Here is a 118,857-nt window from a genome sequence, read left to right as displayed (position 1 = left end):
TAAAACCATGAGAGCTTAATTTTAAATTATACTTTAATCAGTTAAGCTAGTTTTAATTAAAACCAGCAAATATAATTTTTTTATGCATTTATGTGAATTTGAAACATTTATTTGTACATATATTTCATTTGGACAATTTTGTATTTTTTAGTTTTATATATATATATATATATATATATATATATATATATATATATATATATATATATATATATATATATATATATATATATATATATATATATATATATATATATATATATATATATATATATATATATATATATATATATATATATATATATATAACTAGTATTTGATTCTTTTTCTTGAAGAATTTTTATTATTTTAAACTATATGTCACGTAAGTTTAATTGTATAATTATTTATCAAACATATACTTCAATTATTTCAATCATAACTTTCTTTGGCTAATATTACCAGCTTTCGTAAATTAAAAATTTCAATTGGACTAGTTTTATAAAAGAAATAAAAAGTTAATTTTTGAAATGTTATGAATATTTTTGGAAAATTAAATTATGGAGAATTTACGTATTATCTGATTTTTTTAATTAAAAAAAAGTATGTAAATAAAAAACGGACATGTCAATGAATTCTTAAATTAATAACTATAATATGAATCCATTTTATCGCTTATTAGGATTCTTCATGAGTTGGATTCAAACAACGTGCAAAGCCTTGTGAAAAATAGAAAGAGGTTATTTGTGTTTGTAATGACATTGCCTAATGAAGAACTCACATTTCACATTTCACGTTTAAACGCTTCATTTTCATTTTCCAGGATCAAGAACCATCACAACTCCACACAACCAACAAGAACGATGACCAATTGGAGATAGGATCAGTCAACCGTTCATTCCAAACCTCATTTGATAATAATTTGAGCCTCCCACACTGTGCGACAATTACGAACCCTAGAATACCATTCCCTTTATCTTTGTTTTCTATCCTTTTCATTTCCGTTCATTGTTATGTCATTATCGAGAGGATACATAATAACATTGCTTTGTTAGCTATTGGCGCTGTTTCCTTTCATTTTTTTCAGTTTCATGTCATAATCTTGAATTTTCTTTTCCCTGCTACTCCATCAATTAATCAGTTTTTAGTGCATACTAAGGATCAAATCCCAGGACAACAAGGAATCTTTTCTGTTTTGTCTTTTTCCTTAATCGTTAATTTGAGTCGGGGAAAGAGTTGCATTAATCGTGAGAGAGAATTTTTTGACAGTAAGTTAGAAAATCAAATATTAATTTAAAATTATATTAATATGATCATATTACTTGTAAAATTTTAATCTCACTTCTGGTTGTTCCATTATTTATATTTACATTGCAGGTTTAGTTTCACTGGCCTGCTCCTGTGTGTTCCGCATAATGTCCATATCAACGGGTGAGTTTTATGGGTTAAGAATCAGGGTGTGCTTGAGATGTGTGAAGGTTTGAAAGGGGCAAAGGAATTTGCTAATGGCTGCTAATCATGATTGATAGTATTACCTACAGGGGAAAGATGTCTGTGTTGGTTATTGTGGTATATGCATGATGCATCAACCAGGGGAGGAAGTTTTGTCGGTGTGTAACATTGAAGCTAGTCGGTAGAGTTCGCCTGATTTAATGCCACCCTCTGTGAAGGTCAAGTCGGAGGCAACGTTGGAGACTGTACAGGAGATTGCCGTCTATCTTCATAGGTTTCACAACCTTGACCTTTTTAAGCAGGGGTATTGCGTATACATTCCTTTTTTTCTTTTTACTTTTCTTATTTTCTGATTTCTAATTTTGTTTTTAAACTTCTAATCTGGTAAACCGATGCATGTGTTGTTTTGTATAGATGGTATCAGATTAAGATTACCGTGAGATGGGAGGACAGTGAAAACGTATGTTTCGGAATTCCAGCAAGTGTTGTTCAATATGAAGGTAACTTAATGAATATACTGGTTAGCCACCTACATTTATTATAATTTAGCATTTATTTAACCCACTGTTGATTGGTATTATAGTTCGTTATAATTGTTTTATCTTTATTTATGGAAAAATTGCATTAGGATTCTTTAAACATTAACTTATTTGCAAACAGACCAAAATTATACAATCTTTAATCCAATTTCAAAATTATAGTCGCTTGTTACTAATTTGAAATTGAGTAATTAGGAATTTCAATCTCAAGTGATGGTCTCTCCCAGCCCATGTTAGTCCTCTATGAAGTAGAACGGAGGGGCAACGAGGCATGATCCTCACCGTTCATAATTAAATAATCTTTGTAAGAAACATCTAAAAAATAAAACTTTGTATGGTCATGTGTAAAATTCTTCCTAGTTTGCTCCTCTATGACTGATAACTAACAAGTTAATAGAAACACTTTATATAATGATACATTAAGTGAATTGAATAGGTAACAACAACTCATAATAGAATCATACGTATATAACAATAAGTCAGCAACTCCCTTAACTCCAAAAGAATCATACAAATATAAAAATAAGCAAATCATCAATGTTTCTCTTTACTTTTCTACCTATGATTTGAAATACTTTTCTCTACCTTCTTTATTTCATTTGAAAGAATTTTGAATGACCTCTTTTGATCTATCTATCACTTCAGAAATGTAAATTGTTGTGGGTTTTTTCTCATGATCAACTGTTCACAATTTGAAATGGAAGAAGAGATTAAAGCTTTGCATTTCTCCTTTAAGGATAACGTTACCCTAAATTAACTCTAAGAGAATTACTCCTTATCTTTACTTTTCATTTTTCTCTTAATGTAACAGTCATACAAAGTCTTTTTATAAGAAAAGTGAAGAGTGAGGATGTTAGATTTATTCTTAGAGTAATCTCCTTACACACACACACACAAGAAGGAATCATGTTATTTGAAGAGTAATTTTCAAAGAGTTACTCCTCATCCTCACCCTTTATTTCTTGTAATCTAATAATTTTAAGAAATAAATTAGATGTTATATTAAAAGAAAATGAAGATTAAAATGAAAAGTTGCTCTTGGAGTGATTTGATCCCTCCTTTATCTCTCTCTCTCTCTCTCGTGTGTGTGTGTAGTGTATAATAGAATTTTTTTAGAATGAAAACTATTGGATAAGCTTTTCTTATATGCAAAAGTGATACTGAGGTAGAGAACCTTCGGTTATGCAGTTCCTCCTGATCTGGATCCTAGCAGCATATATGGCGTATGGAGGATTGATGACACAGATAACAGTTTCTCAACGCAGTCTTTTCGAATAAAATATGCTAGGCAGGATGTTCATTTGTATTTGATGATCGTGTTCAACTTACGTCGTAATAATTTGGTGGTAATGATCACTATCATTTATTTTCTTTGCATGGGTAACAAAGTGAAAGAACACCTTCTAGGAATGATATTGTATCTTGAGTGCCAAGTATCTATTAGGCTTAATACCTGTTTTTGTCCCTCTTTATAAGGGAAATGTTCAATTTCGTCCTACCTTTTTCAAAAAGTTCAATGTGGTCCCAAGTTGTGTAAAAAGTGTCCAATTTAATCCTTTTTGGTCACGGCGTTAAATATTTAACGATCCTGCTGACAGCGTGGACTGATGTGTGCAACGTGGCTTTTTTCCTTCGTAACGTGGCAGTTGACGTGGCAGTGGCAGTGTCAAAAGAAATGCGAGAACAGAAACCCCTGTGCTGCGTAGTCGCTAGAGATGCTACGGTCATGACCACTGCGCCCGCGAACCAGAACAGAGAGGATGAGGATCTCCTACAACGGCAAGCTCGAACAGAGAAAAGAGGGAGAACAAAGAGAACCCCGCTGCTACTTGCACGGCAGGAGAGTTTTCCCTAGGGCTGGGGTTGTCCCCGAACCCGAAAACATATATGGGGAAGAATAAAGTTGCTCCCCTAGCAATCCTTTTGCACGAGCTCCAAGACTCCCAAGCCGCCTTAAGTTGGGGTTTCCGCGAAGAAGAGGAAGGCAAACAAAATTGGGGAAAAAATTCTTCAGATTAGGGTATTGAGATGAATCAGCATTTGGGGTTTAACTAGAGTAATTAGGATTCAATTGGTTTAATTAAATTTCTCACTTAGAATCAGAGAAATAATTAAAATTTATCACTTACAACAGAAATTAACAACCCCAAATTATTTTTAATTAACGTTAACAGGAAATAAAAATTCTTACAACCCCTAATTAATTTTAATTAACATTAATTTTAATTAACATTAATTTTAATTAACATTAATTTTAATTAACATTAATTTTAATTAACATTAATTTTAATTAACATTAAAATATACATGTTTTCAGTGTTTAGAAAGGAAAAACAGAGCCAGCAAAAAATGGCCGTGGGAGGATTCTCCATTGATGCTTCTTCAACCAGGGGCTTCGACGACAAAATTACACTCTCCGTTTTCATCACTTGCTCTTCAAACAGTTCCAGTTTTCCTTGCCACCCACTCTTTCTCACACCCTCCAAGTACCAAACCCCTCTATCCCTAATTTTATCCTCGCTAGCCACACACACAATAATCTTGGAACACCCAAGTCCATCCAAGCTTGGTGCCCCAGGAGCGAAGGGGTTGACCATGGGGATATCAATGCCACCCGGCGCAAAAGGGTACACAAAGTCCCAAACTAAACAAAACAAACGTTGTTTGTGCCCTGTAACAGCTTCGAATCCAATTGGCTCCAAACTGTAGAAGTAAGGATGGGAGAAAATACCCAAACCCTAACTCAGAATTTTTCACTGCCACTGCCACGTCAACTGCCACGTTACGAAGGAAAAAAGCCACGTTGCACACATCAGTCCACGCTGTCAGCAGGATCGTTAAATATTTAACGCCGTGACCAAAAAGGATTAAATTGGACACTTTTTACACAACTTGGGACCACATTGAACTTTTTGAAAAAGGTAGGACGAAATTGAACATTTCCCTTATAAAGAGGGACAAAAAGAGGTATTAAGCCTATCTATTATTGAGGCTTTTAGGTTACTCAATGTGGGTTGGCATATCAATTCTGTATAAATTAGTTTATACACATGTCAGCGCATTGTGTAACCACATACACATGTATGTATTGATGTTGGCCGCATGTGAGCCACAAAAAGACCCATGACGTATTTACTACGATTTAGTTTATTTAAGGATTAATAATGATGATAATAGTATTAGTTAGACATTAGAGTTATTAGCCTTAAAATATTTGTTGTTGTATAAGGGTTATGTTAAGATATTATGGTTAATATCTATATTGCCAGTGAGTGACCTATATTAGTAATACTACTATCCTGTTATTTGACGTAACTTACAGTACAAGCAGAGGGGTTAAGTCAGGATATTGTAACACTTACTGAAATGTAGCTTTGTATCAGAACTTATTCTTAGGGAAATGAATATGGAACTTATTGGCTAGTACTTAAATGTCAAACTGAGGTTTACAATACTTATTTTTCACATGTGTAATGAAGCTTAAATGAGTACTGGAAAAAAAAATATACAAAACTAGTTTGCATATGTCTGAGAAGGGGACCTATAAAATCCCACCTCGAAGGTTACTCAACCTTTTATGTGAAACAAAGTCTCATAGCTTTTACATTATACATAACTCTCTTTCCTCTAGTTCAATATCCTTATCAAATTGACCTGCTTTATGTCGCTCATATTTGCAGGATTTAGCTACAACTGCTGTTATTTTAAAATTTGAGCTTATATACGCTCCCATGACTGAGCAAGGGTGAGTCATAAAAGTGGTGTCTTCATTGGTCTAATCTGCCATATAGGCACATGTGTGTTTCTTTTTTTATTGATATCTACTAGGTGCAACTGACATGTTGATTGTTGATGGGGAGTATGTCATCTACAGTGTCGAATTGGACCTTCCTCTGGATGCTTCCTCTGCTGCTATCCATGAATTCCGAATACCTCCTAAAGCTCTTATAGGATTGCATTCGTATTGTCCTGTCCATTTTGACGCTTTACATGCGGTGCTTGTTGACGTAAGTGTACATGCCAGTATACTAAAAGTTGCCACTCATTCATTTGCATCAAAGCTACCAAGGTTTGTAAATGTTCTTATTTTCGGTTTGAATCTGCTAGAATTTTCGTTTAGCATTATCTGTCTGTTCGAAAGTTTATTTTTGAGCACTTGTGATTGCAAATTTTTTGTTATGCATCTTGGATTATATAGAGTAACCTTTTCATTTGATCCATTACAGCAATTCTGCCAACACTGAAGTCATTGCAGATAAAAGCAGCGACGCTTCGAATAAAGTATGTTCTAAGACATTAGAGTCTCTTTTTTTATAATCACACTAAAGTGATGATCAAGTTGACTTCATGCAAAATATTAATTGCCAACATTTTCTTGCATTATTTCATTTTTGAGCTCTTTGCTTGCTTTATTGCTTATATGAGAAGCATGGATATAGATATGAACACTATAATGGCATGGAACTGGTACATGAACATGATAATGTCTAAAATTATAGGACATATATGGATGATAAGGGATGACAATAGGTTGGGCGGGGCACGGATAACATCTACTTTCTATGCGACCCACAACGAAAAAGTCTACTTGTTATTCGTCCCGTTACCTGTCCGATATCGGTTTACAAAATATCCGTGGTTATTTTAAAACTCACATCTATGTGTGGATACCTACGAATATTTAAAATAAGACACTTTATAAATTTTTTAAATAAAATTACAAAAAAAATATAAAATATAATATAAATTAAATTAAATATAAATAATTTTAATTAAATTTAACCTAATAAAATATAGATTAATTTTAATTTTAATTAAATTTAACTTAATAAAATATAAATTAAATTTTAATTTTAATCTTTTGCAGATAATAGATATTCGCGGGTATGAATAGTATGATACCCGCACTTGACCCATTTATAAATAAGTATTAAAATACCTGCGGGTAATAAATATCCACACGTAGCAACAATCTGTCACGGAATTTATTCGCGGATACTCATAGACCAAAATATTTTTGCCATCCCTAGATGATATGTCATATATAAAATAAATGCAATATCAACACAAAAAGACATAGTAACTTATAATAAATGCATCAACATTTTTTAAGTTAGTTTTATTTTACAATAAAACATTATAATTATATAATCAATTTGCTATTGCACTTGTATTGATACAAAATTTCACAATTTAAAGATGTAGCCAAGAAGATCCCAAAGAATTTGAGAAGTGTATGAACAGTATATATTGGATAGCATTTTTAAATATTAATGGCCCCTAATAGTCTACACTTGACTTCAAGCACTTTGGCACCTACTTGGCATTCACCATGGTAATTTTATACAATTATGATGACTTAACTACACTCAATTGTATACAGACAAAACGGGGACATTTCTTATGTGTACGTATTCACCTATGGACATGAATATTTTTTGTTCCTTGTTATCTTTTTTTTGGTACAAGCACATTCAGATATTTTATGGGGACTAGTATAGCAGTAAAGTTGTGCCTAGGTAACCAATTGATCATGGGTTTGAATTTGAAAATAGGTTTTCTTTCATATACAAGGATAAGGTTGTATAATGTACAATGACTCCCTCCCATACCTTTGTATGGTGAGGAGCCTTCTAGCATTAGGATACAATAGATTTTGTGAAGTGGATTTCTTGTTTTGTACTTTATTCCATCTCATCTAGGTCTATCTCAAAGTGTATTGTGATTTTATGCTTTGGAACCTTGTTAATATGCTTGTTGAAGTCGTCCAACGAGCTTAGGATGAATTCTATTATTTCTATTGGTTAGTCAGGAGTTAGTTATTTTTTTGTCGACTATCTCTTTCAACTAAAATACGATAAGTTTGTGATATATTTCAACTCCATTTGTATATACGGGTGGCTACGTAAGAAACTAAAATACAATAATTTTGTGATTCTTAGAGTACTTATCACATTTTTCTAAGTGAATCATTGTCATTTATTTTCTGTTGATTGCAAGTCCTATAATTGTCCATCAGACTCGTCCAGTTTAAACAATTTTTTTTTCTGAGTCTCTTTCTGTGTTCTTTCTTCCTTCTATGTTCTATATTGTTACTTCTTGCGTTCTTTATATTGTTTTCACCAATAACATGGTACTCAAGCTTTGATTCTTATCCTTGTACCACATCTTTGGAGTTAGTCTCCCGTCAATATCGCTTTTGTGTTCGTTATAATACTTGTATTCGTTATGATACCTGGATATTTCTTTGAGGAGGAGACATCAAAGAAGATGAAAAATACTATCAAGATCAAGAAGTTCTTAGACAATGTAGTCAAAATCACGATTTAAAACATGTAATGTTTTATTCATAATCCTTATTCAGAATTATACATTATGGAATCTTATTCATAATCCTTATTCTGAAATAATTTTTTTCATAATGTTTACAAAACATGTAATCCAGAAGCTTTTTAATATATTTCGGATTGCATTTTTTCAAAAAGTGTAATGATTTGGAAAGATCATTTTCGTCTTACACTTAACGGGCAGGTGCCCAAAAAGATATACGAGAATGCAGGTAGCAATGGCCTAAAAGAAATAAACATTTTGCCCATGAAAAAATGTTTTTCAGTTTATATACTCTAATACGAAGACTAGCTCCACACACCAAAAATAAACTCTGGAATGATACAAGAAAGATGATGATAGGATACTGGGTGATAGGATAGAAGGCAGGGGAGCCGAACGGTAGGAGGCAAAGGGAAGCAAGCCGAATGGGAGAAGGCGGTGAAGAGCTGGAGCCGAACAGTAGAAGGCAGGGAGAAGCAAGCCGAACGGTGGAAGGTGGTGAAGAGTTGGAGCCGAACGGTAGGATACAAGGGGAAGCAAGCCGAACGAAAGGCGGTAAAGAGCTAGAACCGATCGGTTGAAGAGTAACTAACAGTTAGGATGGACGGGAAATAAGGCCATATCCTAGGGAAATATTCAGTATAAGTTAATTATAGTAAATAAGGCCATATCCTAGGGAAATATTCAGTATAAGTTAATTATAGTAAATAAAATTATATTCTAGGGAAATATTCAGTATAAGTTAATTATAATAAATAGAATTATATTCTAGGGAAATATTTAATATAAATAAAACTAGATGCTATTGTTTAGGGCATGCTTTTGATTATTGAGTCTTGTGACAGGCGGCTATGCTCCTGCGAGAGTGGTTATGCTCCCAAGTAATTGAAGGAGGTTATGCTCCCAATTACCCTTGTTTACTTTTGTTTATTCAGATATTACCATCAATAAAAGAAATTCATTCGTTCATTGTTCTGTTACGTGTTGTGAGTGTGTGAGAGGTTGTTCTGGTTAAGTTTCGTACTTAGGTACGTGACAAATGAACAAATAAAAACAGAAATTACTTATCAGAGAGTCTTCCAACTTAGGAATGGCCAATCCCACCAATACCTCTATCTATGCAAAGCTTCTCTATTCTATCACTTTATTTGCCTTTAGACATTTTCTTTAACTGAATCTTCCACACAAATCTCCCCCACTGCTACTTGTTAAGGAAATTATCAAACATTATCATGTACTTCCACCTCATATATCTTTCTCAAGCAAGAGATTAGTCCACTATCTGAATGTTTTAATCTTTCATATTTTTCTTCCAAGCATTAACTGAATGTTGTGTGGATGACCAGGGCTCTGCCGTGCTTGTTAAAGTATTATCAGCTTCTCGTGATATATTGTTTGAAGAACTACACAAAATTGGCAGAGCAATTAGTGAAGCTTTAGATTTTTCAGACTTTGTGTCAATAGTGAGTAATATGAAGCAAGAGAATCCATTAGCAAATGAAGTTGTAGGACAAGGCAAGGCACAAAATGGTCGTAAGGTTCTTGCTTTTATTTCACTCTACAGACTACAGAGTAATACCTTTTTTTTGTATTTATATTGTTTTAAGGTTCTTCTTTTTTAGTTTTTGTCCTATTGTCCAGGGAGGAAATGAAGATCTAGATTTTGAGGATGTTGAAAAACTTTGTTCCCTGTCCCAGAATGAGCTGATGGACTGTTTTCATTCGCTGGGAGATCAATTGTCCTATTTATGGAAAACATTTTTAAAGTACCACAGGTTTGCCTCTTATCCTATATCATGGGATTCATAACAATTCAACAACGATGTCTGATATTTTAAATTCTGCATTTGAATCTGATTGAAGTATCCCTTTGTTTTCCCTTTTTCCAACTTCATTATTTGAACAACTTTGATACTATTTAAATCATGGTTTATACTTTGACTAATAAATTTATTACTTATTCTTACTGCCTTTCAACTACCATGAGTCTATATAGCTTATTATAAACCGTATTATGAACCTTTGTTTCCTTCAATTGTGCATCACTTCTAGATTTAGTTTCAGAAGATAACTTTGCATCAATACTTGGAAAATTTAATCTACATTCAGGTTTCATACGCTGAAAGGTATAATATAGCTGGATATTATTCCAATGAGAACTACGAGTTATGGGCTTTGCATTGGCTCTTACTCAAATGTGTTTTATGATTCATTAAACTTTATCTTTCCTCGTTTAATAAGCTAATATTTACATTTTACTAGGGATAACAAAACAAAGATTATGGGATTTTTACATGAGACATGGATTAGGGAGCGGAGAACTGAATGGTCAATATGGATGTTATATTCTAAGGTAGAAATGCCTCATCAGTATACAAACAGTAAGGGTGATGAGACTTCCCAGCGTGCCACCAAACGAGTGGCCAGTTTGTGGAAGTTACCTGATGATGTAAGTGCTTGCGTCTTCCTTCATATTTTGAGTATCATGCAATTTTGAAAACAGGAAAGTTGTGAAAGTAAGCAATTTTCAATGCAATAGACTCAAAAGCATTTTTATCTTATAAATCATACAGCCTATTCAGATTGCAGCCACACGTGCAGAACTTCATCGAAAGAGCATTGAACAAATGCGGGTAATCTGTCAACTTGAATGTTTGATATTTACATAAGGCCCATATAATGAAATATTGATCACTATTTTGCAGATTAACAACCGCTCAATTCAAGACATGCAGATATTTGGAGATCCTTTGCGTACACCAATTGTTATTGTTGAACATGTGTTGAATGTACCGCGGCGTTTTCCAAGTGAAAATTCATTACTGAGACATATTGGGCATATGGATTGTGATGGCTTTCCACTTAACCTTTATGATAGTATAGGCAAGAAATCGGCACAACAAAGTAATGATCGTGTGTTGAAGATTGTTGTCTTTGTGCATGGGTTTCAGGCATGTCTTGTAGATTTTAGTGCAAACTATACCTTCTATTTTTAATGTAGGATTTGAGTTTGTTAGGTGTTTCTTTTTTTTGGACGTTGGTGGCTTGAAAGTGATTAGGTTTATCTACCTATTTTAGAGTCAGTGGCAAGTCATATACTGTTGATCTCTTTGTAGCATTGTCAAAATGGATCATCCTCTAGTTCCTTTTTCTTAAAACCTAAGCTTAAAATTCTTTAACAAGATATTAGACCATATTAGTTTATTTCCACAATCTTTCGTCTTGAGTTCAAAGATTTTATGTTTAAGTTTAAACTAAGAAAATGAAAAACGAGGTTCTGCACTCTGTTCTTTAATCTTTTTCAGGAAGGCAATAGCCATGGATGAGCTCCGGTGTTGTCTTTGGTACATCTGAGCATGAATTAGTTATTTATGGATGTGGTTTGGTGCTTTCTGTGTGTTCTTAGTTGATCTTTCCTCTTCTTAGTTTGATCTTGCTCATTCCTTTCGAGTTTGATAGAGAACTGTAACAATCTGTGTTGATGATTCTGAAAGTAAAAGTAAAATTTACTTGGTGATGACGAACTCTCAGAAAAGCAACAATACCGTCCGGTAACGTGTATATTGAGTTTTAATAAACCCGACTAACCATACTTTAATACCCTTAATTGAAGGCTTTGTAATTCACTCTGCCTGTGCTCTTTGGCTAGATAAGCTAGTGTTCTTTGTCATATCTTTGTGTGTTTACTACTTGAGGGGCTGTATTAGATAACATTTTAAGAAATATGTTTTGATTCTCTTGGAAAATCTTCTGTTTTCTTATTCTAACAGGTTTTATTTTATTATTTTAGGGGCATCATCTAGATTTACGACTAGTCCGGAATCAGTGGCTTTTGATAGATCCCAAAGTAGAATTTCTGATGTCAGAGGCTAATGAAGAAAAGACATTTGGAGACTTTAGAGAGATGGGAAATAGGCTAGCTAAGGAAGTTATTTTATTTCTTAAAATCAAAATGGACAAAGCATCAAGATTTGGGAGTTTGACAGATATTAGGCTAAGTTTTGTTGGACATTCTATTGGTAATCTCATTATAAGATCAGCGCTAGCAGGTACTTCATAATCGTAGAAGTAGTGATATTCATCAGTTTGACATTTGGTGCTAAGTTTTGTCCTGTGTTTGCAGATAGCATTATGGAGCCATTTCTAAGTCACCTACATACATATGTTTCAGTATCTGGTCCACACTTGGGCTATCTTTATAGTTCAAACTCATTGTTCAATTCTGGGTTGTGGTTTTTGAAGAAGCTAAAAGGCACACAGTGCATTCATCAACTCACTTTCACGGATGACCCTGATATCCAAAATACATTTCTCTATAAACTGTGTCAGGTAGGCACTGTGTCCTACCATGATTGGGATAAAGACATGAACTCATAGTCGTGTTTGTTTGAATAACTTATTGTGGGATGTATTCTTGAAAATAAAAACTGCATGAGTCATTTATATATTTTATGGTACTATTTATTTGATGAGGTTCTGATAGAGTTCTTTCCTCCCGTCCCCCTCCTTTTTTCAGCAGAAAACCTTGGAACATTTTAGGAATATTATTCTGCTATCTTCCCCCCAGGTATTACCTTTTCTTCTTGTCTTGTATCTTGCAATAAATTTAGGAATTTTATCAATTCTCACTCTAATTCAGAAATTGGGTTGTTATACATTAGCATTGGCATTATCATTCATGAGTTTAATACAAGTCTGTAAAGTTGGTCTTTGTTTGTGGATCTGTAAAGTTACATAATGAAGTAAATTTTTTACAGTATACTGACAGATGAACTTGATTTTCTTAGTACTAAGATTTTTTAGCGTGGAAGCTAGAGTGTGGTAATGTATTATTCTGAAGGAAGTAAATTTTCCTTCGCACTTAACCTTTTCCCCTGTTTTTCGTTGCTTCATTCTCTTTCCTTGTGGTACGTTTGTTTTCACTAAATTTTCTTGGTTTGGTGTTAACTGATACGGCATTTTCAGGATGGTTATGTGCCTTACCATTCTGCTAGAATTGAATCATGCCAAGCTGCTTCACGAGACACTTCAAAGAAGAGTAAACTGTTCATGGAGATGTTGAATGCTTGCCTGGACCAAATTCGTGCCAACTCCACGCAACACCGAGTCTTCATGCGTTGTGATGTGAACTTTGATCCATCTACACAAGGCAAGAATCTGGACTCTATAATCGGTAGAGCTGCGCATATTGAGTTTCTGGATTCTGACATTTTTGCAAAGTTCATAATGTGGTCATTCCCAGATCTTTTTCGGTAGCAGTGTGCCCTGATTTTTGCCTTCTCTGCACTCACTTATAAAGTTTTCAGGCATAACCACTCACCCTTGTATTAGATTCAGTAACCAAGAGTGTATATTCTGCCCTCAAAATGTTTATTTGAAAAATAGCTGTATATCTTTAGGGAAGGGATGTAATTATTTGGTTCGGTAGATCATTAATAACTACAAGTTTTATTAAAGAATATTTTAAGAGAAATTAGAAAAATGCTTCAAAAGATTAAAATATATCCATAACTTGTATCTATGTAATTATTTTTAGACAATGCATTGTAAAAGATAAGGGTTATATATATATATATATATATATATATATATAGGGGTTTGCTAACGCGCGTACGCCTGTTTTTCAGTTGGTACATTTTAGCAATGTGTACCGGATTTTAATAGACAAAAATACCCTTATATATCATGGATTCTAAGTTTTAAGGTTAAGGGTATTTTAATAATTTTCATTCTCAAAACTTAAAAAAAAAAAAGAAACCCCCAAACCCTTGCTCACCTCTCTCATTCCTCTCAATCATTTCTCTTTCATCTCTCTCACTCCAACCTTTTCTCTGTCATCCCTACTATAGTCCCAATTGAAAATATCAGAAACACTTGCCTTTAAACAATTTGCCTTTGTAAAGAGTTGAGTCATTGACATATTCACCTTCAGGCAAAGGTTCATTCAAGATCTCTTCAATTTCACCATCTTCACTAATTTCTCTAATTTCATCATCTGCATATGTTGAATCATCATCTCTAAAAAAAACCCTCCAGGCCAATTACCAATTCTTTCGGATGTCAATTATGCTTGTGAAAATTAGATAAAATTATATACGACAAAAATTATAAAATGAAAACTCATTATAAAGTCATTTTTTGTAAGAAATTGTTTAACAACGAGCGTTTCTGATTTTTTGCAGGCCAATTACCAATTCCTCTGATGTCATTATGCTTGTGAAAATTAGATAAAATTAGATAAGACAAAAATTATAAAATAAAAACTCATTATAAAATCATTTTTTGTAAGAAATTGTTTTTCCTTTATGCTTGTGAAAATTGGATAAAATTAGATGAGACAAAAATTATAAGATCAAAACTCATTATAAAATCATTTTTTTGTAAGATTGTTTAATGGCAAGTGTTTCTGATTTTTTCAATTGGGGCTACAGTAGGGTGTTTCTGATTTTTTCAATTGAGACTCCAGTAGGGATGACAGAGACAGTAGGGTGTTTCTGATTTTTTCAATTGGGACTACAGTAGGGATGACAGAGAAAAGGTTAGAGTGAGAGAGATGAAAGAGAAAGGATTGAGAGGAATGAGAGAGGTGAGCAAGGGTTTGGGGGTTTCTTTTTTTTTTTTAAGTTTTGAGAATGAAAATTATTAAAATACCCTTAACCTTAAAACTTAGAATCCATGATATATAAGGATATTTTTGTCTACTAAAACCCGGTACACATTGCTAAAATGTACCAACTGAAAAACAGGCGTACGCGCGTTAGCAAACCCCATATATATATATATATATATATATATATATATATATATATATATATATTATATATAATTAGCATTCTGGGTTATATAAATTTATATTGAAATTAATTATATATTGAATTTGTAATCAACAGTTTTAATTTTGATAAAAGGTTGTTTTTAATTATTTTAATATTTCTTTAGAAATTATTAAAATTCAATTTGGTCATATAATTAAAAGATGGTTAAGGGGTGAATGTTAAGAAGATTATACATGTGGAGAGAGACAATAGTAATTTTAGATGACTAAGAAAATTTTGGTTGTTGATAGATTTAAAATGTGCTTTAAAAATATAGTAAAGAGCTAATATTGATGATAATTAAAAGAGCTAGTTCATAATGTATCAGTGGATTTATAGTATACATTTGAATGAAATTGTAAGAAAAATTGTGATGGCAGGTATAAAATTTACCAAAACTTGTATATAGTAAACAACTAATATTGATGATAATTAAAAGAGCTAGTTCATAATGTATCAGTGGATTTATAGTATACATTTGAATGAATCTGTAAGAAAAAACGTAAGTGGAAGGAAAATTAGTTTTCACTAAATTCTAATTTATATGTACCAGATAAACTTAACTTTTTCAAAATTAATATTTTCTTTTATCAATTTAATAGTCTCACGTAACTTATCAAGACTTAAAACACTTATTTCTCCTTCTACATTTTAACGTGTTTTTCAAAACAAAATTGTGACGAAGTTTCACACTTCAAAATAGATAATATCTTGAAAATGTAGTGATTGACGGTAATAATATATCAATGGACTTAGGATCAGAGCATTATCACTTACCATAGAGTTGATAACGAGAAAAAAAAACTATCCTTTGAAATATCTTCCAAGAACAAAACTATGACAAAGTTTCATACTCCAAAACGAATAATACTTTAGGAATGTGGTGATCAACCCTAATGATATATCAACGCTAATAATATATCGACGGACTTGGGATTGACACCACCATGGAGCCGATAACGAGAATGCGGTTATCGATCCTAATGATATATTGATGGGATGAACCTGTCCAAATTTTAAATAGCTAGGAATTGAATTGGTTTTGTTTGTGTCATTACTATCTATTGTGAGCATGTCCACAGTTGGATTGTTACTTTTTCCAACTTCATATTTTTCTCCTACACCTTACACATTTTTTACATATTTATTTTGCCCTTTGTGATTTATGTCTAAAGTTAAACAAAAAAAACTCCATTATGTTCTCCTCGTCACATTGGCACTTGAACGATTTTTTTTAGTTAAAAGTTAAGATAAGTATCACATGATTTTCTTTATTATATTTAAAATCATAAAAATGCTTAGTGAATCAGACTTTTCTATGTAAGTATAGTTGAGATCAATGTTGTCAAAATCTCGAGATCACAACATACTAAAGGGTCATTTTTTTGGAGAAGGAATACTCAAACTACTATCAATTCCATTTTTAAGAAAAATGAGAGAGAGGATGTTTGTTAAGAAATTGTTTTACTTTTCTACAACAATGCTATTCCATTTAATGTAGCAAACAATAAAGAGTTTAGAAGGATGCTTGAGTTGGTAGCAAAACATAGGGGTGAATTTAAGCCACCATCTTACCATGAGATTAGGGTGAAATATTTGAAGCAACAAAGTGAAAAGTTCAATTTCATTTTGGAAAAATATAAACTATTTTGGAAGAAAAATGGATGCACAATAATGATAGATAGATGGACTGATAGGAGAAGGACTATACTTAATTTTTTGGTTAAAAGTTCAAAGGGGATTGTGTCTTTATGAAAAGTTTATTGATGCATCTGATATTTGAAAGACAACTAACAAAATTTATAGGATCATAGATGATGTTGTTGAGGAGGTTAGGGAAGAAAATGTGGTCCAAATTGTAATTGATAATGCAGAAGAAACAAAAGTTATATTGGACACCTTGTGCAACCTACTACTGCATTGATTTGATGTTGAAGGATTTTGAGAAGAAAATTCCACTCTATCATGATACAATAACCAATAGTAAGACAACCACAACCTATATCTACTAAAGAATAAGTCTTATTTTCTTGTTGTTCAAATTTACTAAAGGGTTTTGCGATTTCTTATTTGACTTTGGAATGCTTGAATGAAAATAAAAGATAATTGATTATGATGTTCACATATAGAAGGTTTGTGAAAATTTTAATATTGAATAAGGAATTTTAGAAAAATATTTTGAATTGCCTAGGGGTGCTCTTCTCCTTAAGGTGTTACACATGGTGGATTATGGAGGAAAATGAAACAAGTTCAAGTTTGAATACTTCATATGAAGACATTAGTTGAAGTTGGAATAAATGAATATGCTAATATAAAGGTGGTGGTGTTACACCTATGGATAATTTGGAGATTCCTCCAATTGATAACGATGAAAGTCGTGAAAGATAAGACATGGATGAAAATGAAATTGATTTGGAGGAGTACAAATGATGATTATTCTATGTTTGATATAAATTTTTTTTTATGGTTTGTATTAAACATTAAACAATATATTAGGTCAGAATTAAGAAACTGTTTTAATTGTTATAAACTCATTTTATAAATTATGTATGATTTGCTTTTATCATTTATATTATTTTAAATGATACACCTATTTAAAAGTATAATTTTTTATATACTCATAACTCTTATAAGTTAAGTTAGGATATCGTGTTACAAGTTGTCATTCTATTTTTCATATTTTTACGGTTTTTTAGTTTAACAATATTAATTAAATATTAAAATTTATATTGATATTTAATATGAAATTATTTGAAATGTTTAGTGTTTTAGTTCAGTTAAAATTTTTACATATTTTCAATTAAATATTTATTATTTAATTTAAAACAACTAAATGACATGATTATTTTTTTTCATTTTATTAATTTATTTATATAATAAGCTATAAAGTTTTATAATTAATATATAAAATAATATTTTCATTAATATAAAAACATATTTATTTATTATTATTTTTATTAAAATGGTGTTAATAATGATATTATCATGTGATAATATTTTGGTAGCTTCCACGTCATTATTTACAGCTAAATAATCATCATTACCATAATGACAGTCTTCTTTTATCGAACAATGTTTTAGTTAAAATAGTAAAATCCACTTACGGTTTTACATTATCTATAAAATCCCTTAATATAAACAAGATAATAAGAAAATAAACAATTACATCATTAATTGATTAAAATTAAATAACAGTTATTCAATTAAAACATATAAAACTTTTAAATAAGAAATAAAAACAAAAAACTCAACTAAAAGTCAACTCAAAATTTAATTAATTTTTTTTCTTTAAAGCTTATTTAGCAGATAGAACGTTTTTATGGTTTTAATTTATGGGATATTACCTGTTTGATGTCTATCAAAATTTGTTATTATCCGATTCGAATCCAAAACTCGTTTATAAATAATAATCACAATGTGGCCAATGGTTCCCTCTTCCCATATCTATTTACAAATTCATCACTGTACTGAGATTTGTGAATCCTACAATGGCCGAATTATCTCTTCCTCGAGACTCCTACTTTCTCGGATTCGACAGTTCCACTCAGTAAGTCCAATTGCATCATTATTTTCACTTTCAATTTCATGAGCAATAAATTAAATCTTTTAGTTTGATGTGGAAGAAATTAAATTTTCAATTTTTATTGTTTTGAAGGTCGTTAAAGGCCACAGTGTTGGACTCCAACCTCAAAATCATAGCCTCAGAGCTTGTTCATTTTGATTCCGACTTGCCCCATTACAAAACCAGCGATGGGGTTTACAGAGACCCCTCTGGCAATGGCCGAATTGTTTCACCCACCTTGATGTGGGTGGAGGCTCTTGACCTAATGCTTCAAAAGCTTTCAAAATCAAATTTTGATTTTGCCAAGGTTGCTGCTGTTTCTGGCAGTGGCCAACAGCATGGTAGCGTGTATTGGAAGAATGGTAGTTCTCAGATACTATCAGCATTGGATCCTAAGAGGACATTGTTGGATCAGCTTGAACATGCTTTTTCCATTAAGGAATCCCCAATTTGGATGGATTGTAGCACTACTGCAGAGTGTAGGGCTATAGAGAAGGCTTGTGGAGGGGCCTTGGAGTTGGCTCGTGTAACGGGATCGCGTGGATATGAGAGATTTACTGGTCCCCAGATCAAGAAAATATTTGATACACAACCAGAAGTTTATGACAGCACTGAAAGGATTTCGCTTGTTAGCTCATTTATGGCGTCTCTTTTTGTTGGTGTTTATGCTGCTATTGATCATACTGATGGTTCAGGCATGAATTTGATGGACATAAAGGAAAAAACATGGTCTAAAGTAGCACTTGAGGTTTTTATTGCCATTTTTAAGTTTAACCTTATGTACTGATTGCTGAATTGGATTTCGATGTGCCTCCGAGAATGGGGGTTTAGTGACTGATTGATATTTTGAAGTTCTTGTTTAACCAATGTATGTGCATTCTAATGGTGGTTGCAGGCAACTGCCCCTGGTTTGGAGTCAAAACTTGGAGCCTTAGCCCCTGCTTATGCTGTTGCTGGAAATATTGCTTCCTATTTTGTACACAGGTTTGTTGGATAGTTTTTCTTATCATATTTCACATTTGAAAAACGAGAAAAATTAAGGTAGTTTGTTTCATACTCGGATGTACTATATGCAATGTTATCAATTTTCACTGTATTTTATTGTTTACCAACTAGATTCATAACAAATCAACACTCAGGTGACACTCTAACATAGAACCCACAGAGCCAGATATTACATGCTGGAGTGTATGTATATTAGTATAAGGAAAATTTGACTTTGTTAAAATTTGAAATAATTGTGGAGACTATGTTAATTCTAAATTCACTGATCACATAATTCCTACCAATTGTTGCCTACTCGAATTACCTCCTACATGGTGTGTCTTAGTTATATTTTTTTATAAATATGTTTCTGCATAATCTGCATTTCAACAATTTTTATGATGCTATTTGAATGCTATCTGTATGAAACAAGTATCAACAAATGTTATCCTCAACCCTTCGCTGGCCAAAATGGTCTGTTACGGACTTGTGGTTTCGTTACCTACTTATTTGTTGCACGAGATATGTCAAAATACTTAGATTGATGACTTATGTTTATTATTTTGTATTAGATATCACTTTAACAAGGATTGCTTGGTTGTTCAATGGTCAGGAGACAATCCCAATAGTTTGGCAGGTGCCTAATTTCTTCATTAACTTATTCTATCATCTATCTATACTATGGTATATTTCTTATATCACGACTAATAATGAGTCGTGAGTAAATTCGTAAGGATTAAAACACCACCTTCAACCAAAAACCTTACCACAATAAGTTTTTGGGTATTTTTCCTTATATATATTATTCAACTTTTTTTATTTTTATTTAATGCATGACTTAAACTTACACTTGGATTCATAACATCCTATTTTTTCCTAAGGAAACAAAAGGACAAAATACGACCTTATTATAGTGTTATTTGCTAAGTGTCATCCATATTAGAAAAAGTTTTTATATTGTCTATATTATCCCGGCTTATCTAACAAGTTAACTCCAATTTATCTGCAGGTTTGACCCTAAATATTCCTGGAGATCTCGCCATCAGCCTCGGCACTAGTGATACTGTAGGTTAAGATACATAGTGTTATAGGGTTACCTTGGAAATTATTGTACCTTTATCAGTAGAAGAATAGTAACTGTTTTATAAATAAATAAATCTCATTTCATGCTCTCTATTCTAGTATTGGAGCTATATCTTTAAAAATGCCCATTAACACCTTTGCTTTTAGTGACAATTTCTTTCTGGCTTATCTCTCAGGTATTTATGATCACAGAAAATCCTAATCCAGGATTGGAGGGACATGTGTTACCTAATCCAGTTGATGCAGAAGGTTACATGGTAATGTTGGTATACAAAAATGGGTCCCTTACCCGAGAAGGTACTGTTGTTCTGATTCTTTGTCTGAAACATGTATTGTTTGCTTATAAACCCATACAAATGTTTCTTGTAATTTGTAATTCTTGATTCTATTTCAAATGTCAGATGTGCGCAACCGTTGTGCAGAGAAATCATGGGATGTTTTCAATAAATTTCTGGAGCAAACACAACCTCTAAATGGTAGGTATCACGAACTCTTCCTATGTTATCCACTCTCTCTAACACCCGTTTCAGACCTCAAGACCATTCCCAGGACAGAATAACATAATTCCTAAACAGAACCATACAATTCACGTAGCTTGCCTTTACCGCAGAACCCCTTCACCTTGAGTTCCATACATCCATATCCACCATCCATCCATCCAAATTCATTTGATTATATCATTTACTACAAATATATAGGCACGTATGTACTACACATCAATAACAGCATAATGAAAGAAATAAAACATTTTAGGTATTCCTCGGTGATTGAACACATGACCAGTAGCCTAACAAGGACTTTCACTAAGCTACACAATACTTGTGAAAACATAGGCTTTCTTATTAAAAAACATCTAGCAAGATCAGATCATCCTTTTATTACATTGGAATTTTCCCGGGTCTTACACTATCTCCTTTCTCACAATGTTTTTTAATTAATAGGTGGAAAGTTAGGTTTCTACTACAAGGAGCATGAAATTATACCTCCTCTTCCAGGTGGCTGTTTAATTCTTTCACTGATAAAGTACTTGTACTATATAATAAGTGACTTTGCCGGAAGAAGTTACTAACTAATTTTTATTGTCTTAGTTGGTTTCCACCGCTATGTCATAGAAAATTTCTCAGATTCCTTGGATGGACTCAAGGAACGGGAAGTGGAGGAGTTTGATCCTCCATCTGAGGTTAGGAAAACCATGACAGTTTCTTTGGGTAGTTAAAATCCTAAGAAATATATTCTTACTGATCAAGAACTTAAATTACAGGTACGGGCATTAATTGAGGGTCAATTTCTCTCCATACGGGCTCATGCTGAAAGGTTTGGAATGCCTTCTCCTCCAAGGAGAATAATAGCCACTGGTGGAGCATCAGCAAATAAGTGCATCCTTAGCTCAATAGCTTCAATTTTTGGCTGTGATGTTTACACAGTTCAAAGACCAGGTAAGCAAAAATTCACAACTTTAGCACTATACACTCTTGATGATGTGAAGGATTGTGTGATCCCCGGATATACAAGTTATTGCAAAACGTTTTGGAAACCTCTGAATTCTCTGTCCAGCTATGGTATACCGATACTTTTAGTTGTGTCATGTCTTCATATCTTACATCTTTATATCTAATACTTTATCAGTCAGTACTTGTGATAAAGTATATGATCTATAAAGTACTACTATTTTTCTGATGACAATAATAATAATTTATAAAGTAAATAAGATTCTAATTTGAATTTGCATAACTGCAATTATATATCTATCTGTTTTAAGAATCTTTATACATTTTTCAACATGTATATATCATGCATTGTATCCCATTACTTAAAAAAAAATGTATTCCTGCATTAGATACGCATAGTATTCAAGATACATATGTCCAATCCCTTCTGTAGTTTCTTTTTCTATAATGAAATATGAGCAAGCTTGTGCATTTCTTTTAACAAGATATATTAAGTACTTCTAGTTTTAAGTTTACACGACATTTCATTGAAAGAGAATAGATGGTGTTCTCCTTTTCTCCAAACATATGTATATAGATATTCCTGTCTCAAATACTTCATATAGGTAGTTGGGGATTTGTTGTTTTCCTTGTTTCAAAGTGATAAAATAAACTAATCAGATAAGAAAATTCTTGAACTTGATCACAGATTCAGCTTCACTTGGAGCTGCACTGAGAGCTGCTCATGGCTTGCTCTGCCACAAGAAGGGAAGTTTTATACCCATATCAGAAATGTACATGGACAAAGTGGAAAAAACTTCTCTGAGCTGCAACCTTGCAGTGCATGCTGGAGATCAGGAGCTGGTTTCTAAGTATGCATCCATCATGAAAAAGAGAATTGAGATAGAGAACCGTCTTGTCCAAAAGTTTGGACGATGTTGAAACATCTAACTAGTTAATTTTGTTATCATTTAAATGTTAGTTTGGAGTAATTTGTTAATTGAAAAGTTGAACTCATAGCCTCTTAATTTTTTTTCTAAATTTATCAAATTAATTTTATAATTTTCAAATGTTAATAGGAGAGTTGAACCAACCATCATCACTCCAATCTTTTTTTAGTGTGATATTATTATTGCTATTATTTTTCTGTTTCCCATAAATTAATAGAAAAAACGAAAGAAAGATGAAACATTAAATAACTTTTTACTATTTTATTATCTGATTTTATTTAGTTTTCCACCCACTCCCTCTCTTGCCACCTTATGATGGTGAGAGGAATCGAGTTTCAGAGGCCTGCAAATTATTCTATTGCATATGGTTCTTACTCATCTATCTCTGCATTAAAAAAATAAGAATTTTCTTGACAGTACCAGCACAGTTTTTATTTATTCTTGATACACACAAAGGAGTTTCCTAGAAGCACTAAAGATCGAGTTACATTAAATTTGGTTGGTGTGCTCTTTGAAATGGGTGAACGGGGAATCTTAGTTTTATGTTGAGCATAATGAGAAAGGGGAATCTTAGTTTTATGTTGAGCATAATGAGAAAGGGGAATCTTAGTTTTATGTTGAGCATAATGAGAAAGGCCAAGTAAAAGAGAAGAGAGGATAGTGTATGATAAAATTTGATAAAAATAAATATATGATAAAAGTAAATATAAATAGAATATTGTAAAAAATAATAATTCATAAAATTTGAGTATAAAAGAAAATTTGGAGTGTGAAATTATAGAATCCTTTTTAAATAAATCAGACCGTAGTTAGAGTTTAAATTAAAAAATTGTGAGAGGCCCCCACTAAGGTTAAATTATAAAATTGTGAGAACAATTGTCTCCCCTAACTTTTTAATTTTTATTATTATGATGTACTTTGACCAAAAATGTAAGTTTTATAAATATGACAGTTTCATTTCAAAAAATTTGCTAGATGTTGGTTTAAAACCATTATATAATTGTGAGAGTACTCAATTTCAATTATTAAAACACAGAATAAGTCTAATTTTATTAAGCAAAAACAATAAAAAAGAGAGTATATTGATGGTCACGAATTAGAAGTATTTAATTTAATAATAAAATTACAATAAAGTACTAAAAAGTTAGTTGAATTAATTATTTTTCTTCATCTTCATCATGTTTATTTTAAGCCACTTTTTACATAATTATTTACCTTTCGTTATTTGAGATCCCAAATAAAATAAATATATATAGACTTTGTCCATCTGCAGACACCCTATCTTTCCTTAAATTTTCAAACATTACCAACTATTCATATGAACCATAAAAAAATTGTTAGACCAGCACACACACACAAACGTAGGGAAACTTTTGTGCTATACAAAGCACATATATTGATATTTGATAACAACCAAACATTCAAAAACTCAGCACACAGAATTTGATCCCAGAGAAAACGAAATAGTTAACATCAAACACATGATATCAGACAGATATTCCAGATTCTAATATTCCTCATCTCCGTCAACATCCTCTCCATCGCCAGACTCAGCGCCAACCTCCTCGTAATCTTTCTCAAGAGCAGCAAGGTCCTCACGAGCCTCTGAGAACTCACCCTCTTCCATACCTTCACCCACATACCAGTGCACGAACGCCCTCTTCGCATACATCAGATCAAACTTATGATCAATCCTTGAGAACACTTCAGCCACACTGGTTGAGTTAGAAATCATGCACACAGCCCTCTGCACCTTCGCAAGGTCACCTCCGGGAACAACAGTAGGAGGTTGGTAATTGATACCACACTTGAACCCAGTGGGGCACCAATCCACAAACTGGATGGTTCTCTTGGTCTTGATGGTCGCCACTGCAGCATTCACATCCTTCGGCACAACATCACCCCGGTACATCAAACAACACGCCATGTACTTCCCATGGCGAGGGTCACACTTGGCCATCATGGAGGATGGTTCAAAAGCACTGTTGGTAATCTCAGCAACGGAAAGTTGCTCGTGGTATGCTTTCTCAGCAGAGATAACAGGGGCATAAGAAGAAAGCATGAAATGGATCCTCGGGTAAGGAACCAAGTTGGTTTGGAACTCAGTCACATCCACATTCAGTGCTCCATCAAACCTCAAAGAGGCAGTAAGGGATGAAATCACCTGCAAATTCAATACCAATTCACATAAGGCCGAGTGATTTGAATGATATCCTAACAAAATAAGATTTAAAACACGCTTTTAAAAATTAATCAATCATATGTCACGTCTGTTAGGATTAGGATTCATTATACCTGAGAAACGAGACGGTTGAGATTGGTGTAGGTAGGGCGCTCGATGTCGAGAGATCTCCTGCAAATGTCGTAGATTGCTTCGTTGTCGAGAAGGACGGCAACATCGGTGTGTTCCAGAAGAGAATGAGTTGAGAGAACACTGTTATATGGCTCCACCACGGAGGTCGAAACCTGAGGAGATGGGTAAACGGTGAAACCGAGCTTGGACTTTTTCCCGTAGTCAACGGATAGACGCTCCAAGAGAAGCGATCCCAAACCGGAACCGGTGCCGCCACCGACGGCGTTGAAGACGAGGAAGCCCTGGAGACCGGTGCAGTTATCGGCGAGCTTACGGATCCTGTCGAGGCAGAGATCGACAATCTCCTTTCCGATGGTATAGTGGCCACGCGCGAAGTTGTTGGCGGCATCTTCCTTGCCGCTGATGAGCTGTTCTGGGTGAAAGAGCTGGCGGTAGGGCCCGGTTCGAACTTCGTCAATGACCGTGGGCTCAAGATCCACGAAGACTGCGCGTGGCACGTGTTTCCCAGCACCGGTCTCGCTGAAGAATGTGTTGAAGGCGTCGTCTCCTCCGCCAACGGTCTTGTCACTGGGCATCTGTCCATCGGGCTGTGCACAAGAAAACAAAACAAACATTCAAGCCCAAGCCCAAGCCAAAACCCAAGCCCAGAATAGAACCCAAAACAAATCTCATTTGAAAACATACCTGAATGCCATGCTCGAGGCAATAGAGTTCCCAACATGCGTTTCCGACCTGGATACCGGCCTGACCGATGTGGATTGAAATGCACTCTCTCATTTTCTCGGAGAAGAAGATGAAACCCTAAAAATTGGATTGGAAAATTGGAAGGAAAAAAAAAAATGAGAGGTTTGGGGTGGCGTTTATGAAGACGCCTTTTCCCGTTGGATTGTGAGGGGGTAAGGTTTGTTCTTGGGCTTATATAGGCGCAGACGTTGCCTAAATTTGAAATGTTCGGTTAGAAACTAACTACGGTTGGGTTAACCCTGGTTCGACAGCTGGGATTGGAACAAAAAGGGGTTTGGGATTTGTGAATGTCACGCTGGTTTTCCCTCACTACTAACCGTTGCTTCATTTTGAATTTTGATTCATTTCATTGCATTCCCGTGTTACTCAAATTCCAAGAATGCCATTGCTTTGCTTGCTCGCAATCCAACCCCCACATAACACCCTCGTAATTTATGATGTAAAAGAGACCGAAAGAGAAAAAGAAATATTAAAATAAGGTTAAAAGATTAATTTAGTTTATATTTTTTTGGGTTTAATAAATTCAATTTTAATATTTTTAATAATATATTAATTTTAAAAAAAAATTAATTTAGCTTTTTTAATATAATTTAAAGAATCGTGTAAGTTACGTTTCATGATTATTTTTTCTTTAAAATTTGTTATAAAAGATGTTAGTAGTGTTATGTCAACTTTAATGAGAGAAATAATTATCAATGTTTCAATTTGATTTCTATGGTGGTTATTTTTGTTTACTTAAGTTTTTGTAAGTAAAATAATTTTATTTACTTTCAAATTGAAATCAAATTTAATTTTTATATAAATATTATACTGATATTTTTATTAAAATTTAAAAAATTTATTATATATTTCTAACTTAGGATTAAAATTGATTTAAAATTAGACAGAATTTTAAAAATAGAATTTATTTAGAAAATTTGAAAGATGAGAACTTATTTAAAATATTAAGAGGTTAAAAAGTACAAACTATTTAATATTTTATGTAATTTTTAGGTTATTTTTATAACATATATATATATAAATTAAATTTTATCTTCATTTGATAAAATATTTTCATTTTTTAAAAAATTAGACAAAATTAAAAGAAAATAATAAATATGGAAACCAAATTAAGCATAAAACACATTAACGGCACGTGACATAATGCCACTTGATATAATATAAAATATAATTTTTTTATCACATGCATTTTAAATATCAAAATATAAATAGCGTAATTTAAATATTTTATCATTATTAAAAAACAACAAAACAGTTTTCAGTCACACAAAATTGTTATATTTAAAAACAATTAAAATCCACAATATTAAACAAATTTTCCAATGTGTAGCAAATATATTACTTCATTATTACTATTTGAAATGAGTTTCTTAATCTTTGTGCTCGAATTTGAATTTAATTTTCCATCTAATACAAGATGATAAATAAACCTATTTTTATAGATAATATCTAAACTTGTTATTGGGAATCTCTGCATTAACTAAAGAAGATAAATATAGGTATGAGTAATAATACTCAAATTTTTTTCAATTGAAAATAAGAATAATGATAAATTTTTATTTCACCAATGGGAATGAGATAATAAAACTTGTCTTCATTTGTCATATTGTTATGTTACATTCTTATAAGTAATTATTTTTTTAAAAGCTTGTAAGTAATATTTTTATTAGAATTTTGTTTTAATTAACAATAGTTATATATTGAATTATATTTCTTAAAAGTTTATACCTAATCATTTTTATTATAATTATGCTTTAATTAGGAGTAATTATGTATTGAACTTTTTATGATCTAATAAAAATATATTAGAGCTTAAATTAAATACGACTTAAGTAAACCAAATTAAATTGATTTTTTAATTTAATTTATATTAAATTAAATTTATTCAACATAATGTTACTATATAAAATTTAAATTTACATTTCAATTAATCATATTTAGGTTTAATTTAACTATATTTAATCTAATATGGATTTGATCTTATTAAATTGAATTTAACATAAAACTAATATGGTTAGATCCAACTTAATACAATTCTAGTCCAACTCAATCTAATTTGAGTTGAATCTAATTTAATTCATTTTTATTTCAGCTAAACTCGATCTAACCTAGCATGTTTAGACCCAGTCTGACTTTAGCTACTTTAGCTTAGTTTTACTTAACTTGACTTTACATAACCTAGCTCTAACTCAACTTTTTACAATAAGAATTCAACTTGACCTAAGTCATACTCACCTTAACCTAATTTGTATTTGGCCCTACCTGGCTTGGGTTGACATGGATCATCCTTACTTGATGTGTACCCAAGTTGACAAAACTTAACTTGACTCAACTTGGATATAGGATGACTAATTTGACCTGCGTTCAAGTCAATTTAATCTAAGATAAACATGGATTAACTTTCTCTAATATATATCTTGCCTAACTTGGCCACATTAGGACTCAACCCATCTTAATTTAACTTGTGTCTCACCTTACTTGACCCAACTTGGGTTTGACTCGACCTAACATGGAATGACCTAAATTAGACTAACTTGGTTCAATAAGAATTCAGGGCAACATAGTATAATGTGGGTTTGGGCTGATTTTACCCAAAGTGTGGTTCAATCTATGCACTACACAATATGGAACTAAGTCAACTCAACCTAATCTAAACCCCTTGCCAACTTGGTTCGTATATGAATTGATTTATACACCCTAATTTGACTCGCATTGATTTCATATGACTTAATCAAACTTTGACTCGACCTAATCTATGTTTAACCTTATGCAATTTCATATATACCCAACATAACATAATTTTGGACAATCCTAACTTGACTTAGGTTTAACTACCCAGATCAACCTAAATTTGGCATAATACAATCTAACTTGGGTTTGATCGAACTTGAGATAAGATCCAAATTGATTCATCTATCTTAGGTTTAGTTTTAGTTAACCCAACTTAATTTCAATGTGACTTGATTCGTCCTTTCTTAAGTCTACATAACACAACCTCATAATTTAAATATAATTTAATATGATCTTATGAAATATAGATATGATTTAATTTTATTTGAATTTGACTTGACTTAATCTTGATTTCAACTAATTTAGATTTATTTTAGTTTTGAATTTTTAAAATCTCAAAACTTATCTAATTCAAATTTAACCATGAAAGTAAAATAAAAAAATGAATTTGAATTTAAGATAAATTAATTAAAATGGATTTAAAGAGATATAACTTTAAGTAAATACAATGGGAGATGTTCTAAACCAATTTAAATATTAAGTTCGATAAAATTTACGGACACAATTAAAAAAAACTAACTAAATTAACAGTATATAATCCTTTTACATGTATTTTTTTTCGTTTGCAATTACGAAAGTGGGGTGTAACTTTTGTTTATCGCTTTATGCATATGAACATGAGTTGTTGTCTGCACTCCAAAGTTGACAAAAATTGTTTAACTAATAAAAAAACATGTATGTATTTGTTAAACTAACACACCATTACCTATGTATTATCATAAACTTAATAAAGTAATCACTTATTATAACTTTTATCATGTTTTGGTAAGCTTGTTTGAAAAAAAGAGTTCAAATGAAAAACAAAACAATTTTCTCCTTATTTTTATTCCTTGTAAGAGAAAGTAAATGTTGTGATAAAATAGAAAGAATATCAACAAAATACGAATATATCTTTATGTATTTTGCTAGTATTAATCTTATTCTCCCATTTTTGTTTCCCATCTCTTTTTAAGTATTGTTTTTATCGTAATCGAACAGATACCGTTTTCTACTTGCATAAGAATCGGTTATTTTCTTTAACACAAATAAACAAACCTAATATATATAACATTATTTCTCACAAGTTAATATAACATTACATTATTAAATGTGAAATTCACCTTAACCAAATAAATCCCCCTTACATTGAGTAATTAAGTTATTAACACTCATGATACTTTTAGTTGTGTAAGTTTATTAATTTTAATTCTCAATTTCTTAACCAATCTATTTATATAAAAAAGCATATATTTTTTCAATAATAACCTAAATTTCATGAACAATTTCGAGATACATTATCATTTAATAAAAATAATAGTTATTAATAAATTTGCAGATACCATTTATAAATAGAGATGCCTTTCACTTATAAATTTATTCTGAATTTATAATGAAATATTGTCAAATTATTGAGTTATTCTTAATTTGTCTCTAAATCATGGTTAGAGCACCCCATGAGGTCCATGTAGCCACCAATCTCTAGAGTCGATCAAACCTTTCTAAAAGCACCATCAACCATCTCCATTTCACCACTTAAATCTTCAAATCGAGTGCAACCACCATTATCTCTATAGCTTCCGCGTCACTTCCACCTCTATATCTTCATTTTCTTGTTTTGACTCAACCTTGCTTGAGGAGGAGACTATGAGACTATCTTAGATACACACAATCAGTTGGAAAAACAAAGGCTTAATTACCTACTTAGTCCCATGTTAGGAGGTAATTTTCTGTTTAGTACCCGGTTTTAAAAATGTAGGCATTTGGTACCTATGTTTTGAAATTTGTATCAATCATATCCAGTTAACGGCGTTATAATTGATGCGAGAAATTAAGGACGTTAATGAAGATGCATTCAAACATTTGATAGTTATTCCACCCAGGCTATCATTAACGTCCTTAATTTCTCGCATCAATTATAACGCCGTTAACTGGATAGGATTGAATTGATACAAATTTCAAAACATAGGTACCAAATACCTACATTTTTAAAACTGGGTACTAAACAGAAAATTACCTCCTAACATGGGGACTAAGTAGGTAGTTAAGCCAAAAACAAATTATCCGAACAGGAAAAAGATAACTAAGAAATAAGTGATATTGTTTGTTGGATCCTATACCCAAAAACATGTATGATTTAAATCACGAAAAATATGTGAAATATTGTTGATTTAGTGCTATCTATAGTAAATATAAATGTTTTATTAAAAACACAAATTGATATGTCTTTAATCAATTTTATGTTCATTAATAATAGCTTAAAATTTAAACTTTGATATAAATATAAATATTGTTTAAAAAATAAATTAGTAAATATAGATATGGTTGGGATTTTTAAACAAATTATAGTCTAAACATTTACCTATTTTATCCCACATAAATATTTTAATACTATTCATACATTGATTATTGTATTGAAAAACTTTAAAAAGGAAAATTAACAACACAAACATGCATCTTTCAGTTAAATTTTGTTGGTACGTATTCACTCAAACCAATATTTATTTTTAATATGGAAGACAACAAAATACAAATCAGGATGAAAAAGAATATAGATAAATGTTAATTTATAGTTTCAACCTTATAAGCACAAAAATATTTTAAAATGTTTTTAGTTAACTTACATGAATTTTCAAATGTGATATAAATTAAAATGAACTTTTATATATTAATTTGTACGAATAGGAAAAAAAAGTTATGATATGTTTTTTCTTCCTTTACCTTATTGTATTTTTCTTTTCTACATTATAACATCATCCAGAATCCAAACCCCAATTTCTTTTGCAACTATCCTGAAATATTATATTTTTATAAATTAATCTTCCAAAATATGATAAAGTGTAATAAATTTCCAAATTAATGCATGCTAAATTAACACTAAAATTGACATAATTCAATTAAAATTTAGATTGAAACGAATTCATCCAACACCGGTATTCCATATTATAATATGATTATTTCTAAATATAATTTTATTCTTATTACATTACTTACAATATAATAATTGTCTGAACTAATGTACGTTAAATTTATGTTAATATTTAAACAATTTAATTTAAATATTTTTCCCACTTAAGTTTGTGGTCAATTTCATCAACTTTCATATTATAATACGATATTTTTAAATATATCTTTAGTTTTAAGTTTTTTACTTTTGGATTTTCATTTAATCACGATTTTGTTATATTTCAATTCAGTTATAGATACTCGTACACGGAAATATAAGGTAACACATTAGAAACATTCATTCTATGACTTTGTTTATAATAATCTCTTAATATATATTAACATAATAATGTAATCAATTTTGAAAATAATTATACGTATCCTCTTTACTTAACGTACTAAGTTATTATAAAAATGCTTGTCTGATTTGTATATCAAATTAATGAAATTATTTCTTTGTCTTGCTTTGGTTACTCCAAAAGGAAATGAGAAATATATTTAAAGATTTTTTACATATATAACGTATTAAGTAATTATAAAAGTACTCACACAATTTGCAAGCCAAAAAAATAAAATTTTCTTCTTTAAATATGACGTTTTCATTTTTTAATTTTATGAACAATGTTTAATTATTTTATTTTATTTACCAATTTATTTTGATATATATTGTCGAAAATAATTGAGGAGAAAATTTTACCTTATATTTGATTTCTTTTACAATATAAGATTTGAGTGAACAATTTGACCATCCAATATAATTATAAATGCTTAAACGATTGATAATTCAAACTTTTAGGAATTATTTTATCTTTCGATTAATTTAAAAAATAAATTTATCCTTTTTTACGGTTTTAAAAACGAAATCGGTGACTAACTGAAATATTCCTTATTAGTCATTCTTTAGGCCCTGTTCTCTTGAGTGGATTTGAGGGAATGGATTTGAGGGGATTTGAGGGGATTTGAGAGGATTTGAAAATAATTTTTTTTATCGTTTTTTTGAGCGAATTTGGAGGTAAATGAGAGTGAATTTGAAAATAAAATTTATGAGAATTAGTATAGAATTGTATTGACATGACATATTAAATAAAATTATTTTTAAATTCACTCTCATTTACCTCCAAATTTACTCAAAAAAACGATAAAAAAAATTATCTTCAAATCCTCTCAAATCCCCTCAAATTCATTCCCTCAAATCCACTCAAGAGAACATGGCCTTAATGAGTTTTTTAGTGGCTCTTTTTAACGGACGATGTTTAGTATTTCTCTTTTATTTATTTATTTATTTAGTTTTAGTTGTTCTGGTTGGGTAAGGAGCACGGATGAGATGTATTTATATGGAAATTGATGGGTCCAGATTCTGGTCACATGCCATATCATCAACTGTTGGCGCGTCAACATTCACTAGATACTACATTTCTTTTGCGGACCCAACTTTTTATCACTCATCAACTAAAATCAATTTATCATCAAATAAACAAAAACTACTTTCTCTTCTCGTTTATATTTTATTGTAAAACTTTTTAAAAATGAAAAATAGAGATAAACAACAAATATAATGTTCATTAATAATATCAAGGAATTGATGATAAAATCAGACACAAATGAATCTCTGTATCGAAAATATTCAAAGTGAAGTAAATGGGTCTTATTAACAATTAGTGTTACAATAAAATGGTACGTAAGCGACAGAACGTTTAAATAATGTATTGAAAAACTTGTCAGATGTATTAACTTCAACCGTTTGTTAAAAAATATTAAAATAAATAATTTGCACTTTGTTTGAACATAAAAGTGACAGCGCACTTTGTAGTTTGTTTGCTCCGACATCACATTCATAAGATTAAGATATTTTTGGTGCATCATAGCTGGGATATGCCGCTATGGATTTCAAATTTCTTAAAAACAAAAGCGATAAATTAATTTTCATTGCATGACACAACTCTCTGTTTCTTTAAAAAGGGTTGTAAGGAAATGTGAAGATAGAAGCTGGGATCCAATTTTTGGGGCATTGTGACTTAAACGGCCCATAATTCTTGATCCTAGCAGTGCCCAGAGCGAAGGGCACTTGGATCGTCTGACATTATTACCAATAATCGCCACACAACCATATAGATAACATTGAGTTCATGTGGGTGCAGAAAATGAAAGCTTTTAAACTGGAACACTGTATTCTTGATGTGAGGTAAACATAAAGTTTTCTACTCTGACTTTTGAATCCGAAAGCTTTTACTACATTAAATTCAAGCGTCACCCATTTTGCCGAAATTTGAATATTTCAAATGTGGCTTTACTTCAAAGGAACTTCAGCCTAGAAGGTGTTTATAAACCAAAATAGCGGACAACAAATATCAATACTTTTCCTAGATAAACAATCCAGTCTCAAAGTAACCGAATCATACAGAAAACTGCATGTACCAGATTTCCACAAGAGGCAAAGAGTAATTGGAGAAAGAAGACAGAGAAGTTTGTTATGCATATGATTGATTACCAAGTGATGCATAGCATGACACTATGAAAGTCTTTCTGGTGAGAAAGTATATCTCTGCACCCAGAAGTGATATGCTCGTATTTTCATCTCCTCTTACTTTGAAGAGCTATGTCCAAAATCTCAGGGTCATAATCCAAACAGAATATATCAGCTCACAGACTATGTTTCTTACCATGGAGTCAAATATGGGAAAATATCGAATGTAGCAACAGCCTAATATACAATTACTGCCTACTGAATCCTGCACTTAAAAGCATGTAGAAATTACAGTTATTTTGTGTGCTACAGATTAAAGACAGTAAAAATCTTGAGAATACCAGTAAGAGTAGAAGTAGAATTTTAAGATTATCATGGAAAACTGGAAATTGCAGCTTCCCTGACCCAACAGTCATAAAAAAACTGACCTAACATGAACAGATGAAATTAGGAAGGCTATCATGAGGAGACACAATGACTGAAGCACACAGTGAGTCAAGGACAAAGGAAATGTTATTATATGGTTAGATTATGAAAATGGAAGTAAAAAATTTGAGGCAACGGGAAGGAGTTTTACGATCACATGACCAAAACTGAACAAAATGTATCTAACAGTAGAAAACTTCGTCCAACATATGGTGATGATGATGATGATGATGTATGCAGATTAAATTTACATATGGAGAATCTCCATACTATCCTACGGGTGTTCAAACATTCAACAGCATGCAAATTAATTATCAGAACAGTAGCTGATGTCAATTCCTGTCGTAGACATCATGTGTCGCTACACTAAAACAGATACAATACCATAGGATGCAAATAATTGCTTCAAGGACGAACGAGGTGAAACTATATCGTATGATGTGACGAAACAAAAACTTATACAGGACTCTAGCTAATGCAATTGCACAGAAGAACTGCTGAGGAATGTGAAATTGGAACATGAATGAATCAAAATGGTGAGTGAAGTAATACTATTCAGTTCACTAAAAACATTTACAGCTAGAGAAAAGTTTCTGTTTTTAACTTCTTTGGACAAAATACTGTAGGCCAGCGATTCTTCTTCCAGAGCTCTTGCATTGCACTTATCATGACAAGGTTATCGTGTTCACAAACAATGAACAATGGATTGCTCAGTTCATTGCAAATTCTAATCAGACAATGCACGCACTAGTCATATACAAAACAGGTCCCACTAGAGTCAAACCATGCGGCTACTGCTGCATCAGTTAAGAATAAAGGTTGGAACAGTGACCAAAGATTCAACTCCACCACATACCATCCTCCCTGACATTCTTGGACCACATTCGATCAAATCTTTTTGTTCTTACTCCCTCTTCCCCGTACACCATTTCACAGAACATCAACAAAAACAGTGACATCTCACATGTTCAGAGCCAAACAAAATCGTTTCAACCTCAAGGGATTCAACAAAATTTATGCCACCGCCAGAGAAAAACCACAAATGCAAGAACACTATTCGAACAATATCAGAAATTGACAAACAAATAGAAAGAAAAAAGAGCAATAGGCAAATTGAAAAACAATATAATCTATTAAAAAATGGAGGAAAAACATAGATACATCATCATAGTGATCATCGGAAATGAAAAGGAGGTTACATACAGAACCGAAAGTCAACAAATGATAAAAAACCTGAACACAGTGTCTCTGCTAGGCAATCTAATGTAGCTTAACCAAAACCCATGATCGATGACGATTCACATGCTCCTCTTTCTTCCTTTAAATCTCAGAGCACCAGAAAAGGAAACAAAAACATAAAAAAAGATCCCGAAAAGAAAGGGGTGGGGGGTGTTGTTGCCGTCGCAGCAGCTTTTGAAGAAAACCCAAAAAAAAAAAAGGAAAATTTATAAAATGGGAAGAAAATATATAGAGATAGTATTTATAAATTATATATAAAAATATGGTTTATGCCTGGCTCCATCCTGTCTGCCTTTTTGGACGCAATGGAAGAGAGAAGGGAGAGACTGAGACTTCGACAGAGAGAGAGAGAAGAGAGAGCTACATTGTACTGCTCGTGTCCGTGTCTCATCTACGAAAGGAGGGAAACGATGTTGGATTTACAAAGGGAGGGTGAGCAGGTACCTGTTTGAGAGAAAGGGCATAAGGGTCATTGCATGTTGCAGAAGGAGAAGAACAAGAACAGGAGCAAGAGAAGCTAAGCAGCGTGTTATTCTCCTCCATGACAGCCATTGCAGCAAAAAACAGAATCAGAAGAATGGTAGCCAAGCCTTGCCGCTATCACACTGGGGGTTTGTTTCTTTGTCTCACTCTCTAAGGATTTAGAGAGAGAAAGAGAGAGAGAATAAAGGTTCCAAAATGGGGAAGTTTGATTGGTTGGGGTAGGAAGCTTATGCAGGCATTGAGCATTTTGGGTTTGGGGAAGGCCGGTGAAAGGCCATTTTCAACTTTCTCTTTGTTCCTCTTTCTGGTAATACTCACCCTTTTGTCTCTCCCATGCCACCACTCTACCCTATTTTTTCTCTCTCTCTCTTTCTCTTTCTCTGGGTGTGTCTGATTTTTGGTTTTAAATATAGAATAAATTTTTGGTCGTGTTGACAGTGGTTATGGTGGTGTCTTGTGACTAACCAGGTTTTAAATTAACCCATTTGCATATCCGTGTTATTTAAAAAATAATAATAATAATAATTGAGAATAGCGTATGGAGAGGGGCACTTTGGGGCTGCACAGAAGAGAAGCAGTGGTAGTAATAGTACTATTACTTCGTGGCTGTTTGGCCATTTTGAATGTGAAAGCCTGAAATGACGTGAGATCAGTGTCACAGGAATTTTTGACTTGCTTCCCAAATCGTATCCATTCAGCTTTTATTGCATTGCCCCAACATTCATTTTATTATGTAACCCCTTTTGCTTTTTCACCTTCTACCTCTCCTCTACCCTAATGCTTCACCTCACCATTATTATCTTCTTTCTTTCTTTCTAATTCTATGTCTCTCTACTAAGTAAAATCCCAACAATAAATCTATTATTATTTTTGCAAGACCACGTGTTTTATTTCCATCCTTTTTATTTAATATTTTCAAATATTAAATTATACTCCGTGTGAATAAAAACAGGAAGCACAAAACCGGATTTGTATTGTATTGTATTGTATCATAGTTAACCAGTTTTGTTTTCTGAAACCAGCGCCTATTTAATTGCGAGCCTTGAAAAACTAAACTTGCAAATGTATGACATAACATTAACCTTTTTCGAAGGAAAAATAAACAAAAAGAGGGACCGGGTTGAATTGGGCCACGTGTACGTATGATTTTAAATGCCTAATTCAACTCAAAATTTATATCATATTTTGCAGATACAAAAAGTCATTTATTTAATCTTTGCAAATAAAAATAAAAACCTTGCAAAAAAAAACGGTAAAGAGTATATTATATTGAGAAACTAATAGTAATAATAATGGTAATAAATAATTTTAGAAATATGTTAAAGAGAAACTATTTACACTGTGGGTGTTAGTTAGTTATTGAAAAATCTGCGAAAAGATTGTGTTGTTTTGGGGCAGTGGATAGAAAATGCGAGTGAGAAAGTGAAAATCTGTTGGAGAAAATGGCGTCAAGAGAACTGAAAAGGCAGAGAAAGATGGTATTTTTGTTTGTTTGTATTTTGTTTGTTTTGAAAAATTGTGTTTTAGTTTGGTTTATTTTGTTGGAGAGCTAAAGGTGGAAAAGCAAAAGGTGATGGTACATTTAAAGAAACGTTAGAAGGTAGATGTGTGTAATTAATTAAGAGTTAAAAAAACTAATAAATGTGTTGGTAACAACAAATCAAATAGCCGCCCTCTTATATTTATATATCACCTCACTAATAAAAGCTGTTTCTTTTTTATTTTTTATTTTTTATTTTATCTTCAACGCTCTGTATGTTACACCCCCACCACTAAACCATAACAACTATATAATAAATACTGCTCTAAAATTATTTCACTATATTTTGTCAGATTGTACGTTTTAATGGAGTGATGGAATTAAATTCCACAGTTTGAAGTTACTTCTCTTTAATTGATATAATACGTAATTTGTGGTTGTTGATACGTGTGATATTTAACTATCATTTATTTTAGTATTTGAATTTTATGTAATATGATGTTAGGGACTGTTTTGCCATCATAAACATGTGCAACTATGAATGGAAACATCACCACGTTCAGATTAGTATTGGTTTAATTCTTATAATTCACTGTTGATGACAAGTTTATATAGAATTCGTTTATTGTCTTTCCTTGAGATTAAAAATAATTGTTATTTTGAAAATATTATTTATCATGTCAGATTTATTTTTTTTATGTCACAGCAATTAACTGTGTAATTTTTCAATGCTAATTAATATTGTGTATGTGCTGTTTTTTCCCCTATGATTAAATTTACATTAACCTCCTCTCACTTATAATGGTTAAAGTTTTATTAGATTTTGTTTGTGTACGAAAATAGTGTATATTTTTCGAAGTGGTGTAAAAAATTAAACTGTCAAGTTATTAATGAGATTCTAAGTAAAACATAAAAAATATTATGAGTGTATAAAAGTGAGTGTTTCTTATAAGATTATATTATATTTATAGGTTTTTTTTAGCTTTACTAAAATGTGTAAAAGATATTCAAAATAAATAAATAATATGATTATTTATAAAAAAAATTGTAATTTAATCTATTATTACTGGGTAATTATATAAATTATGACATTACGACAGATTTAATTATATATTAAATTTATTAAATGTTATTGTATATTATTATATAACTCGGATATGAGAAGGAATAATTTTGTTTGAAATAAACTACAATTTTAAATCTCACTTTTTTTTCTTTGAAAGTAGAATAAGTTAGATAATGAATTATCTTTTATCAAATAATTATTTGTTTATATATTTCTACTTTTTTATAGATGAAAGTAATATTATTAAAATTTTGTTTGACGATATTAAAAAAATTGTTGTTGTTGGAAATAATAAAAATAGGCTTTAAGGAATTATTACCAAGTGTAATCACAAGTGACATCAGTTATATATATAGTCATCATTTTGTGGAAAAATAATGACAGTTATATAGTTCCAACTATCATTTATCTACATGCTTTAACCTGTATTTAACAATGACATGGTATAAATAATCGTTCTTGTATGTATAATTTTGTTTGAAAAAAAAAAATTGATTAGAGGTTGTCATTTACAAGTGTAATCTCAAGACTATAAGACAAAATATTACCATTTATAATTAATATACATGATAAATTTAAACACATTTAAAGTAAATTTATTAAAATTAAAGTCTATGTGAAATTGTTTATTATAAAATTATTATAAAAGAATCATAAAATATATAATAAAGTGTAAAGTAATATGTATTAGAGAAATGTAAAAGTTAGTCTACTGTGTTCTTTATTCCAGTGATAGAATAAATAAGTAAACAAGCCATTCAAATGTTTTTGGTATAGTCAAGCTCTTCAAATTGTAACGAGCCAATGAAAAACTGTAATTTGTAAATAATTAGTATTAATCTCTTTGAATTTTAAATATGTTAAACATAGTAAATAGAGTGAGATCTCATTTTGTTTGTTAATAGTACTTTGATCCCTTACACATCAGCATAATTTGTACTTATGATCATAACAATATTTATTAGTATGACGACAAGATTGTTGTTATATAATTCTTTCTTTCTTTTGTACACGAAGTTTTGTTTGTTGCACATAACATAAAATGCAACTTGGTTCATATATAGAATATGATTTTATCTAAGTCAAACGTAATAATATAAATATAAATGCATTAAGAAGTTTGAAAATTGATAAATAAAATGTCTGAACTATGTAACACAAGTTTTAGATTTTTGTGTTACTATAATCATTAAACAATGTCGAACGTTATCATTTTCACCATGACTTTCATCATAATAATAATGTTGTGTTCACTACTATGGATACATTGTTTTAACAAATGAATCAGTAAGTATGTTGTTTGTTTGTTTCACGTTATTTGAGAGTGAATAAATTTTATGCAGATTTGCGAAATAATGTAAAAGATATAAAGGTGTGTATTGTTCATGCTTGACATTTTTACGAGTATGCCCTACACATGTTATTAAGAATCTTTTTGACTGTGTGAAACTTATGCATGACTTGCTTTACCTACTAAAATTTTATTTTTACTAAATAGATTTTATTTTCTATTAACTTCAGATTAATTTTAACTAAATATATTTATTTTCTATTAATTTTTAACTATAAGGACAAAATTGTTTATCTATCACGTCTATTATATCATACAAAAGCTTTTCTAAACTTATTTTCAAATCTATTCATTCTGACTTCAAATCATTTTAAATAAAACAATAACATGTTTTGTTTTCTATTCTCTTAAATTCATTTTAATTTTAAGAGAAAAATGACTTAGGAAATTTATTATGTAAAATTTTAACTCGTATTAAATATCAATTAAAAGATAAAAGGGACATCAAAACTCACAATTAATTAATTTTATACCTACAATATATATATATATATATAACATGAAGCATTTAACTTTTAACATAATTAATTAAACTATTCTCACCCATATATTTCTAACATAAAATAACTAATTTAATTTTTAAAGTACTCGCCTGTCGATCTAATATGTAAAAACAATTTAAATATGATAATATTAATAACGACGAGCCCACAACATCGCTATGAATGTGAGAAAGAGCAATGGACGTAAAAAATAAAATGATTGCTGTGAAGAAGGGAATAAAGAACTGTCGTGATTTGGAAGAAAGATAAATAAAAGTGAAATGCTACAAATTGGTAGAATAAACATATATACCACTTTCGCTGACGATTTCTATTACTCCTCATTGCTTTTACTCTTCAATGCTAAGAAATCACTATTTTCATCCAAATATATTTACAACATTGATCCTAAGTTAATAGTTGCTATAACATTAGTATAAAAATATATTCGATTAAGCAATTTTTGAAAACTCCATCAGTTGTTCTAACCAAGAAACTCTTTCCAAAAGTACTATAACATTCGTTATGAATATAGGATTTTTTTTTTCTTTTCAAATCTCTTCATCTTTTTAATTATAGGTATTCCTAGAGTTAGTAAATAGTAGATACTCTTTTAAACTGATTGACAAGCCAATTAATACATTTTTGGATTGATCATCCATACTGACTAAATATATTGATCAATACATCATTGGACCAATCACTCATGTTGACCAACGATATCAACTAATACATCATTAAACCCTCTAACTGATTAGCAAACTAACCAGTATACCCTAGGACCCATCACTTAGATCGACCAGTACATCTTTAGGACTGATCTCCCAAATTGATCGGTGACTTAAACTGTACACTTTAAAATTGATCATCCAGATTAACTAACGATATTGACTAATTGTAAAATAAATATAAAATTAACACTTAGTCAATAATAACCATAAATAAATTAACTAGTATTGATCAATGATTTGGTGATTATTAAACAAACAAAAAGACAAAAAAACTCATAACAACAATTATAAATTTTGGTTTTAAGTATAAATGTTTACACATTGTAACATTTAATATTCATTTACTGTACCTTTTATAAGTACTTTTCGAAAGATATAAAAAAAAATACTCTTCGAAAGATGTGAACCATTAACAAAACATAAAACATAAACCAATTGAAGCGAGAGATGTTTGATAGGTCTTTCAAAACTAATAAAATGGAAATGCCGCAAAAACAACTATAAGAAAACATTTTTCTTTTTACATCTATAACTCTTATCATTATATATTATACATTATAAATATCGAGAAAAACTTTAACTGAATATGTATGATGACTATACTATTTTCTAATATATATATATATATATATATATATATATATATATATATATATATATATATATATATATTTTGATAAATTCAATTGTGGAAAGTTTGGCTAACACGTTATAAGTTTAAATTTCATTGCCGTGTTTATATATAAATATTAATAACTTACTAATGGGTAAGAGGACACCTGTGACAAGAAAAAGAAAATTATAATAGACAATGAATGAATTTAATTTAATTTGATTCAACCGTGTGAATTATCGTAATTTTTTATGATTGAAATTCGAATGCTTTCTATGAAATAATAAATGACGAGGTTTCGTGTCCTTTACAATTATATTTTCCAAAATGAAAGATATTAAAACATCAAAATAATAATAAATTGATTAAAGACTATGATTAAAGGACTATTAATCAATTTTATATTTTAATTTTTTATCATAATTAACATCCTTTAAATATATTTTTTTACACCTTTAATTATTTTCTTAGTAATATTTACTAACATCTGTCTCATTATTGTACCATAGACATGTTAACAACAATTTAAAATGTATATTTTTTATTAAAGGTTGTCGGTAGCATCTTTTTGCTGTGTATATTATGCATGTTGTGGACCAGAAGTGAAAAGATGGAACGTGAAAACTTATTTAAAGTGCTTACAGCGACTTAAATAAAGAATCAATAATGTTGTCTAAGAAAACGGCATTTTATTCATCTACTACTTCTTCCCCATTACATTTTTTTCTGTCCATATTCAGTTTTAAATTATTTTATTTAAAAAATAATAATTTTGCTTCACTTTGCAATAACTTTTAATAAATGTTCCAATTAACAATATCATTTATGCTTTTCAACCAAAAGTTAATGCTCATGTGAAACGTTTTCTCCAAATTCTGATACATTTTCTCTCTTTTAATTTCTTAAAAAGAGTCCTTAGACACTAGCTAACATTTGCATAATAGTTCTTTAGTTTAATTATAATTTTTGTCTCCTTTAATTTCTAATTTATGATTTTAGTTTCCTATTTCGTTTTTTCTGATGTGAATCTTAAAATTTTATAGAAAATTTATAACTTCTACTTAATCTTTAATTTTGCATATTCTTTTAGTTAGTTACATTATTTTATGAAGATACCTTAAATGAACTCTTAGGTTTAAAATTTAATTGGATCAAAGTAAAGTAAATAAAAACATATAAAAAATGATAATTGGACTTAAATTATATTTTTTTTATATTTTTTTTAGAGATTACAACAGCATAAACGTAGGAAAACCAAAATAATTATTTGGATTTTTTTAAATGGTATTATTTAGTCTGGTATTTATTCTGGGACAAAATAGGAAGAGTGGCTCTAGTGTGCATAACTGATATATGTGTTTTTTGTATTGCTCAAACCACAATTAATTTGAAATATGTGTTTTTTTAATGCTCAAGCCACTATTAATATTAAATAGAGCTTTTTTAATCAATGGAGGAAGTATTTAATTTCCGATTAGCTGAATTTTTTAATATTAATTTTGAAATTATCTGACAAGTTTGATGACAATAAAAGAGTATGCAGTATAGAAAAAAACAATTAAAATAAATGATTTGATCTATTAAAATTTGTATCTCATTTTCCGTCAAGACACGAATTCGTTTATTCTCAATCAAATAGTAATCAATTTGAATAAAATGAATAGTTGTATTGTATGATCTTAGGGTTAAGTTTTGTTTTAAAAAGGGATGTATTTAATTACCATGGTGCACTGTTTGTACCAAAAGCTATACTTATAATTTAAGTAAAAAATTATCCAGAATGTTCTTGTGGTTACGTTTAATAAATCATTTTTTTTAAATTAACGTGCTATTGAAAATATGCTTTACGATGATGTACGCGATTTTTTTTAGTTCAATACAGTTTTAGAAAACAGATTAAAAAAACCACAAATTTAGACCAAAAATTAAATGTGTATACTTTTATTAAATGATAATCGAAGATTGAGATTAAAAAAAAAACTAATTAATTAACTCTCATGTAAAAATTAAAACACTACAGTTTTACATGTGGAGATAAATAGAAAACAACTAATGTGCAAACTTTTATTTTATTTCTCGGTTTAGCATCAAACAAAAAAGGCAAAAAGAGTTAGAATATTTTAAATTATTTTTTGGAAGATGCTAAATACAATGGCAACCTTGATAGGGAAAAAGGGATCTTGTCTAAAATTTCATATAATAGTATTGTGATAAGGTTTCTCTTCATAGTCATTCTCAATTATCTTTGAATTGGATTTATTTTATTGAAGTTAAGTAAAATCATTAAAAGCAATGAAGTTCTTTCTTACAAAATTTTAGTACGAGTAGCATTTTAATTGCTAGTATGATCCATTAATTTAAAATTTGATAAGTCCTTTGTTTAATATTTATAAGGAAACTAATAAATAGAAAATTTTATGAAGAAATTGTGTAAATTTATTTATAATCTTTTCTATCTTGACAAATACGAAAAAAAAAAAAATCATTAAGTTATTCGTCTAAACTAATCTTAAATTACAGAATTTAACAACTAAAAGTTATCTATATATAATAAAATCCTTTATTTTGGAATTTATGAATGATTTTTTCAATAAAGGAGTTTAAAAGAAGCCTAAAATTGGTATCATACACTGAAAAAGATATTACAAATGAATTATTCAATAATATATTTAAAAATTCTTAAAATATTAATTTTTCAATTATTGCGACAACGATAATTTGATTGGGCCATAAACTTGTAAACCTGGACTGGGCCCTAACAGATGGGCTATTAATATCTAGTTATGTTAGCCCGAAGACTGCATAGTAGTGCATAGAGTTGTAAAAGTATGTTACGAACAAACCTAAAAGAAGAAGCTTTTCCCCTCTTCGTTCTCATAGTGGCAATTGGAAGAAAAGTTGCCTGCCATTGCGAACGAAGGAACCCTAACCTAATAATAGGGGCAGAAAATTTGATGCATGATTTTTGGTGGTAACAGAGACCAAACATTCGTGAATAGAGTGCATTGAGTGTTTGACCTTTAGTAGCACGGGACAGGACAATGCTTGACAAGTGACAGAAACTGTTCCATTTGGTTAAAAAACACAACCTTTGGATCAACATAATTTTGAGAATTCTTCAACTGAGACAAAAAGATACAGGGAAATTATTTTAGACCCATTTTTAACTCTCTTGAAACGTGGGTGCGCCACTAGTTTTATCTACTGAGATAAGAAGAGGTGTGCACAGAGTTGGCATATACAAAGTCTGAAGTGCCGAAGTTGGCAATGTTCCCAATGATGTCAACAATGACAAATTGATCAATCACCCATTGAAACTTGAAATTATTTTGAGCTAAGGCCATATATTAGACTTGCCCTGTTTACTAGGATTTTAGACCCTGGTGGGGTAGACTCATTATGTTAGCAGATAATGTAATGGGTGTAATGCAAGTGCAATGTTTTTGTGTTGGTCGGGTTGACAATTATTGTCTTTATAGTGCATCATTTTGGTTTGTCTGGTAACGCACAGTTAGAAATTGGTCATGAGTTTGGCATTTTACACTGGGGCATTGGAGTTAAATTCATTCCTTGTACGAAACAGGTATGTTGTGTTCTTGCAAACATCAATTACTTTTGATTGAGTGACTGTTTAATTCAGTGAAAGTCAGGTTTTCCACCCTTTTGGGACTGTTGATGAGAAGAGACGAGACAAGAGTAGATATTTGGAATATATATGCACAGAGACACACACAGACTTCTGACTTTTATGAGGGGTTATAGTCCATAAATGAATAGAATATGCACTGATAATTAAATCTGGTGCAGGGTATCAGAGTGTCTCATCTGAACTCCTTTGGTTCCTATTGTACTTAAGGAGAGAACATACCTGTCCTCAATTTAGCTTCCTCTCACAGCCAAGCATGCTTTGGAAGTTGATGCCTTCTGTCTTTTTTGTTTAAGAAAACTATTCTTACCGAACCTTCTAACTTTTATGCTTTATGGCCTCTCCACCAAGCCTAAAGAAATGTTGCGTTTGTGAATCTCATTCTTCTAAGGCGACCCCGCCATCCACTCATAAAGCACATGAATGTACAGAAACTCAGATATATCATATAATTCTACACACACGTGTGACTCTCTCTGCATACATTTTTTTCTTACAAGGTAACAAGCATGTGCCACTGATTTTATGCTGCCTGTAGTTTTGCCTTTGTACACAATGATAACATTTTCATTATATTGCTACTTTCTTCCTCGTTTCCTTAAATATGGGTGATCTTGTTGTATCGACATCTACTTCAAATATGGTTATGATTTTGATTGGTTTTTCCTCTTCTTAGCAGAGTTTCATGGCTCATTTCTGATGTTTAGACATGGTTGATTGCTCTATTCCTCATGGCCTCGTTCTAACAAAACGATAATCTCTACTTGAAAAGGATTTAAGAGGAAAAAGGAAAAGCTTAATGGTGCTTCTTTCTTCTCTTTCACTGGCTAAAATGGAAACAAGATGCTCTCATCAATCAATCATTCCATTCATCTTTATTTTCCAGTGGATAGCTTTGGCAAAGGGACCCTCCACATACAAATAATGCCACAATATTGTATTCAGAATCTGGAACCCATTTTGATTTTTTTTATGTAAAATATAAAAAGGGAGCTCTTTGCGAATCACGACCTTCCAGTCCTCACAATCACAACATATATGCTGCTTTTTTTGGAGCCATCTTGCATCGCTCAAAATAAAAGTGTTGATACAGGAGAAAAAAAACCCAAATTCCACAAAGCAAGTTGGCAAATGCTTTCCAAAGTGGGGCTGTATGAAATATATGTAGATACTGTACATTACCTTAAAGCTTGGATAGAAATCTAGCTTCAAATTTTTACAAAATGTCAAAACTCAAAGACAGTAAAAGGGAGCAGCTACAGAGAGAAGATTCATAGTCAAAGATAGAATCTACAAACTACTTGCCTAGAAGAAAAAAAAAAGATTATACTAATTTGATCTCTCTTCTACAGTGGATCTCTCAGTTTCATTTCATCTATAGAGAGACTGCCTATGTTTAGCTGTTACATGCTCCTTCTTACCCTTTAAGCTACTCAAATTATAATTCATATGGTTTCTTTACTACGGTGACATTTGAAACATCTTTGGTTGACAACTTGCAAGAGTCGGAACCGCGTGGCTCTGCCTCAATCAGAAGCTGAACAACCTCTTTCATGGTTGGTCTACTTGTTGGGGCTTTGTAGGTGCAGCGAATGGCAATCCGCAACACTTTGATCATGTCATCCTTGAATGAACATGATAACCTCGGATCAAAAACTTCACTTGGTCTTGCCCCCTCCTTGCCTTCTACTTTGTTGGAAACCCAGAAAACAATGTTTCTGTTCTCTCCAAACTCTGCCTCCACGGGCTTCTTCCCAGTTAACAGCTCCATCAAAATCACCCCAAAACTGTAGACGTCGCACTTGGTGGTGGCCCTTGATGAATATGCAAATTCTGTGACAGCCATAAAAACATGCACAAAATAATATTCAGCGTTGGGAACACCAAAAAGATGACAGCGAAGTTAGCACATGACTAATTGTCCAACCCCCACGTACCACCTATGTTTTTTTTGGTACAAAGTAGTACTTATATTTTAACATTCATATCTGCACCTCAATTATTTACATGGTAAAAAGGCATCATTCAGAGATCAGTACCATGAGAATATCCAAGCAGCACGCTAATAGTCAATGTATTCTTAATCATTTACCACGGAGTTTAATTTTTATGCACTGCAAAAGTTGTTACTTAGTTAACTGATCAGACATCGTATTAGGTTCAACTATAGTGGTAGCTATTGTAAAACTCAACAAATTTATCGTATTGAATGATTTCTGCTGTACAAAAACTCCTTTTTGCATATACTATTTGCTCTATCATTCAAGAAAACATATGATGGTAGTTTGCACAAATGAATTTAAATGATGACTATAAATAACTTTTGTGGGAGAAAATACCTGGGGCTAAGTAACCATATGTTCCTGCAATGACAGTTGTGGTGGAATCCTTCACTCCTCTTGCTTGCAAAACCTTGGCAATCCCAAAGTCTGCAACCCTGGGCTGGTAATCAACATCCAACAGTATATTGGTTGACTTGATGTCTCGATGGATAATAGGAAGAAGCAAATCATGGTGAAGGTATGATAAACCCTGTGCAATTCCCAGTGCAATTCTATAACGAGTAGGCCAATCCAAAAGGGTCCAACCCTTGTGCAGGGAATCCCAAAGATTACCATTTGGCATGTACTCATAAACCAACAAGCTGCACTCGAAACTGGAGAAGCAGCAGTATAGTTTCACTATGTTCTTGTGTCTTATGCTTCCTAAGGTCTCCACCTCTGCCTTCAATGCCTTGTCCACAAACAACCGATCCTCTGGAGTCGAATCCTTGGACTTGCGACTCCACAGCCTCTTCACTGCGACAATATCACCACTTTTCAACTCAATCTTGTACACTGTCCCAGACCCTCCATGCCCCATTATGTTCTTGTCCACCAAGGACTCAACGATCTCCCTTTGGTCGAAAGAGATCTTGTGGAAGCTCTTAACATCATAAGAGAAAACCGATGAAGACAGTGTCTCCTCATGTTCCACTGCAGCGGTGTCTTTGCTGCACCTACGTTTGAGAAACAAGGCAGACCCAATAAAGATCAAAACCACTGACACCCCAGCTATCCAGATGGTGTTGATCCTCTTGCTCTTGTAGGCACTTGGACATATGGGGAAGTTTCGATCCGATGAGTTGGCATACACCGGTAGCACACACAAACCAGGATTCCCTGCAAAACTTTCCACCAAGCCTCCTTTGATCAGTTTGGGAGGAATTGGACCCGAAAGCATATTGTGCGAGAAGTTAATAGAGTTTGGTAGCAGCACAGAGAGGCTTTCAGGGATGCTCCCAGTTAAAAGATTGTTGGAGAGATCAAGAAGGTTGAGAGATTCTAATGAAGAGAGTGAACCAGGGATGGAAGAATTCAGCTTGTTCCCTTGCAACATAAGCAAATTGAGCCTTCTGAGGTTGCCAATTTCGGAAGGGATTGGACCAGATAGAAGGTTGTAACTGAAATCTATTTTGACCAGACTAATGGCTCGAGATATTGTGGGAGTTATGACACCTGAAATTTTGTTCCTCTGAAGGAACAGTTCAGACAGGTTTCTAGAATTCCCGTTAATCTCAGGAATTGGACCATTCAAGTTATTGTTACTCACATCAATGATTGAAACGTGTGGTAAACCAAGGAGTCCCGCGGGAATGGAACCCTCCAAACGGTTGTTACTCACTCTAAACCTCAACAGCATCATGCAGTTCGCATAACTCTGTGGTATCTCTCCAGAAAACATGTTATCCAGAACGAGAAAGTACTCTAGCGTACCACCCTTGCAAACCTCGGTTGGCAACGGACCAGAAAATTTATTCTCCGACAAGTCAAGAACTAACATTCCAGAGAACTGTCCCAGTTTCTTGGGAACCTGTCCTACAAGGAAGTTGTCGTACAGAGACAGCATTCTTAAAGCTGTTGAGTTTTCGATCGCACCTGGGATTTCACCTGTGAGGCTGTTGTTGTAGAGCTGCAAGACTTGAAGCTTGGGAAGCCTACAAACCGACGCAGGGATGCTCCCGGTAAACTTGTTCACTGACATATCCAAATCCACGAGCTCCGTGAGGTTCCCCAACTCCTCTGGAATGTTCCCAACGAGATGGTAGTTATAGTAAAGCTCAAGCTGTTGAAGGTTCTTCAGCTGACCAAGCTCTTTCGGAATTTGTCCCGTGAGGAAATTCCCACTCAGCTCAAGATCGATGAGGGAAGTTATGTTCCCTATGGACGCAGGGATTTGACCATGCACCATGCACGTCGTGAGAACCATGGACTTGAGGTGTTTCAACCTGTCAATATCTGCGGGTAACTGCCACAGGTTGAAGCCTCCGTTTTCATTGAAGTTTAGCACCTCGAGGTTGGTGAGGTTGAACACTGACATGGGGAATTGGCCTGTGAAGACGTTGTAGGACAAATCGAGAATCCTCAGAGATTTCAAGGAAGAGAAATCTGGGAGCGTGCCGGTCTGGGACATGTGGTTCATGTTAAGCTCTTCCAAGTGGGAACAGTTGAGGATGGTGCCTACGTTGAACTTGAACCTGGTGTGGCCGAGGCGGAGAACACGTAACTGTGGGAGGTAAGAGCATGTATCTTCCGGGAACTTTCCAGTAAGTGATGACCAACCTGAAAGGTCGAGGCCGATAACGTCACCTTTGGTGTTGCAGGTAACTCCGGTGAAGCTGCACACTGGTTTTCCAGCGTCCCAATTCATGGGGTACTTTCCGGGGAGGGAGAGTTTCATGAGAAAGAAAAACTGTGACTGGTTCTTGGTGGTGGTACTGGTGATGATAACCTGGGAGAGTGACAGGGTGGTGGTGGTGGTGGTGGAAACTAATAGTATAGTAGAGAAGAGGGTGATGAAGGGATGATGGTGGTTCATTTTGAGAGAAGAAAAAAATAGAAGAGGTGATTGTGAATGGTTGCAGGGAAGAAGAAGGGTGTAAGAGATGTATATAAGATATGGAATGGTTGAGTGGATGACTTAGGGAAGCAGTGACAAGCCTTGATGATGAAAAAGCAGGTTCTTGCTCAAGTACTACTGCTGCGAGAAGTGAACATCTTTGGTAAAGAGGCTTTACGTTTATACTCCACTATCACTGCCTCATCACAGAATAACATCAGTGCATATGTACTTTATACTATCCCAGCACACCTGTTACAATCTACTCCTCATATATTCACTCATACATTATACACTTGCTTCATAATTCTACAAATAAATGAAACTCTAAATAATCTAAGTTTAGAAAGACAGATGTAGTTTTTGCAAGGATAAGTGATGACGAATGATAAAGAGTTTTTGTAAAATGCTGTTGTGATAATGGTGTGATCTTTTTAAAAAATGCACACTCCTTTGACAATGATATTTTAAGAAAAGAAGGCATTCTCTTTTTGTGTTATGGTAATGTAGAGCATGTAGAATGAAGTGCATCTGATACTAATGAGCGTATATATATATGTATGATGCGATTAAGCTTTCTTTTGGAAGAAAATAATAATTTTGTTGAGAAAGAGAGAGGGTGTGATCCACATCTTTCTTATGGATTCCAATCCTAGCCAATTACAAAGATATATCCCACTTCAATAACAAAAGCAAAGATGGAACCGAACAAATGCATTTTTCGTGCTCATCATCCAACTTATAATTTCTTTTTCTCCAGTTGCTTTAAACAGGTTAGAACAAGTTCTCGTCATTAAAAATATTTTTTGTAATTATTTACTCCTAGTACGCTGATATTTTAACCACCCTAACAAAATAAGAGCATTTAACAATTTAAAATATTATTATTTTATTCTGATATACATTTTTATATTGTAATTTTTCTTGCTCTTTTGAGGGTGTGTCCCAGTATTGATATGTATATCATGCCCCAGCTTTTTATTTTTTAACAGCAGACTACTTTGGCTGTGGTTGACCGTGCTGGACACAAGTTGTAAAATTTATAATCACTTCAACAGTAACCATTGCATTGGATTAGGTTGTCGTATAGATTGAGAAGGAGAATGAAAAATGAACGTAAATAATTGAAAATTTTATTAATAATTTGATTGATATAAATAATAAAAGAAATTGTAAATTGATAGATTTATAAAATGATCAAAGTGCATACATACAGACAACCTACTTAAAGTGATCAAATTTATGTAAAATAATCTTCGGTTGACTTTTGTTGTATTATATATAATATTCTTTTTTCTTAGGTTAGTGATACTTTGATAACATTTTTTTGACAACATTTTAACATCATCTATGTGTCATTCTGTGATTGGTTCATGTTGGTGTTTATGATTATTATTATTGATTGTGGAATAATTTTGGACCAATCACAGAATGACACGTAGATGATGTTAAAATGTTGTCAAAGTATTATTGTCCTTTTTCTTATTAGTGTTATAACATGCGAGTTTCGCCTAGGGGTTATGGATTGATTTTCAAAATTCAATTTAAAATCAATCTAGATATAATAAAATAAATTGAATCTAAAATATAAATTCATTTTAATTATATTATATTGATTTATATTTTTTAATTAATTTAAATTTAATTTTTTTATTAAATTTACTTTGTCAATTATGTTAAATTCTATTGGATATGGTTAAGATATTATTCGATATGGTTACTTGTAATATTATGTATTTAGTTTTAAACGTAACCAACTTATACTTATCTTTTTGTATTTTTTTTATTTATAAATGCATAATTATATGTGATCAACACATATTAAGGATTCATCTTATGTCTCTTTCTCTTTTATTTTAATAAATCCATCCAACATAGCATCAATTAACCTAATCAATTTGACATGATTTTAATCTAACTTGACATGATCTTGAACCAATGTAGATGTGATGTGTTGGTCAAACATGGATTCAATTTGACTTGGACTGACCTAGTATAGTTTGTCTTCATCTCACTCAAATCTGACTCAACCAGGATTGACTACACTCGACACAATTTAGGTTCAAGTAGACTTAACTCAAATAAGAAGCAAATCAAGTTTGTTTAACCTTAACTCCAGGGATGACAATGGTGGACGGGCTATGCTGACAAACCTGCATGCCCGTAAGAAAAAGTGCAAGATAGGCTGAGCATTTTAGCTAATTGGTTCATTTAGGTACGTCTTGCATTACTTGCAGCTCATACGAATCAACAAGAGATTGACCTACTTTTAGCCTACATAATTTGCATTGACTTAAATTCCTAAAATCCAGTAACACTAGCAAAACACGTCTTGTGTGTTTCTCATTTGCATTTCTTCTTCAGTCTATCCAAAAATAGCTCCCACATTCACCCCTTGTATCATTCAGTTCAAAGTCATTTCTATGTTTAACAGACTTGTACTTCAAAAAAAATTATAAAATTATGAATATTATTTATTTTAAGAAATAAGCTTATAGGATTTGTTATTTCTACTTAGTTAATTAAATAAAAATAAAGTTATTAAAGTTTTGCACCTTATTAGTATTTTACATAAGAAAAAAATTACAAAACAAATAATTTCTCAAATAGGCCAAATGTTATGCAAGTCAAAGAAATTAACCCATATTTTTTATACGGGGAAGGGGACGACCTGACCTGCCTTTTACAGGCCAAATGTGAGGCTGGTCGATTAGCATTACCATTTCTACTTGACTCAAGCTAACTCAACTCTACCTATACTAGGGTTGATTTAGCTCGACTTAGGCTCAACTTGACCTGCTCTTGATCAGGTTGATCCTAATCCGGTCTTTATTGGGATAGGCTTGACCAAAAGTTGGTAGGACTAGGGAGCGACTTTAACTTAGCCCATCCTGAATGAACGTGGATTAGCCACGACTAGGATGAATGTGGATCCATCCCAACTCGACTGAATCAGGTCCACTCACCACGACTTAAGGTTAGACCATTTGGCTCGACCTAAGCTTGGGCCAATTCGTTTCGACATAGGCCCAAGATAATTTGTTTTATTATGGATCCTGAACAATTTGATTTGACCTAGGCCCAGATCAAGTTGACTCAACTTAGACCTAAGATGACTCAACTTAACATGGATATAGGCCAACTCAGGTCGACATAGGTCTTGGCCAACTTAACTTGACAGTTGGGTCGACTCAATCGACATCTAGGTGACTTAAGTCAACATGGACCTAAGCTGACTCAGCTTAACTTGGACTCAAATGAATTTAGCTTGACTTGGGCCAAGGTTGAATCGATACACCTGAGCCCGAGTTGAATCGATAAAGTATAAGTCCATACTAACTTGGCTCGACCTTAGCACAAATCAACTTGGTTCAACCTAAACCTAGGCCAACTTGATTTGACTTAAGTTTGGACTAACTCGACTTGTTTAGGTTGAGACTAATTCACCTCAACCTAGGCCCATATCACATTGCCTCAACTTTGATTTAATGATTTTTTATATAATTGTTTTTATTTTCTAATTCATTCAAATGAATTTAGTTTTACCACCACGATGGTATAAAGATGTTTAATTTACTATAATATAATAATTTAGTGTTATTATCATAAAGTTAAAAAGATGAAAGATTGATAATTGACATTGCCATGCTTTTTATTTTTGTTTATTTTTATTATTATCTTTCTTAAATAATCAAGGTTTTATTTAATAATTTGGAAAAGATAAGTATTTGATGTACAATTTTGCATATAAACGAAAATAACTGAAGATTAAAGAATATATCAACAAAATCAATTATCAATAGAGTTGGTTACTTCAGGTACAAAATCAAGTACACAAATTTCAAGTTTAACTCAACGATATGTGCATTTTGGAAATTTTATAAATAGAAGGTTTTACACAATTAAAATTCAATTCTTGGATGGAGACTCATTTTGGAGGTTGAAGGCATTCATCATTATTCTTTTTTCTTGTATTCAAAATGTATATAAATAATTAACTCCCTTATTCACAAGGGTTAAACATAATTTATATCTCAACCCTTTATTATTTATGTTATTCAATACATCTTTTTCTCATTTGTAACTACATGATAATGTATTGAGTGATATATAAATATCTGATTATTGGATATGAGGTTGGAATTTATACTAGAATAAAATAACTAATAGATTCAATTCTAGAAGGTCTTATTATAAATCTCTTAACCAAAATTACATGCAAGTCTTATTATAAATAAATTAAATAAAGTAATATGTAAAATAATTCCAAATTATTCGCTATAAAGGAAGTCACAATTGTTTCAAAATCCTTATACTTAACACAACACTTTTCATGCACGTATACTTTGCATATGAGAGATAAAACAGAAAATCCCAAAGGGTTCCACACTTGTTGAAACTGTAATGGTTCCTTGATCTCCAAATACCTACAATCACAAGGTTAAAAGTGATGCTCCACTCTCTATCAGTGAGCCTTTTATCATGCAATTGTTGTGTGAACCAATGGTGCAGATTGTTTGAAAGAAAATATATTTGTATTGGATTAAAGGAAAGTTCATGCAACTTTATAAACTTTAAGAGAAATGTGGGAATTAAGTTAAAACCGTCTAAATCACCTTATGAACACATGTGATACTACTAAAAACACAAAAGGTCCAAAAAAACATTCATGATTAAAGATAAAATTATGTAAGTCTTATTTTTTATTAATAACAATATATCCTCTGTTTACACACTTGAAGTGTAGATTAAAAATTGAATAAAACAAGATGGTAATGATTTTTGAACTCATCTAATTAGAAGCAATCCATCAAATAAATTCAGTATCGTCTTCTTCTTGTCATACGATATCATCAATCATTTCAATCACTTATTTTCCTTCTTTATTTTCCCATAAAGTTTCTCCAAGTATAAATGCTCTCGAAAAGTGTCGAAAATTATTTTCCGCAATAATTACTTCTGGTTTTTTCTTGATTCTAGCTAGCAATCAAAATTTTCTAAATTGCTTCAATGGATCGTAGCATGCTTGCTCCACCTAGATCACTCCTCAAGTAACTAGTTAATGGAGGTATAATATAGATAAATGAATTGTGGGTTCAATAGGTATTGGGTTTTGTACTACATTCCACTTATTATTTCTTGTGTCATTGAATTCATATGGTAAACTCCACTTACTCTATATTACATATTCTAAATGTATAACTTAGATATTTTTTGAAACACTAGATTCTATTCCCACATCTTATTTGATATTACAGAAGAAATGAGAAGGTGCATGACCATCATAAAGTCTCATAAAACAGAGAAAGAGTATCCCCTATGATCAATTTTTCTTATTCTTTCAAGATTCCATGTTATCTTTTGTTAAAATATTCCTTTACTTTTTCAAATTTTACACTTCTGGAGAAATGTAAATTCTGATAGGTTAGTTTAGTTGTGTGTATAACAGTTTACATCAAAAGGGTGGGGACAATATTCTATGTTCAATCAAAGATACAAAAACAGGGGACCATGCCTGGTTTTTTAAGTGTACTGGATAAAAGCATTCTGGTGTTTATGATCTTCCCTTTCAGTTGATAAAGCAATGTATTTTATGAAAAAAGAATAAGAACAAACAAGGTTGTTATAATATACGGTTTAAGGCATGGACTCAACTATACAAAACTTGTTATCTGAGACCAATCTGGTTAAAATCTGAGGAAGTGTTTCTGTTTTTCTTTCATGTTCCTCTCACCATTCGTGCTGTATTTTTCTGATTAAAAGTTTGTGAACAATATATTTTTTTCTTGAGTGGATTACTTTAAGTATTAAAGTAGTGACTCATTTTCATTTATTAAATTAGTATCATCTTGTATTCATAATTACAAAATATTAACAAATTGTTAATCTTTCGGGTACGAGGCCGAATCACTCTAAATACTTGCACAATTTTTTTAAGTCGTTCGGTCTACGTCTTTCGTCTTCACTCCACCATTCGGAAGTGTACCTGTCAAAGGTTTTTCGATGCTTTAAATCAGTCGACTGTCCATATGGTATATCAATGCAATAATAATAAATGTGCAGTAAATGCGAAAACCTACCACTTACCTTTGACCTGTACTTATAGCGGGTGATGCTGCCTCCACCACCACCTTTGCTCCCTCCACCTCCCCAACTCTTTATAAAAAAATTTAATTACAAAATTAACCTTTTTTTACTTTTTAACCTTATTTATTTACTCTTCTAAAATCCTAAATTTTATTTATATTCACTCACCCATTTTCACTGCCATTTTTGTCCTTGATTTGCTGCTTTCGCGCTGTTATGAAATTAGTGAACAAATATATTTCTGCAGATATCTTTATCAGCTGCCTCCATGCAGCCAAATCATACGTGTGGAGGAGCAAATGTTTGGGCTGACGTTAGTAGCAGTAGTGACATATTTTGCTCAGCTGGATCGTATTGTCCAACAACCATAAAAATAATTTCTTGCAGTAGTGGGTATTATTTTGCCCTAAAACTTTATTACTATACGCTATCAAATTTGGGTTCTGGAAGTAACAGTTTCGATATATCCTCTTGAAACATTCTCCTCATATTTAATAAATAATGTATTAAACGAGAAAAGATGCATGTTACATCTCAGCATGGAAAACATTCAATGTTGTTTTCATTTGATAATTGGAAATATTATTAAGAGGATTTATAACTATTCCAAAAGTAAAATGAAGTGGCTAAAGCTTTTTAACAGAGATCTCGCATAATTGCAAAGAAATACGTTAAGCTTTTTAATAGTGTACTCGCATAAAACGGATGTCGACATCCGTTTCATCTTAAACGGATCTTGACATCCATTGACGGATGTTTATATCTGTTTAAGAGTTTTCACATTGATTTAGGGTTGATTACGTATCTTGACGCAGTGCACCTTCACCCCTTTGCACTTTCAAGCACCACCGAGACTAACTTTGTCACAGCTAGAACAATTCCTTTCACCACCACCTGCAATCTCTCACTCACCACACTCTCACACCACAACAATGAAAGAAAGAGAGGAGAAAGAATTCGCACAATGAAAGAGTAACAATGAGAGCACGAAGTAGAACATAAAAGAGGATAAATAGGTTGTGTGCCGGTGCATGTGCGTAGAGGATTGGAGTGGGTAGAAATTATAAAATATTAACCCTAAAAGTAAACTTTTACTGAAGGATAACATAGGAATAGAAAAATGGAGTGAGGGGTAAAAGAGGAAGGGGGAGGTGGAGGGAGCAAGGGGTGGTGGTGAAGGGAGCAACACCCATTTATAGTTTTCGCCATGAGCTTGAGATTAGGAAAATCTTAATCACAGTCTAATACCTCTAATTACAATTTACCTTAAACTTTATGGAAATCCTAATTATCGGCTTTAGGCTGGACAATCAACTCCTCGGTGGTTAATCTTGTTTGAGGATTTTCTGTTACGTCCTAATTACCGTCTGATTTTGTCTTGTTTGCCATAACCGTCTGGTTGATCCGATGAAAGAATGGTAGTACTCCGTCCAGACCATTCGAGTCATATAATACAGTTAAGTTCAGAAGTCAAATCAAGTTTTAGCACGAACAAATTTTTTTTTTGAAAGAATATAAGTGTTTAATTTTAAACTAAAGACGGTGTCACTCTTTTATTTGATTTGATTCATGTTTTATTATTATTGTGTTTACACGGTAAACCTTTTTCGTTAATATACCCAATACTTTAGTTCGGTGTTAAATCTTTATATTATTTTAAAAATGTAAAACTTGAAGAAGAATGAATTATTTTGATTGGCAATGTATAGGCACTCTTATTTTTGTCAAATACAAATAATTATATATTTTTAAGAATAATACACGTGGGCTTTTCAAACAACCACACTGTAATCGGATTGACTTGAGTGGACCATTGAATTAGTATCAACAAAAATAGAAAGGAAAAAAATGATATAGTTGAGTGGGATTATCATTATTTTTAAGACTCTAGAATCACTAAAAAAAACATCAGACCCAACCCTAGTTACAGTATGATTGGTTCGTAAATCAAAATCAAAATCAAATTCAAACCCTATCTTTAATGTTTGGTTGTAAGAAGGTTTATCGGATTGACATAAGAAGTAATCAACTAAACAAAATAATTTGAAAGAATTGTATGCTGGAAAATCCAATTAGATTTGAAATGGGAAATCTGAAAAAGAAAAAGAAGTCGAAACTTTTTGCGTCGACGTGCAAGCAAACATGCAGACTCGTGAAACAACTGTACTTTTTTGTTCCTATGTCTTTGACTTCTCACTCCAAAACTTTCTTTTAGGTTACTTTTTTTTCTTAATTGTTCTGCTTCCTAAAATGTGTATTTCCTTTCTTTAAGATAATAATATTTTGAAATTATTTTTTATTTATTTTTTCTTTACAAATACAAAAGATTGTTTTTTTATAATTATTTTATCTCTACGTAAATATGGGTCTAACAAACTTTTTTTCATTTTCTAAGGGTTTACTTATCAAACACACAGGAGAAGAATAAGGTGTTGACAGAGGATGAAGAAGTTGAAAACGTAGTGCGCCCTATTGAAAGCCCAAATTGGGGTGATGAGCCCATGTAGCATGAGTGGGAATCTGTGTGTCCATTATGATATGAGTGGCGAATGATAGAAGTGAAAAGATGCGCCACTCTTGAAAAGTTTTAGTGCGTTGATTTGGCAAAATGTGACATTCCAAACTATTGTTTTCTCTTAAAGACAAAATTATAAAAAGCTTTATCGGAATGTCTTAAAACATTTCAAAGAATTTATGTACTAACAACCACTTAACACCACACATGTTTTTATGCTGCGAAAGGCCGCGTCCAAACACATTATTCAAAATCTTCCAAAACGATTGTCCTGTATTGTTACAATATTTATTTTTCTAATTTTATTATACATATATATATATAATAAGGTATACGATAATTATACATGTGAGAAATTTTCAATTATATATAGTAAGATATACGATAAACTTGTAAGCTGTGTGGTTCTGTTTGAAAGAATATTTTTGCAGATAGGACTATAATGGTAATCTTTGTCAGAAAATTCCCACGTCGTTATGTGAGTAAGTGTGTTAGTGCATATTTTGAATACATATTTTATATATATTTGTGTGTTGATTCATGAATATATACTATTGTCGAGCTTAAAAAAGTTTTTTTTCCAAATAAGGGTGGAAAAAACAGTGATGGAATACATGCTCTGTGGTTTGGTTTCTATCCTTTGTTGTCGTAATGTCTTGTCAAATTATTTCATTCCGTTAAAATGTTTAAGAGAAGTAAAATATATAAAAGTATAAATTTTCGTATCTTTTCAAAAATCAAGACAAAAAAGTAAGATAATATCAATGTAAAATGTAAAAAATTTAGGTATGTTAAAAAATTATTTTTCAATGCTTAAAAAGGATTTATAAAGTAAGTAGGAAAATTTGTTCAATAAAAAAGTTAAATGAGTAAAAGTGGCATTATTCATTGTATGAATATAAAAATGCTTTTTTACACTTATAAATAAATGTCTATTTCCATGTAATGTGTATTTTATAAGAGTTTTTGCGCTCTAAAATAATGACCTTAGAAAATCAGCTCAATAGATTTTTCTACGAGAATTAGTTCAATAGATAAGAGCGAATAGAGTAACGAATAAGTTTTAGTTATGATGGCTGTGTTTTGTTATTTAACTTTAAAATGGAATCGTTTTTATTTTGCTATTTAAAATTTGGTGTGACAAAAAGTTAGAAGAAAATTAAAAACATCGTATATGTGTTTATATTTTCAGTAGTTATACTAAAATTGTTAAATTTTTGGTGTAATATTTGCATATGACAATTTTTTTAGGTGCATATAACAATTTCATTCAAGAATAGTTTAAAAAAATATCATTGGACATGCTTTACTCTTTAGAAATAGTATCCTTCAACGAATTGAAATTTTACAAAAAATTCATGGTGTTTTATACCTATCTATATATCTATATCTTTCTATATATAATAATGAGAATTAAATCACGATAAATATAAAATAAATAAGTTTTAATTAAACAATCTGAATTTGTATTGTAAAAAAATAATCTTTAAAATTTTGGAATTTTGTTGTGAGCAATTCTTTTTATTAAAATCCTTGTATGTATTTACTTGTAGAACTTATTTTATATGTAAGTCAAATCGGATAACATAAAATTTAACTTATAACTATTCTAAACTAGTTTTAGATTACTTAATGATTTTTTTAAAATATGATTAAATTCAACTCAAAATTATTGGATGATGTTGTCACTTTTGAATTTTATTCGATTCACCCACTCGTCTTCAGGGTTTAGCATTTAATATTGAATGTATGACTTGATTTATTGTAATTTTTTTAATTTTTATTTGGGATATTTAACTATTTCCCTTTATTTTTCATATATATTACCAGCGAACAATTGGATGGAATATTTATCAACTTCAATTTTTCGTGCTTGTGTTTCACATTTTGTATTTGTAATTTAATTTTTGAAACATGATTATAGTCTATTTTTTCCCTATAGTTTTACTTCAATTTTAAAAAGTAATAATTCTAGATCTATCTTTTAAATTTGCATTCAATTCAATGTAATTCTCTTATGTATATTAAGGAAAGTGTACATACAAAAGCAGTTTTCAATTATTATAATGTTTTGAAACGAAGATTATTGTTTTCATAATTTAAAGGTGATAAAACAGGTTAACACAATCTATTTAATTTTGGTTTAATATTGGTTGTCAAAAACAGATTGGGTTAAACTAGCCCACCAATTCAAAAGGTGAACTTTACAATCTTGGTCTGTCGAATTGACGAACTAGTCTTCTTATGTTTTTTTGTCATTAAAAATTGAATATTACATGGAAATAGAATAATGTTTTTTATGTTTTTACATAAAAACAGACATAAAATGAATTGATATCAAGTTGTCGAGCTACAAAAAATAATAGAGATTCTCCAATTCAGCACAAACAATGAAAAAATCGAAAAAGACAAAGAACAAAAGTGGTTTGTCAATAGATGAGAGAAAAACAATGGAGATGAAACCAAATTGTGTTATTATAATGAAATCAAACTACAAACTAGTCTCTATGCAACCAAATTTGACGAACTGAGTTGGTTCAAACTTTTATTTAGATTGAAAAAATTGTTTCATCTCGTCTTTTTTAGACATGCTAAGACTAACCCATCTGACTTAACTCTTTTGTCATCTCTATCAACATCCAATCATTTTCTTTGTGCACTTCATAATTTTTTTTAATTCCAATCTTACTCTTTGATTGTTTTATTTGAACACAATTATACCAGAGCAATTTTCAATTTTGATGTAGCGTCCTTGTTGAGGTGGTGGTAGCAGGGAAATCAAATTCAGAAAATTCTTTTTGGAAAACATAGTTTATGGTGGCACATTGTTTCCGGAATAGTGTTTCCGCAATTGTATTTATAGTCCGGAAAACTTAATTCATGAAAGCTGTTCTAAATTCCATGCGGAAAGTAAGTCGCGAATGATTCTTCAATGCACCTGAAGTGAAACTTTGTGTTCCGGAAATACAATTTCGGAGTAACAAAACTTTTATTTTGGAATTTGAGTATTCTGAATCTATTTGATGTTTTGTGGATAATGATTGGTTCGTTTGCCAGTTCAAATGGACGTTGTTTGTTTCATGTTGAGTTCGGTTTAGGGTTTAAATTTAGAGTTAGGTTCTCTGATTATTGTTTTTCTTTGGAATGTATGTATTCGGTTACATGATAAATTATGTTGGAAACGATTTTCGGAAAACATGCAATCCTCAAAATGGGTTCAACTGAGAATCACACACTTACTTCAAGGACTAAGCACTCGTATACTTCAATCACACAACCAACGCACACCAGGAGCTGTGAACAAGAAGAACGTGTGAAAAATAAAGGTTAAATGAAATATTTACCAAAGTTATTATTGGAATTCGACATTAATGATGGGTGCAGAGAGAATGTTGAGAGGTGCAGGAAGCAATTCTCTTGAAGGAGCTAGGTCGATTAGTTTGTGGGCTCATAGGCTCAAGAGTGTGATGAAAATTCTGAAGGAAAAAAAAACTTTCGTGGCACTTGGACTTGTAACAATAGTTATTTAATCCAACAAAAATAATAGACAAACTCATAATTTTGTTTCTCCATTCTCCCGGTTTCTTATGGCACCCTTAATTTGAAAATAAAATATAATATTTATTTAAAAAAAAAACTTTTCAAACTGTATGATATAGAAAAATAATATCATATTTTCATAATACAATCTCTATGGTGAGATGTTCACTTACTGGGTTCCACCACTCTTTACGTCATCCTGATCCACATTTTTCTTCTATGGTTGCCAGATTATATAATATGGATGTATTTTTTATTTTTGAATTGGACAATCCAGAAATCTTATTTTTTTTAAAAAATGATTTTCATATGTATTTTTTATTTCTAAAAACTACTTTCAGATTAAACATTTAAAAAAAACAAAAATAAAATATGGTTAGTTGGAACTCTAGTAGCAAAGCAATTCAATCACGAATTAAGTCTGTTTTTCGGTAAATTACAACATGTTTTGAATTATTTTATTTTAAAAAATATTTCAAATATGTTCGATAAGAGTTTTGTTTGTCTTGTACTTTTTTTATTATAAAATTAATGATTTTTTTTTCTTTTACATTTCTCCTTTTATATGATTTTATCATGTGATATTATTCTTTTCACCGATGTTGGTACATGTTGTTTCTCAACACATTAGAAATGTTATTCTTAACATCAACAACATCTTTTCTGGTTAAATTAAATATGACATTTTTAGTTAATATTAACAAAAAATATTTGTAGTTGGTGAAAGTTAAAAATATTTTTAATTAATATTGATCAGGTCAATATTATTTTCTGATTAAAATTAATTAGAGTTTTCTTAGCTAATATTGTTAGAATTGTTGTTTATTGATATGAATTAAGATTTATTTTATCAGCATCAATTATACTTTTTTTAGCTAATGTAATTCAATGTTTTTTAGCTAATGATACGGATTAATTTTTTGTTTTGATTGTTGAGATTATATGTCGCTCAATAAATTTTAGGGTTATTTATTAATTGATATCTGTTAAGATGTTTTCAATCAAGGTCGACCTGACTTTTTTTCATTGAAAAGTAATTATATATTTCTCAATTGAAGTTTGTAGTAGTTATTCTTTTGTTGATTTTTATAATGTTGAAGCAATAATTTTAGGATATTAATTTTTTTAAAATTATATTAAATCTTTCTAACAATCTTCACATAATTTAAAAATTAAAATAAAATAAAACTTATCATATTTTAAAACAAAATATTTTAGTGTAAAAAAGATTCGATGTTACACTTAATGTTTATAAACTTTCAGTTAAGAAAATATAAAAAAAATAATATAAAATTGAATACGTAAAATTGTTTTATATAATAGAAGTAATATTTATAAAAATAAATAAGAACCTGTTGTAATAAGTCTAATTAAATAAAAAAATAATTTGTAATAAAATTAAAATCGTTAACCGGCAAATAATATTTATCTATAAAATTAACATACCATAAAAACATTATAAACATAGAATAATTTATTTATTTTTAAAAAAAATTATATAAAATGTTTCTTTAAAGGAAAAACAATTCAAACTTGAGTAGTTTAAATTTTGTTGTAATTATAACAAAAAAATCCAAAACAATGTAAAAATATTTGCTAATATATTATTGTAAATGTATAGTGTTGAATACTTGTAATTACTTAAAAATGATTTGATGAATTTCGTAGGATAACATTTGACATTGTTATGGTTTTAATACAACTGGTTATCATTTTCCTAATATGAAAAGATTGAAGAAAAAGATAATTGTATTTTTTGCGGAGAAAAGACGAACTGATTGGTGTTGGAAAATGACCAAGAAAGTAATTCCCTTGTTCAGTAATAAAAATGGTAAAAGTAGGTTTCAAATGTTTTGTTTTCTTTACGAGAAGAAAATAGTGAAAATAAAAAAAAATTAATATTTTCTAAAATCAATCCTCTCTCATGATAGATATTGAGACAACTTTATAATCATACAATCATTTAATTTTATTTATTTATTACTTTTAAAGGTAACTATTTTTTCTTCATTTTAAAAGTATATTAGCGGTTGTCATGACGATGATAAAAGTGATGGTGTGGAGTGGTACAATGATGAAGGATGGTGTTGTGAGGGTACAATTAGTAATTTTGGGAATGGAGGACTAATAATATTTTCTAAATTTCTTCCTCCGCTCCCACGTTTCCTTCCAACACCCAAACTTTTTAAATTCCAATTATACCCATATTTAAATTATTGTTCTAGTTTATAGAATTTATAGATATTTCATATATTACAGAAACTGTAATGCAAATTTATATTCTAGATTCTATAATTCAAATTTAAAAGTAAATCTAAAATATAAATTACATTATGAGTTTTACAATTTGTAAAAGAAATTTATATTCTGAATTATTGAATCCATAATAAAAATTTAAAAAATAATCTGAATTATAGTACAATATAAATTATACAATCGGTAATATAAATTTTGAAAACAGAATGAGATGTAAATTGCATCTCCGATTATCCACTCCTTAATGCAATTTTAAAGTATGGGCAAAGAAGTTATCAGATTCCTGGCAGAATAATAATGGGGCAATATGGTCAATACCATTAATGCTTTGTGGGAGAATACCATTAAGGCTTTCGGATTGCACACAATATGGAATAATATTAGGGTTTTAGATAATTTTTTAATGATAGGTACTTAAATCATTTCACTGGGGTTGGCGGTGCAGCAATAGCAAGAACATGGGTACAGAAAGAAATGCCCCGAAACTAGTATCCATCCATCCAATGGTCCACTTTAGTTTTTATGTATGTTTTCAAACTATTTGTGAGCAGTGATTATTTATTAAAAGCATGTCAACTTAATTGGTAAGTTAAGAAGGTTCATATAATTAGGAAAGGAATAAAAAATTATAAAAAAAGTTAACTAAAATTCGGGAACAAGCTGGCAGTGTAAAGAAAAAACATTAAAGAAAAAATCTGATAAACAAAATGTAATAAACAAAGGCATAAATTTGGGTGGAAAACAAAGTTTCTCTAGAAGAAACATGCGTGACCAACAAAATGATTAACTAATCACATGACGTACCCATAATGATAAACTAATCAGATTTTCAAATACCCTAACGAATAATGAAATGATAATTAAGAAAAGTTGAAGAAATCAGCAGTACTGTGATGCTCAAATTGATTTGATAGAAAAAGAAAAAAAAATGGAAGAAAGAATTGTTGGAATTTAATATGATTTTATTTTCTATTATATAATTCCAAAGAGTAATTTTTATAATCATTCAATTGATTGCTGACATTGTATGCATGTCGGATTATCACTGACGTTACGCTCAATTGAGCTGATTTTACTCTTTAGGAGAGAATGAGAGTGTGGATTTGCATAATTTACGTAACGATGCGTGTTCAGTTTAAGGTAAATGCGACGATGAAAAGGCACGAATTTGCGGGATTAGGGTATTTTTTGTCACCCGTTGAAGTGCAGAGATTTACGTGGATTTAGCATAGAATGTCTGAATTATCCTTTGCACATTTTATAATTCCAACTCCAGTCCTGGCTAATGACTGAAGATGGAGACCAAATTGAAGCATTTGAAGAGGAAGAACTGAAGGTGTATTTGGTTATCTTGTAGCAGTATTCGGTTTCAGGAGGTGAAGCATTTCTGAAGATGAAGTATTTGGTTCCTAATGATGATATTCGATTCCCATGCTTCTCAACTATCTTCGTATTCGGTTTCATCACGTTCATATTCGGTTCCAAAGTATTCGGTTGCATGCGTGAATCATAAACACGACCAAGCTGCTCCCGTTGTACTTCCCCTGCGTGAATGCGAAGTTCATGGCCATTAGAAACTCCAGTTTAGTTCATGGCCGACGCGTAGATCCCCTGCACCCTCCCGACCACCGTGGAGTGAGCATCCGAGCGGGTCGTCCATCATCACCACCGCATCGAACAATGTCGAGGACTTGTCCGTGGTAGGTGCAGCCGCGATCCGCACCGCGGTCTGGTTGCGGCTGCCAACAATGTCGTGGAAGAAGAAGTGGAGGTGGCTGAGCTTCTTCGGCAGGTGGAGGCCTAAGGAGGAAGGAGGTTTTAGCGGTGGTGACGAACGAGAAAAAGAAGAAAATAATGACCTTTGTTGTTCACAAACTCTGCCCACAATCCACCAGCACCAGCATGATTGATTTCCCGCAGAATCAAAATTTAGATACTTTAGAACTATTTCACCATAAAAATACCTATTTCAGTATTATATAACAAGCACGGTGAAAGGAAACTCAATATTTAGAAATTTGAATAACCCTATAGTTTGTGACATTAGCACCCCAACCTCAAAAAAATATTAGCCTTTGGAAACTGCAAAGAAAACTGCAACAAGCCTTTGGAAGAATCATACTTCTAATATATATCAACACAATATGATTCCTTGATTTTTTTTTCTTTTTGCCTAATAAAAATATTATAATTAAAAATAAATTCATTTTACTAAAATAATTTTTTTTACAATAATAAAATTAATTTTAAAAATTAATGTTAATTTTTTACTCTTTATAAACTTTTTTACAATTAAATATAACATTAACAATTATCATTTTATATTACATTAAAAATTTGGGGCATTTTGATAATCTTTAATTTCTACCAATTAAACAATTTTTTTAAATTTGTCACATGAATCAAATCCTAGACTAATTTTCACAAACTTTACTTCCAAATTCACTCTCAATTACCGACAAATTCACTCAAAAAAACAACAACAAAAATTATCCTCGAATCCACTCAAATTCATTCAAATCATCTCTTCCAAATCATCTCCCTCAAATCCCTACAAAAAAGAACAAAGCGTAAATGATGATAATATATATTCAGAGCTAAATAAAATCAACAATGTTCTGAAGAATTAAAACATATTTAAATTTAAATATCAAATGCACGATGAGAATACTTTCTCAAATTAATTTCTATAAATCTCTTAACTTTCAACTTGTTTTACCATAAAAATAAACATTACTTTTCTTTCTGTTTTCCCTCAAATCCATCACTCTTTTTTTACATTCTCAGTTCCAAAAACAAAGCATAAAAGAACTGTGATTTCCTTTAATTTTCCATACATTTTTATTAATATATGTTATGGAGTAGTTATTGTCTAAGGGGAAAACAAGTTATAGGCTGTAGTAGCTATACCAATTTCACATTACAGAAGTAACTTTTTAATAAAAGTGGTTTTCGAATACCAAACTTGTTTAACTTATACGTCTAGTGGACCAACCAACATAGACCATAAAAAAATGTCATAATTTTCTGAATTAATTAGCCTTCTTTAATACAAACACATAACGATTTAAACTCGTAATTTTATAAAACGAGAATTTGGTGGAGTAATAAGTATTTATGTTCTAATTAATTTCAGTCGTAAAAATACTAATTAAGACACAAATATATGTTTTTTATAACATATTAAAACGTCTTCGAAAGTATTGAGATGAGTACGCTAATTATAGTTTTTATTGAATTTTTTTTCTCTAGCTAGTATTTTGAAAGTATTTGCTATATCTTTATTTTTTATTTTTTTTATTTGAGCGAGGAAAAGATGAGAGCCGACACGAGTTTACCGACATTAATTAAATTCATACGTTGATTGAATAGTCGATATTTAATTTTTATTTTTTTTTTATTTTTAATAACAACAGAGTAATAAATTATAAATAAAATTATCTCTTTCCACTAATTTTCAATACTTTTTACGTACATAAGCAAGTTTAATTTTCAATTATTTTTTCTTTTTTTTATTCTCTCACTTTCTATTATTTAATTTATGAGAAGAATACATTAAAGAGTTTACTACTCTACCATTAATGAAAAGAATACATTTAATATACTGGCCACATCTAAAATTCACGCAGTACAGGTAGATTGTGAATGAATGAAAGCAAAATGGGTTTATTTAGATTTGATGTATCTTACTGGATAAAAGGTCAGCAGACAGCGACAACTTATACAACATTCATCATCCATTATCAGATGCATGAACATACACTACTGTTTTCTGAATCAGGGATTAGTTATCAGCCACCTTCAAGCAAGCAAATTAGCCATTCAATTAGCCTTCTGACATCTCACAATCATCTTTTATTGTTCAGTTTTCGTTTTATTTAGGCCTATTCTAAAATCTAATACCCAAGGAATGTGAACTTGTCACAGCAATCATCTTATAAATGATAGGGATATTTTAATATTTATGATACACGGGATCGGACATAACCAATTATTCGAAACTAACAGTTCCATCAATCAGTAATTAAGGAAGAAGAAGTTTGCTTCTTCATTTTCTTTATTGGGGGAAACAGTGCTAGATGGAGACCCTTTACTACACTAGTCTTCCACTTCAAAATACAGTGTTCCTCTTTTCATGCAAAATTTACAGCTAACCTTTCAAGCTGGTTGCTTGGTTCCCCTTCCTCATCATACATAATCTTCAGCCTTCTGTAACAGACCATGCAGAATGAATACATTATTTCTTATCATTCACTCCTATTTTCTTTTCACCACCGTCTTTGCTGATAACAATCCCAACCAGTTTACAAGGCTCAGCATCCTCAAGTTTTTGAACCACAGCTCTCATGGTGGGTCTTAAAGCCGGAAGAGTTCCCGTGCACAGAACCGCGGTTCTCAAAACCTTGCAAGCTTCCTCTTTATACATTTCTGGAATCCTCGAATCCACAGCACTCCTAAGACCCTCTTTGCTTCGTGCCATGTTATGGACCCAACTCACCAAATCCTTATTCTCCCCAAATTCTGCTTCGTTTGGCCTTTTTCCAGTTACCAGCTCCATCAGCACCACTCCAAAACTGTACACGTCACTCTTCTCATTCACTTTGTATGTATAACCATATTCTGCACCAATTCCAACAACATCAAGACATTAATAAACACGGTAATAATAATTAATTAATGACACTCAAATAATTAGTATCCGAAATGATTTACCTGGAGCAATGTAACCGTGGGTTCCGGCGATGACACGAGAGGAAGAATCCTTTCCAACGTTGGCCTGAATAACCTTGGCAAGCCCAAAATCCGCAATTCTAGGTTTTAGAAACTCATCCAACAAGATGTTACTAGATTTGACATCTCTGTGAATCACGGGCCGTTCGCATCCGTGATGCAAATACTCCAATCCTTTGGCTGCCCCAACAGCGATTTCGTACCTCGTTTCCCAATCAAGCTCCATCTTTCTACTTGTGTGAAGCCGATCCCACAAGCTTCCATTGGGTAAATACTCGTACACCAACAAGCTCGAATCTTCACTCGTTATGCTGCAATAAAGCTTCACCACATTCACGTGCCTTATGGAGCTCAAAGCCTGAACCTCTGCATCGAACTCCTTAGACCTCCCACCCTGCTTATTCCCAAGCATGGGAGTGCTGCTCCACGACTTTTTCCGCGCGGGTACATCGGTGTTCCAAATATGCTTCACCGCCAGCTCTTTTCCGTTGGAAAGCGTGACTCTGTACACGTTCCCTGAACCTCCCTTTCCTATCAGATTCTCCTGCTTGATGGAATCTAGAATCTCCCCCTCCGAGAAACTTAACACGTGGAACGATTTCACGTCCCAGGATTCTTCCTTCAAGGAACGTTCTCCGAATCTTTCTCCCTCTTCCTTCCTCCTCTTCAGCTGCAAGTAAACGCCCAAACACGAAAGCAATAATATCGACGCTATCGCGAAGCAAATTACGAGATCACGCATGTCCTTGGACATGCCAGAGGAAGAAGAGCAACGAGGAAAGGAGTTGATGGCGTCGATGCTGCACAAACCGGGGTTTCCGGAGAGGCTTCCGTTGTAAGCTTCGAGGGTTAGAGCCTGAGGAATTTTACCCGTTAATCGGTTGTACGATAGATCAAAGAGGCTTAACCTGAGGAACGCCAAACCCCCAGGAATTTCACCAGAGAGATCGTTGTCTGAAAGATTCAGAGAATTCAGCGCGGGGAAAGAACCCAACGAGGTGGGGATTTCTCCAGAGAGTAAATTCCTCGATAGGTCAATGTCGTTGAGGGATTTGCAGGAACCGAGAGATTCCGGTATCGAACCTGATAACCTATTGCTCTGCAAATGAAGACTACCTAGTTCTTTAAGCTCCCCGATTCCTTCTGGAATCTTCCCCGAAATCTGATTCTCGCTCAGGTCCAAAGTCACCAACGACGTTGCTTTGGAGATTTCATCGGGTATTTCACCGGACAACCGATTTTGCCTAGCTAATATTGAACCTAATGTTTTGGCGTTTCTGATATCCGAAGCAACCGAACCTTCGAACTGATTCAGTTCAATATCGATTATTTCAGCGTTGGGCAATCCCCAAATCGCCGGTGGCACGGTACCCGAGAGCGAGTTATTGCTGACTCTGAATCGCTTCATACTCCAACAGTCTCCATAGGTGGCCGGAATCTCGCCGGAGAGATTGTTCTGAAGCACGAGCAGTGCGGTCATCTTCCCCTTTTTACACATTTCCGGCGGAATAGTCCCCGACAAAAAATTCTCCGACACATCGATGAAATCAAACTCAGCCCAGGAACCAACCTTCTGAGGAATAGGACCTGTCAATTTGTTCCTGTACAGAGACAGGGACTTGAGGCCTTTGAATTCGCCAATTTCATCAGGAATCTCCCCTGACAAATTGTTCTCAAAAAATTGAAGCGAAACCAGATTGGTCAAGTACTTCAATTCAGAAAGATCCCCTTCGAGTCTATTCATGGAGCCGTCCAAATTCTTAAGCCCCTTGAGGTTTCTCAACCCGGTTGGAATCTTCCCCGTGAAGGAATTGTTGAAAAACACAAGCTGCCAGAGGTTCCGAAGGTTCACAATCTCCGCGGGAAATTCGCCGGTGATGAAATTGTCGGAGAATTCCAATTCCGTGAGCTCCGTGAGGTTGCCAAGTCCCATCGGAAGTTTCCCTCCGAGGGTGCAGTTGGACAGGTAGAGCCAATTCAGCTTCTTGAGACTCACAACCTCTTTTGGAAACGGCGTGAAATCGAAAGGGTTATCTCCGACACTTAACTGCAACAGACCCGTCATGTTTAACAGCGACTGCCACGGAAAAGTGCCCGAAAATCCACTTTTGTTTAAAAACAAATACTCCAACTGATTAAGAGGAGATATGTCGGGGAAGGGACCAGAGAAAAGGTTGTTTCCCAAATCCAAGTAGCGCAAGGTGACGCATTTTCTAATGTCCTCTGAAACATTGCCATACAAGCCGTTGTAGCCGAACGCGAGTTTCTGGAGCGATGGAAGGTTGCAGAGAGAGTCAAAGGGAAGAACCCCAGTCAGATTTTGGTTGGAGAGGTTGATTTCGGTGACCGAACGGAGGGTGTTGCAAATTACTCCGTTGAAACTGCAAACGGAGTTGGTGTCATTCCATGAGTCAAAGAGTTTTGAAAAATTTGAACTCTTGAGAGAGGATTTTAGGTTGAGAAGGATTTGACGCTGGTCGTGCTGTTGGGCGGTGAGTAGAGAGAAGAGTGAGAGAAGAAGCAAGAGGCGAAAGGCGGCGGACATGTTTGGAAAGTGTGAAAGATGAGTCTCCGACTTTCAATTTCAACTAAAACGGGTTAAGTACTCAAATTGAATAAAAAGAAGGCGCTCATTGGTGTGTCTATCCATGAAGTCACGGTAAAGCAATTAAGCAAAACGGCGTCGTTGGAACATGGCTTAGTTTACTACGAGGTTGTGTATTTCGTATTCCTGTTACAACGGTCGTTTCTCCTCTCGTTCTTGTTTTTTATTGTTTTTACCGCGTATTTTCTTGATGCTACTTTTCCTAAAGCACTTACTACTTCTCTCGTACCAGCGTGTGGAAGAGTCGTGGACGGATGTTAGGATGAAACTGAAAGCAGCCAGTCTCAATGTATGTACAACCATTGACTTGGACGATTGGCATCAACGCAATAATTGGATAAAAAAACATAACCTTGTTATTACCATCAATACAGAAAACAAATACAATTAATTGAGATTAGAACAGAAGAAAAGTTACCTTCCTCTCGAGACAAATTGTAAGTAAAACAAGTCACTTCAGCAGAAAGATTAAAAATTAATCACTTTATCATATTGATATTGAATAATTTTTATTTTTACTAACACAAAATATATACACTTTTATGATTATTTATGTAATAATTATTGTTTCTGGGGTCGAGGGCTTTTGTTGTCCAAACTCTAACTATGTGTCTCTTAATCAGTGCACTCTCGTAGTCAGACATTCAAACTCGGATGGTTTTGCAACAATCACTTTGACGCTCAAGTGAGATATATTTCTCAAGAGACTTATTGCGCATGCTTTGATTCTTTAAAAATATTTTTTACCTTTAAACTGAACACTTATTTATAAACCAAAATAAGACAAGACAATTAAACGTGATAATTGTTCATTAATAACTCTATTAACTACTCATTAATAACCGTCGTTACCGCTTTAACGTCTATCCTTTATAATTCCAAATGTATGTCTCTTTTACTCAATTCCTTTAAGACTTTGTTAATTGAACATTTCGTTCCACACTAAGTCAATCCTATACACCACCTAGTTATTAACATCAATACAAAAAACAAATATAAATAATTGAGATGAGAACAGAAGAAAAGTTATCTTTCTATCGAGATAAAGTGTAAGAAAAACTAGTAACTTGAGTAGAAAAATTAAAAACTAATCACTTTGTCATATCGAATAATTTTTATTTTTGCTAATGAAAAATGTATACACTTTTACCACTATTTATGTAATAATTACAATGTATCCACATTCATAAATTATAGAGTTTAGATTAGTTTAAATTTTAAGAAATTTTTCATAGTTTCAATACGTTTCGCGAGTAATTTGAATTTGATTAGGATAAAGGCACTCTGATTTAATTAGTTTCATTTATTATATTAATTATTTAAAAACCAAAAGAAACTTTATACTTTTTTATGCTATCCGAATCCTGTAACACCAACATCATAAATCTTGTTTAACTTAGAAAATCTAACAATATATATATATATATATATATATATCTTAATTAAGTTTTATATTGAATAAAACTAACAAAATGAAGGGTATAATAGAAAACAATTTTAACTTTTAATTGGATTTGCGTTTTATTTTAATTGAAACCTCATTTATTAACAAAGTGAATAAATATTACAGTTAACAAAATCAACTTTAATTACATTAATTTTTAATTAGATAGAGTAGTGACTCAAAACACACATAACAAAATTAAATTTTTAATTACATTAATTTTTAATTAGATTTATATTTTATTTAAACTTAATCTATTCATTAAAAAAGGTGAGTACTCAAATAGTAATTTGAATTATTTTTTTTTTCTCAAAATATATCTATTTTAAAAATATAATATATATTACTTTTAGTTCTTAAACTTATTCATCTACCATTAAGAATTTGGTTATCAAGGATCGAATTTTCAACAATAAACATTATTATCATATATTTTTTCTCTTCGTTTTTAATTTAAAAAAATAAAAATAAGTTGTAATTTAATTTTCGAAGATTCAAAATTCGGTCTGATTTTTTTAATCTCTTCATGAAATTTGAGAGAAACAAAAAAGGAAATGTTGTGTTCACATTTAAGATATAATGTTCCGAGAGACGAAAATGCACACGACTTGTGTTTTCCATTACGACAATTTGAGCATGACTGCAAATAAGGATTTGAGGAAACTGATGTTTAGGGTGATTATGCAGCGTAGGGTGCAACTCCATTGCGTGAGGGAACTGGTTCTTAGCAACTGCATGGGTTGGGCTGTGTGAGGAAACCGATTTTTGGTACACGAAGAAATGAGTTGGGTCACCGTGGCGGCATTGGCGTCCGGTGGACCGGTGCGGCGTCGCCGTGGCAGCAACATAGAGGGTACAACAATTTCCAATTTGGGTATGGGAAGAGAAAAGGTGGAGAGGGAGAAGATAAAGGCGACAACCATGTTGGGCAGCTCTCAGGTGGTGACGGACATCATCGCCGGTATCCCTAGATCGAAGAGGTGGTCAACAACTGGTTTCAGTTATGCTCTTAGAGTGGCTCTTGCATGGATGAAGATGAAGAAAAAACATTATTTTCTTTAAGAGGGGAAGGTGGAGATGTTGGGTGACCCAACATATCAACATTTTTCAAAATTAATTTAAATTAATTCAATTATTTTCTATTTATTAAACTTCGTCTTTAAATCTCTTAAAATAAATAACCCAAATCTTACTTTTAAATTTATTCAATTTCATATAATAACTATTCCTCAAATCCATTTTTAGAAGTGGACAACACTAATAAATTGAAATTATTTTTTTAATATCCTAATCAATTAATGTCTCTCATTAATAAATTTAAGTAATTATAATTTTTATATGTTAAAATATTTGATTATAATTAACATTTAAAACTTGATTTATATGTATTAATAATTTAAATTATAATATTGATTTATATTTCCATCATTCAAATTAAATAATAAAATAAAATAATTTTTAACTTAAACAAAAAGTATTATTGGTTAACTTCCATATCTAAAATGTTAATTTGTTTAGTTAATTAAGATAAATCAAACAAATTAATACAATAGACATGTTAAGATAAGATAAAAAAATATAAAAAATAACTTAATTTTTTAATTATGATATATAAGCTTTTTAATCAGGTTAAATAATCACAATCATTCTTTAGTTATTATTTATTAATAAAAAATAATAAATATTTTTATTTTGATCATAAAGATAATATTAAAATTTAAATTTTGTAACAGATATATCATATTCGACATTAAGTTCAGACAAATTTAATACATATAAAATAATCTAATTATTTAATCGTGATGGAAATGAACATGCAGACTTTTTAACATAAGTTGAGTTTAGTCATACCTGTAAAATTATCTATTTATTTAAAATTTTGCAAAAAAATTAAAAAAATTATACACTTTATCTCATGTTATAAAAAAATATAACCTCTATAAAACATATTAAACATATATATATATATATATATATATATATATATATATATATTTTTTTTTTGATTTTTTTATAGAAGTTGTATTTTTTTATAATATGATTTTGGGTTTCACATAAAGAAACATGAAAGTGAAAATATATGATTTTATATTTCTCATAGAAAAATTTAAATAAATAGATAATTTTACAGGTTATTTGATCAATACTGAACTCAACTCATATTAAAAAAATCTATATATTAACTTGTACCATGATTAAACACTTAGGTTATTTAGATGTATAAATTTGTTTGAAATCTAATATCATACATGTATCGAACGTTGTTACAAATTTTAATTTTTGATATTGTTTATATATATATATATATATATATATTTTTATATATATATATATATATATATATATATATATATATATGTGTGTGTGTTCATTTTAATCATAAAAACAATATCAAAACTTAAAATTTGTAACCGTGTTTGATACATTTCTGACTTTAAGTTTAAACAAACTTATAAATTTGAAATAACCTAATTATTTAATCATGATACAAGTGAATATATAGATTTATTAAGAGTTGAGTTTAGAATCTTGATGAGATAACCTTTGTAAAAAAATTATTTATTTAAATTTTTGTAGAAAAATTTAAAAAACCATACACTTTCTCTCATGTTTCTTTGCTTGAAACACTAAATCATATTATAAAAAATACAACTCCTATTAAAAAATTATCAAACATATATATATATATATATATATATATATATATATATATATATATATATATATATATATATATATATATATATTGCGTGCTAAACATATTTTCAAGAAAATGTAGAAAAACAATAAAAAGAAACAAAAGCATATATTTAAAATATGATTTTTGCAAAATAGAAATTGTATTTTTAAAATGTGGTTGTAGTTTCCTTAATTTAAAATCACATTTGAAACGGTGAGTGTGATGTGTATTTTATATCATTATTTATAATTTATCTATATAAATGAATTTAACAGAAAACTTTACTAACTTTGTTAAACAAAAAAGACCTACATCTTAACATGTTTGGTTGTTTTCAAGACAACTATTGAATTGCAAATGTTGAATATTTGCTTAGCACAAGGGGAAATAACCAAATCAAACGATGGGAATGAAATTAGAAATCCTAACAAGCTTTCCATTCAACCACATTACATTTTCCACCCTCACTTATCCATTCTTATTCAAACATTCGTAGCGTTATAGCGAAAGAAGAAAATGAAATTTGAAGGAAAATGTGTATTACAACTAATTGATCAGTTTGTCCTCAATAGAGGTTCTATTTTGGATTCAATACCATTACGACAAAAATGTACCCATAAAATAGCCATACTTAAAATAAAAATAAAACAAAAATAATAGCCAGTGGCTGAGGAGTTATAGTTCAGATTGTATTGGAAAGAAGAGATTGAGAGCACGCGACACATGGAAGAGTGTAGCCGCCGAAACTGACTTTTGTTTTTTATTATTGTTTTTGTTTTGAAGTTGGTCCATTGGTTTCGGTAGAAAGTGACAAAATAGTAATTTAGAGAAGAGAAGATAAGTACCAACTGAAAAAAACACTTGCCTTCTAGAATCACAATGACGCTCAAACGTCACCGTTTCATACAGATCTCAGAAAAATAAATAAATGTAGTAATTGATGTTTAAATTAAGCTTCATTGTTAAGAAAAGTATTTAGTACTGATGATACTAATCACTGGTATTACGTTAATCGTATGCGTGGAAATAATTAGATGCCCTTTTCTTTTCTGGTCGAAAGCATATAACTGATTTTTAAGTTTAATTCGTTATATTATCATTGTACAAATTTATATTATTAATTGATTAAACTTCATTTTCTAAAATTAGTTATTATAAAATATTTTCTTATTCACATTTTTTTTAACAATAAACTATTAATTTTATTATTTTAAAAATTAGGATTTGTATAAAACATGATTTTATTAAATTTACCGTTGAAAAAAAGGAAAATAATGTATTAGCAATTTGATTATGTTAAAATAATATAAATTTTAAAATATATAGTTTTAAAAAAATAGTGAAATTTAAAGCTATATTATTAATGTTGAAATATATAATAATTATTTTTTAAAAAAGAAGTTATTTACTTTTTTTAAGTAAGAAATTGTTAAATTACTTTTATTAAATAAATAATTTATTTATTAAAAAGAAAATTTGTCTAGTCAGGCACACAAAAATTTAATGTATTGAGTAATGCTAAAATTAAAGGCTAAAATTAGGGTATAATGAAGACAGGGAATTGATGAAACAATGGATTTGCTCGTAGAATTTCCTTTTTTTTGTTTTTCCTTAATTTTTTATTCTTTTCTGAGACAAGTTTTGAGTGAATGATTTGATCTTGGAACGTCCACTCAGCGACTGAGAAACCTTGTTTTCTGTTGCTGTTGGAAAAAAACATCAAATATCAAGAATTTATAGGCATGCATGTATGAATATCTCTTGCTCAAAAGTTATTGTTTGAATATGAATAAGTTCCATTTTGACAATTTTAATTTGATTTGTGAAGGTAATCCATGAAATCGTCACTAATGAATGACGAATTGTGAAGTGTGAATGCAGTATTCTGTTCTGTTACACATAATAATACTCTGCAACACCTTTATCTCAGCGTTTGATAAAAGATTTAGGTCGGCCGAAAAAAATTTAGAGAAACTTATCATTTTTATTATGTATTAATTTATAGCTTACAGTGTAATCATTACGAATGTTCTATAATCAAGTAATTCTAGCATTTCACTGATCTCGATGTATAACATCACGAATTATTTTTGTCTATCTTGTAATGTCATCATCATAACAATATTTAAGAAATTTTAATTTTTAAAAATTTCTATCAAGAATAGCTTCATCCCGTGTATTATTAGTGTTTCGTATACGTAAGATCGAGACATATATCTTTTTGATGTAGTTTTTTTATTTTTTTTTTTGAGTCATCTGTTCTGAACGCTTGCATTTTTATTGAGAATAAGGTATTTGTAAAAAGCATTCTGATGCTTAAGTTAAATGTGATTTAGTGAATTGTTTATCATAATACTTTTGTTCTGTTATTATATTTATAATTTTTTCATAGATCAAACAAAAATAAACTTATTTTTTCTCCGGTCAATTACAGTTTAACAATATCTTTAATGAGATATTATTAAATAATATCCTTTAATCATTCTGGTATTATTTTACTACCTGCCCGATTATATCATCGACCCTATCCTACTGGATTTGGCCCAATAACTTAAACATTTGTCCTACTGAGGTCCAATGACCATGAAATATGTGTCGATCCAACATTTAATCTGTTTTGATCGTTGACAAAAATAATAAACCGAACGATTGTAAATGTTGACCGTTCGATCTATACCATATACCATAGTAGTATTTTTATAAGCCATAAATATATACTTTTACCTGTTAAGTTTTTCGTTTAAAAGGCTAACAATTCTATAAATTGAATTTCTATAGATTACTCAATGAGCTTGAATTTAACCATTTTTTTTTGCATATATTAGAAGCATTGCAGTAAAACTTAAAAAGAAATACATTTACTCTTTACATATATATCTTCTCATTTATTTAAAAAACAAAATTATTTTTTAGAAATATGTTTGACAAATAATAACAAGAAAAAAAAACAGAGAATTGATTTTTTTATCATTTTAGTTCCGTAATTTTTTTTTCTCTTCCTTATCAATTTTGTTTAAGAATGTCAACAAGTTAGACTATTATGTTATTGAACTTTTTTCTCTTTTTTTTTCTTCTTGTTCTCTTCCTTCTCTCCTTCTATTTTCCTTATATTCTGTTCTTATTTTTATCCATCCACTCTTAATATAAAAAATTTCAAATTTGATGAAAATTTGTTGTTCACTTTATGAAAAAACATATTTGTAATAAAAATCGATACAACTTATCGATACAATAAGTCATCAAATAAATTACCAACAAAAATATTCGATAACTCAAATTTTAATTTATTAACGAATATCACCGATAAATGAATTAATTATTAATGAAAATATTTATTAATAATTTAAATTTTAAAATTTATCAATAAAATTAATCAATATATAAATTTACCAACTTTAATAAAAATTCATTGATAAATATAAAAATTCTTACAATGTTTTTTATGATTATTTTTTTAAGTTTTTTTTTTCTAGTTGAATCCATTTGGTCATATTAATGATATGTTCATAACTTTTTAGCTTTAGTCAAAAAAGAATTCCATCTCTAATTCATTCGTTTAGTAGTTGACTAGCATGCCGATAAACAGGAATAAAGCAAAACTAGTTGATTAACACCGGTTAAACAAAAACTTATAACACAAATAATGTACTTTATCTAAAACTCTAGAATAAGTTAGTCGTTTACTATCATATTTTTGCTCATTTGAAAATGTTCTTTGATAAAATATGAATAAAATGTCTATTATTTTTATCTTTTGGAAATTGAAAATTATCCTGTCTAAACTCGATCACTTTCTATCATTAAATCTCTAATTTTTTTCATTAATATTTTTTATTGACCTGCACCGAAAATATTTTCAGGAAATTCACTTAATATAATATGTTCAACATTTAGTTCTAATAAATTATCTTAATTTTTTTTATTTACTTGCATTCTTGAAATCAAGACTATTAATATTTTCAATATCATTTTTGCCTTCTCACTTTTTTATGAATTTGAACTTGTTATATCTATCTTATTAGTACCGACAAATAAGGATTTATTTTATAGTTCTTGTTATAGGTTAACCGTGTCCAATTTAAATTATTTCACTTTCTTTCATTCCCTCATAAGATTTTTTTATTTTTATTTTTTGTATTAACTCTATTGTCCAAGTGCCAATCCACTAACACATGCACGTGTTTTTGTCGAATGTTTAGAACAGAGTTAAGATGGCAATAAGAAGAAAAAGAAGAACAGCAACAACAAATCCTATGATTTAATCTAGATGCTAATTAGGGTACTGAATCTTTAACCACCCAATTATGAAAAGTTAATGCTTTAATTAAAAGTTTAGCAGATAGCTAGATCACAAGGAAAGATATTGCTTCTGAGACTAAAAGAGCTTTTGTCTTTTGATGCCACAAATTATAATGTATATTCGCTGTCGTACCTCCCCATTTGCACACCAACATCTTATCCCTCTTACAGCAGTTGGTATTATGGTGTATTACACCCTCCTCTTTATTATTGATAATGTTTTTTATTTCAAAGGAATTTAAAAGTTGTCACCACCTTCTGAATCACAAACCGTATCAACATTAAACAGTGTCACAAGTATAAGTGCTGGATTTTAGGTTAAGAGAAATGTTTGAGACATCCAATATTAAAAATTTACTCAATCACACAAAATCGATTTGTAAAGTGAATTTTGTATTCCATTTAAATATTATAATTTTATTTTATTTTTGTTTGACGCGGATTTCAAAAAAAATTATAAATTCAAGTATTTTGGTTAAAAGTGATATAACATAACAGCTAATTAGACGATGATAAACTTGTTTAAGCAGGAAATTACTTTAAATTCTGAAAGGTAGGGAGAAGTAAGGGAAACATTGATTTTTGAAGTGCGATTTGGAAAGGACTTAAAATATATTCGAAAGAGGAAAAAGAGAAAAAGGAAAAAAGGAGAAAAAGTTTTGCATGATTAACCAAGAAAGTGACAAAAGATGTATTGTTGTGGAGGAGTCAGCCATTGATTAGAAAGTATTGACCTCATTCAATCAAGCAGAGCAGAAACATTGAATAAATCATAGATTTTATTGCATATATTGTCTCCCAATATCATTAATTAACTTCCCAATTTAGTCTTCTCAAATTCGACAAATTAGTCCCATTATGCAAATTTCATCTTTTCGATAATGCAATATCTCTTCGACAGGCATATATGAGAATCACTACTCTATTTTACCTATTAATATAATTTATTTATAAAATACCATTTCATAATGCCTTTATACTGTTTTCAACATAGATTTAAAATCAGGAATGAATCTCCTTTATCACGTATTTAAGTTGGTTTTGTTGAAAAAGACATAGTTTTGTTAAACTCGATCCCACTACGTACCGATTAAGTGGGTTTAAATCCGAGTGAAGATTATATAATTCATCTATCACAATTTTTATTATAATTATTTATTATTTTTTAATAATGTAGTTTAATAAGTTTAGTTATTTAATATTTGAATATTATTTAATAAAGTTTGAATAATTTATATGTTTAACTTATTTGTTTGTTCAACTATAATGTTATTTTTTAATCATGGTTAATACTTAATAAAATAAATATACATTCTTATTGTATTACAATAAGTATTTAAATAATTTATTTATTTAAGTTTATTTACCTGTAAAAAAATACTAATTTGCTTATTTAAGGTACTTTATTAGCATACAGACCAGCATAAATTTTCGTGAAAATTTTGAGTTAGGCCTTTTAAGTATTTTCTATTAGTGGGAGTTGAACATGTATATTGAAATGTGGACAATTTGACTCTATTGTTATAAGTGTATCAAAATTAAGATGAATTGTGCTGATTTATCTATATTATCATATTAAAAAATTTATTTTGAGTAAGTGACATTTTTTTTAAATTGAATCGTTCTTTATTTAACCGCTTCTTTAATTTAATTATTTTTTAATAAATAAATAAAATTAATTTATAAAAAAAACTATATATATATATATATATATATAATATTTAATATATATATATCGTATTTATTTTATCACTTCTAATTAGTTATTTTAAAATATGTGAAACTTATAATAAATTTAACTTACTTTTACTTGGATATTTTAAAGAATTTTTTTTTAATTTAAAAGGTAACATATGACTCACTAGTACTTCAATGATTAAACTATCAAATTTTTTATATTATGTGTTTCAACAATTTCACCATTGTTTACTCTTTACAGATTAAAGGATCACTCTAAAGAGTGAGTCATTCTTCGGTCAAATACTGGCTAGACGTTTGTATTACAAATTCAATACATTTACAGTTAAAACACATTTATTAGCTTTTGGACCGTCAATTCTAATTAAAAGTCCACAAAACCTATAAATACATAATTAATGTAAGGAAGTTGATGATTGCATTTATTGTACATTTAAGATTGTACTGTGATAACTGCATTGTTTCGGTGTGGATTGTGAGAGCGGTACCAAATCAAGCAAACTATGAATATATGACCTCAAAATAACAAGGGTCAAAGTGGGTTAGTGAGACCATGTGAGATAAACTTCATCGTCGAAAGAGAAACAACTTGGATCACCAACTATGAATATATGACCTCAAAATAACAAGGGTCAAGGTCGGTTAGTGAGACCATGTGAGATAAACTTCATCGTCGAAAGAGAAACAACCTGGATCACCAACTAAGGCCCCTAAACGACTCATCAATGATAAAGGAGGTAGGGATGCAGAAACAACCAAGAGGTTTGCCTGCAACCACCTTTGAAAGAGTGTCTAATAGCTTACTAGTCAAGTGCTTTTGTGTTAAAGATAAACGATGATAAGTGATCTGCCCAAACTGTGAGATGTTAGAATGACCTTACGAAACTTGAAGAAAAAATGTAAATGAGTATTTTGATTGTGATCCCGACCCACGCCTGAAACAAAAAGTTTTTTACTATATAGAAAATAATTGAAAGTAAAAATTTAGAAGATCCACTTTACTAATTTTACATATAAAAATATTTAAACATAATAAGAATTGTATGGAAAATATTTTACAATTTATATTTAAAATAATTATAATTAGTTGGAAAATGTAGATATTTTTTATTAAAAAATTGTGTGAAGATTAATCCATAAGAAGGAAGAAAGTGTAAAATGAAATAAACACAGTGTTAAATGAAGAAGATTCCAATGAATAATAATATTATATTTAAGTTACAGATGTAAAAGCATTAAGAAAAGAAGTTTGTGAATCTTGTGACTTAGGATATCGATTGAGAAAGGGAAAGAAGGTTATTTTCTAAACAACATATGATAATTTATTTGAAAGGGAAGCCAACGAGAAAATGAAATCAAAGTTAATTGTACCTAACTACAATCCCGGTCCAAACTAGCAAACCTAAACTTCAAATCAATGAGTCATTTTCTTCATCAATTATTAATTATTTTGTGGATTATGAAATTCAGGAGACAATGATGGATATATTCCAATCCAACTAGAGTCATTGGCTTCTGATAAACTGAGGCTAAAATGAATATTAAATATTAAGACATACCTTTAATTTATTACAATAAAAACTCAAGTCTCACATTCTGATTATTATAAACTAGTTTCCTGAAATTGAGATCAATGTAAACTAAGTATAACAGTTATCGAATTATTTTAAATCCATTATAATGATTAAATGCGTTTTATTTTTTCACAAGTTAATTTGTTTTCGTTTTCTAAATTTCAAATTGATATTTTAGTCTTTATAATTTAGAAAATATATTTTCTTCTTTTATTCTAAATTTCATTGAAAAAGTTACCTCTCTCTCTCTCTCTCTCTCTCTCTCTCTCTCTCTCTCTCTATATATATATATATATATATATATATATATATATATATATATATATATTGATTATATATATATATATTGATTATATATATATATATATAATCAATATATTTATATATAAAGGAAATTCCATTTCCAGTGTTTACATTTATTTTTCAATTTTACAAACAATTTTTTTCACTAAAATAATTATTTTATTAATTTTATCTTTTAAATAAATGTTTTTTTTTAAATTCAACCATTTTTTTCGACCGCTTTCTTTAATTTAACTATTTTTTAATTGTAAAACTGTCTCCATAATAAATAAAAGAGTGTTTACAACAAACTATAAAAATTAAGAATGATATTTTTTTTATCATAAAAAAACACACATACACATAATATATGTGTTTGCACCATATTAAAATTTATAAGTTATATATATATATATATATATATATATATATATATATATATATATATATATATATATATATATATATATAACTTTCATTGCATTTTAATCATTTTAACATTGAGATATTTGAACCTGTTGAAATAAGTTTTATTCCTCAAATTACAAGAATTAAAATATCAAATTTGAAATCTAAATATAAATAATGAAAAGATTAATATAATTTCAATTTAAAAAATTAAATATATTCGAGGTAAGAATTATCTATGATATTATTGGTATCAAATTTAATAATATCAAACTTGATTGATTTAATTGTTAAGTTAGGTTTGATGGATTTGGAACTGACTTTAATTATGGCTAAGTTAAAGTCTACTTTTTTTTTTACTTATTATGTTTTCTTTTGTTAAGTTTTTGGTATGTTCACTTATGAAAATTGAAATTAGACTTTTTTTTTTATTTTCATCTAGTTTAGTTTTTTATTTTTAAATATGTGTATATTTAGTTATTTTAATCAAATTTTATTAAATTAGTTAACATTGAAATTTAAATGTATCAAATAGTATAAATAATTTAAATGTTACCATGAAATGTTTTTTGAAATGTCAAATAAACTTAACTATATTTAGTTAAAAGAACTAATTTCTAAAGTTAGAACACTAAATTAAGTTAAAATGTTAAAAATTGACTAATTATAATTTTTACTGAAAAACAAGAAATAAAAATATATTTATTATTATTTTTTAAATTAAATTTGAGTTTGACATGCTTAAAAGTCTATATTGAAGGTATGTTATATAGTTTGTTTCATAGAAAAAACTTATGAACAAATCAATTAACTAAACTAATTGGTCAACCGGACTGATTCATTACTTAAATTATTCTTTATTTTCTAGATACTTGTTTAAAAACAAATAGTAAAAATTATAAAGGAATAAGCTATTATATTGAAAATTGACACACAAATCACACACTAGAAAAAAAATTGATATTTCCCACGATAAAACAATAGCAAAAGGTTTTATAAGTTAAAATAACTAAACAATGAAAAAGTAATAAAAATGATAGAAAAAAGTTTAATTAGAATAATTAAATACTTGTACTTTTTGGTTGAGAAGAACCATTGTCGTATTAGTTATTACATTATACTCACTCTCCTAAAAATAATAATTTAATCTTAAAACATTTTTACTTATTTAATGAAAATTGTAACAACCGAACCAATCCAAATAAAACCTAAATTTGAATCCATTCCATATAATATAAAATTTAATTTGTGGAAAATAAAAAATATAATTTAAATTTCTCATTGAGAATAGTAACTTGCTACTCAATAAACATAATTTTATTTAATTACAATTTATTGCATATAGTCAAATTATTAATTTTTACAACAATTATCTTAAAATCAGTACAAAAAATATAATTTATAATCAAGTAACTTTATAAAACCGTATTTATATGATTATATTTGATATTTTAGCTCACTTATTTCTAATTGTTGTAAATTTATATTTTATATCTCGTGGTATAACTATGATATTGTTTTATTAAATGATAATTTTTTGTATTACTAATAAATAAAAATAAAAACATGGATAAATTACTCACAAATTTATACGTTCAACACTTACAATATTAAATTTAAATTACCTTTATTAAAATATTATTTATCTAACATAATTACCTTTATTATTTTATGTTAATAACAAAATCTCATATCTGTTACCATGTCGAAACAAGTAATAAAATGCCAAAGCAATATAATAACTACTCACTCGTTTAATAAAAAATTAAACCGCAAAAATTCAATTAAAAATAATAATTTTTTTAATGTTAAATTAAAGAAAAATGTAATAAAACTTAATTGAAAGTCAAACTTTTATTTAAAAGCAACTTTTTGATTTGAATCAAGGACTTGGGACTGTCAGAAACAGTGAAAGACGAGGACGTTAATCCTCCATTAGCTGTTCCACTGAAATTATTTAATTATTTTATATAAAATACAATTATAGATGTATCCCGAGGCATTTTCAAGATCTTCTAGATGTTGTGCCAATACCAGTACAGTCAAATATTCCAAATGAATCATGATTTGATTACAATACCAACTATTTGGCCAACCATTTGTATCTATTAAGCTTCAAATGACAATAACAAAAGATTTATCGTCCCTGGTTGGGTCCCAAACCATGTGCTAATCCCCGGTGTAAGAATTAAGAATGTTTAATTAGTGAAATTAAAATGATATGATAAAAGATTGAATTGGTGTTGTACCAAGGACCGGAGAGTTTATAAATCGAACTTCTGGATGGTCATGATTATCTAATTACGCGACTTCATCACTCATCATCAGGTGAGACCGGGTAGCGTATAGATACGACGTCCATATGACCGTGATTATCCAATCACGCGGTCTTGCTGCTCGTCGTCCGGACGAACAACAACTCATATGAGCCGACCGTCTATAAGACCAAATATCAGGAGGCCGGTTGGCCCTACTGTCCATTGACCAGGATTAAAATTAAGGTAAGTAGCTGTTAAAAGCTATTGGGTCAAAGTTGGACCGTAAATAAATTTTCACTAATTCTAAATCCATAACAAAAACTATAAATACATGTCAAAGATGAATAATAGAGGAAGACATTTATTACACATTTATTACTGTTCTGTTGAAAACGCTATTGTTCTCAAACTGACTTTGACATGGAAAAGACCGAAAGACTGAAAGAGTGAAACGTAAAGGTGTCAAACGACTCAACCCGTGCAACTCAAACAGGTGTGTAATAAGAAAAAGTGAATGCAAAAGAGATAATGAACATGTAACACATGGAAGGTGGTTGAATAGAAACAATATTAATAGACGTGTGAATAAAAGAATATGTTGATTATTAAATTACAGAAGGTGGTATGAAAGACAAGGGAAACAACCTTATCTTTGTCCTTTGAAAGAGGAACATGGCCCCTCCTAAGTGATTCAGCACCTACGACAAAAAGTTTCACGTGTACGTGTGGTGCATGTTGCGTCAGAGATCATAACTAGGGCAATTATTGCCTATTTTCTTCCCTTTTACTAACCCACTCTCTTTTTTCAACCTCCGTCTCTTCTGGGTCTACCATCGTTCAATTTCGGTCTACCACACTCGACTAAACCATTTATCCGTGTCCATTCAATTTACAAATCATACCAAAATCTCATTTTATAAATTATTTTTTTAGATTCAGGTAACTTAAATCTAATTTTTTATTATAATATTTGTTAATAAATAAATTTTAAATTTAATTTAACTTTATAAAATCGATTTATAAGATACCTATATATATTTATTTGACCACTGGTGTGAGATTTCAAACAATATTTATAATATATTTTATTAATATTTATTAGGTTTATATTATTCATTATTTAATGTAGAATATATTATAAAACTGTGTTGCTAGATCTATTTTCCAAATCCACAGATAAACATTGTTTGATGAACTTTTTTTCTTGGTCAAATTTTCTTCTACAAGATTCAGGAGTTAGTTTACACTGAAAGGTTTTGTTGAAACCATAAGGAGCAGTTTCTTCCATAAGATCTGGATCATAGGTTATTCCTCGTCTTCTTTTTCACTTTATAAATATTGTATTTGTCGTTATTTCAAAATATACAATTTTCTTTATTTTCTGGTTTATTCTTATAATATCTTGAGTTTATTTTATATTTCTTTTAATATTCTTTTATTAATTTTGATATCTTCAAAAATTTTAGAGAAATTTTTATTGTATTTCGAAGATTTATCTAACACACTACACATAAGTCCTTAAAAACAGTAGATCTACGTGTCTCAAGTAATATTTCATCGTGATATTTATTAGTTTTTGTTAATTTTTGTAATAATCTTAAGGACTAATGACTGACGTGAACAACCCAATCTTAGAGAATCAAAACATTATTTTCGAAACGAAGACGGTATTCATTAAATCATTCCCAAATGTGTCAAAAATCGAGGTCTTGTCTAATTAGAAGTTTCGGTTCTTACAATACATCTATCCTTTTATACATGTACAAATTGATACAAAGTGACAAAAATAATAACAAATTAGAAAAAGTATATTAATTATCTTTTTTTCTGTTCTGTTTTTAAAAATCATATCCACATTTTGTATTTTGTATTTTATATCACTACTTACCATTTATACAACATAAGAAATTATAACATGAAGTAAAAATATCTTAAAGTAAATAAGAAAATAATGAAGTAATAGAACTTAGAAATCATAATAATAGTTGCATGTTGGTATTTACCCTTCAACTTTTCAAAACAAATTTGTTATTACCTATTCATTTTCACAGTTTCACTTAAAATTGTAGTCATCATTTGACATTACATTAAAATTTTATTAAAATAAAATAATTAAAAAATATAAAAATAAAAATTACACCAAAATAAATTAAAAAATAAAATAACCTATATTTTACAAAACATAAAGAAATTATATTTATAGTGAAAAAATACAAACTAATAATTCGTTTAGTTGTGTTCCTTCTTTAAGCGTGTATTGTTTTTGTTTTTTTGCAGGAATTTGATGTGTGATTATTAGAATCTTGGTGCATTACAATGCACTATTAGATGGTGTGAATAATATAATTTAGAAGACATACTCTTTTCACTTTCATAAAGAATCCAAAAAAAATTGTCGGTCAATAGTCAATATTGGAACTTTGGATACTGACATTGCCTTCATTGACCAGCCTATAAGACGATTCCAATTTTCGTATCCACCTGTTAAAACTGATAACAACTTTCTACCGAATATGCATGCATATATATTTGAAAGCATTTGATACTAAAAATAATAATAGGAAGAAGGTAAAGATAGTTTCATGGTAATAAAAAAATTATAGACATTTATACTTTATTAGATAAAAATATTAGAAGACAATGAAAGTTAAAAGATAAAAGTATTAAAATTAGGGGGAAATAATAGGAATACGTGACTATGACTAAGTATCTTTGAAACTCATTGTCTATAACTTTAATTGATGGGTTATCATTTGTAAGAAATTGAGATTATAATCAATGGATTTATGTTCATTTGTTTAAATGAAATTTATATGTGGTGTAATTTTCTAAACCTAACTTCATCTTCGTATATTCATTTATTACATTCCTTTGACGTGTGCGTCAATTAATCAACAATTTTATTTTAAATTCAGTTTGATTTATTTTATTTTATTTTTATCTTTATTTTATCATGTATCTTTATTTTTTTTATCTTCTAATAGTTTTTTTATTTAATTTAAAACAAAGATATTTATTTTTTCCATCGACCAACCAGCACAATTTTTACCTAAAACAGTTAGCAGGGCTGGCAGCATGTTCACATTCTCAATATTATAATACTTGGAAAATTCAAACAATATAGAATAAGTTCAAGTGAAAAATTGTTTTCAATCCAATAAAAGCATATTGGAGAGGAAAGAAAGATTATCCGTCAAATTGAACCCGTCGTTCATGATGGGCCGAAATAATATGGGTCGAATTAGAAACCTGGTAAATATGGGTCGAATTAGAACCCAAGTAAAATGGGCCTAACCTTTGGGCTCTGAATAAATGAAAGGAGAGTTACTCCCTACACCATCACACATTGCTTCCTGCACCACCACACTTTTTTTAAATTCCAAAATTATCCTTCATATTCTAAAATATCCTACACCTCCTCCTTTTCTCTTGAACGGATGTCGACATCCGTTGAAGAAAAAATTCTTCAACGGATGTGTCACGTCCGTTACGTTTAGTTTTCTTTTTTAAGTTTTTAGTTTTTTTAAGTTTTTAGTTTCTTTAAGTTTTTTAATTATTTACTTTTTTTAAAAATTATTACTTAGTTATTTATAAATTAATTTTATTTTTTATAATAAAATAATTATTATTAATTTAATTTATGTATAATTATTTTAAATAATAATTAAAATACTTTTTAAAAATTTATTAAAACGCATTGAGGTTTTTTTCTTTTTAAAGTTTTTAGTTTTTTATTTTATTATATTTTAAATTAATATATAAATATTATTTAATTTTTTTAAAATTATTATTTAATTAATTATAAATTAATTTTATTTTATTTAATAAAATAATTATTACTAATTTAATTTATGTATTATTATTTAAATAATAATCATAGTTTTAAAAGTTTTATTAAAACGGATTAAATAATAATCATAGTTTTAAAAGTTTTATTAAAACGGATGTGGCAATCCGTTAACGGATGTCGCCACATCCGTTGAAGATTTTAAAAATTTATTAAATCGGGAAGTTTTTTCTTTTTAAATTTTCAGATTTTAATTTATTATATTTTAAATTAATATATAAATATTATTTAATTAATTTAAAATTATTAATTAATTATTTATGAATTAATTTTATTTTATTTAATAAAATAATTATTATTAATTTAAGTTATATATTATTATTTAAATAATAATCAAAGTAGTTTTAAAAGTTTTATTAAAACGGATGTGGCAATCCGTTAACGGATGTCGCCACATCCGTTGAAGATTTTTTTTTTTAAATAAAAACAATAAATAAAATATAGGATTTGTGAATGGACGGATGTCAACATCCGTTGAAGGTAAAACGGATGTTGATATCCGTTTTAGAGAAGGGCAAAATTGGTATGGGGTGGTGCAGGAAGCATTCGGTGGTGGTGGAGGGAGCAACTGTCAAATGAAAGCTTTTATGGATGTTTCACCTTGGGGAGTTACTCCCTCCACCACCACACATAGCTCATTGCACCTCTCCATCCCTCTTTTACCCTTTAATAATATTTAATTTTTGTTTTAATTTTTTTACCCAACAACTCTCCACCCACCACCACTATATGAATGCACCTTCACAACAATTAATCACTTCCGTTTGAATGAAATTTCTCTCAATTTTCTTCTCTTTGTGATTTTTGTTTGCTAAAAGTTTGGTAGTGTAATGTGGGGTTATTATGGTGTGTTTGGTTGGAGATAACAAAGCTTCATTGTGGTGCAAAAGGGTGTAGTGGTGGGAAAGCTTCATCTCAATGGTGGTGGTTGAAGGTTCACTGAATATATAAGTCTAAGAGTGTAACAGATGTGAATATGAGTTGCTTCTTAAACGGATGTCAAGATATCCACATCCATTGCATTTAGTGGAAGTGTGAGTGTCACTCAAATTGAAATTGAAATGTACGATTCATGTTTAATGGTATTACATGTTAGATTCTTCCAACCCCATAACGAGATTCAGATACTTTCTCATTCCTTCTTATGCTTCGGGCGTCGGAGTTGAAGCCAAAGTGTCGGAATATCCTTCCAGTGGCTGTGATATTACTAAATCAGGATATCTCGGAGGCAAACCAGTCGGAGTATGACCTTTCCACTTAGATTCCTCTTCTGAAGAACCAACGGTGAAGTGGTCGATGTCGGAGCCTCAACTGGGGGAACGCAAAGCAAAATTCGAAACTGGAGCAAGAACTAGTTGGTTTGACGGCGATTTAGGACTGCTTCTTGAACAAATCGGAGGAGCCAACTGCGTCGGCGAAGGCGAAGGAGAATGAGAAGGATAAACGTTGGATCGGGGACTGAGAATTCCGGCGAGGCCGTGAACGGCGAAGTAGTGGTCGTAATAGAGGCTGGGGAAAGCAACGTCGAAGCTGCCGACAACGATGGCAGAGGTATTGCAGAGCGTAAGTTGGAGAAGGCGCTGAGGGAGGAGCGTTGGAAGCGTGTAACCATTAGGGAGGAGGTGGAGGTGGGCGAGAGAGGCGACGTGCAAATCGAGCGTGTCGGTGTAAGTGGAGGCAGTTCGAGTCATGTCGAGAGCGAAGAGGGATGCGTATGTGGGAGTGAAGAAGATGAAGGTGCGCGAGGTGGCGTTGTTGTCATTCTAGTGAGAGAGAATGTCCATTTGAAGATCAGAGATGACGATTACGTTGCAGAGGCCGTAGCCTCTAGCCTTGCACCAACCGGGGGTGAGGGGCTTGGGGCTGAGTGAAACAGAAAGGAGATTAGGGTTTTAAAAGTTAAAAAATAAAATACGTAAAAATAAAAGTAAACAGGATAAGTTTGGAATTTAAGAAATATTGGGGAGGTGTTGGAAGAAGATAGGGTGGTGGAGGGAGTACCTCTCTTCGCCTTGTACCTTCAACCCTTTCACCTTACACCTTCAAAATTATACAGAATGCCAAATTCACCTCAATTTAAAATATTTTTAATTTTATAAAAACGATAAAATTTAGTCATGGTCATGGTCAAAGATTCTATTTAAAACAAAAATAGTTCTCTCTCAATTATTCTTTAAGTTGATATTTCTCTTTCTCTCCTTTAGATCTTATTCTTCTCCTTCCATCCTCTATTTGCTCTGCTTTGCCTCTTTCAGGAACACAGTGTTTTTCGTCTTTCTCTTTCGTTGCTCTTGTTTAGTCCATTCTCGTTGTCCAAAAGGTTGGTGCATTGATTTATTATATTTGTTTTCAATGTTATAATATATTGTAGATATAAAAAAAGATCATAGAGGTATGATTTAGGCGACTAGAAGTTGAGTAGAAAATGTTAATGAGAAGTTTGAGGGTGTTGCTCCCTCCACCACCACACCTTTCTCCCTCCACCTCCCCAATTTTTTTTAATTCCAATTATATCCTCAAATTAAATTTTTTTACTTATACTATTTTAATTTATTTCAAACCTAGTTCTCCTACTTTACTCCCTGCACTCAATCTTTCCATCTCTCAATTCCGTTTAACAATTTGTCTTTAGTTTTACTCTACAACTCCATTTGTCTTCTTCGTTTCACTTCTCCTCCTCTGTTTCTTTCTTCTTCATTTTCCTTACATTCTTAAAATACATTAAAAATATATTCAAAAATAATAAATCAAAACATTTAAATTAAATTATTAAAATATTTCTAAAATAAAGAATAAACTAATAAAACAAACCTTAAAATTAAAAACGTAGGTGACATCCTTCAACGCATGTCAACATCCGTTTAACAAGACAAAAGTACATCAATCTTGAGCGTTCGGTATTAATCTGAAATTCTTAAGTTTGGATCTTAAATGGTCGGTTTTGATGTATTTGATATAATAAGCGTTCGGTTTTGAGTTGGTAGTCTCAACTGGTGATTCTAAGTGTTCGGTCTTAAATTGATAGGCTTCAATCTTGAGCTTTCAGTCTTCGTGAAATAGTGATCGTAGGCTTCGTCTTTCAATTGATATTCTCAGAAAGTGCTATTTAGCGTTCGGTCTTGGTTCTGTATTAGAAATTATAAGCGTTCGAATTTATTGAGGTATTCTCAGATTTAGCTTGTGAGCGTTCAGTCTTAATTTCGATTCTTAGGTTTGAATCTTAAATCGTCCTGTGTTGATGTATTAGTGATTGTAGGTGTTCGCCCTTAAATTGAAATCTTAGGTTTGAATCTTAATCGTTCGGTCATGGTGAACTAGTGATTATAAGTGTTCGTCCTAAATTGGTATTCTCAGGAAGTGATCTTGAGCGTTCGGTTGTAATTTGATAGTCTTAAGTTTGAATCTTGAGCGTTCGGTATTATTATGTGATTAGTGATTGATAGCGTTCGACCTGGATCAGGTATTCTGAGGTTTAGATTGTAAACGTTCGGCCTTGGTGTATCAGTGATTTTTAGCGTTCGATCTTGATCCGATAGTCTCAGGCTTCAATCTAATGTGTTCAGTCATATTATGTGTTAGTGAACGTTCGGTCGTGTTATTGTTTGCAGTTAGTGATCGTCCATAGTGAGCGTCCAATCTTGGTGATGTTTTCTGGTTGGTGATCGTTCATATGGAACGGTCGTTCTTGATGACGTTTGTAGTGCATGTCTTAGGCAGCGTTCGGTCTTCATGATGTTTAATCTTTGAGCGCTCGTCCAAACAGTGATGAATTCAGTATGATGTTCAATGGTTTAGCGTTCGGCCTAAGTACTTAATCTCATGACGTTCGGCCGAATAGTGTGCAATTTAATATGGTACTCGGTTTTAGCATTCGGCCTGATAGTATAGGGTATGATAGCGTCCGTCCAACAGTGTTGACATCCGTATTTTCCTTAAACGGATGTTGACATCCGTTTTTTCCTTAAACGGATGTTGACATCCGTTGAAGGATGTCACCTCTGTTTAAAGGTTACATTTTTTATTTTAGGGTTTTATTTGAAGGTTTATTCGAATACGCATCTTGAGGAAGTAACACATGCACTGCACCACTCCACACATTGCACTACGAGAGCGACACTGCACCACGAGAGGGAGACTGCTTGATAATTCTTTCCACCACCATCAACCTTTACCACTTTTGGTATCTCATCGACAAAAGAAAGAGAGAAATAAATATAATGTTAAAATAAAAGAAAAATATTTTACTCATATACGAACGACTGAAATAAGTTATTAGTGGAATAGGTTGTGAATGAGTAAAATTAAAAAATAATCCTAAAAAAAAAATTTACTTAGGGGCAAAATAATAAATGGAAGGTGGAGGGAGAAAGGTGTGATGGTGGAGGGAGCAACACCCGAAGTTTGATTGCTTATCTAGGCTGAATCGGGTTTGGAATTGAGTAGAGACTGAATCGGATGTCGAAAAGCGATTCAGCCCATTCGCATTTCTAAGACTGATGCAACTATTTTTTTCATTTTATTTTAATAATTTAATGTTATCTAAATTTTTTGTTTATATTTTTTGCAATTTTAAATTTTTATCTGTAATTAATTATTTTTGTTTTCAATTATTTAATGTTTTACTTGTTTTATAGTTTTTTATTTTTTATAATTTGAAGATATTTTGTTAGTTTTTAATGAATTATTAGGTTTTTACAATTATATAAAATTTTCAATTAATTAAATTTGTTTTGAATTAAAATTAATTGTTTGTAATTATTTAATAGACACATATTTATGAATAAGATTTTATCATTTGATAGACATATATTTATATTAATTAATTATTTATTTATATTTTGATTACGTTTTATTTTCATTTATTTTATGTTTTTTTTATAGTTTGTTAATTTTTATTTTAATTTAATTGTTTTATTTTAAATAATTAATTAGTTATATTAATATTTGAATTAGTTATTTTTCATTTGTATTAAATAATTTAGTTTGTAAATATTTAATATAAATTATAATTTTTTTGAACTATATACAATTTATAGTTTTTATTTGTAATAATATATTAATGAATTAATTAAATTGATTAAATTTTATTGTTTTCAATTATTTAATATTTTATTTGTTTTCTTGTTTTTTAAATTTTGATAATTTTAAGATATTTTGTTACTTTTTTTAATTAAATATTACTAACTTATAATTATTAAAATATTTTAATCGATTAAATTCTTTTGAATTAAAATTAATTGTTTGTAATTATTTAAAAAAATTGAAATTTTTATAATTTTATAGAATTGAATGTTTGATTTGTTTTGTAGCTTTTTAAGCTTTTATAATTTGAAGATATTTTGTTAAAATTTTCAATGAAATATGATGAATTTATAATTATATAAAAATTTGAATTAATTGAATTTAATTTGAAATAAATATTTTCGTTTATAATTATTTAAAATTTGTATAGTTTTTTTAAAATTTAAGTATTTTTTGTTTGTAGTAATATATTATTTATTTTTATAATGACGTAATTATATTAATGAAATAGTTAATTTGATTTGAATTAAACAAAAATTGTTTTCAATGATTTAATATTTTTTAATAGTGCAATCTTATTTTACTTTAAGTTACTATGATTTTTTAATAATATAATTATATTTAATAATCGTATAATTATTTAAATTGATTAGTTTTTGGGTAATGTTGTTAATAAGAAAATTTAGGATAAATATGGTTTATAATCGAGGTGGATCTTTATATTAGGGAAAGAGTTCATCATACATGTGTAAGAAGGAGATCTGTTTTTGACTTTCTCAATGTAAACTTGTTTATATTGTAGTTACATTATGATGATTATTTTTTTAAAAGTTAACAAAATATTTATAGGTATTACTTGAGTTTTAGTTATATCAATAAATATTGTTTGTTCAGTAGAATTTAACCTAATAGCATTAAGATGTTGCACCAACATTTCTACTAAATCGTGGTTTTAACTTGAAATAACCAATTTAATAACACTCTTCATTGGTGTATATGTACTAGATTGGATATTGGATTTATATTTTCATATTTTCACCTTTGTATTCTATTATCGATAACATTTATTTGATATTTTGACAAACCCTATTAAAGTATAACAAAAACACAGACAATTACCTTCTGTGTGTATCTGAGGATAGTATTGAGATGGACAATAACATGTTTATTTGTATATTTGATAAGGTCTTGTCTCGATATAAGCAAAATATGATATTGTGTTCCGTATTATACTCAACAAACGTGATCATGTCACGCGATGCAGATATTTCATTAAAAATACAAATGATCAATTATTGGAGAATTTTAATAGAAAATTGGGTGGTGCTAATATCAATGCCCATCCTATTACTGTCAATGGACTTCACGATCCAGTCAAGGAGGAAACACGAGAAATTCAGCATCAGTAAATGGGCTTGGCTAAAAGGCTTTTTTCTTTTTTTGTGGTTCTGGAGTTTACTTGACCATGCTGGGTTAAGTGGAACTTAACTTTGAATATAATAACTTAATAAATAATTAACACTGACACCTCCTATTTTCAGAACTATAAATGAGAAATAACGAAAATAACATAGCTTCTTATTGTTTAACAAAATCAGATAGAATTCTACAATAGAAAAACATTGTTGTGTTCTTTTAAATATAGTCAAGCGACCATTATTATTATTATTTTTTATCGTTGTAGACTGAAGCTGAACGGTGATAAGGAAAACAGTTATTGACTTATTGGTAGTAATGAAATTCGCGGTTTCTTTAGAAGCCAAAAAAACGCGCGAATAGGAAATAGGACGCGTGCCAAGAATAGCGCGTGGTCCGGTATAGATTTTCGATGAATACACGCTGACAAAGACATGTCAACGTGACGGTCCAACCTCGTCTAGGTGCAAACCGTTCTTCCTCACGCGCATCTGAAAGCGCATCGTCGCCGCCAGTAACTGCACTGTCTGCGGCGGGATTAAGATCTCCACCACCTTCCTCATCGTCGACGCGCGAAGCGCGTCGCCTTTCTCGAAAACCTTCTTAAGCGCTTCCTTGAGTTCCTGAACCGCCGCTTGCTGCTCCGTTTTCTCGCCGTCAACCACTCTGACGAGCACCAGCATGCGCGGACTTGCCATGCTCTCTTGAACGGAAGCCATAGCCTCGGAAACCTCTCTCTCAGCTCGCTTGGTCTCGTCCCCGACTCGCTCCATTTTCTCCCTCTGCTCCGCCGTTAAGCCCGTGACATGGCCGTTGGCGAGACGGAGAATGAGCGAGGGCTTGTAGTCCCCAATCCAGAGCAGCGACCTCTCGTAGGCGGAAAGCCAGGGCGGGGAAAAGAGAAGGAAAACGTCGCCGTTGGCCACGTTCGATTTCTCTTCCAAAAATTGCTGGTAATGACACATAACTTGCTCGATCAGCATCCTCTGTTCTGCGTCGTTATCATTGGGCGTGACGCTCAGAAGCTGCTGAAGGAAATTTTCGTGCCGCGCAAGCCACTCCTCGTAGAACGCCTCGAACGATTTCTGAACATTCTCCTCGGGCATGCTCGCGAACATTGACATTGTGAAGTAGTGGTAGCAGCAGTGTAAGTGGTTGCGAGAGTGATGGTTTATTGGTTAGCGATTTCAGGAATGTGCGCAATTTATTATCGTCTCGTTTTTGTAATTTTATTTTTTAATTAGGGACAAAATTTTCTTAACTGGTAAGGTTGGTTTTAGGGATTTGAAAATGTGGTATTCTGTAGTGTGTTGTCGTCTTGTTGATTTGTTTATTATTTTTTTAATGGAGAATAAATTTTCTTAGCAGGTAAGGACTTTGGTGTTGTTTTTCCGCGTATTAGAAGAGTGAGAGTGGTGGCACTGCATGAGCATGGTTGCGCCATGGCGGTGGAAGTCATGGAGTCTCCGTCGATTGCATGCCACGTCGTTGGTTGAGCCACCGTTACTTTTGAAGCAACCAAAAGACACCAAGAACGACACCTTCGTTCCACCCATCATAACAATTGCAATTAATTGTTATTTTTTATTAATTGGTTTAAGAGATAATAAAGTAATTTATCAGCACAAATTAGGATTAAGATTAGTTTTTTACTATAATTATCTTCTAGTAACTTATGTGGTTGTTTTGTTTGTCTACAACGCAATTTTGGGCTTGAAGTCTGGCCCAAACGGGCCCAAGGAAAAAATTAGCTGTCCAATTATCAAAGAGCATAAGATTCTGAGTTTTTTTTTTCCTTTAAATTTTTGAAGGATATATAAAGTAAATGCTTACGTGTATTAGTCCTGAATGGTTTACGAGAATCTGGGTGCCATGAGGCGGTGCTTCTTCCGTTAAGTAACATTTCCGCATAGTTATCGGGAACTTTCTTGTTATACGGGGTCACAAATGGGAATGGGATAAAACAAATTAATGCATTTTTATTAATTATAAATACAATTTGAGAATATGATAAACTCTATTCAATAAAAATAATCCAATTAAGATATTAATAATGTTTATTGATTAATATCTACTCTGTCCATAATGATAATAATATTTTAGAAAAGTTTCAAAAATGGTTTTTGCAAAACAAATCTAAAGATATACTTTCAAAATTTTAAAATAACTTAATTATGAAAAAATGGTTAATTAATTTTTTTATAATAAGATAAATGAATTGGTTTATGAATTTTTGGGGATGCGTAGCACAATGCTTCCTGTGACAGCCAAGGTTGGGCTGTCATGGCAGTGTTCATTAGCAATCTGACTGCCGAGTCCAGATTTGGCAATTTGACAAGTTGTGAGATGCCATAACATAATGCAATGGCAAGAAAACCGTACTCCACTTCGTTTGAATAGAGGAATTTAGAAAAAAAAAATGAATAGATAAATTTCAGTTGATTTAGAACTAAAGTTATAGTTGTTTTTTTCCCATATATTTGGAAATAAAAGTAAGTAAATTTATAAGTAAATTCATAACTATTTTTTTAATATATGAGTGATTTGAGTAATATTAAAAAAAAAATATAATAGATATAAAATTAAGAGTATTTTTTTTTTCACGAGCTAAAAATTGATTTTTAAAAATAAATAAGTATGTGCGGTGTGATTAGTTATTATTCTCGTTTAAGAATTTGTACTACATGATTAAGACCTTATAGAAAAACAACTTTAAAAAGTAATACGTAGAAATGTCATAATGACAAATGATAAAACAAAGTTAATAAAAACTCATTTCATCTACACAAATCTTGTAGTTTGGAGTAAGATGAGATTATACTACATTCTTACTAATATGTCCACACTCCAAAATTTTTTTAATTTATATATCCGTCCCTCCGAATACATTCGTAGGAGCATTATTCTCACTGCATTATCCCTTCTTCACAGCCACTGGTCACTATTTTTCTGATTATATAACACCATTACACACTGTAATTTAAGCTGCTGGCCACTTGTTTCATTGAACGATAAAGTTGTCATTTCACATTCCTGAAAAAGTGAGAGAAAACTATATATTATTACACCATTATTATAAAATCATGATTCCGTACAATTAAATTAAAAAATCAATTAAATTTAAATTAAACGATAACTTGAAACGTAAAAGTAAAAAAAAGTGTGAATAGAAAAAAGAGAAATTCTCTTTATTAAATTAATTATTAGTAAGCATTAATAGAATTTTTTTTCAAAAAAGAAAAAGTAAAAAGTAAAAAGTAAAAAAGAAGAGTATCTAATAAACCTAAAAATTTTAGGTGTCTCAGATAATATTACTCTGTGTAAATAGGTGGTGGGATGAGGGTATGTTTGCAATAAACATTCCCATTGACACGGTCACACATTGTCTGTCCGAAGAGCAGTGTCTCGACAGAATGAAGTGTGCTACAATGCCCTTCTCCAGCGGATGCGCCACTCTTCTCTCTTTCTCTCTCTTTTCCTGGTCTTGCGCTATGCCCTGAGGAAACGGTCGCACCGAGATTGCGAACAAGCTAGAGATGGGGACGGAAGGGTCACGGAATTTGGAATTCGTACACAATGGCGAATCAAGAAACTCAGCAGCGCCGTCCCCGTCAACAACGCCGGTCCAAGGATCGACCGGTGGTCCCGGCTAGGGTTCCGTTGAGGCTGTTGCTGCGGGTAGCGTCGGTTGCCGGAGGCATTCAGTTTGGGTGGGCATTGCAGCTCTCTCTTCTGACGCCGTACGTGCAGCAGCTGGGGATCCCGCACGTGTGGGCCAGCATCATATGGTTGTGTGGGCCGCTCTCTGGGCTGCTGGTGCAGCCCCTGGTGGGCCACTTGAGCGACCGCTGCACCAGCCGGTTCGGCCGCCGGAGACCGTTTATCTTGGGCGGAGCATTGGCGATCATCATTGCTGTTCTGATCATCGGTCACTCCGCGGACATCGGGTGGTGGTTCGGCGACACGCCCAAACATCGCCCCTGGGCTGTGGGCGTTTTCGTTTTCGGGTTTTGGATTTTGGACGTGGCTAACAACGTCACTCAGGGCCCTTGTAGAGCCTTGCTTGGTGATCTCACTGGTATATCTTTCTTCCCTATGAATTTCCAATCGTTAAGGACCAAGTCAAAGCCCTAAATTTGCACTTTCCTCCTTAAATATGAATTACATGTTCGTTTTTTATTCTCGTATTGTACTTTTTTTTCTTGATTCTTCCACAAAGGCATGCTATCATCATATATTCAGTTTGGCTCCAACATATTTGTTGCTTAGATTGGTTATTATTACTGTAACCTGCCAAGGAAATACTTTAAAAACTACTAAATTGATGAGCTAACTATTAGGTAATGTTGATGTCCCAATTTTCAACATATTAGATCGTGTGACAAAGTAGTGCATGAAAAGTTGATGTTCAATTTGGAAAACTTATGTGCGTTTGGTACAGAACTGCAGCTCCGTAATTTTTATTTGATACACAAACTGAGGCCGTGTAGCTTGTCCAGGCTATTCAAGGGTTTGCTTCTCTCCAAATTGATAGTTAGAGACAAAATTGCCCCGACTGTCTTACATTGGTTTCTGTCAAGGAAACTATAAGTCACTTATTATTGTTTTGGATAGAAAAGTCTCCCTAGGGTTAGAGTGGCTTTTTCTCATGGTATTCGAATTGTCAGCATGGGTTATTTCCGATGTATAACTACAACGTGCTTTCCATGCTTTAATCAGGAAAGTAAATACGGTTTTCTTAGATGGGAACTGAAATTATTGATTATGCTGCATTGCATGTACTCGTGATTTTGGTTTCTTAATGTTCACTTTTTTCAGAGGCCATTTTGGTTGAAGTCCTTGTGCTATCTGTTTCTTTTTTCAAGACCCTGTGATTCTGAAGATCTTTAAATAACTGGATAATTTGAAGATTTATGTCAGGGGAAGCCAAGGTTATCAAACTCGAAAGTTTATGTAAATTTGTGAGAGTCGAGTCGTAAACTCAACTTGTAAACTCGTAAGAGTTTACTTCAGATGAAAAAAATATTATATAAATAATATCTTAATTCAAATAAGTCTACCAAATTATATAACTTTAAATAAATAAAATTTATAGATATATTGTTCATAAAAATAAATATTGTAAAACATAAATACTTGGATTATTGTCATTAATTTTGACACATTTCATTAAGTAGGTGAGGCGATAGAGAGGCGCGATAGATAGTGACAATCAGGTCATGAAACCCTAAACTCCAAACGACCTTGTTTTTTTTCAATTTTCCCCCCTTTCAAGCTCGCATAATCGTTCCAAACTCGCGATTCTACATGATCCTACCGATGTCACAGTCGATTTTACCGAGTTTACACAGAAAAAAGTTTACTTCCGAGTTAACTCGGAAGCCATGTCTAGGAACGTAAACTCGTACGAGTTAACTCGGAAGCCATGTCTAGGAACGTAAACTCGTACGAGTTAACTCGAGAGTTTGATAACCACGGGGGAAGCTATTATAATTTATTGTATTTGTACATTGAATTTTTTGAATGAAAATTGAACGGAAGATTCCGAATAGCAAAGATTATTTGTTTACCCTAGAGACCAGATAGCAGAGAGAAATAGAAAGAGAGTTCATTCTAGTGTTTTTGTTAGCTTCTTTAGCTTAAACAGGAATAGTTAATCTATATAAATGGAGAGAGACAATAGTATTTAGGTTTATTTTCCATTACTCCACTTTGCAGGGAGGTTGGTTCAAAGGATTGGAGGGAATGGGAGAGACTTTAATAGAGGGCATGATAAGGGAGGAAAAGAAGGTCCTTTTGTTTGGTTAACAAGAGTAGAGATGGAAAAATATACATAATAAACTGTTCTACCAATGTAAATATTAATGGAAGGGATGAGAGTTGAAATAATATTTTATGGTAATTTAGCCAATTGATAGGAAGAACCTTGGAATTTGGGAGAACCACACCAGAAAAGTTAGTTTGTTGTAGTTGGAGAATGTGGGGCTTTATAAACCCGCACTAGAATTCCATACTTCCAGTGAGAGGCTCCGTTCCTGTATTTCACAATTATGTGACTCTCCTACTGCTGCAAATCTATGCCACAAAACCAATAAACCCTTGTTCTTATATAAATAGTAACTAACTAACTAACTCAAATCCCCTTTCTTCTTGATAGAACCTGTTTATTCACGCCAACACAATCTACATATTAAATCACTTTCCTTACCGTCCAAATTTCCCAATATTAGAGGCTTGTTAAAAATAGGAAGAGGGATTGTGGCCCTTCATTTTTTCCTTCCAAACTTTTAACCCAAATGAGGTCAAAAAAAGCATTTTTCATTTTCCTCCAACCAAAAGACTCTTCGCATTTTTTTTAATTCAATTAGTATGAGATTTTTTTTTCTTTTTCTCAAGGAAAGGGGAGGGAAAATGACAAGAAACTTGAGAGAATTGCATCTGATAAGCTAGGCATTATAATTGGAAAGTCCATTTCTCCTTCAAAAGTTTACTAAAGGGCTCCACTATAATAAATTTTAATTACAATAAGTATTTTCACTATTACTACTAGCTTACTTAAGTACACAATGCCACTCTTGACAAACCCTCCTAATCACCCATGAGATTAAAGCACCAAGTATTCTCTGACACTAAGTTGTTTTGGCTTTCATGAGTATTTGTAGTTGTCACTTTTGACTGCAAACAAGAGAGGTTTGATAATGATTATAGGAATGTAAAGAGTATATACAAATTCTTATCCATAGAAGGTCAAATTAATTTAAGTTCTTTTAGCGCTTTAGTTGAATTAGCAAATTCTATTGAGTGTATTATTACATTAAGATATCTTATTTTATCCTTTATTACTTCAAAACATAGTCTTATTTGTTGTCATCAAAGAACAAAGTGTAATGATAGTTTAACAGAACCCCACACTATAATTTCTTACCTTCCAAATGGATTTTAATAGAAAAAGTGTATAGATAATTTATTTCATGAACATTTACTACCATCTTAGTAATTTTATTAGGGATGACAATGTGGGCTGACAAACCCTTCATTTAGCCTGCAAAAAGTAGGCGGGACGGACTGACTCACATAAGAATTGTGGGGTACTTTTGTTGGCTTACCCTGCATAATAATTGGCCCGTGGCCCTGTCTGTAGATCAACTTGCTTAAACAAAATCTTGAAACAAAAACTACATACAAATGTTGTAACAATAATCTTGGTTTATTGTTTCTTATCTTTGTTGCACTTTATGAGTTTACAATTGACTAAAAAATTAAAACAAGCTAAATAAACACAAGATTAACAACTACATCAAATAAATATGTCAAAGTTAAATATTTCATGAACAAGGAAACATAAACAGAAACTATTGCCCAAGCTACTAAAAACCTATAGTAATTAACCATCATTTTGTCTTGACTTCAAAAGCATCACTGTTGTTTTTCCATATAACATTGGATAAAGCCTTGGAAGAGCTTCCATTTTCTACTCTTTCATAATTGTAATCTTCCCATTATCATCTGCATACATTTGAACAATGAGAAATGATGAAGTTAAAAAATAAATAATACAATATAAATAAGATCAGTTAAAGATATTTTATTACGCTCATAAAATTTGTGCTTCCAAATTGAAGTACAAATAATTGCTTCCACATTTTCAGGCAAGAGATGATCCGTACACTTGTTAAGGATTTGAGAACCAATGCTAATGCAAGCAAGAGAGTTGGCTTAGGGACTCAAGCGTGAAGTTAAGGAATAATGAAACAAAAGAAAAGAAAAGAGGACTAACTCACTTAGGATTAAAATACAGTGGAACTTTTGTTGCGGGTTATGCAGGCTAGCCTGCTCCATCTCGTTGTTGGCCTGCATGGTTGCAGGTTATGTCGAGTGGGCCTCAGTGGACTAGTGGGTTAAAATACTCAACCCTTCCTGCATTGTCATCCTTAAATTTTATGTCTAAAATTTATTCTTAGGTTAATGAATTGTAATTATGTTCTCCTTGTAAAGGTTATTAAGAGTATGTATGACTTATAGGACACTATTGGTGTTGGAGCTCCTGATCTTGGGAGTCCAACTTCTGCTTTTCTTCTTTATTGTAGTAGTTATTGTTCGTTTTGGGGTTGCTTGAAGTGCACCCATTTCCTTTAATTATTGGGGTTGCATGAAGTGCACCCAACTTGTGGTTCTATCATTTCTAACCCTAGCCACTATGATCCATCGGGGTCACTGATGGAGTTGTCGCCGGAGCTGTCATTATTGATGTTGTTGGAGCTTTCTATCTTACTATTCTATATTATCTAGGAGGGGAGTTAAGGAATCCTTACTAAATATGTTTTTAGTTCCTAAACTTTGATATGAAATTGAAATTTGTCTTTGTCCCAAACTTTGATACAGTATGGTTCCAAAAATGAATAAATATAATCCACCTAAGCCAATTTGTTAAAATTTTTTAACGTGTCAAAAAGGCTGTCATTTAAGTTGTTTACAGATTTGACACGTTCCAGCTCCAATGCTAGTCTAAAATGTCGTTTAACATGTAAAAGAAATTTAACATCGTTGGGATAAGAGAATTATATCCATTCATTTTTAAAGTTTGAGGATCAAAATGTATCAAAGTTTGGAACAATGATTAATTCCAATTTTGTCCAAGTTTTAGGACTACAAACATATTTAACCTATTTAATTTAGTATGACAACTTAAGATTTTGAAAATCTTTGCAAAACTCCTTCATCCTCTTCAATTGAAGAAGGAATGCTTGCGCCACATGCTGAAATTGAACGTCTAAAATCTCTCATGAAGTCTATTAGTAAGTCACCTTCTAGTACTTGCTCTCTAACCATGATTGGTAAGAGCTTCACTTCCTCTTTCAATGTTTCTAAAACTACATGTAAGGACTCTTGAGTTGTAGACTCTAATGCAACAGACCATATGACCCTTCATTCATCTCTTTTAACATCATATGTTTCTCTTCCTAGTAATCTGCATTACTGTTGCCAGTGGGACATGTATCCTAGTAGCTTGACATGGCAATATATCTCTTTTGCCATTCCACAATCTTAAAGATGTCCTTTATATTCCAAAACTTTCTAATAAACTTATTTTTGCTTAAAAACTTAATGATGACATTGTTCTATAACCTTTCCCATTCAATGTGTTTTTCAGGATCTTGCAATGGGGATGACAATTGGAATGGTTAAGGAATAGGGAGAGTTGTATTGCTTTAACAACTTGAAAACTAAGGATAGTATTAGTATACCAACGGGTACCTCTTGCCTCCACTCTTGTACTACTTTTAAGTCCTCTCAAATTTGGCTTCTCCACCGTCTTCTAGGACATCCATCTGTTTCTCTATCATCTAGACTCTTCTTTCTTTCAGATTTCTCCTTTGAAGTTTATTATTTCAAGGAAAATCTTAGGAACAAATGTAGAGATTTTTGCAATCTCTTCAATTTAGGAGCCATCCAGAATTTTAGAAGCCAGAGGCAGTTTGAGTAGGTATTTTTTTTCTCTCTTACAGTTTTTTGAGGGATTTGGGGGAAGCGAAAGGAGATGCTCTAAGGGAATGGCTGAAATGTTAACATTGTTTATGTCTTATAAAGAGTATTTTGATCATATTCCTAACAAATGTGTGACATCTTAACACATTCGTCCATTTGTAGGATAGAGAAGCGATATTGGAGCGTGAAGTTTGCAAGAGTGATTGCACACAACCTAACATCGAGACTAAGTAGGGCCTACTGTGATGTTTATTTTAGAGTTGGAAGATTTAAGATGGAGTTAATGGAGAAAAGAATATTTTAGAGAGAATATCTAAATGAAAAGGGCTTTGTTATATTTAGTTGAAAAGATTCTTAATACATTGAGTGGGATCTATTTCCTTGGTGAAGATTAAATGGGGTGTAGCGTCCAAGGTACACGAAGATGCATTTCCTCAATACAAAAGTATACTATTTCTTGAGTACATTAATTAACGGTTAAGAAGTGGATTTTAAACCTAACTCAACCCCACAAAATTAGCTTATAAGGTGAGGTTTGCACCCACTTATATATTATAAATTGGCCTTATCTCTAGTCTATGTGAGACTTCCAACACACCCTCCTCACAGCTAGGTATATACATCTCGAGCGTGAGACTAGACATTCATGGATGGTCGATAACAACCTGATAGCGGGTGGAACAACATGCCCAACAAACAACACTAAGATAGGTTCTAACCTGACTCTGATACCATGTTAAGAAGTGAACTTTACGCTTAACTCAACCCCACAAAACCGGCTTGTAAGGTGAGGTTTGCACCCACTTATATATTATGACCTTATCTCTAAGACTTCCAACATTAACCATGGTTGCTATTTCACTGAACACCCTAACAGTAGGTAGAAACTGACATAGCTGATGATTTGATGGAGAGTTCATTAGAAAGTCATCAAAGGTGATAAGCCTTTTGGAGGACATCATTGGAATGCTGTTGGAAATCTGTTGGGAGTCACCGGCAGTTGCAGGTCACAGGAAAATGTTGCTAGAAGTGTTTGATGGTGGAGAAGAAGGCCAGTGGAAAAAGGAAGGTGAAAGAATCTCTTGCTAATATTCAAATATCACATACATACATCCATTCTCGAACTCCATAAGCTGGACTGTTCTATCATTTATTTGGTTCCTCCTTTCTAAATCTACTTGATGTATCGTGTAAGAAGCAAAAGGTTGATGTGTATTATATGATAAAATTTTCTTTTGTAAATATTTTGCAAATCTTCTGGGAAGTTTCTATTCGTTTCCTGTCTCTGATCTTAAAGTATTCCCGCTGAAGAAAAACTCCATAAGCTGGACTGTTCTATCATTTATTTGGTTCCTCCTTTCTAAATCTACTTGATGTATCGTGTAAGAAGCAAAAGGTTGATGTGTATTATATGATAAAATTTTCTTTTGTAAATATTTTGCAAATCTTCTGGGAAGTTTCTATTCGTTTCCTGTCTCTGATCTTAAAGTATTCCCGCTGAAGAAAAACTACTATATCACTTAAAATCTGAAATCAAATTATCAGCATCTGACAATGGTGAATACATGGAAACACAAATATTGTACCAGATATTTTGCAGGAAATTTGTTTTCTTCTATCTCTACCAAATTTGATAAGTTTTGATACAGTATACAAAAGAAGGAAAAAATAAGGTAGTTAGTACAGTTGTAATTACGTAACTGTAACAGACTATTATAAATAGTCTTATTAGGAGGTGAGCAGTTGTAATCACATAACTGTAACAGACTATTATAAATAGTCTTATTAGGAGGTGAGCAGGAAGTTTTTTTGGGGTTTTTGGAGGAGAAGGGGAACTAGGAGAGTTAGGGTCCTCTCAAAAGAACTTTGTTTTCTGCTATACTTTGTTGTTGTGTTCCTACCACATTGGTAGGACCGTTCTGTTCCGAATAAAACATTCAAGAATCTGTCTTGGTATTTTCTTTCTGGGTGTTCTATCAAATGGTATTTAGAGCTTCTTTCTTGGTCCTGTGGTAGCTGTGTGGGGGCATGGTGAATACAAGAATGGAAACAAGATTGGATGGGCTGGAAAAGATAGTGCAAGAATTGGTTCAAGATCATGACAGAGCAGAAAAGGAACATCATGAGAGGTTCCAGCGGCTGTAAAATTTTGTTAGCCGACTTACGGTGGTGGAGAAGATGTCGAGTGGGCCAACGTGTGGGTCGAATCAGAATATGGGTACTCCTCTAAAGTCTGTTGAACAAAAATAAGACTGACAACTGAATGCTGGATCAGGTGGCGCAAATTAGATATTCCTATCTTTGGGGGAGATGATGTGTTTGGCTGGACCAACCGGTTGGAATGATACTTTCATCTCCAAGAAGTATCTGAAATGGAAAGAATGCAGACTGTGATGATAGCTTTGGAGGGGAAGGCCTTGCAATCCCACTTGGGAATCATTCAAATTGGCAGTGGTTCGTGGCTTCCAGTCCAACATGTTGAAGAATCCTTTCGAGGTGGTTATTGCCTTAACTCAGACTGGTTCGGTTGGGGATTATGTTGAAAATTTTGAATAGTATGCAGGGCTGATAAAGGGGATTGATCAAGATTATCTTATTGGGATATTCTTGAATGGATTAAGGGATGATATTATGGCAAAAGTGATGCTGTATGATCCCTCAACTGTGGCATAATTAATGATGAAGGCTCAAATGATGGAGGAAAACCAAATTCTGTCTATAAAGGGAAGGGGCCAGTGGAGAATAAAGTTGGGTCGGGTTTCAAAATCAACTGGATAACTAGAAGTTTCTCCAATGATGTGGGAAATTCTATTGTCGCAAGTAATCATAATAGAGGGAAAGGGGGGACCCAGACATAACAAGTAGCATCATTAGTCACCAGGGAGGGTAGCCAACCACGTCTACCTAACCCTTGTCTCCTCCACTTACCGAAGACTATATTCTGTAAGTATATCCAGAACAACTGCTAGATACTAGAAAGACCACTCAAGGTGGCTTAGAAGTTCTTGTCAAATGGAAACATCTTCTAGATATTGAGAATGGTTGGGAATCTATTGCCTGCATTCATAAAGAATTTCTAGAATTTCACCTTGAGGTCAAGGTGAATCTTCATGGAGGGGTATTGATAAGTTTGATACAGTTTACAAAAGAAGAAAAAAAGAAAGTAGTTAGTACAGTTGTAATTACGAAACTGTAACAGACTATTATAAATAGTCTTATTAGGAGGTGAGCAGGAAATTTTTTTGGGGCTTTTGGAGGAAAAGGGGAACTAGGAGAGTTAGGGCCCTCTCGAAAGACCTTTGTTTTCTGCTATACTTTGTTAATAAAACATTCAAGAATCTGTCTTGGTATTTTCTGTAACTCTGGGTGTTCTATCAAAATTGCTAATGTTTATTTCTACACGGATGATTATCTGCTTGATATGTACTTCTGAATAGAGTTCTCACTTAAATTAAAAGGACATGTTTTTATCTTTTTATTTTGATTACATCTTGCCTGAATGGTTTCTGCAAATGTGGCCTTCAATGTCTGAATAAAACCCCTTAACCTCCACCTCAAAAAAGAACGAAAAATATACAGCAAGAGTATATCTTATCTATATTTTAATTTATTTTAAATTTAAAATATTAGTGATAAAACAAGAAAACAATACGTTGACTGCTTCTATATTTTGTTTATGTATCTTTGAAATGTTAGGCAAGGATCACCGAAGGACACGTGTTGCAAATGCTTATTTCTCCCTGTTTATGGCTATTGGTAATATTCTTGGATATGCAGCTGGATCATACAGTGGTTGGTACAAGGTCTTTGCTTTCACCATGACCCCTGCATGCAATATTAGTTGTGCAAATCTCAAGTCTGCTTTCTATCTTGATATTGGTTTCATCGCTGTCACCACTTATATAAGCATCATGGCAGCTCATGAAGTACCTCTGAGTTCTAGTGGGGCACAACCTGTTGAAGCAGCAGCAGGGGAATCGGGTGCTGCTGGAGAAGCTTTTCTGTGGGAGCTATTCGGGACAGTCAGATATTTTTCAACCCCAGTATGGACAATACTGTCCGCTACTGCCTTAACTTGGATTGGGTGGTTTCCATTTCTCCTTTTTGATACTGATTGGATGGGCCGAGAGATTTATGGTGGTGAACCAAATGAAGGCCCTAATTATGATACTGGAGTTAGAATGGGGGCAATGGGCTTATTGCTTAATTCAGTTGTTCTTGGAATAACGTCTGTACTCATGGAGAGGTTATGCAGGAAGCGGGGGGCTGGGTTTGTGTGGGGAATCTCAAATATCTTGATGGCTGTCTGCTTTATTGCAATGCTTATTGTAACCTATCTGGCAAATAGAATTGGCTATATAGGCAAAGAACTACCACCAACTGGCATTGTGATTGCTGCATTGACAATCTTTACCGTTCTTGGGTTTCCACTTGCAGTAAGTTGCTCTATTTCCTGCTAAAAGCATTTTGTTTGTTCTTTTTTCTACCAATATTGAAGGCACCCTTTCTGTCTCCCTTGTTCCTTAAAACAAAAACTCAAATTCTGTCTTTTTGCATGGTTTCAGTGACTCATCATATAAAGTATCTTAATTCATTTGATTTTGTCTGCATGATCTCTTTAGCTCAAACTGGCTTCTGTTCTCCTATGTACCTTAACATAAACAGTACTATTATGTCTCCTAGAGTGTCTTGACTCAAGCTTGGCAGCAGTTTTACCACAAACTGGCATTTTCTATCTCGAGAATCAAGACATGTCAAAATTTAAAATTTGGACATTACCCCATTAATTGTGCATGATTTTGCCAATATATTATTTGAGAGTTCTGTGTAAGTTAATCTGGCTTCATGGATCAATTATTTCAGATCACTTACAGCGTTCCATATGCCTTAATTTCCACACATATTCAGTCATTGGGGCTTGGCCAAGGTGAGCAGGGTTGATAGCTCATTCTTTCTTGTGAGTATATTATTGTATTTTATGGCTACTTATATTAACTGTTAGTATTTCCAGGATTGTCAATGGGGGTCCTAAATCTTGCAATAGTGTTCCCACAGGTATTACTTTTTGAATTATCCCCTATTTCTTGTTTCTTTTGTTGGATGGGGTGAGGTGGGAGGTTGAGAACCAAAGGAAGTTCTTTGCAATTGCTTGTTTGGCATTCCCAGTAGATTTTGTGAAGAAGAATCTTTCTACTTAAAATGTAACTCAACTTCACAAAATTAATTTGTAAAGTGAAATTTGCATTCATATGTATCCTATAATTTGGCTATATCTTTAGTCAATGTGAGATTTCCAACAAAAAAGAAATCAAACTAACAATCAACAAAGAGAAATTAAGAAATGTGGTTGAATTTGTAAATCAGTTTACCATTATAGAGTATTATTATAAAAGTCAGTGAACCTCTGTTGCAGAACACATGGTTATAAAGACAGAGGAGCACTACATTATATTACAGTTATTCATTTGAACAAACTACAGCTGTCAGCTGTTTACTTCTAACTAATAACTGACAACTGTTCCATGTGTTTAGTCTTTGGATGTAAAACATGATTGTGCATTGAATTTCCAGCACTGAGTGATCATATTAAATAATCAGAGTGCCACAAGGAATTGCTTGCTAAGTGAGTCGAGTTTGAATCCATAATAGAGCAGTAGTAGCAGAAGCAAGGCTCGTGTATAGCTTTTGTGCTTGACCAGCTGAACCAGTTAGTTTTCTTGACAATCAAGAATGCCGTACCATAAGTTGATCTTCTATCATCAGGAGATGTAGTCCAATCAGCATCTGTTTTGAGAGTTTAGAACCAGAAATCATAGGAGAAAAAATGGAATTTGTTCTAGCATATTTGTCTTGGCTAGCAGATCCTTTATATAATATGTTTGTGTCAAGAGTGCCATTGGGCTGTGGGTGTACTTCAGTAAAATGATCCAAGGCCCCTACTGTTTGAGTGAAAAAACAGAGTTTATGAATAAGATGTTTAATCAAGAAAGTATAGTTTCTAGTTAATCATATAATTAATTTTAGGACCTCTAACGGACTCGGAAGAAATTTGCCAAATGATTGTTAGAGTTGACAAAACACCAAATTTGAAGCAATATGCAAGGAAGTTTAATTCTCCGAGCGACTGCTTGAAGAAAATAGTTTACACGAGGTCGAATCCATGATTCAATACTCTCCTATTACATTGGCTGGGAACAACATTTTGTTTCTTTCCTAGGAAGTTAAGTTATTTCCAATAAGAATGTAGTATTGGGAAGTAGATACCTTTTTAGTTAGAGAACCTATTGAATTCTCATCCAAATGTCTCACAACTCAATAGATAGTAAGGTATTATTGCCTGCAGATATACCTGTCATTTGAAATTACTTAGATACTCTTAATTATATCTAAAAGGTTGGTCTAATTTAATGTATGATTCAATTTTTTTTAGTATAAATGCATTTGCCAAATCAGTTATTTTTAATGTAAACATGTTTCAATTCTTTTATTGTTGTTTAAAAATTTGTATTGTAAAAAATATAGATGAATACTTGCAAATATTCATTAATAATTGTGGTTACTCACTTAACGCTTACTCGTGTGGGTATGGGTTGGGTACATGAAGAATTTCCATCCAACGATGTGGGTGATGACTGTTACTAGTCGTTTTTGTCTTGTCCTATTACCATTCCTACTTGGAGCTCCTTTTATACATTTCAATATACGAATGAGAGAATTCCAATGCCCTTCACAAGGACAGTTAAGAAATTTATTCACAATCTGTGAAGAAGTTGTTTCCTCCCAAATATTCATCACATCTGTCCTTTGAAAAAAGGCAATACTTATCTTTGACTTGTGCTACATCTATCCCCAAGAAGTGATGGTGTCCACCAAGATCTATTGAAGTCACAAAGACCGTGAGCTTTTCTCTAATACGCAGCCATAAGCAACAGCAACAACATCATTCTTTCCTTTTTATTAAAAAAAATGCAGCCATAAGACCTTAAAGGTGGCAAAGGCAAATGATACATATGAAGAATTGGAAAACACCATAAAGGCACTGAATATTAGTGGTGCGAAGAATTTGTGCTTATTTCCAAACTCATTCACTAGTCACTTGAGCACGAAAAATCTACTTAAAAATGGGTGAAATGGTGAATTTTAGAATGCTACATAACTACAGATCAATCTTGTTCCAACAAAAATTATCAGCCTCCAGGATAGAATCAATTTCCACAGTTAGGTGATCAACATTGTCTCGACCCTTAGCTGAAGCTTGATGTCAGAAATCCAAGTGTCATAGTTGGTTCCATCCAGCTTGTCGAAAAAGGGACTGGGAAGGGTACATTTGGAGAAAATAGGAGGATAAACCTTGGGAGTTGGGAGTGGTAGAAGACACCACCATGGGTGACGACCTAAAATATGGAAACAACCTGTAATAATAAGAAAAAAGAAAGTTAGAGCCCCTATAATGGGCCAAGAAAGTACCGAACAAGGTAGAGCACAGTGGGAAACATTGATAAGAGTTGGAAAGAGTGGTAGACAGTGGGCACAAGAACCCAAGGCCAAAACATGTCAAAGCTAAAAAAAAGAGTATGAAAGCACAACTCGGGAAACTAAAGAGACGATGTTTTTGTCTATATAGGATTGAGTCACGAACACAAAATAATCCTTCTTGTGACATATGGTTGAGGCAAGAAGCATACCCCGCCTTAAGTTGGGATGAATGTAAGTTTTTTCTTATAGGAAAGAGGAAAAGCTATATACACTAAATACATTAATATTTATGAAAAAATTGTAGGCAGTAAGCAAGAATTATGGAATTACTTTTCCCTTCTGTTCCGTCTTTTTATCTCCTCAGTATTGAGTCTTCCCTTTGTTCCTTTTTTAACAACAGCAACAACTTTTACTTTTATCTCAAACCTTGAGTTGCATCAGTTGCCTTATAATTCGTGCGAGTGAGGAAAGCTGATATATCCTTCACTGTAGTAAGAAACATACATATGTCATTGATGTTGGACTCCGTGAAGAAAACGTCTGATTCTCCTTGGCCTTTTCAAGGATGTGAGAAAGACACCCCTTTCCCTTGAGATAGGTTAGAACAAGATGGGACCATTTGAGAAAGTTTTCCTATGAAGCTCTAAAGTCTTAGAGTTCAGTCTTTTTATGAAAAACTGAAATCTTATTCTGTTGATTTTGGATCAGACATCATGGAAATACGAATTAACAACCTACTGTCTAATGAGTGATTTTACATAGAGAAAATTGCAGTGAAGGTTATTATGATGAAACTGTAGCAATTAAGATTGCACACTCCTGAAGAATGGCAATGGATGGCAATGAAGGTCGTAAGTGGTAAAATAGAGACCTGGACACCAGGAAAAAACCTAGAGCTATGATACCATGTGAAAATTTGTGTAGGAAGTAAGCAATGATTATGGAATTACTTTTCTTGATATCAGATAGAAATAATACGTGGGTGTTTAACGAAAAATGAAGTCCTAAGAAAAGGAAATAAACCTCTTCAAACAAAGGAAATAAATCTCCTGAAATAAAGACACTCTAAATCGGGAGCAAAGCTACCAAATAAACTCCTAATCCAAATCCTTTAATTTTAGGGATTTCTTACAAACAAATCTGTAGTTATTATTCAATCAATCTATGCTTATTGTGCAGTAAACGCGAAATATTTACACCCATATTTCAACAATATTTAAATGAAGAAATATGATAATCCTAATTAGTGGTCCACATCACATGGTTTTCCTTGGGCCAAACTCATCTCCATGGGATCAACTTGTAAGGTGGGAGTTTCCTAAATCCTTATAAGTTATTGGTAATCGCTATCTATTGAAAACGTGAAAATTGAGATTTTTTCCAATATGTCCATTATAACCTGCACTATTGAGCTTGATAGGTAGACGATATGGTAGATAACCCAACTTTAAAAACTAGTTCATGAGGTGAGGCCCATGCGAGTTACTCCCTCTACTTATATACATTATGACTATATTACTAGTCAATGGTGGTATCATTAACTCCAAAAAATTGCTCCGATAGATAGTGGATCCACCGAGATGAGGTAGGGTTGTTTCTTGTTAACCTTTAAATACCATGTTGAGAAGAGAGAAAGCAAGACACAAGATTAAGAAAATAATTGCCTAATTACTATAACTGTATAAATCCTAGAATTGCTTAATTACCATAATTAAAATATCTTCAATATCTAATAGTCTATAAAACTATATCGAGTTAAATCTCACAAGTGGTCCTGAGTCACAGTACCCTCACAATTTCTCATCACTTGATAAAATGAGATTTGTAAATGAATAATCAATTAATTGATGTTGATACATGTATTCGGATACCATTAATAGCAACGGGCAGTACAATTATAGTCTGATCCCGTACGGTGAACTTCCTTAACTATACATAATTTATAGTACTCTCCCAAGGTATTTTGCTGAGTAAAACTAAGAGGGCAGTAATTTTCGTGCTGGGGCCATCAATTGAGATGTCTTTTGACTAAGAATAACAATTTTTGGCATGGGAACTGAGAAAAGTTTAGAGAGTTGAGACATTCCTGATACAAGTGTCAAGATATGTCTGATACATGGGTCCTTTTTAAAGGTTTCCATGTATGTTTTAACTTTTAATTTGGTCAACTTATTCCCACCTTTCATCTGCACAGTGTAAGACAATTAAAAGCTGTCCATTATTACTAGAGTACAATAAGAAATATAATTCAAATAGGCACAAAAATAAACCATCTGTATAAAACAATAGAAATAATCTCCAATTCCTTGGCATATCTCTGGAGAAGATTTCATTAAATAAATCATGACCTGAGCACTCAAGGTTGGTCCTTGGAGATTTGTTTCACACCAAAACATTCTCGAGTAACGACTGAGATTATGAGCATTTTGTTACAGAGAGGTAGATTTGTGAATAGAAAATTTATAAGAGCTTAATAAAGCTTTGCCTCACTCCTGACAAAGCCTTTAAAATTAGTTCAAAGAAATTTGGATTGAAGGACACAACATCCGCTGAGAATTTCAAATTGCCTACACTATAGGATATATGCATCAATTAAATGCACTATATGTGACTGACATTATGGTCTATGTCATTTCTTCAGGCTCCACTTTGGTTTTTTTCATTCATTATGAGCCTGAATTATTGCCTCTGTAAAACTAATTCAGGCTGCTGAAGAAAGTACTTGAAATACTCATCTCAATTAATTCACTTTTCCTTGATCCATCATGTTCTGAATTACGTATTGCTTGAGACAGGCAATGAGATTTACCCAGAGTCGCACTGCTAATTTGTACAATCATGCAGGTTTAATGAAAATTTGCTTTGTACTTTTGCCCTCTTCCCAGATTGACAGATTTCAAGCATGCCAGTAGACCTAGATTATAGAATTATTTTCAAATAAGAAAATTCATGAAATTATTTTACAGTTGTAAGTTTACGGAGATTTATCTCTTGCAAAATAAAACTTTGTGGTGAAGGATCCTATTTGAGCTGCTAAGTTTATGTATATGAATGTTTGGATTAGATGGTGGTGTCCCTGGGAAGTGGACCGTGGGATCAGCTATTTGGTGGAGGAAACTCTCCGGCCTTTGCCGTGGCAGCTGTTGCAGCCCTTCTCAGTGGATTAATAAGTATCTTGGCTATTCCCCGACCTGGCGGTCGAAAGTCTACAAGTCAAGTATGAGGTATCATGTTCTTTCTACATTTGACACGGATTTCTTTTCAAAGAGGGATGAGGAAAATGGACAGGTAGCAATAATGTGTAAATAGTTATGTTTTACTTCTGTTTGATTGTAGTCTTTTTATTGAGCCTTCTATTGATTGAGATATCTCCGTCCCAATCATTTTGTAATACGAATAATTGATTACATGGATGTGTTTTTATTTTATTCATCATTTTTTATGGCCGATGAGCTAAGTTCTAGTGCTATTATTTTCTGATGTTTTGGAAGCTTTTGACTTTCTCTGTCTCTCTTTTGTCATTCTGACGAGTGAGTGGCCTTGTTCTAAACAGTGAGAATGTTCTGCTTTGTTAACCACGAGGGACCCTCTACTGGCCGTGAGAAAGGGTGATTTTTCTTGATGTATAAGGAACAATGTAAAAGAAGAAATTCTTATAGCACTACTTTTCCAAACATCCTCTTGCAACTCATATAATCATAAAAGCTGCCATCAAATACTGATTAGAAGATTATCTGCAATCAGTGGAGAATTTCTTCATTGTAGATCATCACCACCTGTGTAGATGTTGCTTTTAAAGGCTAATGCGGTGGGAAGTAGTTGGGGCATCTTCTGTAGGTTCTAAGATTTCTCGTGGGCAACATCTTTACAACCAAGATGAGTTGCTGCTGTTTGAGAATTATTCCATACGAAAAATTCTTTTATTTTGGGGAGTGTGCGTGATGCTTCAAGCATGATGTATTGGAATTTTAAGATTTTTGTGTAATTTGTTTGTGTTAGTTAGATAAATGTGCTTTTTGGCCAACAGTGAATATGTTAATTGTGCTGATGGAGACCTTGATTAAGACACGGTTTTAATGCCCCATTTTTCTTTTGGGTTTGATTTATAATGGTCATTTAATGTGTACATTTAATTTATCTTACTTCTTTTGAACATGGAATAAATTCTTGTTTTTAATACACTTCACTATTCATGAAAGTCTGATTTGCTTTCAATTCTTCGTACATTTGTCTGTTCCTAAGACTCAAAGAGCATTTAAAATATCAACCTTTATGTCATCATTGTCCTAACTATTAGTGATCAAATCTTCCAACCACGTGCCAGCTGCGCTGCTGGAATTTATCTGTCTAACCAGCCAGCAAAACTTTCTGTAAAGATTGGATTTAATTTTGCAGGTTATTATAATTTACAGGAACTGAGTGGTTGCTATTGCCGAGAGGGTTGGTTGAATGAATTTTTCATATTTTCAGTTTATTATGCTCA

The 118,857-nt window shown here is 31.6% G+C and overlaps 7 protein-coding genes and 1 pseudogene across 17 annotated transcripts; 3 read left to right on the top strand and 5 right to left on the bottom strand.

Annotated features, from left to right (window-relative positions):
• The first annotated feature begins 661 nt into the window (after positions 1–661).
• LOC124821803 (Putative serine esterase family protein) lies at positions 662–13,840 on the top strand. Of its 8 annotated transcripts, none has more exons than XM_088106983.1 (18): positions 662–718; positions 803–917; positions 1,357–1,410; positions 1,521–1,735; positions 1,846–1,931; positions 3,159–3,316; positions 5,651–5,715; positions 5,845–6,039; positions 6,197–6,251; positions 9,647–9,838; positions 9,942–10,075; positions 10,563–10,749; positions 10,874–10,933; positions 11,006–11,251; positions 12,091–12,349; positions 12,424–12,629; positions 12,817–12,867; positions 13,266–13,840. In XM_088106983.1, the coding sequence occupies exons 4-18, from the start codon at positions 1,632–1,634 to the stop codon at positions 13,554–13,556; spliced, it is 2,289 nt and encodes a 762-aa protein (XP_087963109.1). In that variant the 5' UTR covers positions 662–718; positions 803–917; positions 1,357–1,410; positions 1,521–1,631; the 3' UTR covers positions 13,557–13,840. The 8 variants fall into 8 exon arrangements, with proteins under 8 accessions (XP_087963109.1, XP_087963106.1, XP_047149714.2 ...); XM_088106980.1 differs by having other exon boundaries at positions 803–1,247; XM_047293758.2 differs by lacking the exon at positions 662–718 and having other exon boundaries at positions 737–1,247; positions 12,820–12,867.
• Positions 13,841–18,505: 4,665 nt separating this feature from the next.
• Positions 18,506–23,312, top strand: XK-2 (xylulose kinase-2). The gene is made up of 11 exons (XM_047293767.2): positions 18,506–18,662; positions 18,771–19,425; positions 19,573–19,661; positions 20,234–20,298; positions 20,671–20,726; positions 20,921–21,041; positions 21,146–21,220; positions 21,686–21,739; positions 21,833–21,924; positions 22,006–22,180; positions 22,881–23,312. Exons 1-11 carry the CDS (start codon positions 18,604–18,606, stop codon positions 23,111–23,113), a joined length of 1,674 nt encoding a protein of 557 aa, XP_047149723.1. The 5' UTR covers positions 18,506–18,603; the 3' UTR covers positions 23,114–23,312.
• Positions 23,313–24,483: 1,171 nt separating this feature from the next.
• Positions 24,484–26,340, bottom strand: LOC124821825 (tubulin alpha chain). The gene is made up of 3 exons (XM_047293777.2): positions 26,120–26,340; positions 25,417–26,022; positions 24,484–25,285 (listed from the first exon to the last, which is right to left on the bottom strand). Exons 1-3 carry the CDS (start codon positions 26,210–26,212, stop codon positions 24,629–24,631), a joined length of 1,356 nt encoding a protein of 451 aa, XP_047149733.1. The 5' UTR covers positions 26,213–26,340; the 3' UTR covers positions 24,484–24,628.
• Positions 26,341–47,004: 20,664 nt separating this feature from the next.
• Positions 47,005–50,930, bottom strand: XIP1 (Leucine-rich repeat transmembrane protein kinase family protein). Its single transcript, XM_047293782.2, has 2 exons — positions 48,212–50,930; positions 47,005–47,705 (listed from the first exon to the last, which is right to left on the bottom strand). Exons 1-2 carry the CDS (start codon positions 50,727–50,729, stop codon positions 47,311–47,313), a joined length of 2,913 nt encoding a protein of 970 aa, XP_047149738.1. The 5' UTR covers positions 50,730–50,930; the 3' UTR covers positions 47,005–47,310.
• Positions 50,931–69,056: 18,126 nt separating this feature from the next.
• Positions 69,057–72,560, bottom strand: LOC124821844 (Leucine-rich receptor-like protein kinase family protein). Its single transcript, XM_047293791.2, has 2 exons — positions 69,862–72,560; positions 69,057–69,768 (listed from the first exon to the last, which is right to left on the bottom strand). The coding sequence occupies exons 1-2, from the start codon at positions 72,422–72,424 to the stop codon at positions 69,386–69,388; spliced, it is 2,946 nt and encodes a 981-aa protein (XP_047149747.2). The 5' UTR covers positions 72,425–72,560; the 3' UTR covers positions 69,057–69,385.
• A 19,499-nt stretch (positions 72,561–92,059) lies between these two features.
• Positions 92,060–97,159, bottom strand: LOC148204085 (uncharacterized; annotated as a pseudogene).
• A 582-nt stretch (positions 97,160–97,741) lies between these two features.
• Positions 97,742–98,753, bottom strand: LOC124847180 (protein ZW2-like). The gene has a single exon (XM_047324605.2). It carries the CDS (start codon positions 98,534–98,536, stop codon positions 97,850–97,852), a length of 687 nt encoding a protein of 228 aa, XP_047180561.1. The 5' UTR covers positions 98,537–98,753; the 3' UTR covers positions 97,742–97,849.
• A 2,000-nt stretch (positions 98,754–100,753) lies between these two features.
• LOC124847179 (sucrose transport protein SUC4-like) lies at positions 100,754–118,563 on the top strand. Of its 4 annotated transcripts, none has more exons than XM_088106976.1 (6): positions 100,754–101,490; positions 110,595–111,334; positions 111,762–111,825; positions 111,910–111,953; positions 117,439–117,598; positions 117,928–118,563. In XM_088106976.1, exons 1-5 carry the CDS (start codon positions 100,989–100,991, stop codon positions 117,595–117,597), a joined length of 1,509 nt encoding a protein of 502 aa, XP_087963102.1. In that variant the 5' UTR covers positions 100,754–100,988; the 3' UTR covers position 117,598; positions 117,928–118,563. The 4 variants fall into 4 exon arrangements, 3 of the variants coding, with proteins under 3 accessions (XP_087963102.1, XP_087963101.1, XP_087963103.1); XR_015784386.1 differs by having other exon boundaries at positions 100,755–101,490; positions 117,439–117,662; XM_088106977.1 differs by lacking the exon at positions 100,754–101,490 and adding exons at positions 106,685–107,685; positions 107,776–107,967 and having other exon boundaries at positions 117,439–118,483.
• The last annotated feature ends 294 nt before the right edge of the window (positions 118,564–118,857 follow it).

The sequence above is a fragment of the Vigna umbellata genome, chromosome 2 (genome assembly GCF_029865625.1).
Source record: "Vigna umbellata cultivar VRB3 chromosome 2, Vumbellata_1.0, whole genome shotgun sequence".
Classification (NCBI taxonomy): Eukaryota; Viridiplantae; Streptophyta; class Magnoliopsida; order Fabales; family Fabaceae; genus Vigna; species Vigna umbellata.
This window is presented reverse-complemented; position numbering and strand designations above follow the sequence as displayed.

Bases quoted from the DNA above. Each gene is read 5' to 3' on its own strand.
- LOC124821803 (XM_088106983.1), top strand. From the start codon at position 1,632: ATGCCACCCTCTGTGAAGGTCAAGTCGGAGGCAACGTTGGAGACTGTA. The intron at 3,317-5,650 runs GTAATGATCACT...TCATATTTGCAG, and splicing joins TACGTCGTAATAATTTGGTG to GATTTAGCTACAACTGCTGT. The intron at 9,839-9,941 runs GTTCTTGCTTTT...CCTATTGTCCAG, and splicing joins AGGCACAAAATGGTCGTAAG to GGAGGAAATGAAGATCTAGA.
- XK-2 (XM_047293767.2), top strand. From the start codon at position 18,604: ATGGCCGAATTATCTCTTCCTCGAGACTCCTACTTTCTCGGATTCGAC. The intron at 18,663-18,770 runs GTAAGTCCAATT...ATTGTTTTGAAG, and splicing joins GGATTCGACAGTTCCACTCA to GTCGTTAAAGGCCACAGTGT. The intron at 21,221-21,685 runs GTAGGTATCACG...TTTAATTAATAG, and splicing joins GCAAACACAACCTCTAAATG to GTGGAAAGTTAGGTTTCTAC.
- LOC124821825 (XM_047293777.2), bottom strand. From the start codon at position 26,212: ATGAGAGAGTGCATTTCAATCCACATCGGTCAGGCCGGTATCCAGGTC. The intron at 26,023-26,119 runs GTATGTTTTCAA...TCTTGTGCACAG, and splicing joins GCCTCGAGCATGGCATTCAG to CCCGATGGACAGATGCCCAG. The intron at 25,286-25,416 runs GTATAATGAATC...TTGAATTTGCAG, and splicing joins TCAACCGTCTCGTTTCTCAG to GTGATTTCATCCCTTACTGC.
- XIP1 (XM_047293782.2), bottom strand. From the start codon at position 50,729: ATGAACCACCATCATCCCTTCATCACCCTCTTCTCTACTATACTATTA. The intron at 47,706-48,211 runs GTATTTTCTCCC...TGGCTGTCACAG, and splicing joins ATATGGTTACTTAGCCCCAG to AATTTGCATATTCATCAAGG.
- LOC124821844 (XM_047293791.2), bottom strand. From the start codon at position 72,424: ATGTCCGCCGCCTTTCGCCTCTTGCTTCTTCTCTCACTCTTCTCTCTA. The intron at 69,769-69,861 runs GTAAATCATTTC...GAATTGGTGCAG, and splicing joins CCACGGTTACATTGCTCCAG to AATATGGTTATACATACAAA.
- LOC124847180 (XM_047324605.2), bottom strand. From the start codon at position 98,536: ATGTCAATGTTCGCGAGCATGCCCGAGGAGAATGTTCAGAAATCGTTC.
- LOC124847179 (XM_088106976.1), top strand. From the start codon at position 100,989: ATGGCGAATCAAGAAACTCAGCAGCGCCGTCCCCGTCAACAACGCCGG. The intron at 101,491-110,594 runs GTATATCTTTCT...TTGAAATGTTAG, and splicing joins CTTGCTTGGTGATCTCACTG to GCAAGGATCACCGAAGGACA. The intron at 111,826-111,909 runs GTGAGCAGGGTT...TAGTATTTCCAG, and splicing joins GTCATTGGGGCTTGGCCAAG to GATTGTCAATGGGGGTCCTA.